Source organism: Rutilus rutilus, assembly GCF_951802725.1.
Source record: "Rutilus rutilus genome assembly, chromosome: 6".
Taxonomy (NCBI): domain Eukaryota; kingdom Metazoa; phylum Chordata; class Actinopteri; order Cypriniformes; family Leuciscidae; genus Rutilus; species Rutilus rutilus.
The window spans coordinates 9250910-9395088 of record NC_140214.1 but is presented as its reverse complement, the minus strand read 5'-3'; the positions used below and the strand labels follow the sequence as shown (position 1 = coordinate 9395088).

General features: G+C 37.5%; 5 protein-coding genes and 2 long non-coding RNA genes across 9 annotated transcripts in view; 6 read left to right on the top strand and 1 right to left on the bottom strand.

Annotated features, from left to right (window-relative positions):
* Window positions 1-2973: 2973 nt before the first annotated feature.
* ccl20a.3 (chemokine (C-C motif) ligand 20a, duplicate 3) lies at window positions 2974-4063 on the top strand. The gene is made up of 4 exons (XM_084412606.1): window positions 2974-3226; window positions 3455-3554; window positions 3652-3729; window positions 3842-4063. Exons 1-4 carry the CDS (start codon window positions 3148-3150, stop codon window positions 3882-3884), a joined length of 300 nt encoding a protein of 99 aa, XP_084268732.1. The 5' UTR covers window positions 2974-3147; the 3' UTR covers window positions 3885-4063.
* Window positions 4064-46247: 42184 nt separating this feature from the next.
* On the top strand, window positions 46248-94745 carry camsap2b (calmodulin regulated spectrin-associated protein family, member 2b). Of its 3 annotated transcripts, XM_084412545.1 has the most exons (19): window positions 46248-46845; window positions 54994-55253; window positions 60277-60438; window positions 71729-71806; window positions 75938-76079; window positions 81120-81259; window positions 83393-83483; window positions 83569-83653; window positions 83741-83766; window positions 84023-84092; window positions 84184-84420; window positions 84980-86738; window positions 89026-89162; window positions 89589-89809; window positions 90443-90539; window positions 90754-90819; window positions 92068-92177; window positions 92664-92782; window positions 93184-94745. In XM_084412545.1, exons 1-19 carry the CDS (start codon window positions 46683-46685, stop codon window positions 93478-93480), a joined length of 4260 nt encoding a protein of 1419 aa, XP_084268671.1. In that variant the 5' UTR covers window positions 46248-46682; the 3' UTR covers window positions 93481-94745. The 3 variants fall into 3 exon arrangements, with proteins under 3 accessions (XP_084268671.1, XP_084268673.1, XP_084268672.1); XM_084412547.1 differs by lacking the exon at window positions 90754-90819 and having other exon boundaries at window positions 84026-84092; XM_084412546.1 differs by lacking the exon at window positions 90754-90819.
* Window positions 62522-72388, bottom strand: LOC311292746 (sterile alpha motif domain-containing protein 9). The gene is made up of 3 exons (XM_084412544.1): window positions 72238-72388; window positions 70644-70713; window positions 62522-67993 (listed from the first exon to the last, which is right to left on the bottom strand). Exon 3 carries the CDS (start codon window positions 67990-67992, stop codon window positions 63106-63108), a length of 4887 nt encoding a protein of 1628 aa, XP_084268670.1. The 5' UTR covers window position 67993; window positions 70644-70713; window positions 72238-72388; the 3' UTR covers window positions 62522-63105.
* An 800-nt stretch (window positions 94746-95545) lies between the features above and the next one.
* On the top strand, window positions 95546-113286 carry wdr47a (WD repeat domain 47a). The gene is made up of 15 exons (XM_084411533.1): window positions 95546-95762; window positions 97416-97582; window positions 98239-98322; window positions 98570-98654; window positions 99322-100112; window positions 100433-100550; window positions 102509-102690; window positions 105677-105919; window positions 106086-106149; window positions 107085-107242; window positions 107930-108099; window positions 108179-108349; window positions 108438-108569; window positions 110708-110926; window positions 111954-113286. The coding sequence occupies exons 2-15, from the start codon at window positions 97425-97427 to the stop codon at window positions 112094-112096; spliced, it is 2718 nt and encodes a 905-aa protein (XP_084267659.1). The 5' UTR covers window positions 95546-95762; window positions 97416-97424; the 3' UTR covers window positions 112097-113286.
* Window positions 113287-116666: 3380 nt separating this feature from the next.
* Window positions 116667-119249, top strand: LOC311292026. Its single transcript, XR_014627653.1, has 4 exons — window positions 116667-117750; window positions 117933-118181; window positions 118272-118324; window positions 118461-119249. It is a non-coding gene; the product is annotated as an uncharacterized lncRNA (long non-coding RNA).
* Window positions 119250-130248: 10999 nt separating this feature from the next.
* Window positions 130249-132001, top strand: LOC311291656. The gene is made up of 4 exons (XR_014627595.1): window positions 130249-130494; window positions 130678-130926; window positions 131020-131101; window positions 131241-132001. It is a non-coding gene; the product is annotated as an uncharacterized lncRNA (long non-coding RNA).
* Window positions 132002-138860: 6859 nt separating this feature from the next.
* The window catches only part of LOC311291644 (NACHT, LRR and PYD domains-containing protein 1 homolog), a 10080-nt gene continuing 4761 nt past the window's right edge, over window positions 138861-144179 (top strand). The window contains exons 1-9 of the mRNA XM_084410804.1: window positions 138861-138996; window positions 139658-141416; window positions 142010-142087; window positions 142265-142339; window positions 142464-142607; window positions 142692-142847; window positions 143078-143152; window positions 143304-143438; window positions 143532-143690. Coding sequence (XP_084266930.1) covers window positions 138966-138996; window positions 139658-141416; window positions 142010-142087; window positions 142265-142339; window positions 142464-142607; window positions 142692-142847; window positions 143078-143152; window positions 143304-143438; window positions 143532-143690 — 2612 coding nt within the window. The 5' untranslated portion in view covers window positions 138861-138965. The remainder of the gene's footprint in view (window positions 138997-139657; window positions 141417-142009; window positions 142088-142264; window positions 142340-142463; window positions 142608-142691; window positions 142848-143077; window positions 143153-143303; window positions 143439-143531; window positions 143691-144179) is intronic.

Genomic DNA, 144179 nt, shown 5'->3' with positions numbered 1-144179 from the left:
CATATGTGTGCATGTGTGTGGTTTTATACCGTTATATAATCATAAAACACAATACAATCATAATTCCATAATGCCTTCACTCTATAACCAAAAGGTTAAGGTTTGAGTCTCTGTCCTGGTGGATATTCCCAGCTGCTAAAAGGTTCTTTGTTTCAAAAGTCCCAGGTCAAAGGGACCGTGACACTCTTTAGCCAATCATTATCGCTCCATCTGAACTGGCGTTTCCAAGCGGTTTGACAGTATGTAAAATATTCCATGTGCTGCTGCGTCTTGGAGAACAAATACAAATGTTGGTCAATAACACTTTAAATAGTAAAAAAAAAAAAAAATTACACATTTATGTAACACAAGTTACATAAATGCATGGCAGCCAAGTTAAAAATTCGAATTTATCGACTTAATTAAAACTTTTAAATGGCAAACATTATTTCTGTTGACATAATAAAGTTGATGATTACATTAACTTAATATTGTAAGTAATTTAAACTCAAAATTCTGCATTAATTGATGAAAAAACTAAACAAGTTGCAATAGTCCTAACTTAATGAAACTTTAGAGTCTTGATAACTTTAGAAATTGGACAGTGGATTTCTAGTTACCAGCAAACGTTGCATAGGACTGGATAAGGCGAATAAAGGTTAAAATTAAGTGTAATTTTATTTGTTTTTTAGTGAAAAAGTGTGTGTGGGGGTGTGGGGGTGTGTGGGGTGTACGGGCTTCACTCGTAATATGAAGCAATAGGTTTCTTGACTCAATTTTAAAGAACCCTTTATGCCAAAAAGGTTCTATATAAGTAGAAATGTCTCAAATTATTGTATAATAGGTGTACTTTAATGTTCAATGCCTATTTCAAATTTTTTTCTAGTGATGAAGTTTACAAGCTGTTAATTCATAAAACTAAATACAAATAAAAAATTATAATTAAAACAAAATTATTTATTTAAAACTAAATCCATGATGAGCAAGGTTGTATATATGAAGCACCTGACAGAACCTTCTTCTATACAACCTTTTCTTCTAAGAGTGTATAAATACCAGCTTCATTTCTAAATATTACTATGAATTTCATTAACTCTCATCGGGGCAAGAACAATTCAATAACCACACAAAGGATTCTTTATTTTTTTTAGCACTTTAAAATGCACGACCTATAGGGGCACGACCTATCGTAATGTGTGGTCATCAGTACAAAGAATAGTCCTAAGCCTTTCTAAAAATAAATAACTACCTACCACTTTTGCAAGGTTACTGTTAGTCAAATTTAAAGTGCCATGCACTGTAAAAAGTGCTAACATGCTATTTAACTTGATTTAACCCATAATTGTTTAGGTATAAGTGAATGTATTTGTGTATAATATTGTAGTAGACTGAGTGCGATTCTACCCGTTCCAGTTGTTATCACAAGGGGTGTATATGCTTGTGTTGTGTGGGAATTACCCGTTGCTGTAGAATGTTCTGTCCCGTTAGATAGTCAGGTCATGCTGGTGTAATCCTGTAAAACAAGCTCAGTTATTAGTAAACCGACCCTCCTGCATTCCTCTCTCTTATGTGTTTTTTTATATCAAGTTACCACAAATATATGAATACATATTTACTTTATATTCATCGGACTGATGAATATAGAGAGCAGATTAAGAAATACTATGGGGGGATACTATGGAAGTCAATGGGGTGCATCAGCTGTTTGGTTACCGACATTCTTCAAAATGTCTTTAGTGTTCAGCAGACGAAAGAATGATGATGTAAATGATGACTTTTTAAAATTTTTGGTTGAACTATCCCTTAAAAATGACAAAATCGTGATAGATTTCCAAAAGAAAACACATCAAATTGTCACTGTAAATATTCAAGGGCTGGATATTGAAATTGTGGATTCTAAAAAAAATGTGGTATCTACTTAAACAATAAGCTGTTGTGATCACATGATTTACTTATATAAAGAGGGTCAGAGCCATATGCTTTGCTGAGTCGACTGAGATTGTTTGGTGTGTGTCAGACTTTTAAAGACTTCTTATGAGACTGTGGTATCATCTGTTCTTTTTAAAGCGGTGTAGTGTGTTTGGGGGGTTGGATTTCTGAGAGGGTATGGGGGAAAATAAGACTTCACAAACTGATTAGGAGGGCTAGTTCAGAACTGGGGTGCCCACTGCCTTCTGTAGATGAAATTGGGCAAGAAAGGACGGTAAGGAAGCTGTCTTCCATTATTTCATAATCTCTATGAAACCGTGTGGGATATGTGTAGCTCGTTGCTCAAAAGTGAGATATAGTAAGTCTTTCCGTTCCTCTGTTTAATTAAAGTGATTTGCTGTACCATAGTGTTTGATTGGTTTAAATGTTTTTTTTTTTTTAAATATATATTTCATTTATAGTATTGTTGCTGCTGTGACATGCGAATTCCTGTGACATGTAAATGCAAAAAAAAAAAAAAAAAATTTATTATTGGTTGATTCAGTAATATTACATAATATGTTTGACTTGAATAAAAGACCTTGTGGATTTTTTTTACCACAATACAAAAGAAAGAAAAAATATATTCAATGAATTGTTGATAAAAGTCATTGTTAAGATTTAAGAAGTCATTTTGCATACGGCCAAAGCGATAAATGCCACACACACTTTAGGTCTAATTATACAGTGTTTTCATTCATTTACTATTACATAAATCTATTTATGCTACAACACCCTAGACAAAAGTAGACATTCAGGTTTATTTTAGGCAGATATCTGGTCCTGGATTTTTGCCTTTGTTCCAGTGACCTTTTTTTTAGGTCATTTTTTAACTAAAGGCATCTCGGAGTTTCCAACATTATTAATTTACCAGGAGGAAACCATTCAAATATGTTGGTGGCTCACTCTCTCTTTCAGGAAGTAAACTAAAAACACCTCTGTTATTTCCCACAGGCCATTTTTTCCTCTGTGTTCTTCCTTGTTGCACTTGTTTGACTGACAGGCCAGATAAGCTCTCATTGTGGTTACATTTTTGTATTATTTTCTGTACACATGTACATCTGTATACGTAGGCCCGGAAAACCCTGTCGGTAGTTTCCATGTCCGACCTATAAAGGCAGCACACTCTCTTGCCCCATTTCACATCTGACACTTGCTTTGAGGATCTCACACAAACACACACACACAGAAACAGAGACGATGACTCGGGTTTCAGCTAGCGTGCTTGTGCTGATGGTTGTGGCTCTCAGTGTACTCTATACAGATGCCTCACCTTTGTGTAAGTACATCTTTCTTTCCTTTTTTCCATTAGTGGATTCATAATCAAGCTATTTGCACAGTCATAGATACATTTTTTAATTTTTACTCCTTTACTGGAATAAGCGTTTTGTTTTTTAGGGACAATGACGTGTTTAAAAATCCATTTATAAATGTAAAAATGTTTTTGTAATTATTATTATTTAAAAACTCAGTAGGTGTTAACATGCTCGTATTGGTGTGTTTACAGCGTGTTGCAGAAAGTACACCAAAGGAATGATAAAAATGACATATATCAAAGGATATTCCATTCAGACCATCACAAGACACTGCCACATTGATGCTGTAATGTAAGTAGCCTATAAGATGCATACTATTCGGATTATTCATTAAATGACTGATTCCTAAGGAAAAAAGGAAACTAAAAGATGCTTCCTCACCCCACAGATTCCACACAAACGGAGGCAAGAACATTTGCACAGACCCCTCCAAAGGCTGGGTGATGGAAATCATCCGTAAACTGAGGTAAACTTGCAGAGTTGTGATTGCTGTGGATACATAAGAACAAATGAACACAAACTAATTGAACAACATTGAGTTGAAGCTAATAATTCTGTAATTTATTTTCTGATTTTAGGGAAAAAGTGCAAGCAATCAACAAAAAACATTCAAGAGTCTAATTTGACCACATCTGAAGCTAAACGGATGTTACTACAAGAATAATTCTTCATTGAGGAGGATCTATTTTTCTTTAAGAAATCTGCATATGTACTCTGCATATTTGTATATGCATGTTATTTTATACTATTTGCTTGCTTGTTTAATTCAATGCATTAAAATTATTTTTTTAAGTAAATTGAAAACTTGTGTTTTGTATTTAATTGCGGTTCTTGTCGCTCAAACTTAATAAAATTGTACAAAAATGAATAATAATAATTTTTATAATTTTAACTAGATACATATATGAGTTTCAGAACAACAGCAGCATAATAAATTGCGGATCTTCTAGCTAAACTTAAACAATTAAACTGTACAAAAAATAATAACAAAAATTTAATCATTTTAACTAGATACATATATGAGTTTTAGGACAATAGCAGTAAAATAAATGCACATTAGAAGATGTAAGACACCATAACTTGAATTTGAATAGTTTACATATGACACAGACAAAGTGCACCCTAGTGAAAAAAGTATACTTTATTGTATTTGAAATATATTCCCTTTGTCAATAGTACATTGCAAATATTAAATAAGTTTATTAGCATCATGCTTTTAGCTATTTTAACAATACAACTTTTAACACACTTTAAAATAATTGTACTTTAGTATATTTTTTTCAAAAATATATTTTAGAAAAATATGCTTGAAGAGAAAATTCTGTTTATTTTTTAAAAAGTGTATTATTTGCACTTTACTTGAAAATATATATTAAGGGATATGTTTTACTGTGTGCTGAAAATAATCATTGTAACAATGCATTGAAAGTATACTTTCAAAATACATTATAGTATACACTAGTTTATTGTACAAAGTATAGCTTTGTTTATCAATGTACATTTGTTATTGAAGACAAAGTGTGCAATTTGTAGTATTTGAATAAGCCAAAGGTATTACTGAGCAAATACTTTTTACTCAAATATAATACACTTATGGTATATTGCTTGTTTCGAAGACACTCGTAATAAATTTGTAATGTAACACAAATAAAGCACACTTTAATATCACTAATCAAGCATGTAATTAGTCCCTGCACAGGCATATAGGCCTACTTAAAGTATACTTGAAGTTGTTCCAATTTAGTACACTAAATACACTTAAAACTTATGCTTTACTACAGTTTAATTACAACTAAAATTAAAATATACTTAGTACAAAATGAGTTGTTCCAAAATAGCACACTTCAAGTTAACTAATCATTAACACACTTGAAGTATACTGAATTTGTCTGGCTGCAAGTATACTTAGAATTTTTTTTTTCACCAGCGCATATTAAAAGTGCAGGAATTTATGCTGTGATTGAATAAAGGAGAGGAATTTATTTTAATAATGTGCTGTGACTGGACAGAGAACGAGGGCATGAACGAGATGACAGAAAGTTGATTAAAGGCTTAGGTGAAATATTCCCCATACTCTACATGCTTCAGCTCTGGGAAATAACATTGATGATTGGCTATGATCATCTAAGAGGAAGCACTGGAATGCAGAACAACTTCTCTCTGGGTTAAAACAAACAAACCTAGAACGATAATCTGGCAAGTGAATGCTTAATTACACGCATAGTTCTTCTCTTGCGTGACGAACTTTACTCACAGGCCTAAAGAAAAAGAAATAATAATCAAACAGAAGACCACATGGTGTCGCCCTACTCTATAAAATAAAACATTTTGATTTAAAATTGTCCCAAACCAGCGATTGCAGCCTCTCATCGTCAGATAATCAACAATAACAACAGATCTATTAATAAACTCAGTTGTTAATTCAATCTTCTATCAGGCCTGCGGTGTTTATGAGGCATTTCTTCCTTTCTTTCTCATGTGACAGTATGAGAGAAACTAACAGATAGATACAAGGTGCTCATAATAAATGACAGTAAATGAGCGAATCGGATCTTTAAAAAAATATATTATAATCTTATTTACCTTATTATTAAGTGAAGGTTTAACAAATTTTGCCTACTGTAAATATAAAATCCCAGTAAATGAGAACGAGGAAGAAAGACAGTTCCCTGTAAACTTCATTGTTGACCAGAGTGAGAGTAAATCAGGCTAGTTTATCACATAGGCTACTGATAAGAAGATGTAGGTTTATGTGAAGAAATACACGAGAAAACAAACTAAAGAGACAGACTAGTTAACTCAAAAATGAAAATTCTGTCATAATTTAGGCTCGCCCTCGCGATGATCTAAACTCGTATGATTTAAAAGCAGATTAAAGGGATAGTTCACTTTGAAATTAAATTTTGGTATGTTTTAGCTTACCTCAAGGGCATCCAAGATGTAGGTGTCTTTGTTTCCGCAGTAGTTTCGATTTTGATATTTTTAGGTCAAACCGTTCTTGTCTGTCAGTCATAGCCTATAATGCAGGTCTGTGGTCACCACCTCAAAGAGCATGCACAGAGAAGTCCAAATTAAACAATTCCCCATCGTAAGTAGGCTACACATTGATGGCCTAAGACACGAAACGAGCGATTTGTGTGAGAAAACGAGTTATTACTAGAAAACTAGTTTTTACCTCTTTACTGACAGACAAGAACGGTTTGACCTAAAAATATCAAAATTGAAACTACTGCGGAAAAAAAGACACCTACATCTTGGATGCCCTTGAGGTAAGCTAAAACATACCAAAATTTAATTTCACAGTGAACTATCCCTTTAAGTAGGCCTATTTGAAGATTACACTGAATGGGTACGGAAATATAGCCTAATTTAAGATGCATATTCTATGAAAGGATATTTCCAACTTTACTAGATTAACACTTTGACGTTGAAGCTGAATATGGAAACCTCACACAGCCAAAACGTCATTGATTTTAACCGAATATCCTTCTGAATATTGGGGGAAAACTATGAAAATCTTTTTATTTTCCACTTTTTCATGTGCAGTATTGAGGTAAGCATTACAAGTAACGTGAGGTAAGTAATCAGATTACTTTTTTCAAGTAACAAGTGATGAATTACTTTTAAATTGACAACAAAATACCGGAGTTACTTTTTCAAATAAATTACTCAAGTTATTTTGTTTTCCCATTTATTGACTGACAGCTCTCTTGTCCCCATGTTGAGAGAAATCAGGAGTAAGTTCAGAGGTGTGTGCGCTGTGTGAACATGATGGTTATTGTAGTTGTAGACTAAATGTGAACATGCATTTGCTCATTTCACATGCAGAAAAAGAGATTCAGTATTCCTCAAAATGAAACTCAATACGCAAACCTGCAATAATTAAATAATACAAATATAGCCTACTTTATGTATTTAATCTCACTTTATTAACCAATGTCTTTGCTGATTATATTCAATGATACAGTTCAACCATACCAATAAGCAAAAATGACTTAAGTTAAACATTGTGTTATTTAATTTATTTAAAAAAAAAAAAAAAATTGATTGCTGACATTCTGAGATGGTCCTCACTGCAGAACATGAAATCCAGGGGGAGGAGTTGGATCCAGATCCAACTCCTCCCACCTTACATATACCTAAACCTACCCATCTCCACCCCCTGATCCCTAAACCCACCCCTAAACCTACCAATCTCCACCCCTTATATCTGGATCCAACTCCGCCCCCTGGATCTAGTGTACTGCATTGAGGTGCTACTGGACATTCTTCTGCAATCCAGAATGGTAGCACAGCTAAAAGGTTTGTTTGAGCTGCGCCCTCTACTGTACAGACGGTAACTTACATTTTTCCCTAAGCCTGAGGCTTATTCATTTCACTTTTGGTGTAAAAGGGCCTTTACATTTGCCAAAATTAGAACTTTTTTTGTTTGTTTGTTATTAATTAAAAAAAGCAAGCCCAGACGAGGCTAGAAAAGTAACGTAAAAACCAACCAAAACAAAAAAACATGTAATGCATTACTTTCCATTAAAAGTATGCAATTAGTTCTTTTTTTAGGGAGTAACACAATATTGTAACACATTACTTTAACTTTTCCCAGCAGTATATCTTAGGCTACATTCATTATATATAGGCTACAACAGTATATGTATGCTACATACATAATACTAAAATCTTAAATTCAACTTTTGCTATTAAAATTGAATAGCACACTATTTACTCTTTTTATGGATCATTTTTCTATTTCAGAGTTATTTCTATTTCAATTAAAGGGAATTATTCATAATTGGCTGCTTCTAGAGAATTGTGCCCCCAAAAGTACATCACACACACACACACACACACACACACACACACACACACACACACACACACACAAACACATTTCCTGCAGCTGAGTTGTTTAATTACCAGCGATGCTCTCATGACTGGCGATGACATCATTGCCTCGGTCCTCTCTGCACGGCTGCACACACAGAGGACTTCCTGCTGAATAATGGAGAAACACACACATTCCAAAACACCCACACACACAAACAGGAACACGGCAACAAAACAGCTCCACTGCCCAGCTCTAATCTTTCCTTTTATGCAACAGTGAACAGCAAACTTTCCCCGTCACATGAACTCATTCACATATGTTTGCTGTCCATATTAGCCAAAACTCTTTTAGAGCTAAGCATTCATATCCTATATGATTGACATTTCAGAGTTCACATCTTGGTTCGTGCAATGTGAATAAAGCATATGGTCATATGGGATAAGCCCATCGATATGTCAAACCCTCATCCTATTTAAATAAGAAATAAAGAAAACTGCACTCATCAAGCCATTTATTGGTGCCCTTAAAAATACACTAGCACTGAGAATAACTCAGACAGACAATGTCATTCTGCATTACTTTTGATTATTACATTTACAGCTCCAGGCAAGGAGGTGAGATCCCAGCGCTGCGGATCTGTGTTCAAACAGAGCTGTGCAAGAAACGGACTCCTTTAGGGCTCGAAAACAACCATAAAACCGCAATTGCTGGGTTTATTGAACTAACTCATGACAACAGTTATTTATTACAGTATAGGTTCCTATGCATCTTTATCTTTATAGCATTTAAGATCATGCAATAACAACTAATTCTGAGTGTCAATTCACAGGGAATCCCTTGGTTCACTCAGCTTACTAAAGGGATACTCCACTTTTTTTGGAAATAGGCTCATTTTACAACTCCCCCAGAGTTAAACAGTTGAGTTTTACCGTTTTCGAATCCATTCAGCCGATCTCCGGGTCTGGCGGTACCACTTTTAGCATAGCTTAGCATAGATCATTGAATCGGACAAGACCATTAGCATCCCTCTCAAAAAAATGACCAAAGAGGCGCTGCGTCATTTCATTACGCCTGCTGGACTCATGGTACGGCAGCAAAGTTTCTTGATTATTACAAAGGAATGAGAGTATAGTTCCTAGCCATATCAGCCTAGAAAATCGCAATTTTCATTTTCCATCGGTCTTAGTACACGATGCAACTACAGAAGAGTCAAGTTTTAAATAGGAAAAATATCGAAACTCTTTGGTCATGTTTTTTTGAGAGATGCTAATGGTCTTGTCCGATTCAATGATCTATGCTAAGCTATGCTAAAAGTGGTACCGCCAGACCCGGAGATCGGCTGAATGGATTCGAAAACGGTAAAACTCAACTGTTTAACTCTGGGGGAGGTGTAAAATGAGCCTATTTCCAAAAAAAGTGGAGTATCCCTTTAAGAAATGTACTCAAGTAGGGAAAATTGCTGGATCAACATCTTATGCTGATCCTGAAAGGTAGATCAATCATGGAGTTTAAATTATAGGGGTAGATCTTAGATGTGGCCTGAAACAACATTAATTTCAACCAGTAGCCTATATACCATACAATACCATAGTACTCATGGTTTTGAATATTCATCATATTCACATGGTATTTACATTGACATATAACTCTTTGTTAAGCCATTGATTAAGGATCTTATTTTATATATAGTATATATAGGCCTGTAAGGAAAAATTGATGAAGGGCCATTAAATTATTATAAGCAGAGTGGCTGTTACACCTCGGGTGTGCATTAGTTTTTAAAATAATTCAACGGCCAGGAGTCAAACAGAGAAAGGACCTTTGAAATAACTTAAATAATTTGGCACAGTGGAACTGTAATGTGGTTAAGGTCAGGAACTACTTTAGCTGTGCGTTTCCTGGAAAATAATTGCATTCAACAGCCCTGTGGTATAACTAAACAATATATGTTAAGCTTATTGCAGTGCTTCATGACAGTGAGCAGTTCTTTTGGCACAATTTGCTCGTTTCGATTAATTGGTGGAGATTTCTTCAAAGAATCATGTACTTTTCACCAGGAATTCCACTGTTAAACAGGATTGTTTGAAACAGAAGTTCAAATAATGCAGGCTGATGGCTTCAACAAAAGCATATTAACAACCTCGTAGCTCATAGTAGGTCTGTCTTTAAAGGTTTATAAGTTATTACTCAAAATCAGTTCCCCTATGGAGAAAATGAATGGATTTTGTCGCTCCCTGCTGTTAAAGCACCGGTTTTCAAAAGAGCATCTTCTCCATAACAACAAACACTCAAAACCAGGACAGAGACACAATGCACCACTGAGATTTTATTATTCAGATATTTTATTCAGATAATGTTCCGCTGAGAACATGGAGGAATGAAAGCTAGTCAAAGAAAGCAACAGACAGGATTAGACAATGACTGTGTTGTTGTGTTTCAGTATCTGGAGATTTTAAGACTAAAGCTGTTTTCCTTTGATGTCTGTGACAGAGTCGCGCAGTCTCACGCTACATATGTACATAGACTAAAAAGTTGCACAAACACAAACTCACACCTCATACACTTGGAAGTGCACACAAAACAGACACACATCTGACAGAGAGGACACAGTATTCAGCAGCAGGTGCCATTTTAGGCTCATTTCAGGCTGCAGTGAACACAGTATATAATTTGGGGACAAAACAGCCAAATGAGAAGAACATCTGAATGATTACACATTCATCCTCCATTTCCTTCTACCCGCTACACACACACACACACATATACACAACCACCAATTAGACGCAGGAGGAAGCAGTCAGCGCGGCTGCTTCTATTTGCGTCTTCCTTGAAGAACTCCAGATCCGTGAGGATGAGAGCGGGAGAAGAAAGGAACAGAAAAGCTGATCTCCGCTGTACTGGCACAGAGTGTGATGTACGCTGGCATGACAGGCAGGAATCTGGGCCATAGTTACATTCATTGTTCAGAGAGCTGTTACAAAACTAAACCCACCGACAGCAATGAATGTTGATTATGACCTTTGAAGATTATGCATCTATAGAGGTGGGCGTGTCCAAGTGAGGTCAGTTGGGCTGAAGAGGGGCGTGGCCTCAGGGCACAGTCAACGGTCGATGGTTTTTCCATTGTCAAAAACTCACCGACAGCGTTGAATGTTCAACAAGACCAGCAAGAGTGTGAGAAAGACCAAAATATTTTACCCAAACCTTGTCACGTGGACTTCCGTGTCCTCCTCCAGAACCTTCAAGAAGAACTTTCTCCACGCCGAGCCGAGCACCTGCTGGAAGACAAAATGAGAATATGAGTGAAGAATTCAAAATAAGAAAAACTATTAGCACAATTTGATTAGGAAGACAGAGACATTAAAAAAAAAGACATTGTTGCCACCTGGATGCATCGATTGGATTGGATTGAATTGGGGGGGGGGGGGGGGTTGAATTAATTCATAAAATAAAATAAAGTTGTTATATATTTAGGGTCAGTAAGATTTTTTATTACAACTTCTAGCAAGGATGCATTATAATGTTACAAATTATTTCAAAAGAATGGTGTTCTTTTGAACTTCCTATTCATCAAAGACATTTTTAATGTTACTTTAGCACCAAAGCAGCATATTAAAATGATTTCTGAAAGATCATGTGACTGAAGACTTTATGTTATTTTAAATGGTAATAATATTTTACACTATTACAGTTATTACAGCTTTTTTTTTTTTTTTTTTTTGCAGCCTGTGTGAACAACCCTAATAAAAGCTGTGTCTAATAAAAGCTCAAAAGAAGAAAATGGAATAAAATAAAATAAAATAAAGAATAGAATACTAAACAGAACAAAATTCCATCATATTTGCATGGCACTAAAATCCTAATAAAACTCTGGATGAACAACTGTTGAAGAACCTTCCCACACATAACCAAAATCTATGGGGAAAATGCTCTGCAAGTCAAATAAAATCCCATCATAAAAGAATAAAAAGTGATGTCGCCGCAGATAGTATTTCATATAATTTCAGTAATTTTGTAAAAAAAAAAAAAAAGAAATCCACGTTGACCTCTCACGCACACATTCTTTCTTCTCAGACAAAAGATCGAGATCTGATTTGTCCCAAAACCAAACTTTTCACCCGAATCGCTCTACCATTTCAAACACAATGCATGATGAATTCACACACCGCAGCACCTCTTCAGATGACCATGGGGGGTGAAAGGGTTTCCTATGGCAACAGCAGTATGAGGGAGGGATGTGATAATCCAGGGGGATTGTGGGTGTACGGGGGTCTCCAGTGAATCCAGACACTCAGCATTACATTTTCACGAGACAGAACACAGACTTCACGCACACTACCCAAAATGAAATAGTATTAGGTAGTCCGGTTTATCCTGTATCACCAAAACCATGTTCTGCTGGTGTTCTCATATCAGTTTGGATCAATCTTTGGATTTTATCAGATATATATCAGGAAATTTGTATGAACTACATATATGTGATCACTGTATAATCAGTTAAGTAAAAAATATGCAACACCTGCCATTAAAGTAGTCTAAACATATATCACTCAGACTGTTAATTTCTCAGTCTCAGTCTTCAAAGCTGGAAATAACATGGTTAGTGTAAATAATTTGCTTACATTTGATGTTCACGTAGGCGGAAAACATTATAGTTTTGACCTATACAATTCAGATCTATTTAGAATTTAACACTGAACCCATATTAATCATTGAGCACCAATAAGAGCAACTGATAATAACTGAGCAATAACAAATTGTAACATAGAAAGCAGTTATTTTAGATGTTTAGATATATTTTACAATATTACTATTTTTGTCTGTATTTCTGATCAAATAAATGCAGCCTTGGTGAACATTGTTTTAAAAACATTACAAATCTTAATTATTCCAATCTTTTGACCAGTAGTGTACTGTCCTTTAAAATACACACTCACTCCAAACTCACCCTTAGTCCCACAGCAGTCTGTCCTATAGCGTATATCAAGAACACCAGAGCCTGTGGTGTAGCTTTCATTCCTTATTTGTCCCAACGGTACTTAGGGTGGTCCGAAGTGGTCCAACTTCACAAACTGAGAGAGAGAAAGAGCGTGCCTTCCTATATATACACACGCATGTATCTAATATACACCCCGTAATGGCTTTCAGACATGGTGGTCTGATCTTAACGTGGACTGTGGATGTGGCCTTTTTCAGCGCGTCTCCTTGTGGTCTTCCACAGAATTTGGGGGGGAAGTGGGGGGTTGGGAGGGGGCCCCGTTTTAGCTCTTAAAATACCCTGGATCAAGCCGTGGTCGAGCAGCTCGTCTATCAGCGCTGATTACAAGTCGCTGGTGCTGCGGACAGGAGGCAATCAGGAACACGTTCACCCCTGATGTGTCTGCAAAACGCTTCCGTCCTCTACAGCCACCTGTGGTTTCCACCGATGTGGACGTGTCTTTACCGTGAGAGAGGAAAGGTAGATGATGTCCTAGGATTTCCTTTTTGCTATACAAAATATGACTTCATGCCAGAGCTGAAGACTAACTAATTAAAGCAGCAATGCTAGGTACTCAATTTTTAGTAGCGGGACATCAGTTCGTCTGTTTTCAAAACACTTAAAGGAATAGTTCACTTCAAAATGAAAATTCTGTCATCATTTGCTCACCTTCAAGTTCAAACCTGTATGAATTTCTTTCTTCTGCTGAACACAAAAGAAGATATTTTGAAGAATGTCTGTAACCAAACAATTGATATGTACCCCAATGACTTCCATAGAAGGAAAATAAAAAATAAAAATACTATGCAAGTCAATGGGGTACATATCAACTGTTTGGTTACCGACATTCTTCAAAATGAATGGGCTAATTAACGCATTGAGCAGTCAATTTTCTTTTTTAGAATGACCACTACTCTATATATTTACATTTTGCGTCATTACTTCAGTCTTCAGTGTCACAAGATCCTTCAGAAATCATAATATGCTGATTTTGGTGCTCAAGAAACATTTCATATTATTATTATTGTTGATAAAAATGTGCAGCCTAATGTTTTTGTGGAAACATGTACAGTGTGTATTTTGATGAATGGAAAGTTCAGAACATCATTTATTCCAAATAGAGATCTTTTGTAACATGATAAATGTCTTTGCTGTCACTTTTGATCAATATGTATCAGAATATAATAATAATATCTTACTGACCCCAATCTTTTGAATGGTATTGTACCTGACGGTTTAAGGGGGTTCCCGGAGCGTTTAACCACAAGTGTGTCAGGTAGACAGTAAATGTGTCACATAGGCATTTAACCTTGAGGAAAACAGTTCAAGTGCTCAGGGCTAGTTCACCGTCTCTGAAGCTTGTTTTAATTTGAGGCACAAAAAGGTAAACCCCAGTTTAACCTTTGACCCAAAACCTTTAGGAATGCAGCACCGAGTCGCTGGTTGCATTGTTGCAATAACCCCCCAAAGGAAAGAGTGCGTATGAACGCATTAGTGTGCGCGTCTACAAGAGGCATTTAGAGTGCTGTCAGGTTTTGAGTGAGAGTTTGTCTCTGATATCAGCCTGAAGGCTTTCTACGGGTTACCTGCTACAGACCTGAACTCAAAGACCGTCTGGAACTGTGACTCTCCCCCCCAACACACACACACACACACACACACACACCCACAAACACTGATTTACACGCACGCACACAGATGTTTTCTACACTGCAGACAAAAGGATGTTTGTCAGACATGCCTATGCACAATGTTTCCTATTGTAAAAAACAGTAACTGGACAACCCATTCAATCTTTGGCAAATCACCACGCAGACACTCACTTCCCTGTTAATCACCACAGAGTTCATTCAAACCCCCACACAGCAACACAGAGAGATGAAAGAAAGACAGCGAGAGGCATCACATGACTTGTACATTTCTAAAAGTTTCCTGCTGTCAAACAATATATATCACCAAGGTCGATATATCGGTTGATATTTGGTATTTTTTAATTATCAGCCTTGACCGATACGTTTTTCTGTTTGGTATATGTGTCGGAAGCAGGACTTCTATTTTTTTAATAGTATGTAGGACTTTTATTTTGAAAGCACTGAGAATTCCAGAGCCTGAACGTCCGAGCTCCCATTTTCTGTCTTCATGAATTTACTGCATTTGTTTAACAGTTCTGTCTAATAAAGTATTAGACAGAGCTGTTAAACAAAAAAGTAAACGGTATATGAAAAACTATTATAGGGTTATCTTTTTATTCATATTTTTAACTCTTTCTCTATTTGTGAAAAACACTATAAATGGATTACAGAATCAGGAGCTTGCAATCAAAAAAAAAAGAAAAAAAAAAGAAAAACAATATTTTATATTCATTTTCAAATTATTTATTTCAAATTTAGTAAATATTACGTAAAATAATGTTTACTAAATTCAGCAATTGTTATGCATATGTTTCTTACTATCTTTAAATTAGATTGTCTGATATCAAATCATATCTATCGGCTTTATATTGACCATCGGCCACCCTGCTCTAAGATATTGCCATCGGCGATAAATAAAATAGTTCGGGGACATAACTACTAAACTAAATTGAAGTATACTTTGGGCTTAAATCTCCACAATCAATCAAACTTCTCCATCTTAAAGCCAGCAACCAATCAAAAAACCAAAACCAACCTAAACTAATAAAACCAATGGATCAAGGTTTGGCTGGTTAATATGGGCATGTTTGCCTCTGCTGGTAGATGCCAGAACTACATCATTCTGTTTTTTTCCATGAATGGGCTTTCAAAAGAAGCACTGTAGCACTGTAATCTTCTAGTAATATTTAAATAAATATTTCAGTATTGTACATGTAAGTAATTGTAAAGGTTTAAATAGTGTAGTATGAAATGTCCATGAGCAACAATGGCATAATCTGAATCACATGCAATACAGTTCAAAGGTTGGTAGTATTTTTTTATGTTTTTGAAGTGTTTTCTGCAGTAAAAACTGTAATATTGTAAAATATTACTACAAAAAAAAAAAGAAAAAAAAAAAAGGAATTTATTCCTGTGATGCAAAGTTGAATTTTCAGCATTATTGGTCTTCAGTGTTGCATAATCCTTCAGAAATCATACTAATGCTGATTTGGTGCTGAAAAAGTAAACAGTTGTGCTGCTTAATATGTTTGTGGAAACTGTGACGCATTTGAACTTTTTTGAACAGCTTTTTTTTTTTATAGAAATCTTTTGTCAAATTATAAAATGTATTTTTGTCACGTTTGATGGATTTAATGCATCCTTGCTGCATCCTTTGAAAAAATTAATCTTACTGACCCCAATCTTTTGAGCAGTAGTGTACGCCCTACAGTAGAAACTCCCATTAGGATGAATTCAAGTATCACACAGTAGCTCTTCTTGAATAAAACAACGAAACAAACAGCCCTACAACCACTCAAAACCTCAAACCAGCTCAACAATTCCACTATAAAACCAGCTACCAATCTGGAAGCACCAATTAAACAGCCCCACCTTAAAACATAAATCAATCAAACGGCTCAAACTGTTCTCCTTAAAACACATCCAAATGTTGCCCCTTCCTTTCACCCTGAATGCCCCTTTTTCTAAAGCCTGTAGGAGTGGCGAGATTCCAGAGTACAGTGAGACTGTTTACGCCACGGATCACAGCAGACAGACATAAAGCTTTCACCCTGCCTCCCTCACATCGCGGCAACTACATTAAAAGGACATAAATCTGTGGGAGTGGACATGCAAGAATGTGCATGAGCGTATTAAAGAAAATAAACCTGATGTCAGTCAGAGAAACCAAAGCCCTGCAGATGTGATGATGTCTCTGTGTGTGTTGAAAGAACAACTTTTACCTTGCTTTTTTGGTCAAGAATGGTTTTCATCGTTCCCTCTTTTCTCATTTTTGATTCACGGTTTATTAGAGGCTGTTCCACAGACGTCACTTGCACATGGAAAGCCATTGTGCAGTCGTTTTTAAATAACTGTACGGATGTATGGAGCCCTTATATGCGACGTAGCCTAATTTTTCTTGGAACGCACAAACTGCAATAAATCCCTTATATGAAGGGCTGGGAGCCAAAACCCAAACAATCATTTACATAAAATATATCTACAGCATGTCAGGTTTTGGAAAGTCCATCATTTTGCTGTTTTTCTTATTCGACACTGTAGTATTTCATCCTCACAGCTTACTTGGAGGTCCGATGAGGACAAGATGTGCGTGTGTTGTAGTTCTTGAAGGCCGACAGTTTATTTCTGTTCCTGCGTCGCGACGCATTTTTGCCAACTCAGCGAAAACCCTGCAGCTTCTTGGAGACAGAGCGTGGGTGAGAGGGAGCGCAAACCCACAGTCAAAACTTCAGCAGCTCCTACCGACCAGCGCAGCCTCTGAAAAACACAAAAAGTCACACACTTACATGATCATGCTCCAACTTCTTGGCCCCCGAGCAGCTGAAACAGTAAAAAGAATATCACATGGCTTCCCCGCCACACAATACGGTCATAAAAGAGAAAGTGCACAGCTATGGTTGGCTGAAACAAAAGGACGGGGACAGACCGTCGGGCACCAGAGCCACATCCACAAAAGATGAAAACCCTGGATTACAGAGTACTGCAGAAAACCATATGACTGATACAAAACAGCCTGGACTTATTCAGCAACCTCGTAAAACACGCATTCCTAATTAGGGCTGTGCAAAATGCATCTTGATGTTTTCAAATCTATATATAGATAAAAATATTATCAGTAAATTTATATATTTTGTTATTTATTAAACTAAAGAACTAAAAAAAGAAAAAAGAAAGGCCCGTTTTTCACACAGCTGTTAACTAATTAGAAGCAGTATACTTTATTGTTTTTATTTATATCTGTTTTATATTTTATCATAGTTATTGAATTATTTTTTTATTGATTATTGGTCTTATTATTTTTAATATAAACATTTTATGTTTCGAATTTTCATTTTAATATTAGTTTAAGTTTTAGTAATTTTCTTTGTTCTTTTTATTATTATTATTTAGCTTTAAATATATATATTTTTTTTTCAGATTTGAGTTAGTCATTTTAGGACTTTTTTTTTTTTAAATTCAGTTAACAATAAAAACACTGATATATTTTTTTACAAAAACAATTCAATATATGAAAAATGTGGGCACTTCTATGAAAATCTTTTATTCACTGATTAATTTGCAGTTGCAATACACTATCACTGCATGCATTTGCATTAGTCACTGAAAAAGACAGTTTGAACTAATTCACAGAGATGAATCAAACTCTCCAACTCAATCCCATACTGTATTTGTTACTAAAGTTTAACCATGACAGTATATGTGTGATGCTCTGTCTCTGTTTTTAGGGTGACCTTTTAACATTCTGTCAAGATAGCCTTTTGGGCTAATTCTGGCACGGTTACATTTATGTTTATTAATGTGCATTGCCCCTGTAAATAACTAAACTAAACTAAACAGATTTTTGCTTAATTTTATATAATTTTGATTTTATATCATCAGCAAAATCATTGTGAATATATTGTGTAGCCCTAATTATCTTACTCTAAGATGATGCATATTTTCACCATTTAATACACATAAAATTGCAAAAAAAGTATGAATATTAGAAAGATGTCTTAAAGCTTGAGAAACAAACGGGTTGTTCACATTACATGCATTCTAGTACTACAAACAGAGAGGGCACTGGAATTGAACAAAAAGCACATTAGGTTTGTGAAATTAACTGATTTATAAGCATTACTTATATAGGAACTATATAATGACTGTCATCAATGGTATACATTCACCATAAGTCTCTCTGTAAAACTTAAATATTTAATATTTAATATTCAATATACAAATCTCATGACAGGACACAAGTGATCTTTCCAGAAGGTAAAGTGGAAGCAGAGCTGTTTCAAAAACATCACAAAGGTTGCGTCTCAATCAGCTCCCTTCCCTTGTTCAGTAGTCAGGGCACTGATCAGGGAGTCGGGCTGTCTCAATCATGTAAAATGAATGTCAGAAAATGATCAGTTCTGCTGTTGTTCATAAATACCAGTCAGTGACAATAGCCCGGTTTCCATTACAGATTTGCACAAAACTTTTGTGATATTTTCTAAATGTCGATAAAAAACTATTGTGAAATTAAGCCGTTTCCATTAACCGATGTTATTTCCATTAACGAATGTTTTTCCTCTCGCGATAAGCCATTCCAAAAATCATGGCAACAGATGTTGGTAGGTTTACGTATATCACAGCCACTTCGCTAGGCGTTATTTTTAATGGAAGGAGACGTAGGCGTGTTATCCAAGCGTTAATGGCAAGGAAAGCCCTTTATACTTGGGAGTGGACAGGGATGAGGTGTTTCTGGGTGTTTCTCCCTCATATCTGCTTTGTGGTCTTGATAAATTGTGGCATTTCTTTGTGGTGTAGAATGTAGTATTCTCGTAATTCTTTTGACTTATACGAGTTTAATAAAGAACTCCGTCTTGTCTTCTGTCCAAACATACCGTGCTATCTCTAAAGAATCAACTTTTCCGTACGTCAGGTGACCTGTAAATGTGAGTTTTGCGAAATAGTCCTTTTTTAAATTGCCTGAAAAAAAACACCTCACACACGAGTGTGAAAACTTTTTCACAATATATGGGAGTTTCCATTGGGCATATTTTCAATTTGAAGGGTAATGGAAACGCAGCTATTGTTTAATGAGGACGTTGTCATGTCACCATCTGGGTCCCAATGTGTAGTGAGCCAGGGGACCGTACAGGGGATTTGAGTACACATACTGATTCACAACCTAGGGAGGGAGCTGATTGAGACGCACCCTATGACAAATGGCAACCTCACACACTGGTCAAACAATCACATGTCTTGCTGACAGGAAGTGAAGAACTACAGGGATGTATGTGGCAACACAAAGAGCTTTAATCTTCCTTACAAAAGAAGGAAGCATGGTGTGTGATTTACAAGCCAACTCTATCGCACGAGGATTCAACGAATCACAGCAGAGATCCTTGAGTGTAACGAAGCCCGTTTAAGTTTAACAACACTACACTCTTTATTTCCTCTGCTTCTGTTCTTTTCCCACTTCACCTCTTTTCTCTCTTCTCAACGCCTCTGCAGGAAGTGCACACTCAAGTTTATTTTTGAATCGGACAAAAGGAATGCATGCCATTTCCTGTTCATGCCGTCTCCATATGGACATATGAAGAAATGCACAGGTCTAATAGAAGGGTTTTTCCACGATTCAAGAGTCAGGCTGCCATTACAAGCTCCAATATTAGCTCATCAGACTCCAAACATAAAACAATAAGGGGCTTCTTTTCCACTCTGGCAAACTCGGATATTCAGACGTCCAATATGAAACAGTCCGAAATTAAAAAGTATGATGTTTTGGCCTTTTCAGATATGGGAAAATGCAGACTATAACAGTATCCATGAACATTGGCACACGAATGAATTGTCTTCTTTCAGCAAAACACTCAAAAACAGAAGCAAAATTATTTGTGAGCCAAGTACTAGTTCAAAAGTAACATTTTCTGTATTCTTTGACTACTGGCAATGGTTCTGACCTAAACGGTCCCAAAATGGTCCTGTGCCATCCTAAGCTCACCTTGTCCCAAATGCCACCTGGTCAAGAAGAACACTCTTAGAAGAAAAGGTTCTATATAGAACCTTCAAGGGTTCTGTCAGGCTCTTTTATGGATTTGGTTTTAATCCATTTAGTTTTAATTCTTTTTTTAATCCTGATCAAATTTTATGAATTAAGTAGCTTGTAAACACACTTTATCACTAGAACAAATTTAAATAACCCATTAAACATGAAAGTATTATGAAATCATGTAAGACATTTCTTTTTAATATAGAACCTTTTCGGCATAAAGGGTTCTTTAAAATTGAGTTAAGAACCCTAGGGTATAGAATAAAATATAGAATTATTGAACCTATGACATGCTACACGACACGTATAGACTGCATGTACACATCAAGTGCGAAATTTGGGTTCTATAAAAACCTCAGAATTCTGGCCTAACTGTAAACACGAGGCGATCAGATTGGACCGTTTAAAGGACTGTTCACACCAAAAATCATAACTATAACAATAACTATATTATCATCCACATCAAGAGACAAAAAAATTCTATTTATTCTAAGCACACACTGCAGTTTTGTTGTCTGCCGCTTGAAATGCCCGAGTTTTTTAAAGTGAGGTGGATTCTGATTGGCTGTCAATGCTTTTATAATTCATCAGCTGGAAATGCTAAGTTGCATTGCCTTATATCATTGCCTAATATCTCTTTCATATCTCTTATATTGAAAGAGATATTAGGCAATGATACGAGCAACAACATCATTTGTCTGTCATGATTGTTATAGCTGCGGTGTGGACTTCCCTATTCTCATAGAATGATACTGATTATTTAAAGTTATTGTTATCATTATAATTATCGTCCTCCTTGGTGTGAATGGCCCTTTAGGCAGAGACTACGGAAATTCAAAAAATAATTACAATCATGTTAAGAGAATCAAACCATTTTTGCATCCTCACAAAACTACAGAAAAGGCACCCAAAAGTTTGGGCACACTCTAGTGACTCAAAATTTGAGTCATTATGTAGTTTTTCGTACTAAAAGCAGCATCTGCTTTGGCATCTGCTGAAACAAGACAAATTGGTGGCTTCCACTGAAGACCAATTGAGAAGTCTATAAAAAGAGCATGCTTTAATGAGGAAAAAATAAGAAATAATAAAAAGAAAATCCTCTGTATGCCAAAACCTCTGTTTGAACTGAGACCAATTCAGAACCGTATATCAGGTTTTATGTAGTCATGTGACATCAAGACTAACACTAACTCTATATTATACACTACAAGTGAAATGACATTCCCACCAGGGTTTTGCATTTGAACAGACTGGTTCTGTTTATGTGGAAAGATTGTTAAATATGTTTTCTCTTTACTACATTTGGGGGTGAAACGTAAAAAATTAAGTAAAAAAATGTTTTATATATATATATATATATATATATTGGCAAACCATCACACCACCACAATCATTAACATAAAAAACCAACGTAACTAAATATTCAATTCCATCATTTCATCCCCAAACTGATTAAATGAACAAAACAGCCTCTTTTTCTTTCTCCTTGACTTAATCAAAATGAATTAAACTCTCAAACAGTCCTCGCTCATTTTTCACACAGAGAGGGGTAACAAGTAAAAAAAAAAAAAGGGAGAGAAAGAAGAGGAAAATGAAATAAGAGAAATGAACGGCTCATTGCTTGTGCATCCTACAGCAGTGGGGTCCCACACTGCGCCCAGTGGGGTTTACAGCATTATGGGTAATGAAAGGGGGGAAAAAAAACTAAATGATCTAATGGTTTAGACTAGCTGGGTGGTTGTCTTTTGGAAGTGAGAAAAAAAGAGGAATAGTCACTTTCTGTTTATGCCATAGACACTCAGTAGAACACAGTGTTCTTTCTTTAACTGTACTGTATGTGTGTGTGTGTGTGTGTGTGTGTTGGCTCTTCAAAAGGTTCCAACTTATTGAGTCTGCAGATCGCAGATTACAGCCAACAATACAGAGGCTTCATGCAAACAGATATAAACAGCAAAAATTGTTGTTTCATTTTTTGCCATTTGGATGTTTTGTTATCTTGCATTTCTTTGGTGGCATTTATGCTTCTTCTTAATTTCTTAATCAGAGGTGTTCTCTTGGGAAACTGCTGTTTAAGATGTTTGTGGTTAAATCCTCAGTCATAAACACGTGGCACATTCTACAGTCAGCACCTTCAGAAAATTTTCTCAAGACAGCTTTTAGTTTCCAATGGAAATAGGAAGTTAAAATCCATTTCATATACTGTTCTTCAATTCAGATTGTATAAATGCAAAGTCCATATCAAAAATGGTCTTTCGTTAAATAAATATTGTTTTCCTTTGAGTCTGGCATCAAAGATAAATTAAGCATAACCAAGCCTTAAAAAAAAACTCAATTCCACATTATTTCATCACAATTATGACATAACTATCAAACGAGCTGTTTTCACCAGTCAAATAAATGTCTATAAGACTGATTTAGGTCGTTTTTGAGACAATTCTTTAGAACTGATTTGTGATTGCACACTTACAAACGCCTACAATTTCCAAACTATATAGAATATATAAAGTATTTCAGTATCTCCAGCTACCACACGATAAAGCAGAATGTCATTTGTCACTAGAAGTGCCGCTGAATTTGAACACACCAACATCAAATGGTAAAAAAAAAACTGTGAATGGAAGCCAAAATGAGGACTTTAACAGCTGACAACCTTTAATATTCCCTGGAAATGCAGTAACTGCACCAACACTGAATCTGAGCAGATTGGCTCAGTCTTTTTGATTAACTTTGATATCACTTTTCACGCTCAGATTTCTCTTAATTTTGTCACTAGAAGTGTCACTGAATTTTCAACACTACATAACATCGAACATAAAAAAAACTGACAACCTTTAAAATGCCCTAGAAGGGAAAAAAAAAAGTGGAACAAAATAGTGGAACTGAGCAGATTGGCTCAGTTTTTTTATTGACTTTGATTTGATATCAATTTTCAAAAATATTTCTCTAAGCATAGTCAAACCAAGCCCATCTGTTACAGTCAATCATAGTTTGAGAGACTCGTTTTCAGTCATAATTAAATTGGCAAAACGTGCAGCTAGTGTTTTTCTTTTGTAGGGCAGTGAAAATGCAGTGTTTTTCCATTCTCAAACTACTGTTATATTTAATTCAGACGCTAAAGCCCTAAACACACCCAGCTCTCTCGAAGTCACCAAAGGCTGCACGTTGGGTTAGGGTGCGTTCCACTCAAATTCCAAAATGACTACTTTAATGCCAATTGAAACCGCTGTATGTATTTCCTACGCCACTAGTGGCACTAAATGGAACGAGGGTTTCCATGCAGGACAGTTTCCCCTCATTTTCCATTGTTCGACCAAACAGATTGTCCCACCCCAAACTCGTGCCATTGGCTGAGCCAATGCTGCTGCTCAAAAACACAAGCTATTTAGAGTTTTCGTGGAAATGTTTGCAAACAGCTTACTTGGTAATCTCTGCATATTAAGCAGGGATAAGATATGGTATTTTAACACTGAAAGAAGAAAATTACAGTTTTAGCACCAAACTCATTTAAAAGAAAAAATACATAAAGTATAAAATCACACACTATGACTGAGCAGCAGGTAGGCTTGTGGAAATTGTACATACTATCTCATATTTCAACTGTATGTAAATGTCACTACAGCCGAAATCATGCCGTTTCAGTGCAATTTTTTCCCAACCAACCGCAGTCATGCTCCAGGGAGCCTGAGCTTGTGTTGTAAGTTTTCAGCGAAGAGTAGAAAGATCGTTAGAATAAATCATTCGCTACGTTAGGGGTTGTTGGTGATGTAGATGCACTTACGCTCTACATTGCCCCACACCACCCAAATGCTCCAGATGGGGACAAAGTTTATGCAGATTGGCTCATTAACCTCACTGTGCTGATCTCTCCACAGTAATGGCACACGCAGCATGATGGGGCTTCAATAATCCATCTCAACATCCTCTCCACACAACAGATTACAGTGTGGATGCCACAAACCCTGGCCCTGGAAATAACGATGGTTCAAGATGGAGTCTACATATGCGAGCGCACATGCTCAAGCGCACCCAGAAAAAGTGTTAGAACAAAAAAAAAAAAAAGAAAGAAGGCGTCTTAGCAGCTGGTGTCACATTCCCCCTGAGGTGTTTCCGTTAATTTTAGTTCCTCAGACAGAATGGATGAACATCTCTTTGAAGTGTGGCCCATTCTGGGATATTTCTTTCAAAGCACCACAACCACACATGGAGGTACATTGTCTGTATGTGTGTGTGTGTTTGCGGGTTTTGTTGAGACTTGGAATGGGCGTGGCTTCCCTCAAGACACCCCTAACATTCTCCGGATTTTAGAGCTGCCTTGACATCTGTACTGTACGTCTGAAAATGATTGTTGAATGGTGACTGCTTTTCACTGTTTGCAATGAATGCCCACATTTATGCCACTGAACAAAACCTCGTCTTTCAGTTTTCACTTGAAAAGCAGTCACTGTGCTTACCTTCTGCAAGGGTTCTTTGATTTCTGGGAGATTTATAAAAAAGCTGCACTCAAACTATTGACTTTATAATATTGTTAGTAATAGTAAATCTTTCAGATTTCAGATGGTAGTGTTGCAAGGCTGAAGAACAGCCATTACTCCAGTCACAATCCTTCATTCTAATATGCTGATTTGGTGCTCAAGAAACATTTCTTATTTTAATCTTGAAAAGAATTCAGCAGCTTAATTTTTTTTTTTTGTGGAAACCGTGATACATTTTTTCTGGCTTCTTTGATTAATGGAAAGTTCAAAAGAAAAGGATTTATTTAAAATAAAAATCTTTTGTAACATTATAAGTGTCTTTACTGTCATTTTTTATCCATTTTATACATCTTGCTGAAAAAACTACAATGTTCTGCACCCAAATTTTTGAACGGTGTTGTATGTGTTTGAGATGTTTTATCATGTGCTTCCAAATCTACTATTCCACAATTATGTAGGCAGTTTCAAAGAAAAATTAAGACATGTAGCTCAACACATGTAGGAGCCACTTAACATAGAAATAACAAAAATATGCCACCCATATTTTCACTTGAGATGAAGAGAGCAAGAGATCGTAGCAACAGTGGCAGAGTGGTATATGATGAAGTCTGAGGATGATATAATGCCATGTTTCATCAATCACATTATACACTCTAAAAAAATGCTGGGTTGTTTTAACCCAATTTTGGGTCAAATATGGACAAACCCATACGCTGGATTAAAAATGTATTATAAAAATGTAACCCAACGGCTGGGTTTGTCCATATTTGACCCAAAATTGGGTTAAAACAACCCAGCATTTTTAAGTGTATAAATACTGAGAACACATGAAATTCAGAGCAGATATCCAGGCCGTACATTACGTTAGGGTTTGTTAAAAAACGAACAAACTCACAAATTCTAACAAATTATATCTAACAAGCTCTAAAAAACTTCAAATGGTGTCTTATATTTTATACACGTTTCTTTCAATGCATTAGACATAAAACATTAAACCACGTGGCATTTGCAACCAAATGGCTTTCTCTCAGAACTAACTTTACTTTTCAGAAATATTTTTGCAGTTAAACAGAAAAAATTGCTTTGAAACAATTTTCACTCAGAAATCGAGTAAATTTAACAAATAATTACAAAGAAACGGCAAGGATTAAACAATTTTGAAGTAAAAAAACCTGAAATTGTATTTTCTTGTAAAGCATGCTCCAATACTGTCGAAAAAAAATATTTTTTTACAATGTACTTTTAGCTTCTGAAATTCCAATGTTCAAATGTTGATCTACAAATTCAAATAGTATATCTATTGTTTTCTTATTTAAAAAAAAAAAAAAAAAAAAAAAAAAAGAGAAATGTAGTGTGTTTGAGCTGTGTTATTTAAAATTAATAAATTTAAACAGTTGCTCTTGACATTTTGTTGTCTAATGCAATGACATTCATACAATCATTAAATGTTCAAATATTTTCTTAGGCCCGTGTATCTTACCCAGCAGATATACCTGGCATTAAAAATATCTGGATTTGAGTGTCTTATTTTGTGCATGTGCCCTTTGACAATTCTTTCTGTCTGTTTGGGCCTGCCTGCTTGCTTGCTTGTGAGTGAGAGAAAGAGAGAGACAGTGGAAGAGAGGAGGGGGTGTTCTCTCCAGACGCCCGTTGCTGTTGATCATTATGTCTGTGTTCAGGTGTCTTTGAGGGTGGCAGTAGGTGGAGATAACCCGGGAGACAGACAAAGAAGGTAGAGTGTATATGTGTGTGTGTCTGTGTGTGTGTGTTGGGGGGGTTACTTTCCGGTACAGATATAATCACAGCCTGTAATATATTTAACAGTCGTCTCTCTCTCGGTCTGTTGCGGCTTTCCGTGACCTTACTTTATCTCACTGCAGACCAGAACGGCAACAAACAGATTTCATATATTGCAATTAGACACATCTGGATCCTGTCAGAAACACCAGACAGATTTCAGTGATCAGCTGTGTACTTCTAATTTCCAGTGTACTTCTGTCTGAACTGGGCTTTTATACTTTTTCTTTTAAACAGTGACTTGTCTACACAAAATACATAAACTGCTGTAGTTAATAAGTACCATTTACTGTACTGTATAACAGAAAAAAAGTGCAGAGAACAATGAAACTGAAACCCAGATTAAAGGTAATTATGCACATTTAACTTGTCACTAAGCCAAGTTTATCTTCAGCCCACATACACGCATCAGTTTACCAATTTAATCTAATGATGCAGCGGTGATAATGAGAGTTTGGACGCTGAGATAATAACTCACACCAGTCTGTGTACCGACAACGGAAAGCAGTCAAACACAAGAGGTGAAATCCAGGTGATCTGGATCAAGACGTTTAGAAAACTAGAAATATCATGTCTGAGCAGACGGGGAAGGTTGTAACACTTCCCAATTTACTTCTAGCTAAAGATTGCACGAAATGTGGCAGTGCATTTGTTTCCCATTTTATTTGCAGTTTTCAGTCGAAATGCTTCCTATACACTTTTTCAATTATTTATACAAGTCACAACAGACAAGTCAGTTTCGTTGCCACAATAAATTAATGCACATAATTTAAAATATCATTCAATTGGTATTGCAGCCCACTGTAACAATAGCACTCTTTGTATATGACATTAATTGTTACACAGTATTGTAGATTTTTAAACTACTTTAATTTGTTTCAGACAGATTCAGGAATATTATAGCAAAAATTTAGATGCATAGTTTAAAATATATATCACCTTTAAACCCCCAGTGAACTGCATGGATTATTATTCACAAAAGAAAAAAATATATATTTTCTTTTTACTTCAACACAACAAAATAATTTATTTCCTATCTTTTTTTTTTTAATGATCATGTAGATGAGATTATTGCAATAAAATGTAAATATTCCAGTGGTGTTGGTGCAAATAAATATATATATATATAAAAAAACAACAATAAAATATGAAGAGAATGATTAAATATAATGGGTAAGGGTCAAGAATAACCACCCATAGAGGTTAAAAGTGTCTTTTAATAAAGAAATTTGCATCTGTGTAGCTATATCTTGTTTTAGCATTATATAAACAGAAGCTTCTGATTTATATGTAACTTATATATAAATGTAGTAATTTATTCTGATAAATAGCCTACATCAAATACATAAAACATCTGAATAAATAGCAATATATTTTTTAAAACTCTTGCAGAAATTGCTCAATCAAACTGCAGATATAGCACTTTTATGAATAAGTTATTGGTGACACAGTTCCTATTTCATGCGCAGCTGCCACCTACAGCTTTTACCCTTAATTCATGACCAATATCTTCAACTTTTGCATTGTGAGAGCAAAGTGAAGGTTTACATACCTCCTTTAAAATCTTAAGAAGACGTGAAGGAAGACATTCCACGTAAGGAGCATTTGTATCGCTTCAGAAATGTCCTCGGATCCTCCAGCTGGTTGGATCTGCGCCGGTCAGTCACCGCTGAATCGCTGTAGTTCCACTCGCAGTCTGAATGATTCCACAAATGGGGCGGGGCTTTGCGTCACATGACAGACTACAAAACATTTGATTGGCCACTGTGATGTAGGTTGACACAATGCTGTTGCTTGTGATTGGTTGAGTGTGAAGCTATTTGACGTTGAGCTCGATATGTGTTAAGAATTTGGTGAAGGGGGGCGAATAAGTGTGGGTGGGTGGGGTCCTTCAGAAAAAAAAAGAAAGAAGCAAGGCCCATATTTTCTGCGAGTCTGTCAGTGTCGAGATTTCCAGCTTAAAGATGCTTAAAACGTATACTGACCATGAAAGGAATGTATTCAAAAGAAAAATGTGAGAGAAAAAGATTTTACAATATTTGAAATAAAATACAAATATATTTTTGTGAAAGAATATTCATATCCATTTTTTTTATTGTATCTTATAAATGTTAGACAACTAGTTCCCGGATCAACATACTGAAGAATTGTAGAGCAATCACATTTTACACTTAATTTGATCTCTGAACGCTTTGGTGTCTTTTTAGGTGTGCTTACAATAGCTGTGTTACTTGATTTGCTCTTTTCTCTACCTGTAGACTTCCTGTTTACCCCACAAACCACTGAATGAATTTGCTTGGCATACAGAAGAGAAAGAGTATTGCTGTTGGGACACTTTTAAACAGACACATTTGTATTCCTTTTGGTCAGGGCAAGCAGAAGGAATTCATTAAAGCATCCTTAAACAGTTCCATTGAGGTATGTTTTTGACCATCATCTGGAACAGATTCGATTTTAATTGACAATTAGTTCCCCGAGATCTATAAAACAACAAAGAGAAATGAGAAAAAAAAAAAAAGCATTAGTCTAACAGTGCTTCTTCTCTCCTCTGTGCTGTTTCTGCTGAACCACAGAGCTCTATGACACATTTCAGTGAATTATTTACAAAAGACAAACTCAAAATAGGATTCAGTCCTCCTTATATGAGCAATGAGCGTCACTCCTCAAAGCTATCAGGCCAAATACATTGTAAAACAGCTGTAAAAATTTTAATCTGTAAAAATGACAGTCATCATCATTTACTCACCATCACGTTGTTTCCAACCATATTATTTTCTTCCTTCCGTGGAAGACAAAAGGGAGTTAGAAGACAGGAGTCACTTTTATGGATAATTGCTTGAAAATAGAGCATTTTTCAGAATGTAACCTTCTGTGTTTCATAGTAGAAAGTCGTATAGGACTGGAATGACATGAGGGTGCGTAAATTATAATTTGGGTGTGTGTTTCAAACTAAGGGGCCGTTATGACACCATTTTCAACTAAAAACAGAAAACTTACAGTGTTTTGGCCGTTCAGTTACACGACAACCGCGTTTTTGAAATAGATACCATTATCATCTCTGTATAAACAACAAAAATGCAAATTAGTGACAACGGTGACATCATGCATATGCGTATTACGTTGTCGTGTGCCCTAATTCTTTAAAGGTGAATGTTTACAAGACAACTATGTAGCTACTAAAAATGGAAAAGTTGTCAAAATGATCCCTGTTCGCACGGATCCACGAAAATGATTAAAAACGATGTATTATGCACCAGGCCAGTAGATGGCGATGTCATTTTGTAAAGAAAAACTGCGCCAACTGAACACGCAAGTCAAAAACTTGCACTTTGAGTCTCGTTTTCAAACGTTTATGTTTTCAAGCCTCCAAAACACCGCTGTCGTGTAAATGAACGGCCAAACACATAAAAATGTTTGCGTTTTTAGTTGAAAACGCTGTGGTGTAAACGGCCCCTAAATATAGGCTAAAAAGACGGTATTTGATTTGAACACAGGCTATATATTAATCTTTGAACAATCAGAAAGCAACAAATTTATGTTAATCATTTTGGAAAAAGAACTTTAATGAAAAAGATTCATTCTTAAATGTTAGCTCTTCTAACATTCTGTCCCCATATGCTCACAGAGTTTTGCATAATTCTGCACTCATTTCTGTCTATTATGTTGTCTGTTGAAACCGCAATTTATAAGGATGTGGTAGACAGTGTGAAGGAAAATTAATCTTTTTCCTTTTCGCACACACACACACACACATTCATGTGCTCAGTAGTTATTTGCAGGGTTGATAAATTCGCTCCTGCTAAAGGATAATCCATAATGAAAGTGTTGCAGGTTTGTGCAGCAGAGGCTAGTTTCTGTCGTCTCCATGGTGATTTGACATAGATGTTCACATGTGGGTAAAAACATTTCACTGGGATGGTATTCAGTGCTGGAATTTATTGCTAAATTTAGGCAGGACATTTTCACAGTTATCTGGCTGACACCGCAGTGTAGAAACCGCATTATAAATTGTGTTTGGCAGAGTGTTATGAAGAAAAACTCACATCAAGTATATTGTATATCATTACAAGCAAATTTTTAGAAATGACTGTTGGATAAACCCTGACGCTGCTTTGTAAATCAATTTAAATTAGGATGACACGTAATTTTATAACCGAGGTCATACCAAAACACTGTTTGTGTGTGATCAGAATGATTGTTCCACCTTTTGTCACTGTCATCACGTGTGGAAATCTGATCTGCTATACTTGATTACCATGGCAACCTACCAAAGCCAGGGATTTAGGAATATCAGTGCCAAACACTAGGCAAATTTCAATGTGAGCTTTGACAAAAGCCTATCAATCAGCTTTAGCCAGAAGTGAATTATAAAGAAAATCAGTAAACATGTTCAAAAATGTACAAAAAAATTATTGATCAAGTACATGCTTTATAGTTTACAAAAGAAGACAAGAGCTGCATCCAAAATTGTGTATGCTCTCTTGAGAAGGTACTTATTTTGAACCGCTAAAAAGTATGTTCTATATAGTATGTAATCCGGACGATATAAGCTTACTTGGCATGCCAATTCTGCCAATGGAGCTTGAGGTAAGTAAGTTTTAGCACCATGTCACGTTAATCAATACGTCATTTCATGTTGCATTTTTATTGGCTAGCCAGAAGTAGGTCGTAGCAGTAGCAAACAGTGAGATGATCATGCTAAATTTCAGACACTTTCAGATAATTATCACAGGCTATCTTTGACCGTGTCAGCGGCCATCTTTGAACCTCTCTCACCGTACGACGTATGACCACCGTTTAGGAGCCATGACCACAGAAATCGCCACGATTGGCCATCTTTCATCTGGGACAGTCCAAAGTTGTACAATGTGTACTGGGCACACAACTCTTTCTATGGATGAGGGGGCTGGAGGAGCTTCGTGTCAGATCTCAGAATGTCTGGTTGATTGCTGACATGCCTTGAGTGAGGGCAGATGTTTGCTAATTGGAGTGATTAGGTCTTAATGAGGGGAAAGGTCCTTAACTGGGCACCCACTGTTTTAGCCAATAACACGTTGCTCATGTCAGCTCAGCTGCTGGTAACGAGCGCTACAAAACCCCTCAGAGATAAACTGAAGAGATCAAAGCGTCAGGATTCGTTTTGGAATTCTAATTGCTCTCAATGTTCTTATTTTTAAAACAGAAAACATTTGGTGGTGTATGAATTTGTATTTCAAATCAGTACACACAGACAACACACTTGTCTGTACACGTACTGAATTCTTTGCATGCTTTCTACGATAATTAAAAGCATGTGAGGCTCTCTGTAGTAATGCCCACAACTTGGTTCTTTCTTGATCTAAGGGAAAAGAAAACATGACGATTTTCACTGGAACTGCTTATGAAACTCAACCGGACTTAATATTTTAAACCCTAATTGTGAGTTTTTGCGGTCCTGTCTCCCTCTGAATGTCAGCTGATTTGGTGTCTTCATGACCTGGGCTGAACAGTGGTGTGTTGTGTGTCTGATACAGAGGGAGATGCTGAGTAACATGTCTGGGTTTCGGGGTGACTGACGGTTACTTCTGAAGCCGTTACGCAACTGTGGCTGTTCACTTGGAGTGTAAATGGAGGAAGGACATTCTGATCTACCAAGAGGAAGTGGCTGTGAAACTACGTAAGGGCCCATTTTTTGAAAAAACAAACCTTCTTCCTCTAATCCTGAATCAGATCTGTCTGGATTTTGTTTTACAAATTGTGTCCAGATAGAACCAGATTTAGCCACACAACTTCCATTTATAATATTCATTTCACTCTCACATGCTCTACTGCCAAGGATTATGGGTATACACTCTGGTCAGTTAGCAACAATAGTTGTGTCTGGTTGATTTTGATCATTTCAACCATCTTACCTACCCATCCATCCAAATATATATATATATATAAAAAATTTTTTGGATGGGTAGGTAAGATGGTCAAAATGATCAAAATTAACCAGACACAACTATTGTTGCTAACTGACCAGAGTGTATACCCATAATCCTTGCTATGTGTATATATGTATGTGTATATGTTTATTCTGCAAGGAAGCTTTACATTGATCAAAAGGGACAGTAATGAAATTTGTTAAAAAAATATGCCAAATAAATGCAATTCCTTTGAAATTACTGTTCATTAAAGATTCCAAAAAATTACAGTTCCTACAATATTTCTACATTGCAATAACAGCATGACAGTTTTTAACATTGATAATAGTAAGAAATGTTTCTTGAGCAGCAAATCATCATTTTAGAATGATTTCTGAAGGATCATGTGACACTGAAGACCGGAGTATCTCCTTAATATGTACGGAGCCCCGCACATGACATGCAGGAAAAAATAGGCTAAATCGTGCGCACGATTTCCTTGATTTGCTATATCGTGCGCACGGTTTATAAATCGAGGTAACAAATTAGTAAATTGTCCACACGATTTGTTTCTTGCATGTCATGTGCGGGGCACCGTAAATATGCAAGCAAATAATGTTTTTAATCATTGCATTTTGTCATCATTCATTTGATGGTGGCAAATGGATTTGAAATTAAATGAGAGTGAGTAAATGATGGCAGAATTTTCTTTTTAATTCCTTTAACTAAACATTGGCACCTCACATCAGGCTGCTAAAGTGCTATACTATTCTTATCTAACATTCACCTCCAAAAATGCACGTCTGTGAAAAGTGAGTTTGTTCTTCTACTTGTTCCAACAGCCTGTTTTAAATTCAAATAGAATTCACCACATTCTCAATAAACACCTTGTAATTAATTTCAATGCAAGCCTTACAGGCCCTTTCTTAAAGTCCATGCCACTTGGGATAGGTGCTGATGGCAGAATTAGGCAGTGAGCATTACGATGTTCCCTGGGGCGCCGGGCCTGTCGCACTGATGTGAAAGCGCGGCATGACGTGTGGACAAGATGCAGGCAGTTGGATGGCTGGAGGTCTGCTGTGGGGGTTATTCTGCATTGTTGTTGGCTTGGCCTACATGCTCAGCCAAGCATATTCTCTTACTGCAGACACACATCTAACATCACTGATGCATCTCTCTGTGCATCATCTTTCTTCTCCGTCTCTTTTCACTCTCGTTCGAATCAACGTCTCATGATTAAGGATGCTGCCAACAGGCATTATAATGACGATCACGCTCTGGCTAATGCCATGTTGTTGCTGCATAATTTAAGCCTATTTTAAAAATAAATGGCAGTATTGTGTCCATAGCTCTGCCCTGGTCTAAAACACGCATATTAAGTTGGTTTTGTAACATTGGCACTGATGCATTTCTTTAGCCATCTGAAAAGTTTTTTTAAAAATCCACATTAGCATCTTATTAATATTGGATGTATATCAGGACAGTCATCGTCTGCAACGTAATGTGGCCAAAAATATGACAATCACTTATTTGGCTGCATTTTACTCTGTCACTATTCCTCACCACTCCAGATGGACACACATGCAGGTTTCATGAATTGTTCATCATTGTTATGTACGCTGTACGAATTGTGCGTGTTGCATATGGGTAAATGTGGGTAGTCTTTTGGTGTGAGTGTGTGTCACACTGTGGAAAAGCACTGTATTTCAGTTGTTCAGTTGAATTTTTTTATTATTATTTTTTAATCCGCCACTTCAAAACCCTTCCTGTTTTGCATATATTTAAACATTTGTCAGTTTTAGAACTTCAGCTTTAATTTTTTAGGATGTGTAACTGTCATAAGCATTAAAAGCATTTCTAACATTGGTTTTCCTGGTACTGAGCCGAGAGGTACAAGCCGCTGAAATAAATTTAATCTTAAAGTTCAAAAGGTCATAGAGCAGGTATTTAGAAGCACACATCTCTAAAGCAGCTTTCAACGGGGTTTGGGCTTGATTGACAGGGTGTTAGCCAATCAGGATTGAGCAGAGTGACATTGATTGGATGTGTTACTAATAAGTCTTGACAGCAAGAAAGATGGTAAGTCTCTGCTGTTCTCAGACCTTCAATGATATTATAAATCTGTATAGAATCAGAAATAACCCGCTGATTTCAACTAGTTTTTTTTTTTTTCTGCATCCATTTGCATTGATTATCTGCTTTCAAATAGCGACTTTTACAAATAAGGTAAGGACTTAGACATTGTTCCACAAGACATAATTATTAAATAGAAAAAGAAATGTTTAATCAAAATAGTTCAGCTTTCTTGATTTTTATCCAACATTTAAATCAAAAGCTGACACACAAATGACGTATCTATTCTCATTAGTGTGTTTTTTTTTTTAAATGGTAGATGGAAATGCAAGATATGTTTGCAGATGTTACAACAATCAAAAATGTGTTGTGTATAGAGGGGGAAGGTTTTGGGTTTGATTCCCAAGGAAAACACCACCCAATGAAATATATATTTTTTGTATAAAAGTGTCTTCCAAATGCATACATGTAATGAGAAAGTTATAAAAGTAATGCATTACAATATTGCGTTACCCCCTAAAAATGTAACTAACTGTGTTAGTTACGTTTTATGAAAAGTAATGCATCCCTTTACTTTTGTGTTACCTTTTCTCATCAGGGCTCTATTTTTTGGCAAATGTAATGGCTCTTTCACATCAAAAGTGAAATAAATAAGCCTCAGACGGAAGGAAATGCAAATTCACGCTATAGAGAGCAGCTCAAACAAACATTTCAGTTGCGCCGCCATTCTGGATCGCAGAAGAAAGTTCAACATTCTTCCTTCAGCAATGAAAACAAATGTGATGTTTATCTAAAGTCATTTTTGCTAATTCGCATGATTGAATTGGATCAGCGAAGGTCAGCAGTAAAGATGCTTAATAAAGTGAGATTAAATACACAAAGTATATTTGTGTAATTTAACATAATTTATTCTTGAGTTTGCATTTTACTGTTTTTATTAATTTTGAGGAATACTGAATCTGTTTTTGTGCAAGTGCGATGAGTAAATGCATGTTCACATTTAGTCCACAACTACAATAACCATCATGTTCACACAGCGCACACAACGCCTCTGCACTTACTCCTGGGGCCTGTACCATGATAGTAGTTGAACCAACTCAGGGTTAAAGTAATGTTACTTTACTAGTTACTTGAAAAAAGTAATCTGATTACGTAACTCACGTTAACTTGTAATGCGTTACCCCCAACACTGCATGTAATGTAAATAAATATTCTCTTATTGTGCACAGTGCACAGTGTGTGTAGTTTGCTGTTGATTCAATTGCTTTGTAAATGTACAATATTTCATAGTGAAATGTATTTAAACTTCTATGTTACAGAGTTATAATAACAGAGTTTAGACATTACGAATAACAAGGAATGTGAATCACAGTTCGCCCGGGGCCTGTAAATCACATGGCCTTTTGGTCTCTGTGTTTATTCCACAGAATTATGGGATATGATGCACGTCAAAAGTCACAATGTCACAAAAACACAATATTTCCTGCCAAGTGTCCCTGTCATCAAAAGCTACTTGGACAGCTTGTCAAGTCTCAGAGTTTAAAAAGCCTTGGAATTTTGGCCTAATAAGCTTAAATACAAATCAGTTCAAAACTAATTTTTGGCATATATTACTTTGCTGTCGGGCTTTAAAGTTTAGGTTTACAAATACCATGTAAAGACCTCATGCAGATTAAGAGAAAGGATTATTTAATCAGATTTAAATGAGATTTAAATGAGATTTAGAGTATTGTTTTAAGTCAAATGTTTTGTTTCCTTTTTTCCTAGCGTTCCTGGCAGATTTCCAGTGAAACAGCCTTCCAGATGTTACTTACACAACATATAAAGATGCAGATTGAAACATTTTTCATCAGGCGCTAGATATACTCGATTGCAGGGAACTATTTACTTTTTTTTTTTTAACAAAAAGGCATAATGCAATTTAAATCCAATCCTAAATGCCAGGTGGCCTGTGCAGCAATCCCAGAATTCTCTCTTGCTGGCTTCTGTTAGGATACAAGCTGTGATACTTTGTGCAATATATAATTTGTGTTTTTGGTCACTTTATAAAAAAAAGTGTATTGCAGTACCAAAATAATGTTTGCCACATGTCTTTTAAACAGTATTTTAGTATTAATATAGCAATGACAATGGAAAGCATGAATATAAAATATGTGGTAACATATCCCCTGACTTTTCAACTATGAAAACATTTTAAATGTAAAAAAAAAAAAACACTATAATAGGCATAATTCAATAAAATTGTATTAAATAATATTGATATTATTATTCAAAGTTTTTGTAACTCTATTTGATCTGCAAATTATATATAGCGATAGATAATTGATATATAAGTTAACATGCATTTTGAAAATACAAATAGCTGTGGAATAAAGGACTTCCAGGGTCAAAGTTCAGACAAAGGAAGCAGGTGCTCAAATGTGCACCAATCAATCACGGAGAGCGCATGATGTCTCAGAGTTGTCCAGTGAGTTGATTTACATATTTCATTGGTTTCACTATTTAATGTTTGTGTGCAAGATTTTTTTTTATACGAGATGCCATATTGGAAAATTAATCTTTTATGAGTAGTTGTCACTTGTTATGACCCTTGCTTCAGTTGTCCTTTATAATGGCAAGATGTTAATAAACACCGAAGCCAACTATTTCAAAACTTGAATCTGAATGCACATTTTAATTCAAACCAACATTACAGTCTGCCATAACCTAAATTCATCTGATTGTTGAACACATGATCACATTTATTAAATGCTCAGATGCTGGGAGATCAAAATGATTTCTCTAGTAATGAGATGACATCTGCAGCAATGCTGCATTGTGTGTGTGTGTGTGTGTGTGTGTGTGTGTTGTTTACTTCAGGAACTGTGAAGCCCATGGGGGAGGCTGAGAGGTGGGCAAACAGGAAGTGACACGATTGTGTGCGTGTTTTGTGCCTGTGTGGACTGACCCTAATCATAACGGACAGTTTTCGCTTATATAAGTGGCTCAAAACAGTCAGCAGGCCTGAAGACCATCCTGAAGCAACATATGTGACTTTATAAGTGAATATGTGCACATGCATGTATGCATCAATGTCCACTTTCTTTAATGTTGAAACACACAAGTGTCTCCAGCTCTGCTTATGCAAGCAACACTGTCTTTCCATACTGTTTTGATAAACACATTATTCACACCGTCTTAATTTCTTCTCATCTCTGTACATAAGAGCACCTCTCAAAGCATCTCGCAGTTAAAGTGCTGATCTAGAATCAGATTTTCCTCTTTCCTGGCACAATCTCAGTGAAATAAACAGATTCTGGCTCAGCACTCCTACACATCTGACTATTCAAGGCAAAAAAAAAAAAAACGTATGAAGAATAATGCTGAGGATGAGAGGACGTAAGCACAACCGCCGGCTTTATCAGTGGTGAAAACGCACACACGCAAGCAGGAGGATGAGGATTTGCTGTGGTATTTACTGAATGCTCAGGTTAACTCTTTTCATTGGTGTGTAAGTGAGTGTACTGTATGTATTGGTGGTTTGCTGCTGATGGTGGCTTTGCATTGAGAGCAGATCTGCGCGCTGGCTTCAGCGTTTTACACACGCCGTTTCATAGCGGACAAACTAAAGTCACACACCTGAACCCGGCATGAAGTGTCAACAATACAATCTCATAGGCAGCATCTTAGCAGCATTGTTAAAGCTCTAATGCCTAAATAAAGTGAGGGCAATGTATATTTGGACTCTGTATTGTGTAGCAGTTGCTGTAGCAGTGATATCCACTGCTGTTCAAAAGTTTGGGTTCAGTATGTGTTTTTTTTTTTTTAAAGAAGAAATGAATCATTTTATTCTAATCAAAAGACAATAAATACATTTTAAAATGGTCCAAAGGATTTCTATTTCAAATAAATGCTGTTCTTTTCTTATTATTATCTATATTCATAATAATAAGAAATGTTTCTTGAGCAGCAAATCAGCATATTACAATGATTTCTGAAGGATCATGAGACACTGAAGACTGGAGTAATGATGCTGAAAATTCAGCTTTGCCATCTCAAGAATAAATTGCATTTTAAAAATATACTAAAATTGAAAACAGTTATTTTAAAGTGTAATAATATTTCACAATATTGCTGTATTTTGTATTTTATGTAATGCAGCCCTGGTGGGCATAAGAGACTTTTTTTTTCAGAAGCATTAAAAAAATGTTACCGACCGACCGACCCCAATCTTTTAAGAGCAAATGGTGACATTTTAGATCTCTTGCTTTTCCCATTTTCCTTTTCTTTATATAATCTCAGTGTGTCACTGTCCTTTGCCATTTATAAATATGATGACTCCTGTCTTTGTCTTGTGGCCACATGGGATTTATTTTAGTATAATTTTATTTACCCTAACCCTAACTATGAGTAACCATAACCCTACATGTCAACTAACTCTCATTATAGTATTAGCAGACTGTTAACTTACTAAGTTACTTAGTAGACTAGTCTAAAGTGGACCATCAAAATAAAGTGTAACCTATATTAGTTATTCTATTTAATCATTCATTCAATACCTCCTGGTAAGCCTTATAGGTATACTTGTTTCTTTTTCTTTTCTTTTTATTAAAGTAGTTGAAGCTGATATTTCAAAGAACTGAGAACTCCATGAAATGCAACCACTGAGTAATAAGATTTTCCTTTGCCACTTCACTCAAAAGTTATAAAAACAGCGTGTCATCTTTGAGTTTCCCAATTTATTCTTTAGTCTGTACTATGAGTAAAAAATATGAGTAAGGGGAAAATGGGACAGGACTGATGTTGAGCGAATCTCTGTGATTGTCCAGGGTTATTGAAAGAGCTGATATTACATGTCAGTTAGTTCAGTTGTGGGTCTCTCGTATATGATCACTGTGGCTTTCTTAGATGTTGTCGCAATATAGTGCATTTCCAGTGCGAGGGTGAGAATTTACACAAAGCTGCTCATCATTCTCCTTTAACAAGCTTTCTGCCATGCAGGCCTGAGACCAAACCCTTCGTCCTGACTCAACCAATCTAACTACAAAATCAATGCATGTTTATGTGCGAGTAAACATTTTCATTAAACTCAAGTGCCACTTAAACGCACAGTAGACTCAGTCATTAGGAATGATAATGAATCTTTCCTAAACAAGTACAAAAAACTGAGGCCATACTCACTTCCTGTGTGCAGTTCAAATGGGAAGCATATGTAAGACGCTTGCGCTGATGATTTGATATCATGTGTTTAAAAAAAAAAAAAAAAAAAAAATTATTTCCTCCGTCAGATCCATTTATGAAGTTAGTCAAGATTTCCTGTCATCATTTATTTGTTTTTCTTTTCTACTGTATTTTTAAGACTGCCCTGCAAACACCCTCTTTCATGTGAAATGAGTAACAATGCATAGTAATAAGTTGTGTCTGTCTGGTCCAATTTAGTTGGCGGTGCCCATGCTTCAATAACAAGCTCTCAAAGCCTGCATTACATTCATAAGGCACAGATGCATACGGCTAAAGGATCCTGTCAGATTCTCGCTTCTAAAATAGTCAAGAGCAACACAATAAATGGTTGTTTTGCCATATCTTACTCTTATTGTTAAATACCAGCTGGAAAAATAGTATTGTCTTTTGTTTTTTAGGGATAATAATGGTAACTATTCAACTTCCTCTTTAATACCCGATACCAGATTATACAATGCTGCTTGTCAAGTCTTTGCTGTTTAGTTTAAACTGGTGTTCATTTTATGGACGATGTAAGAACACCAAACTGCTTAATTTCAAAAGATCGATGTAAATATGATCTTTCATGGTATGATGATGCCTTTAACTTTAAAGCAATTTAGACACAATTGTTCAGTCTGTATTGATGATGAGGACCCGTCTGTATTGTCATTTGTTTCAGAAAATAGTCTATTCTTATCTCACGCTAGCTCTTGTTGCACTGATTTATTTATTTTTTTTGTTGAAAAAGAGCAAAGAGATATTCATGGAAAATGTAGGCCGCATAAAAATGTGTAAGCAGAACTGGAGCAGCACAAATGAAAATAAACACAACAGAACTTTTAATTAGCAAGTGAAAATACATTTACTGTTCACGCATGCAGAAAAAGGGTCGACAGAACTCCTAAGGGATGTTCTCTCTTTCTCTTGCAATCCATGTCAGTCTCTCTCGTTCTCTCACTCGGCATCCTTCTTCATAATCTATTTTTCTCTTTCTTTTAGAGGCTTTGTTTCAGGCCCTTTTTTATTACTTTTTTAATAAAATAAAATAAAATAAAGGCAATAGGCTTTTTTGTTGTTATTGTTGTTGATTGTGGAAAAAAGTAGGCCTATAGTGGCGACATTTATGCAAAATAATATGTTTGGACGTTTCGCTACACTTTCCTTTGGTTGTTGTCCGTATTGTGTTCAGACATTACGCTAAACCGAACCGATAGTGTTTAAAAAAAAAAGAAGCAAAAAGCAAATGTGAGATAAAACACATTTGCTGAAGTAGCCATGTAATTTCAACTTACAAGTATCTGCTCTTTTATCGTGACTCGCGTTTCACTGAACTCGTACCCGAGCTCTACGCATCACAAGTAGCCTACAAAGCTACCAGGTTAGCTACTGAAAATAGTATTTTGCAAGGAACTGCAGTATTATAAGTCTTAATTATTCGATAAACGGCCCCTGTAATTATCATTTGTTTGAAAAGGAATAAAAGTTGTTGGTGTTTTACTGCCACTAGTGTTCATTTCAGCTGGAAACTGCAGTGAATTGTATGGTTAAGTTTAAATTTGTAGGCAGAGGTACGTCCCCCCCCCATGGGAATTTAACATAGGGGTGTCCAAACTTATGCACCCTGTATTTTAAGGAAGAACATTTATTTATTTACGATACATTATTCATTCACAAAGAAAATTGGTGTCCTTAAAGGTTGGATTTTTCCTAATTTTTTTATTTAAGGCATTAAGTTCAGTTTCCAAAAGATGATTTTTTATTCCTCTTTTTAGTCAACTTTAGTATGGGTGTCTAAACTTATGCATAGCACTGTACCTCGGAAGAGGGTAACCACAAAAAGCCTATTTGAACTCTTCATTTTAAAGTAATGTAATAGAAAAGCTGGATTGAGCTGCATTACTTGTTTTCCCGCACGTTTTAAATGGTGGAGCTTAGAGATGACGGTGTGGAGTATGGTGGAATCTCTTATTGTTTTATAACAAAAAAACAAGCCAGATTCAGTGCGGTTTCTGCGTCACTACTGCAAAGTCACAGCGTTTAAGAGAAGATAAACTCAGGGCATACGGTCCAGACTCCCCTCTGGATTTTATTCAGATAAATACAGGTTTGTGCTGCCAGTGGGGGAAGCACAGGCCGACGTGACCCCACCCTCTAACTACAGCCTTGAGGTCTGTGTGTGTTAAAAATACCTCACAGTGACCCAAGCACAAGAGTGATCCCGTCCGCCATACTCACTCTTTCTCCTCCTTTTTATTCTCTTCTTCACTTTCTGCACACAATGCAATGCATTGTTTGTCTACCATAGGATGAATATCTATTAAAATGTATAGCATTTTTTATTAAATGCAAATCAAAGTGCTTTGCAGATCAGAATATTTAAACATATTGGCTACAGTATAAATGAAAAAAACAAAAAAACAAACAAAGCTGAATAGCCTATAGTCTATTAATTTATTTTTCATTATTACATTATTTTTCATGACAAATAAACATCTTTCCCTCTAAATTGTCATTACTGTAATACATCTGGATAATTTTTTTTGTGTGTGAAATAATTCCCATTATGCTCAATGCTTAATTCTTATTCTAATAAAAATTACTGCAGTACAGTGTGTGTATATGGGGTGAATTCAGTTCGATTGGGACACTTTTTTCCAGTCATCTCAATGGAAAAAGTGTCCCAATATATGGGGTCAGTAAAATATATATTTTTTATTAATACTTTTATTCAGAAAGGATGCATTAAATTGATCAAAGTGGCAGTAAAGATATTTATAATGTTACAAAAGATTTCTATTTTACATAAATGCTTTTCAACTTTATGAATCCTGAATAAAATGATGAAAAAAAATTGTTTTCAACATTGATAATAATAAGAAATGTTTCCTGAGCAGGAAATTTATAATGATTTCTGAAGGATCATGTGACACTGAAAATTCAGCTTTGCCAAAACAGGAATTACTATTTAAATAATATATTATTTTATATATTATATACTTATATATTTATAATTATTTAATGCTTTTGGTTTTGTGGTAAAATCTGGCCAGACAGAAATTCAAGGGTTTATGTCAATGTATGACCCAAAATAAGTAAAAGATAAGGTTATGACTTGTGCACTTCAGTAACAGCCTCCCTCAAATGCTTCAAATGAAACAGTTCTCTCTTGTGAATGTTAACAGGGCTTATAGAAATATACAGCTACATACTGTGGGCAAACAGAGGGAGTATCTGCGATAACAGGGCGTTGACGTCAGCTGGGTCGTATCTGGAAGCAGTTTGGCAGCTTAGAGCAAAAAGCACACACTGCACTGCATACACACACACATACAGACAGCAGCGACGGCCTGAACTGTCCTTTTGTGTGCTGCTTCATGAAGGATGGGGCTCATCTGTGTATGGGTGGGTGTAGGGCCTGTCGGGGTGGGGGTCAGTGAATGTATGCAGTGGGAAACACACAGCCTGTGTTGTGTTTTTGCGTGAAGGCATCTTTGTATGAAATATGCAGCACATTATGTGTGTGTGGTTTTGGGGGGTTGGATGAGGCTGGTAGCATTTAGCATGATAATGGCGCACACTTTGAATTGAACGTCATGTGAATAATCAAAGGTTCTGATGTTCGCAATCATATCACATTCCTGAATGTTTATGAGGGACTGGTTGTCTTCAATTACTTGAAACACCATCATTTAAATACAAGAAGGGAAAAAGATTTTACGTCATTATATCTGGAAAAACAGCTTCAGTTCAACAGGTCAATTATTATTTCACCTTTTTCATGTTTTATATAATCAGATGGCTGATTTTGCTTTGTTTTGTTTTTATTTCACCATGATCACTGTATGTGTGTGTGTGTGTGTGTGTGTGTGTGTGTGTGTGTGTGTGTGTGTGTGTGTGTGTGTGTGTAAACACACACAGTGATCATGGTACACACACACACACACACACACACACACACACACACACACACACACACACACACAGACATATGTAAACTAGACGGTCATAGATAGACAGACAGACAAGACAGACAGACAGACAGACAGACAGACAGATAGATAGATAGACATAGATAGATAGATAGATAGATAGATAGATAGATAGATAGACAGAGGGACGGAGGGATGGAGGGATGGATGGATGATAGGGCGTTCACTATATTTAATTTTGTAGTCAAATAATAAAGAAAAAAAAAACCTTTGTATGATTAGAATAAATTAATGCTGTCATCTAGTGGAAGAAATACAACAACGCAGCTCAACCTACTGCTGTTGATGTAATATAACGCGTCATAATGCGATATAAGTGTCAAGATAAGCGACTTATTAGTTTATTAGAATTTAAATCTAATGTTATAAATGTTTGTTATTTATTAGTTATTTCATTAGTTTTCGTTGTTCTTGTTTTTATATAGACTAGCATACCCTAAAAGGGTAGGCCACGAGGCAAAATCACTTACAGTAGCCTAGCTGTCCCTAAACAGATGTTTAGATTGCAGATAATTCAAGTAAAACTCCTATCGTCTTTTCCAGCTAATGTTTACGAGCTGTATAAATGCTGTACAAGCTTTTATCGATCCCAAACAAAAAGTTGTGCAGTGTGTGCCGGTATCCGATAGAGGGCGACATTACTCTGTGTGGACCCTGTGGTGTGGACAGTTGGCACAGATTTGGCATTGAAATGGAAAAACACAAACACGTGGTCATCATCATCAGTATAGTGAGAGTGAATATATTAATTATCAGTTAACTATATAGTCAAGTCGTCTTTTAACAATTGAATTAGTGCACATACTGGGTGTGATATCATTCAAACAGGGTCAGGAGCTTTAACAATGAGTAGAAGGCAACTGCTAAAATTAGCAGGAGAGATTTCAGTCACATCTGGAACTCTCTCTCTCTCTCTCTCTCTCTCTCTCTCTCTCTCTCTCTCTCTCTCTCTCTCTCTCAATAATTGACGTCCATTCTTGCTTGAGAACTAGGAGCCTCGCTCCCTCACACATGAAAGGCTAGTGTGAGTGTGTGTTTGATGAAAGGGTTGTGTGTGTGTGTGTGTGTGTGTGTGTGTGTGTGTGTGGGTAGAGGGCAGTAATTACAGCTATTCTTCAGAGCTGATAGTCAGAAGCCGCCACAGTCACACCCCTTCCTGTCTGAGACAGCCGATCCATGACTCCTGCTGCTAATACAAGACTTACATCTGCCTCAACATCACACAGTTTGGACTCTACTCTGTAAATGTCACAGTTAATAGGCTACTCCACCTTATCAGTCTCAAAGGATATTAATATAATTAGTTGTTTTTTTAATTGATTGAACAACTGAAGGTTTTGTATCAAAAATCATTTTTGATTATTTGATTGACATGTTCAGAGGTATTCGTCTGTTTGGATGCAGTCTCTTTCCATTTCTTCTTTTCATATCACTCAATGTGAGTCAACGCCAACAGATACTACAACATTTATAAATATAGGCTAGACAAATTTATATTTGCTATAATGAATATCGTGCACAACAACTGTTGTAAATAAAACAGATAATAGGAGAATGTTTTACAAGAAAATACCATTTCAAATTTAATTTTTCATGATACTTGCCATTTTTTGTAATTATTAGTGAAGTTTATTTGCAATTTCTGAGTGAAAATGAGTGTCAAAGAAAATCTTTCTTCAATCCTAATATACATTACACACACACACACACACACACACACACACACACACACACACACACACACACACACACACACACACACACACACAATTCGGGTAAATTGAGGCACTATTTATTAGTCTAAATGTATCTGAAATCTCCATTTTTTTTTATTCACAGCAAGTTAAACCCAAACAATTGTAGCAACATAAAAAACAAATCAGATTTTTTTTAATTCAGCCTAGCCTACAACCATAGTTTATCAGTTTGATTATATTTACAGGACTAAAAGCATAGATGCGTAAAATAGAAAATAGTGTAGATAAGTAATAGAACAGATGAGGTGTGTAAAAACTCGTTTTATTTAACAGCTGCATGAGTCTACCTCAGCCAGCAGTGCTTGTCTGCGTCTGGGCGTTTCGCGCATGCGCACTCATCTTTCCCATTTTTTTCCAGGCCAGTGCGGCAGGCGGACCGCAGGGAGAAGAAGAGATTTTAAGGACAGTTACAAAAGTTAAAGAAGAGGAGAAATCATGACACAAAACAGTGAACTCATCGACCGCCTCTCCTCGCCATTAAACGTGACATCCCTCATCATGGCGCATGTGTCACCTATGAAATATTGATTTTTGTCATCTAACGTTACACGAACTTGAGGATATAATGCCGGGAAACGGATGAGAACTACTGCAGACGCTTGGAATCGCTTGTTGGATATTGAATCCGGCGCTGGGGGATGCAGTTGGGATTGTTTTCGTGTATATAATCAATATATGAGAGGAGGATTATTGGACTGCACGAGTGTTTGGGCCGATCCGTTATATTTCTCATCATATTTGAGCATGGGAATGTCGTCCACCGCTGTGATCTCATAGTCCCGTGGGACGTGATGCAGCCACGCGTAGATGTCAAGATGGGTGATGCCGCAGAGATCAAGGAGAGCAAGAGGATGTTCATCGTGCCGACCATCAAATCTGTGGATCACTATGATTTCACAAGGGCCAAGATATCGTGCAGTTTGACGTGGCTCATCGCCAAAGCCTTTGGATCTGGTAGGTGGCGCTTGAAGGTTTGAAAAGCAATATTTTTAGTGCTGGCAGAAGTTGTCACAATAAGGGCAATACATCTTAATTGCTTAGATACACTGGTTTTTAAATTGGGGGTCCCGGACCCCTAAGTGGGTCGCAATGGAGTGCATGTGGAAATCTTCACAGGGGGGGAAGATAAAAATAATCAAATATTATATAGATTAAAGTAATTAACTATATCAATGTGTATAAAATAAATAATTAAATAAATGTTTAAGTAAATACATTATTATAATGAGTATTATGTAAATACTAATTAAAATTAACTTAACATTTTCAAAATAATAGCCTATTTTAGATATTTATAGTATTAATTTTTCACAGTATAAATACTTTATAGATGTCTTTTAAATTTTTAGGATGGGTCCCTTGCACCTAGCATTTAAAAGGTTGAAATCCCCATGTTTAACATACCCTTCCAGTAACTGTTTTGTCTTTCCTAACTATGTTACTGTTAACATTTATTTGAATGGCAGTTTCCACACTGTCACACCTTACCCCGCCATAGAATGACAACATGCCTCGCTATTGCTTACCATGCATTCAGGCAATAACAGCAGGCATGCCTTTTTGTTGGCAAATCTTTAAAGTATGTCTATATCGAAAGGCCTACCTTGAGAAATGTTGACTGGAGTAAAGAAGTGACAACATACCCCGATCTTCCTTATAATGTTTCACTGCAGGGTATATTTAAAAATTTTGCGACATGAGCGTTTATTGGAGCGATTTTGTTAATGGGTAACACAATTTTGAGGAGAGAATTAATTAACTAATTTGCATAAACACTGTTGTTCTCTTAGTCATAAACAAGATTAAAAGTTTAACCCCCTGTTTCACAGACAAGGCTTAGCTAGTCCCAGACTAAAATGCATGTGTAAACTGTTTTAACTGAAAGCAACTTGCACTGGCATAACTTAAAACATGTCATTGCCATTGATTTGTCTCACGATGCACACCAGTCATGTTTTTTTTCTAATGCACGTTAAAAAAAAAAAACTTAAATGTCCTGATTGAACTAAAGCCTAATCCTTGCTTAATCTAAACCCTATCTGTGAAACCAGGCCAAAATCTGTAATTTTAAGGTATTTTGAGTGCAGTAAACAGAGGTTAAAAATAGTGAATTTGACAAAAATCTACATGGTGGTAACTGTTTCCAAGTCTGCAGAAATCATTAGCCTAGATCCCTGCATAGACTCATGAAAGGCAACAGACTGGCTTATGGCTCTGTGTCCGTCCCCACAGTCCATAATAAATGCTCAAAGCAGATTCCCCGCTTCTGCACACTGTAATAGGATTGAATTTTCCAAAATAACTCCCTATGGAGGATTCTGGAATTAACATAAACACAGACAATCAACTGGACATAAAGTATTGTGGCTTTTATTGCTAGAGCGCCCACAACAGAGACGCCTGTGGAGTGCAATGCAACAGGGCCAAGATGAAGACTGCCCCTGACAGAAGTGTGTATGTGTGTAAAAAGCTTTTTTGCTTGTGTACATGAACTCTAATGTGGTTGATAATTACTCTGATCTCTATTGCAGATGTCTCTGAATCCCCTATATTAGTGCTGACAGTGACATTAACTAAAACTACTCTGGTACTATCATTGTTTTTGAACATAGCAGCCCTTGTGAAAAAGAAGTGTGCTTAATTGTATTGCATGTACACTTGTAGTGTACTTCAGATCTTAAAGGGGTGGTATAATGCCCTTTTCACAAAATGTAAAATAAGTCTCTGATGTCCCCAGAGTGTCTATGTGAAGTTTTAGCTCAAAATACCCCACATATATTTTTATATAGCATGTTAAAATTGTCACTTTTTGAGGGTGAGCAAAAACGCACTGGTTTTGTGTCTGTCCCTTTAAATGCAAATGAACTGCTGCTCAGAGGGCGGAGCTTCAAGAGCTCCTGTGTTAGCAGCTCCAGTTACCTCACACAGACACACACTGAAAACTTTAAAAACTTTTAGCCTTTTATGTTCAAACCGGAGTCAGACAAAGATGGAGAGACTCAAGAAGAAGTGACAACATTTCTGAATGGTTATTTGATGAATTTATGTAGCTTATGTTTAGTTATCTTCTAGTCATTGATTAGCATATTCTGTATCGGTGATGTCACAAACCCGGGAGGAATGTTGTGTAGTCCTTACCAGCCGTTTGTTGTGGTCTCCCTTTGCTTTGAACTTTCAGCGTCGTAACTTTGCAGATGTTGTTTATGCTCAAACAGCAGCTTTACACTCTAACTAAAGTTAGAAAAGTGAAATCATAATCAACCACCCCTTTAAAAGGCCATCTTCCTCCTGAAAAGTTAAATGCCTCTCAGGACCAATCTTTAGTGCAACACTCCCACAGTGTTCCAGCGTAACTTTCCACTGGTTGCACTGGCGCTACCAACATTCTCAGTTGGTCGCATGATTTGGTCAAATTTCCCGAATTCCTTATTTGCGCATTTCATCATCAGTGCGTTGATAGGTTAGCTACAATAGTCGGTGTTACAGTGTTCAGCCGCAACACATCACTTGCCCACCGCGGCACCGCCCCCCCACTATCGTTTTTTATCGTATTTTCTTATAGAAATACAAATTATTTAGTTACTGAATCGCTACATTATATTTCTCAGAAAAGAGGGGTAACATTGATGTTTTTGAAGTCTTTGAAACTAGTATAAAAGATGCTGCACAGATGCAGGTAATTCACACATGCATCTCTCTCTCTCTCTCTCTCTCTCTCTCTCTCTCTGATTCAATTAAATGCTATAATTCATTAATTCAAATAAATGTAATCTTACAGCACTACTTTATCTCTGTCTAAATTAAAGGTGGCAGAATGTTAGATCTAACGAGCCTTTACTGACGAAATAACCATCATTTTGACCCTTCCAGTCAAATATTGCACTGCAAACATCAACAACAGCTTTAACTTGTCAATGCTGGTAAATGACCATGGTATAAGCGGGATTATCCACGGCTAACAGCGCATTAAACGATTTCTGCTTTCCTGGTTTCTTTTTCCTGCATAAAATTGTTTATTGCACAGCTAGCCATGGATAATCCCTCACATACAACGTATTACTGAAATAAGTAATATTAGTCTACTTAAGCATACTTACACTTTCATGGCTGTTTTTCTTAACACACTTAAGTACACTTTCAAAGAGTGCACTTTGTAATAATTAAAAATAAAAAGTTTTAATTTAAAGTACATTTATGATATAATAATCATTTGTCATGCTTTAAAGAAGTACACTTATTAGTGTACTGCTAGTTGACTAACATACTAAAGCACATGCACTTTATTATCATTTTAACTGTAGTAGTTTAACTGTAGTAGTAGTAGTACTGATTGTTACTCAGTATTACATTTAAATTTAATATAGGCTACTTTAAATGTACTAAATTGCAAATTCATCATTTCAAATGTGTAATTACAAATATATTTAAACACGTTTCAATAGAAATGACAAAGTATATTTTAGTTGCCGGGAATTCTTGTCAGTACATTCGACAGTAACCATATTTCAAAGACAATAGAAGTCATAAAATTACATGCATACATTTCCTTCTTAAGTGGGTCAAAAAAGCACTAATTGCATTTAATAGAAATTCAAATATATTTTTTCTATAATAAGTTCACCTTTTTTTTTTTAAGTATGCTAAAGTGTACTAGTTTTCACAAGGGAGGGATGTAAAAATAACATGTATTTACCTTGATAATCCTATTTTGGTATATATAGTGCCATGTAAATACCAAGAGTTAGAGTACCATGGTACTGTTTTTGTAAGGGTGATAACATCTCCCCATCAGTCACTGCTCTTCACAGCAGAATGAAATTGCTGATCTGCATGAGAAACAAACACAGGAAAATGAGCCCCACCATTGCAAGGCATCCTTAGATTTAAAAGTGGATGTCTGTTCATTCAGATACTTTGCTCAGAAATGAAAAATAAACAAGGTCACAAACAGATGTTTTGAGTGCCTGTAGGCCTTCACGGCTGCGTTGTTCATGCTGTCTTTACCCCCAGCCTTACATCTGTGGCATACTGCACATACCACGACAGAGAGCATTCGTTCCTGTTACATCACTGAAGCCTGAGGGATGATGGGAGTGTGTGATGTTCACATGTGACTGTGTGCACTGTTATTCTCCCTGTAAACTCTTAACGCACTCTATTCAATGTCCATGTTACATATGAGAAGTAAATAGTGCTGAATGTGCTTCTTAAGATGATAGTGTCAGCAGATTTTTAAATAAGACTGATTAAATGAATGTTTTCCTGTTATGAGAAATGTATAAATCGCAACTGGCAAGTCTGCCACTAGAAATATAAAAAAAATGTTGTCATCATTAACTCACCAAGCCCTGAATGACTTATTTTCTTCCACAAAAGTCGACACTTTTGAATATTCGGGCTGTTTTTTTCTTTTTCTTTCCTTTAATTTTTTAGTATAATAAATGTACGCCCAGCTCTCCTTTCATTGTTCAGGAGAGTTTATAAGAGAAGGGGCATTGCCTGATTTGTAAAGTGTTGTTTTGAATCAGATATGTTTAATAAATTATTATTCGACCCTGTTCAAGAAATTGTTCTAATGATTCATTTACAAACTGAACCAGTTCTTCAGTTTAAACTAGTTGAGAATAACTGGAGGGGAAGATTAACAGTGAATTATGACTTTTGGTCTCTTTTATATATGATAACATACAGATAACTTGTACTATAATGCACAAGTATTAGGGAGCATTTTTATGATTATTTTATAACGCTTTTTAGTAAATCATAACAGAATTGTCATTTTTGGCCGAACAATTTCTTGTTCATGTCAGTCTCGATATGTTTGGAATGATTATTATAAGCATATGCCTCGAATATCTTTAAAATCCTACAGAATGTAGTTATCTGAAGTAAAAACCTTTTGAATTGACCTTAAGAGTTATGTTTTCTTACAGTAACATTTAAACAAAAGCACAGAGTTGGACGTTTGAAAGGCTTTTGTGGGTCGTGGTGACTTGCTGCCTCAGGCTTTTCTCTCTCTGACCCCTCACTTCCTCCCTGTGTTTGTCATGCCTTCGAGAGCCGCTTCCTGCCTCTGTCCGAGTCGGGATGAAACGCTGGGGAAAAACCTTTCCATAATCAGGCAGCTCTTTATGAGCATGTTCAGGAAAAACTGTGAGCTTTACAGAAGTAGTGTGTGTGTGTTTTATGTTTTTGGCTCTGAACTAGCGAAGACTGGCAGGGAAAGGGTTTCCATTGACGCAGCAGCTTTTCATAAAGGGTAGGGGGAATGATTTTAAGAGTTTTCGGATACCTCTGTAAATATTGGAAGCACAATGACTGTTGCTAATGGAGGAAATAAGGGATGGATAATGATGGTCAGCTTTTCATTCAACAACTAAATAGATCATTAGTGTGAAAGATTTAATTTTTTATTTTATTTTTTATATTTTTAAAAATGCATCTTATGTAAACGCCCCATAAGAAACTTGTCCAATTGGGGACCGGTGAAATCAAAGCCATCCCAATTATACTAGACTTTTTGAATCAGTTATTTTACATTTAATTGCATACGCGATATGCTTTTACAGTGCTTTTAGTGCCTGGTTAAACTGGATGGCAGGTGCTTAAGATACAGTTCAAACGTAGTACAGCTGTTTAGGGAATTCACACTTAAGACACCTGTAAAAATCACGAATGCCCAGTACACATTGCACGATTTTGGGATGTCCCGCTCGGACAAAAGATGACCAATAGTGGCATTTTCTCTGAACGGTGGTCCTACGTCGTACAGTGAGAGAGGTTCAAAGACGGCCGTTGACACGGTCTTGCGACCAAAGATAGCCTGTGATCATTTTCTGACAGTGTCAGAAATTCAGCATGATCTTCTCACAGTGTGTTTGCTGCTATGGCATACATACTGACTAGCCAATAAAAATGCAGGATGAAATGGCGTATTGATCAACGTGACATGGTGCTAAAACTTAAAACTACTTACCTCAAGCTCTGTTTACGAAATTGGCATGCCAAGTTAGCCTCTTTTTCCTAGCCATGACCGCATCCATATTCTCCTCTTTAACTTCCTCCTCTTCCTCCTCTTTTTTGCCAAAGTGTGATTCATCTTGCTCTGTTTGTTTACCACTAGCACATGCGGATGACATTTTACTCTTCCATAGTAACTTGCGTTGTACACTGTAAACCCAGATTTTGTTTCTAATTAAACTTACGAGTGATCATTACTTATTATTTTATGTTTAGTAAAAACCTGCTATCATTACTAAACAACATTAGTTGTTTGTACTATTTAACTGAAAGATTCATTGCACTAATCAGGTTTAGCAGAGATAACTTGGTATGTTTAGTTTCATAAGGAAGGGGAGGGGCCAAATCAAAAACCTGCCTGGTCACGTGAAAAGACCCGCGTCTAATGCGTCCAAGGGGCTCTACACCTGGCGGGACGAGTATTGAGAATTGTATTGAGTATTGAGAAGCAGACGGTATTGAGAATTAACAGAGGTTTAGATGTTGATGAATTATTGTTTAATTTGTAGTCACCATAATGGTGATAAGTGTTGGCTTTAGTTGGGCTCTTGCCCTTGACAACTGAACATTAGTTTTTCTCTGGCTGCTTTACCTGTGTGTTTAAAAAGCACAATTGTTATAGCAAAAAAGCCAAGAGTATAATGATCCAGTGACTTTGACTGCATATTGATGTAGTCATCTATAAAGATTATAAGTCATCAGCACCTCATTTCATCTGTTTAATCTCTTATTGTCTGGGTCTTTCCATATGATTGATATGACTGTTAATACCACTCAACATGTTTAGTTTCAGCTTGTGTAAAAAGTTAGGGTTCCATGTTAATACATCTCAACATGTTTAGTTTCAGCTTGTGTAAAACCTAAAGTGGTATAGGGCAACAGGTTTCCACGTGATTTGCGAGTAAAGTCAACTAATTCGGGTTAAGAGTGTAGCCTATGATTCAATAGGTGTCATCATCTTACAATCTGCATACATGGCGTATGCCCAAGTTTATTAGATCCACGTCGTACAGTGTGATTTGTAGGATTATAGGTAATCCTATAGATTTACAGGATTGCTGAAATCACACAGTCGGTATCAGGCATTAAAAACAAATACAATAATGCATGTGTTTAAGATAATCTAACAGAAAGTGTACTGCTCCTTTAAGACACTTTTCCTGATGCCGAAAAAGAAAATCAACAAGCACACAGACTTAGCTGATTAATAGACATTTTTATCTATCTATCTATCTATTTATTTTAATCTTAAAAGATTTTTTCCCATCATTTTGTTATGTGTAATGTTTATTTTTAATCAGGAACTGTACTGCACCTTTAAGGCACATTTCCTGCTGCTGAAAAAGAAAAAGAACAGGCATACACAAGACATACTGAAAGGAAATGACCCGGGAAGAGCAGGAATCTGCATTGCCTGTAGTCTGACTCACGCTGAAGCATTATGGGATGCCAGGAATTTCCTTGGCCTTCTAGACTCAGCTATTTGCAGTCGCACTTAAGCGTCAGAAGCAGAGCCGAATTGTCAGTCTGTTTGCAGATGTTTTCATCCTGATAATTTCTGTTTACGTGCATCACAACCGGGGGTTTTTTTGTGTGTGTGTGTGGGCAAGTGCTCGTGACTCAGTTTTTGCTGGCCTGTATACCTGGGCGTTTACGTGTGTGTGTGTGTAATTGTGTGTGTAATTGCAGTCTGTGTGTGTGACTGAATTCATGCATGCCTGTACATGTCTGTTTGTGTGTGTTTGGATCTATGGTGCTATTCTGAAGAGCTTCAGTAAATCAGATTAAATGAGAGCCATAATGGGATTAGTCTGAAAACAGTGTGTCTTTCTTTTCAGATTCCACTCATTGACCTCACATCAGTCTGTCTGACCAAGCATTGATCCTGAATCAGATTTAAAGGCACATTAAGTTCTTTTTTTTTTTTTTTACCTGAAGAATTGAATAGAACTGGTTTTTGACAAATACGTTTTACCCACCTCACATGACTAGCTCAAGTAATCACTTTTTCTCATTACCCTCCAAATTCTTGGACACTTTTGGTTGTGTAATCAATCACAGTCTCTCTCTTTCTCTCTTTAGACTGTGTACCCGTGGAGTTGGACGATCCGTTTTACCGGGACCAGTATGATCAGGAGCATGTGAAGCCACCGGTTGTGTCTCTGCTGCTATCCGCGGAGTTGTATTGCCGCGCGGGGAGTCTGATCCTCAGGAGCGACGCCGCTAAACCTCTGCTGGGTCATAATGCCATCATCCAGGCCCTCGCTCAGAAAGGCCTCTACGTCACTGACCAGGAGAGACTCGTGACTGAGAGAGACCTCTGCAAGACCCCCATACAGATGGCAAGTGATTTGGCACTACACCTTTATTTATTTCTGTTGCAGAACTGACATACTTTCAGATTTAGAATGTAAGGGTTTCAGATGTGCGAGACTATTCGACTAGTCGATTAAACGATAATGCTGCTGCTTGTCGACTTGGAAATACTAGTCTTTTTTTTTTTACACAATGAATCTTTTGCTTTATATTTTTACAGAAACTATGTTTAAATTACCGTTATGTTAATGTTACATTTTAAAATTAATATATTATTTTGAAAAGTGTATATCTGTAGCGGAAAACAAAATAATGTAATTTTATTGCAAGGGCAAGGTGAGGTAGTATTTTGACAGCCTGCACAAAACTAGTCAAACTAGTATATAACAATTAAAGGGTTAGTTCACCCAAAAATGAAAATTATCCTATAATTTACTTACTCTTCCACCGGAACTCGACTCGCATGCGGCCGTTACCGTTTTTATAGTTTATAAAGTTATAAATATGGATATTCTTTTTACAAAAACGCATCTCTTCACTTCAGAAGACTTTATAACCCCCTGGATTCTTATGGATTACTTTTATGATGGATGGATGTGCTTTTTTGGGCTTCAAAATCTAAGTTACCATTCACTCCCATTTTAAAGCTTGGAAGAGCCAGGATATTTTTTTAATATAACTTAATGGCTTGAGGGTGAGTAAATTATGGGATAATTTTCATTTTTGAACTAACCCTTTAAGCTTGCTTATAGGCTTGTTATACAACTGGTTATAAGGGACAATACAGTATGACATTTTTATATCAAATTAAAGGAGAAACGGCATGAATGAAACTTACTTGACACTTGGAACAGTAGCTACAGTACTGTGCAAAAGTCTTAGGCATGTTAATATCCAATATTCTTTTTGCCATTAATTGTAATAATCCAGTGAGATTTGTGTATGCACAAGGAGTCTGACAACAGCCGGTATGATCTGATGTCACCATCATCGAGTCCGTCTGTGATTACATGAAGAAACAGAAAAAACTGAGACAGACTAAATCCAGAAGAACTGCGAGAATGTCTCCAAGATGCTTGAAGAAACCTTCCTGCAAAGCTACCTGGACAAAAGCCGTTTTAAACGCAAAGGGTCGTTACACCATATATTGATTTGAATTAGTTAATAGAAGTTAAATCATAAATAAATTCAATTTGTGATTTTATTTTTGAAAGCATTCTCACTTTACAGCATTTTAACACAAGTGCCAGTACTTTTCACAGTACTGTATATCAACATCCTAACGAAGAGAATACACTTAAATAATTTACAGTTGTCAGTATACATCAGGCTTTCCTTGCGATTTTGCTGGCTGTCATGTGTACAGATACTTTTCATAAACGTACATACCAGGTTTGAAGCGGGTTTAAACCTGGACACGCAAGTGGTTGCCGTGGTAACGAGCAACAATACCTTAACGGGCTAACTACTATCGGCCTAAAGGTATCAATCAGAATTTTAATATCAGTGCATCCCTAGTACCAACTGAAGCTAAAAGTGTTAAATGTAATCTTTGCAAATATCAACATGAATATCCTTTTTTCATACTATACATTTTAAAGCTACAATATGTAATTTCTTTCGCCGCTAGGAGTCGCTAACCTCTTACAGTAACAAAGGCATAGATTGATGATGCAGTGAAGCGGAATCATGGAACTTGTCGCCATGCCGATGGATCTAATAATGTTTATGGGAAATAATGTTTTTGGATGAGTGAATACATTGATGTTTTTTTAACATGACTGTGGTATGAAGCAGGGCGCGATTGCTAATGAGAGACAGATATCAGCGCCACACGTGAGTCCCGCGGATATGAAGGAATGAGGACATTTCATTCTACTGAACTAAAGTTACTCGCAAGTGCTGAATTAATATTCAAACTGTTCAGTTTTTGTAACAAATAAAAATTGTGAGGTAATGCAGTGCTGTTTCACTTGGTCTACACTATCATAATAAACTGCATATGAGTGTGTTGACAGTTATAATGTTATTCTATGTGTTAGTTTGTTGGCTGTATGAGACTAGCAGTAAGCTAGATCAACATTAGAATAACATACTGATCATATTCTAACATTTCATCACGTTTAGCTATATAACATTGATTCGTTTTATATACATTTGCTCACCTGTCTAATAAAGCACATGCAAGAGCGGCGTCCCTGTCAAGTCGAAGTTTGTCGTTAAGCTCTATCAAGTCGAAGTTAGTCGCGGACGTGGAGCTCTTGGCATCTCGAAAACTCCGATATTGATCCTCGTTTTATTTCTCCCTTTGTCCCAAAGTCTGTTTGCCATGGTCCATAATGCTTGAACGAGACAACAACCGCGTGCCGCTAGACGTTAGGCACTACACAGTTGTCCACGTCTGTCGCCATGGTTACAATGGCAGTACGAGCGGAAACCAGGGATAACACGGATATTACATCATTGACAGGCGACAAGTGAACAGGGAGTTGTAGTTTTTGTTGTATTTTTTATTATTAATTATTTTGACAAAATAGTAAATCATTTTAATATCAGCTAGTAATTGGCCATAATAATTGCTTATTGGTATTGACCAACATTTTAATATCAGTGCATCCTTAGTACCGACTAAAGCTTTCATCAGTCTGTCGTAATGCCTTCATTGTGAGTTTCATAGAACAAGCTTGCATTATTTTCTTCAGGTTTTCCTTGCTGTTACTATCATAAGTAAGGCAGTGATAACATGAATCTGCTGGTAGTGGACTGGTAATGCATACTGTGCTGCTTTTGGTCGCTATATGTAGGCTGCAGTGTGCACTTGATTTAAGGGTGTTGTAAGATGTAAAGTGTAGGGTGGATGAGGAGGAGAACTGGACACTGCCATATTAGGAACTGCTGATGTCTGCATTGCAGTATTCCCTTTCTCTCCCTCACTCTCTCTGCAGTAACAGTCAGTATCCTTTCAGTATTCAATATAGGTGCATTTACCTCTCCAAGAGCACTGCACCCAGTCTAGTCCATCTGTTTTAACACAGACACTACAGGCACATTAAGTCACGAACACCGACACATCCACAATCTTGCAGAGTCTCCCTACGTACAGTAAGCTTCAAAATGAAAACACATCTCCACATGCTATCAAATTTGTCTTTGCATCAGCCACAGCGTGTGTGTTCGTGTGTTCAGATAAGATGTGCACATGTGAGAAGTGCATGTCTTATCTGACCTTCGTTTTGTCTCACAGTGTGCAAATCTCTCCCACTGATACACAGATACACCTTACCATGTCCACAAACACAGGTCATTCTCCTGTCTCTGTAAGAGTTCACTGTAATATGTGCACATGGGTGGGTTTGCCTGTTGGCATGGCGATTAGCACTGCGGCAGTGTGTCGAGGTGTGTTTGACTCAATTGGGGAGGAGAGGTCTGCACTGCTGTGAAACTGCATTGATGATATTCCCTTTAATCAGCATATTTGGGAGCAAAAGTGTTGACTGCACATATGCTCTCACTTGACTATGTAGCAGGTTAAACACAGAAGGGACTGGTTTAAACTGTATATGTACAGTGGAGACTGACGGTCTGAAACCACTGATGAAAATGCTTCTGTTTTGTTCTGATTTTAAATAAACATGTTGCATTATCATCCAATCAATTCCCTTTGGAAAAAAGACCCTTAAGGTTTCATGACCCTTTAAGGTGTGGTCACGTTAGTTAGTCACATTAGTCACATTAAATCTATATGAGTTTCTTTCTTCTGTTGAACCCAAAAGAAGATATTTTGAAGAATGTTGGTAACTAAACAGTTTCTGGTCACCATTGACTTCCATAGTATTTTTTCACACTATGGAAGTCACTGGGGATTAGCAACTCATATAGACTTAAAACAACTTGAGGGTGAGTAAATTATGACAGAAGTTTCATTTTTGAGTGAACTATCCCATTAAACTATTTGATATTTCACCTAGAACAGGTTTAAATTTTAAATAATAAAAATTATTATATTTTCAAAGTGGCCTTAAGACTTTTTGGACCCCACTTAGGGCTGCACGATTAATCGCAATTTCCATGTAATTGCACTTAAACCGATTTGACTTATCGCGAATTTTGAAATCGCAAAGGCTGCGATTATTTTTTTATGCGCAGCTTGTCAGTGACGTACGGCTCTGTGATCCGTAGTAAATGCTGGTCCATCTGAAACCACTGTGAGTTTGAGTCACTTATAACGTGCATTTGAAAAAGCAACACATGCCAAACATATTTCCAAACATGAGAAGCATTTATGAACATTTAATAACATGCTTTTACTCCAGACTCACTTCATAACGACAGTTGAGCATCCTTCTGTGAGATGATGTGAAAGTTAAACTTTCTTTAAAAATGGTCTAAGAGATTTTATGCCAGTCACAGCCCACAGATATATACTCTTGTATCAAAGTTGAATAAGTGACATATAATAAAAACAACATAGTTTTAAATGGCAAAGCACAATCACATGGGACTTGCCCAGTGTACAAATATACAAGTAATGGTTTACCAGTGCTGCACTTTCCAAAGATAGGACTGCTACAGTAATTAAGTGTTTTATGTTGGTAAATGGGTTATATGGAGTTCTGGTCAGGCATTCCTCCAGGACAACACTTCCACATGAGGCCTGAGACCAGAAGTTTATGTTCCATGTCTGCTTTTTCATTCATAACCATCAAAGCTACTGTTATGTATTTCAACAAACATTATAACATTTTCCATGTTCAGAGAAAGAGTGGTTCACTGCTGTACATGGACCTTTCACTACTTTCTTCATACTCTGGTTAAAATGGCTTTACTGTCACCCTCTAGAGGACTGAAACTGTCACTGACTAACCAGACAACATGTTTGATTCAACAGAAGTTGGAGAAAAGGCACCAGTCATCATGGATTGTGTGTTGCACATATTGTGTGTTTCAGCTTCTTTTATTGTTTCTAAAACTAAGTTGTAATTTACATTTTTTGAATGTGTAATTGAAACATTTTGAATGTGTAATTTTTTTTTTTTTTTTTTTTTTTAGAGTTCTCACCTTGCGGTGATCGACACTTTAATGATGGCGTACACTGTGGAAATGGTCAGCGTGGAGAGAGTTATAACATGCATAGAGAAGTTTACTCCTTTCCTTCCTGAAGAGGATTTCCCTTATGATGCTGAAGAGGCAGTAACCACTTGGATCAATAAGGTGAGAATCTTACTGCATTCATTATCCACTTGTTACGTCACGTGTCACCGTTTCCAGGTCCAAACGCTCTGTCAGATGCAAAAGCAAACAACAAATGGTGCTAATATACAGTGCAATGCATAAGTGAATACATAGAGGCATATTCCCATAGAGGCAGGCAGATTTTTATTTTTAAGTATTTTTTTATATATTTTTTTTAGGATACTATGCATCCTGATAAAGTTCCCTTGGCCTTTGGAATTAAAATAGCCCCACATCATCACATAGCCTTCACCATACCTAGAGATTGGCATGGGTGTATTCACTTATGCATAGCACTGTACACTCATTGTGCTCTCTACTGTGCCAGAGATGCTGTGAGCCCAGAGACTGTAGTGTACACTGTGACTTTTTAAAAGCATAGCTTTAATATGTGATATGAATAAACAGTGCTCATAAACGGCAGCAAACAGAATTCTCTACAGATGATGATACTCAACCAGAATGCATTTTTTTTGCTGCCACGGGTACGCATTTCTGCTCTTGACCGCTAAGTGGCACTATAACCATGTTATGTAGGTACAGAATTTGAATAAAGTAATCAAATGTAAAATAACACTGCATAGTCTTCACTGTATTAATTAAATATAGATTAATTTTATTAAAGTTAAAAAAGTAATTCAGTCAAGGGCAGCGAGTGATTTATTTGTCCTTAAATTTCCTGATAATTTACTCACAGCCACGTCATCCAAGATATTCATGTTTTTCTTTCTTCAGTCGAAAAGAAATTAAGATTTTTGAGGAAAACATTTTTACAATTTTTACACTTTAACAATTAGATTTTACTACCAAATTTTATGTAATATCTATTTAATTGAACTTACAGTGGATATATTTTCCTCGCTATCTCACGATTTCGGGGCACGTGATTTCCCAAACCTAATACATGATGACATGACACGAGTCAGTACTGAGCTTGTCTGAGTTTATTATGAAATGTAATACATAGATGAAAGCATATCTTTTGTTTTGCTGTAAATTGATCACTAAACTGCCAATAATGTAAGCCACTGGGAGACACAGATGGCTGTCATTTACTGTATTGCATTAATAAAAAGCCAGTTAATATAAACATTTTAATACAAAGTATTTTTCCAAAATTAAGTTTTAATAGTATTTTGTGCAGTGACCATGGGGGTGGAAACATGTGTGACATAGCCATGCACACTAGACCGTCTCATTCTAGCGTTTAAAGGAGTAGTTCACTTTCAAATTAAAATTAGCCCATGATTTACTCACCCTCAAGTCATCCTAGGTGTATATGACTTTCTTTTCAGACGAATACAATCAGAGTTATATTAAAAATTATCCTGATTGTGATTGTATTCATCTGAAAGAAGATGGTGCAATGGTGTGATTCATTGGCCAAAAAAAAGAAAAACACAACTCAAGTAATAATGAATTTGACTGATAGCATTTTACCGATATATTAGACAGATTTTTTTTTCCAAGATATCTATAGATATCGCGATTATATCGTGTAGTGAAAAATCTGATAGCATGACAGCCCTATTCAGAATGTACTTCTTTCTTAGCTTATTTCAGATTAGCCAACATTATTTAAACTTGGACAATTCCATAAAATCAGCTATTGAGTGCTTTTTGTGCAGTGTGCAGTGAGAGAGCACTTAAACAAAGAGAACTTGTTCACTCACTCTTCTGTGTTTTGTGATTGTGTGACTTTGTGGCTAGTTGGGACATGATGTTAGGATGCTTGCACACAATTTTTTGATTTGTTTGATGTGAAAGCTGTTTTCAGAACTCAAATGTAACTCGCAGTGCATTTCTGTCAGTTTGAATCTCTTTGGCTGGCTGCTGAATTGCAAACAAAATAAATTCTGCATGCACTAAATTTAAAATCATCTTTAAAACAACAATGAAAAATCTTAATGCATGTTCAAAATTCTATCATCCTTTACTGAACCTCAAACTTGTTTCTGTGGAACTAAATAATATATCTATTGAATAAATATTTAGAAGTTTCAGTTTAATACTGTTTTGTCTGTTCCACAGAAGAAAGAAATTAATGCAGTAATTTAGACAATGAGGAAAATATTTATTGGTTGCCCCTGGCTCAGTTTGACAAGTCTAGAATTTTAACCACAGACATATGCAACCACAAGTCAATACCAGCAGGTTCAATCAGTGTGATTGCATCTTGTGTTTATTTTAAATAGTTTTGAATTGTACATTTACACATTATCTTATTTTCTCATTGGATATGCAAAAATCCTGTTCTCATGTTATAATTTTTTTCCAAACTGTGGTCACTGTAGATGCAGTTAAATGTTAAAAAAATTATGAAATGTTTAAACAATATTTTAACAACAGTTTTTAAAGACTAAGACTAAGTTAAGAAATGTACAGCAATTTATAAGTAAACTGTTTTCACTTAGAAATTCATGTGAGCTACTAAGTTAAGCAAAAAAACAAAAAACAAAACAAAAATAGATTATATCTGTTATTCATTTTTAGCAGAAGTTTTGTTTTCTGCATTAAAACAATTTATTTTATATTGAGATCTAACTAATAGAAATAGACAAAGACATTTCCACGAAGTTCCACCCATTATTATATGATCTATTAATTCATGATGTATCTGTCATCTTCATATTGATTTGTCATCTGTCATCTGTCATCTTCGTATTGAATGTCGTAAGCAAGTGGTCCATCCATGGCAAAGCCAATGTAGAAGGACACTTTCTCAGTGCTGTAGCCGCTTCTCACTCCGCCAAGAAATGCGGGACGTACAGGGATCTTAAGATTTCCATACTCTGTGAAGACCTCACCATCCTCAATAGTTCCTCTCACTCTGAGGAGCTTGCTAGTTATTGGGGTTTCCTTAAAGATGTCCCCTTTTTGCCAAAGAATGTTGCGATCCCTCACATTCCAGATAGAACTATCAAGGAAAACTTTTGGCACCAATCTTTGTATTCCATCTGTTGTTCCCAAAAAGAAGTGAGCAATGGTTGACCTTGTTCTGTACATATGAGAGAAATTCTTTCTTGCTGAGCTTCTGATTTTATCAACGTACATCTTAATTCCAGTGCTGCTGACATTTTTTCCTGGCCAGAGCAACAGTATGGCAAGATAGAAAGGCTCTGGGTATTGGTGCTGTGTACCAACATCTTGCAGAATTTCATTTAAAAGCTTATTGAGGTCCTCAAGAGATTTTGATAACTTTGATTTTGGCCAGATCAACTTAAGTATAATATGTGCAAGCAGATGATTTGTTTTGTCCTTTGTAGTTTTGATGGCAGAATTTTCATGTATGAAGGAGTATTTTCCAGCAATCATTTCTACCGTCTCTTTCCTTTCCTCCAAAAACCGGAGAAGACCTGGAAATGTATCAGCCATGTTTTCCTCAAGGAACATTCGAGATTCCTCAATCTCCATATTCAAGCTGAGTTTTGGTTTTTGCTTTCTCTCTTTTTGTTTTTCTTCTGCTGAGGAGCAAAATAATGAGATGTAGTTTTGGTAGTGTGCAGAGAGTTTTTTGCAATGCTTTATGTCTTTTCCATCATCAGCACCCTTTTCTCTCATGTAAGTAAAGTAAATTTCAAGGAAGTCAAATGCCTCTTTCACCTGTGATTTTAAAGATGTCAGAAAGAGTTCATAGTCCTTAAGAACTGCAACATATCCTTTACTGGATTCTTTTGTAGAAAACTGGATGTTTGTGCAAGACATTTTTCCTTTGAGAAAGCTCTGGATGTAGTGGTCTTTCATTGAATCACCATTCTCAAACAATTCCAGTTTTTTGATGATGTCAAAAACAGTCATGGTGGTATCGATTTCACCCATATAGCCAGATATGTTATATGGGCTTAACTTTCTGTGAAGTTCCTGTTCAGTTTCAAGGACATCATCTGTCTTTGCAAGGCTTTGAGCTCTTCTGAAAGCGTTGGTTGCTGTGCTTGCTAACTCAAGATATTCCCTCAAGTCTTCAGCTGTGCATTGTTTCTTCTCTTGCTTTTTATAGTCAAGTTTATGTTTTAATTCACTTTTTGCAACTTGTCCAACTGTATCTACTGTGTAGGAATTTTCTTTGATGGCTTTAGCATTGTTTGCCCATTTTTTAGCTTCAGCAAAGTTCTTCTCAGTAAGATAAAAGTGTCTTGCAAGAGCTTGAGGAATTGTAAAGTCTTTATTAAACCGTTCCGAAGCAGCAATAAAGATTTCTTGAATTTTATTCAGCCCATCTTTTCCTGAGTTTATGTGTTCTATCAGTGGAGAAAATAGGGTGTCTTTCTCATGGTCTTCTGTCTTGCGTTGTCGAGTGATCAGCATGCTTTTAATTGATTGAACAAGAACATTTTTGACTGCAAATGTTTTAAAAAGGACATCACAATGCAACACGTTAAGAACTGTATCAGCCCTGGAGCAGTTATATGTCTCCTCTAGTTGTTTGACACATGCTGTTGCAAGATGCTGATGAACAAAGCGAATTGCTTTTAGTCCCCCATATTCATCAGCCCCGAATTCAATCAATAAACAGGCATAGGGCTCCATTTTCTCCAGCACAGATTCTCTTCCCCACAATGCACATTTGATGCCAAGAAAATCTTCACATAAAGATCTTGAGATGGCAGGTTCAGCCACATATGAATTCAACAAAGCCAGTATGCAGAAAAGCTGTGCTTGTTTGCTTTCAACTTCAAAATCCTTTAGAATGTTAGATGCAACATTGTCAACATACTCAGGGTCAAAATTTGATTTCATGATCATAAAACTGTAGAAGTTCTCAGTTGTGAAAGACTTTATTTCTTGAAGTTCTTTAAGCTTCATTTCGAAAGCATGTTTTTCCTTATCAGACAGTACTGCTGTAATGAACTCACTCTCAATGACAGATTTGTAGTATCTAACTTTTGGGGTTTTTGTACGTATGCAGTTTAATATGATGACAAATGCACCTGTTTCTCTCGTTAATTTTCTCAAAGAGTGCTGGAGTTCGAGTGTGTTTTCTGTTTCCTCTGAGTCTTCCACTAATAGCAGGACTGGTGTTTTTGACGAATGCTCACTTTTTCCACACTTTATCAGATGAGCAACATGTTGGGCTACTTCTTCCTTTGAAGTAGTGTTGTCTTTCAACACGGCACATCTGAAATCTTTTCGCAGATTCCACATCACATGCATGGCCATGGTGGTGCCGCCACACCCTGGGTGATGAAAGAGATTCACCATGACACAAGTACTTTTGGGATCTTTGGTCTGAGATTTGATGATGTTCTCTAGTTTTGAGAGTTTGTCACGTTTTATGAATGGCTTTGCTGCTGGCTGCTCTGAGAAGTAGAAGTTCCACCATTTCACTTTGCCTCCTTTATAGAACTCAGATTCAGTTTTAATTTTGAACTCTTCAAATTCTGCAGAGTTCTCATCATATTCATTTTCACATTCGTTTTCACACAGGATATCAAGTGACGTCATCAGGTCCTCATCTTTCTTTTGAAGAATTACAGAACTTCCCTCAGCAGATGGAAGAAGTCTCTGAGCATTTTGCTTGCTCTGTCCCAGTTTTAGTATTGTCCCATTGATTTCACTGAGCTCCAGGTCATATACACTCCACTGAGTGATGTCATGTTCACATCTGGCTTGAATGAAATCCCTCCATTTTTGGAAGGAAGGATCTGAAGTGCAGATACTTAAAATGTTCTCTGTACCACCAAGGTTTTTATAAAATGACATAAATGTTTCAAAAATTGGATCATTCATGGCCTCAACAGTGGAGAGAAGGAGGAATATGACTAAGAATCGTCCTCTTGGAAGAGTGTCTGGGTTGCAGAGGAATGAGATCATGTCTTGTACTTCTCCTGCTTTTTGTGTTAACCATTCTCTTGATCTGAGTGGTTGGTCAGGTTCAGTGTTCAGGTCTTCTCTGCCATTACAAAATACCCAACTTGTTTGTTTGTACAAGTTGAGATTGTTGGCAACAGTTCCTGGATCTCCATGGAACTTACTTGGTTTGTGAAGGTTTGCAATTCGAACATCTCTGTATCTGTGGCAGGAGCCATTTACTGTAGAGTTTGGATCAAAGTCCAACACACAAAACAATTTCAATGTTGTCATGAACTGAAGATGCTGGAGTTGTTCAGGGTGGCTTTTGTTTGTTACTATGATGAAGTATTCATAATGATCCAGTCTGCTTCCTCCACATGTCAGTAGATTCTTCAGCTTTTCCCCCTGGTTTGATGTTCCTTTGCTCTCCTGCCTCTTTTCTGCCTCCTTTCTCCTTTCATCCAGAACATTCATTTGGTCATTCATTCGAGTCATTTCTTCATGCAAGTCTTTTGGATTACCTATTTTAAATAGATCTCGGGTTGTAGCTCCCTCTCGGATGAAGAGTGATTTTCCTTTGCTCTTTTTCCATTGATTGTCCTCATCCAGAGTCTGGGTATAAAACAGCTTACTATGAACTATGCTGTGGGATGGAACAACATCCACCTCTATGACATATTTGCCAGATAGAGTGCCGTCAGGACAGAGCACTTCAACAAAGCGTGGCTGCCTGATGCATGCCTTTGCTTCATCTGTGTGCTCTTCAAAGTATGATTTAATGCCCTGATTAAAGTGATCAATGATAGTGTCCTTGTTGTCAACACTGACCCCAATGATCTCAGCATGTGCGTATTGAGAGTCTTTGGAGTCTGCTACACCAAAGTGGATGGTTCCATTTGTGCGGCTGTTCATACACCCAGCAGAAAACCGGAACACCTCTTTATTGAACTTTTTCTTCATCACATTCATATCATCTGTTCTGCCCATGAACTTATACTCATGAACTGGATCGGTCAGATTACCGGGTCCGGTCTCTGGTGGTAAAGTGTAGTTTTGAATATATCGATGAGAAGCAGAATTCTGATCAAATGGATAGAGAGTACATGAGTGCTTTAAGGATCCAGACTTCCTCATGTGCTTTTCTGTTTCAGTTACTTTATCAGCACTGATGTCCAGTGTTTTATGGTCAACTGACTCTCTTGGTTCAGGTTCTTTGACAGATGGACAATTTGGTTGTTCATTTGGTTGCAAATCTTCTGTTGGATTGCTCATTTGGTAAATGTTAGCCATTGAATCATTTTCCAATTTTGTTGTTCTGTCCATGTAATTATTTATTCCGAATTTGGATTTTCCTGTTTTGCTTGATTTTTCCTTAAAATTTTTATTTTTATGGCCAGATATTTTTGTTTGATCTGTTGAATTACTACCTTTGTTTTCCACTGTGTCTAGCTTGGCCTCTGTGTGCTGTATTTTGGAATTGTCGTTAGAATTTGATCCATGTTCTTCCATGTTTAACTTCTCTAACTGGGTGATAATCTTAACCGCTGGACCATGCTTAATACCAAGTTCTTGCAGATGCTTGGACTTGTAACAAACTAGTTCTTCCCCTGATACTTCTTCCTCACGCAGCTTGTCTGCATGTTTTTTATCCACATTAATCACCTCAGTTAGCCAGTAATAGACTTGCTCTCTTGTCCACTCCTCCACACGATGAGGAAGTTTTGTGTTTTGACTCATTGCCATACTGAAACACACAAATGAATAAAGAAATTGTAGTTTTTACACAATATAAAACAATCAGATTTGTAGACCAAAGCAATGTAACGTCATTGTACACTCTCAGAAAAAATGGTACATAAGCTGACACTGGGATGATACCCTTTAAATAGGTTCTAATATGTACCATTTAGGTACCAGTATACTTTTGGTACCAAAATGTACCTTTGAGGTACTAATATTAACTCTTTATGTACAAAGGTGTACCTTTAATTTATGTAACAATTTACATAACAATTTACATAATTTACAATTTATGTAACAATATAATATGTAAAAAAGGGACATTTAATATTCAACAATATTATTGATATGCCTTACTTCAGGTGGACGATGACTAGGGCTGGGCGGTATATCGAGTTTGTACAATATATCGTTCTTTTTTAAAGAAACTATATGGAATGAGGCAATACCGTTTATATTGATATACAGTAGTTTGATACGAGCGCATCTGAAAAAATAGCGGAGGACGCAGAGTGAGCTGCTGCGGGGAGAGTGCTTCATCATCCAGTCTGTCCTAAACATGATCCATGCTTTATATTAAGGGCTTTAAAATAAATGGTAAGATATAACACGTATAGTTTAAAGTGGCTTGTCCCGTCAGATGTTCTGATATATCATGTGCTGACAGACAGATATAGTCTTGCGCTGTTGAATGTTTTTGAGATGTGGCGTTTTCCTCTGTGCATAACTTGCATTTTGCAGGTATATTCTCCATCTGTAAATGTTAGAAAATCATGCAAATATTTCAGTTTTGCTGTCAGAAGTGAATCTCCGCTAAACTTCACAGATTTCCGTGAACGAGCCAAAATTGAATAGGAGCGCAAAAATTCTGACTAAAATATACATAGTGCTTATATATTAAATATATTTGTTGTTGGGCAATAAATGTGCCAAATGTAGAATTGAAAACCTACAAGTAAGTGTATTTTTATGATAGCAGTAACTTTAAAATGACTATTGTAATGGGGTAATCAAATGTAGGTTAATTAGTTTGTGCTTTTGTTTGTATTTATTTTCATTTTTTAGTTTAGTGAATTTTAAAAATAAAAACATTATTTTTGTTTTTAGATTGTTACAATGTTAGAATGTAATGTGATTTTTAAACCTTTTTTTGCTCATAATATATACCAGAGCATACATTAAGTTCTATATAAAAAAATCATAGAAAAAATATAAAAGCGCTATATAAATAAATATGACTTGACTTTTGAAAGTACCACCCCACTGACAGCTTTTGTACCTTTTTTTCCGGGAATGTTATGCATAGATTCAAATAAAAACTGGGTGGAGTGCAACAGAAGAGATAAGAATGAAAGTCAAGACAGTCAAGAAAGTCAAGTGCGTCAAGTATGCAAAATAGGCTAGTGTACGTACACGTACACGTACACACACACACACACACACACACACACACACTTGTAAAAAACAAATCAGTTCTAGGATTGCTAATCTGATATCACAGCTTCCTCATCATAACACTAAAATGCGGTCAACGAAAAACAGAAAAGGTTGCACAGTTCAGTTTAAACTGACTGTTGTACAGTATACAAAGAAAAACTCAATTGAGCAGCAGAACACAAATTTGGAGTAAGCTAAAAATTGGTGGGAGACTGGCGAAAAGGTAAAATGATGCTTAAAATTGGTGGGAGACTGGCGAAAAGGTAAAATGATACTTAAAATTAAGAAGATTACACAAGCTAAACTTGGACAGAAAACCGGTTGGCCTGACTCTGAGCTGGAGGAAACAGTTTACAGATGGGTCTTTGAACAGCACATAGGTCTGTTCGCTGTACAGTTATGGATCCGTGCACAAAAGTACCTGGATAACCTACTACTTCTGTCAAATTCTGAAGTGTGCATCCACTTTACCATCCCATCTGGTGGTGGCAAGAGATTTCTGAATGCCAGATGAAGCGACGCAACTGATGGCATAGGTCACATGACAGTAACAACATGGTGGATGTGTCTGAATTTCATTCATACTAACTTTTTAATGGTCACAAAGCAAGTTTCAAACCAAATTTAGTACCTACTATACAGTATGCGATTTTGGATGACACTTGAATATTTTCAAACGAACAAAAAAAAAGTATAATTTACATGTAGCACACCAACGCTACTCTACACATATCACATGAACACCAATATAAGATTATCTTTTAATTCAGCAGGATTGCAGTAGAATGGAGTAGATACAGTAGATAATTTTACATTTTGGATGTATTCGGTTGAATTATGTTTTTTTTAAAAGATAGTGAAGACTAGTGTAATCGTGACCTGAGACGGTCACCTACATACTATAGTTTACAGTGCAACAAACACGCTGCATTTATATTGATATCAATAGGAATAGTGCGCTCACTGTTCTGTAGAGACACATAGACTGAAACTCTCAAATGCTCTGTCAGTGTTCAAGTGTAGGTGAGTGAAAATATATATATGCAAAAAAAAAAAAATCTTAGCCTCGAACTTAAACAGTGGTGATTAAAATCTAACAATTTATACAATTTACAGTGGCTAATGATATACATTATTTAGAGGGTTGAAAAGTTTAGTTTCATGGATCAGTGGAATATCAAAATAGAAATCATAGTATGTTCTGTTGTTTTTCTTACCTCTTCTGGAGTAATGTACTCCTCTGTCCATTCCTGTTTTTTTTCTTATTCTCACCTTGTGTTCATCCAACTGTCAAGAAAAGTGAAGACTGATTTTTTTTTAAAAATCCACAATCAGTAATTCACTGTGTCAGTATAGGTCAATAATATCACTACAATACTGTCAACCTTAAACCTGGGTAAATGGTATCCTGAGTTTCACGTTTCCCACATGAATTCACGTTTCACTTGAATATGAGGAATGCAATTGGCTGACAGTTGCTAAGCATCTAGCTTTTTTAACCTTCTAACACACACGTTTCACACTGCACAAGTTAGGCACTGCAATGTGGGTGTCACGCTGTGGTGCAGGCAGAAGAAGATGAGGGAGAATCAAAAGTTCTAATGCAAACTTATACTAACAGTATGATTCAAACAGGTACAGACAGGCAGAAGGTACACACACTTAATAGGACGGAGATCGGACCAAGACTGACTGAACAGAAAGGAACTAAATAGAAACACTGATGAACACTGATTAACAGAACACAGGTGACACAAATGATGATGATGATGATTAACTAAACACTGGTGATACAAATGAACTAAATGACAGTAACCATGGATACGAAGGAGTGGCAGGAAAAGAACAAAGGAAGACGTGACTACTGAAAATACAAACAAACACTGACACATGACAGCGGGGTGGAAAACCTCCATGTAGGGTTTTATAACCCTGGGTAAATAACCAACTTTTAGATTACAAATGTGAAACGTTCCTCTACTCTGTGTTAAAAGCAGGGTTTAGAACGTTGGTAATCCGTGGTTAAGCACAGAGTGAAAAGTTTTTTTTTTTAAAGCCAAATTTTAAGTGTCTGGTATCTATGAATGAAAATTATAAAGATTATCAACTCATTATTATTTTAGAAACTGTTAATTTAGGCCATAATAGACTTGATGTAAATGCAAACACTCTGTTTATTATACGAGCCTGTTGGCAATATGCAGAGCAAAATCGTGTGTCTGTGTGTGTGTGTGTGTGTGTGTGTGTGTATTTGTGATAGTGTGTACATTCTTATTTTACATATGTACATTTTTTAATGCAGGTAAATGAACAACTAAGAGAAGTTTTGGCCCAAGAACAGAGAGTTAAAGGTATAGGAGAGCCCCACACAGTTCAAAAGGTGAGATGTTCACTAGTCTTTGAAATCAAGTCTTTAGAAAAATACACTCATATGATTAAAATTGTTAATGAAAAGACTTTTCTAGATAGACCTACACAATGCTATATTCTTTACATTAGAATTGAACTGTAAAAGGACATTTTGGATTTAATATTTCACAGACATGTGCCATGTATATACATATACATAGAATAAATACATTATTCTATGATTTACATATGTAACTTCCAGCTGTTCAATGGAAATTCCACATAATCCTGTCATAAATGCGAATTGTATACAGAGATGGTAATACTTACTATATTTAAAGAAATAACAAGTTGTAAAAAAAAGTCATTTTGGAAATTCAGCTACAGTTAAATTCAGCTACAGTTAAAAATTCAGCTAAACAACATAATACATCGTATATCATGAAAAGGATCAGTACTCACACTAGAAGTCTTCTGTTTGAGTTATTGCAGTACTTTTTGCTAAGTTACTCAATAGGCATACAAATCCAAATCACAGTGGAAGCACTGTGTTGAGAAAAACTTCCGTAAAGATTTGCAGTGCCTCAAAGTTCACAGACCAGTTTTATTGTGCACCTGCCTTTGTGATTTTGGCCCCACCTTAACCACAGCCAAGTCAAACACACCCATAACTTTTAAAATCCATTTAGCCAAACACAAATATCAGGATGTCATAAATCATAAAAGCACTAATAGTCAGGTCCGAATCTTCAAGATTGTGTAACCCTGTAGGCATTTTTGAGGAAAAGTTGTTATACCACATTTTTAGAAAGTTCAATGTCTCCTGAATAAGGATCCACCGTATAACATTGAAATAAGGGTCCCATTTTCTTGTAATTGTTATTGAAACAATAGGTGCATTATTCACAGCCGAAACACTACAGGTGGATAGGGTAAAAAATTTAAGTTATAGATATCACTATAAAACCTTTCCAGTTTTTCACTTACATAGAGACAGACATTTTTTGTATTACAAGTTTTCTGAAATGTCATGTTTACATATGCAAATGAGGCATACCAGTGTATATATATATATATATATATATATATATATATAATTCGAGGGGCAGGCATACCAGTACGCGGTTCTCCCTTTCGGGCTAGCCCTGTCTCCTCGCGTCTTCACGAAGGTTGTCGAGGCAGCCCTTGTTCCTCTCGACGACTGGCTGATCCTAGCTCACTCTCGAGACAAGGTTTGCGAACACAGGGACCTAGTGCTCCGGCACCTAGCTTGTCTGGGCCTTCGGGTCAACTGGGAGAAGAGCAAACTCTGCTCCGTGCAGAGGATCTCTTTTCTCGGTATGGAAATCGACTCGGTCGCCATGTGCGCGCAGCTTACGAGCGAGCGCGCGCAGTCACTGCTAACTTGCCTTCGTCAGTTCGAGGGCAAGAGTGCGGTTCCACTGAAACTATTTCAGAGGCTCCTGGGGCATATGGCATCCGCAGCCGCAGTAATGTCGCTCGGTTTGCTTCATATGAGACCGCTTCGTGATCAAGTCCCGAGGTGGGCATGGCAACACGGCACGCTCCGAGTCCCAGTGACTTCGACCTGCCGTCAGACCTTCACCCCGTGGACGAACCTCAGTTTTCTATGGGCTGGAGTGCCCATAGAACGAGTTTCTTGGCATGTTGTTATATCAACAGATGCCTCCACAATGGGCTGGGGCGCCATGTGCAATGGACATGCTGCCGCGGGCACCTGGACAAGACACCAGCGCCTTTGGCATGTCAATTGCCTCGAGTTGCAGGCTGTACGTCTCGCCCTGCACCGCTTCTGTGCGTTGCTCAGGGGTCAGCACGTATTAGTCCGATCAGACAATACCGCCCACAGTAGCGTACATCAACCGACAAGGTGGTCTGCGCTCCCGTCGTATGTCGCAACTCGCCCGCCACCTCCTCATATGGAGTCAGAAGCATCTGAGGTCGCTTCCAGCCATTTATATCCCGGGAGACCTGAACCGTGCAGCCGATCTGTCTCGGTTTTGGCCTCTCGCTGGAGAATGGAGACTCCATCCCCAGTCGGTTCAGCTGATTTGGGATCAGTTCGGGGACGCACAGGTAGATCTGTTTGCCTCCCACGACTCGTCCCACTGCGACCTGTTTTATTCTCTGACCGAGGGCACGCTCGGCACGGATGCACTGGCGCACAGCTGGCCGCGGGGCCTCTGCAAGTATGCGTTTCCCCCAGTGAGCCTTCTTGCGCAGACTTTGCGCAAGATCAGGGAGGACGAGGAGCAGGTAATTTTGGTTGCCCCGTATTGGCACAACCGCACCTGGTTCCAAGAACTAGTACTCCTCGCGACAGCACCTCCCTGGCCAATTCCTCTGAGAAAGAACCTGCTTTCTCAGGGATGGGGCACCCTATGGCACCCTCGTCCCGATCTTTGAAATCTCCATGTGTGGTTCCTGGACGGGACGAGGCAGGTTTGAGTACCCTACCACCAGCGGTGGTGGCTACCATCACTTCCGCTAGAGCATCGTCCACGAGACATGCCTATGCGTTGAAGTGGAACCTCTTCGTCAACTGGTGTTCTTCTAAACTTCAAGAACCCACGAAAGGCCTGATCAGTGTCGTGCTTTCCTTCCTGCAAGAAGGGTTGGAGCGAAGGCTGTCTCCCTCCACCCTGAAAGTGTATGGTGCCGCCATTGCCACACATCATGATGCAGTTGATGGTAAGTCCATTGGAAAGCACGACCTGATCATCAGTTTCCTGAGAGGAGCGAGGAGACTGAATCCTCCTCGCCCTCCTCTCGTTCCCTCTTGGGACCTCTCAGTGGTTTTAACTGCTCTGCAGAGTGCTCCCTTTGAGCCTCTGCAATCAGTGGAGCTTAAGTTCCTGTCAATGAAGACAGTGCTCCTGGTTGCATTGGCCTCCATCAAGAAGGGTAGGGGACCTGCAGGCATTTTCGGTTGACGAAGCGTGCCTGGAATTTGGACCGGCTAACTCTTACGTGATCCTGAGACCCCGGCCTGGATATGTGCCCAAGGTTCCCACCACACCCTTTCGAGACCAGGTGGTGAACCTGCAAGCGCTGCCCTCGGAGGAGGCAGACCCAGCCTTGGCACTGCTCTGTCCAGTACGCACCCTCCATGCTTACGTAGACAGAACGCAGTGTTTCAGGACTTCAGACCAGCTCTTTGTCAGTCATGGTGGGAAGCTGAAGGGAAAGGCTCTCTCCAAGCAAAGGTTGTCTCACTAGATAGGGGACGCCATTGCTTTGGCTTACCAGCAGCAAGGTCGACCGTGCCCCCTTGGTGTGACGGCCCACTCCACCCGGAGTGTGGCATCCTCTTGGGCTCTAGCGCATGGCGCCTCGCTAACAGACATCTGTAGAGCTGCAGGCTGGGCGACACCTAACACGGCCTCTGGGCGACCCCCACGTGTGTACCCCCACTGTAAGCCTCTCTGAGCATGTGTCTTTCCCTCGGCAAGCCACCTTGCCACCCCGGGGTTTGAAATATTCCACCTGCGGCTGGACACCCCAGTGATTCTCAATATGCAGCCCCCTGGGGTCATGTGTATTCCAAGTTCCCCCCTTTGGGCTGGGCATAATTGCATATTTCCACTGATATATGCTTCCCAGTGTACCTTGGTACCTTGGCATAATTCCAGCAGCCATTAAAAACTGTCCCTTTCATGTTAATGTTGTTTTTTCATTGTTTACATGTTTAAATATTCTGAGAATGCATAGTTTAGTTATAATGTTTAAACTGCAATAAATGCATTAAAACATTTATTTATTTATTTTTTGGCAGCCATTTTGTTTTTATTGTTTATGCCAAAACAGTGATGTTAACAACTTGTTATACGGCAGAAATGGATTCAGCACCTAAAAATCATATAGAAACAACACTTGAAGTACTTTTCCTCAAAAATGCCTACTGCATCTTATCCAGGGCTATTTATCTATTTTGGGACTCGACTTTAATTGATTTGAAGTTTGCGTCCACAGTTCATACAGTATAACAAGACGTTATCAGATTTCTGTGGTGATCTCATACTCTTTGCATTCATTTTGCATATTTTTTGCTGAATCATTACTCTTCACAACTGGCTCTGGTTATTATGTATTTCCATTAAAACAATCTTACTGTAAACGGTGGTGTGTTTGTAATCCACAGGGGCAGTACAGGAAAGACTACTCTAAAACACTTCCTGCTCTTTGTCCCTCCCTGGTGGACAATCTCCTGAAGGACAACACAGACGGCTGTGCATTGGCTGCACTGCTGCACTTTTACTGTCCTGATGCTGTGCCACTGGAAGGTACTGCTGCTGAAACTCTTCTTGATGAAGTGTACCACCTACCAAGATTCAACTTTCCCATACTTGATAGTGAATATATTTATTATATATATATATATATATATATATATATTTAGGGCTTCTGCCAATCAAATATTTTTCAAGCTAACTGGTAGTCGTTCATTTAAGCCATTAGTCTACTAGTCGCATGTTCATGATTATGATATCAACTTAATTACTTAAACATATCAGCATTGTCTAGATGAAGTTATTAGTGTCATCAAGATGAAGTTGACGAAGCTGACTCATCATCTCTGCAGTATAGTGGATGTGCCTATACAGAAAAATGCATGTTAAAGGTGACATATTATACCCCTTTTCACAAGATGTAATATAAATCTATGGTGTCCCCAGAATGTGTCTGTGAAATTTGAGCTCAAAATACCCCCCAGATCATTTCAAGAGTTCACACTTACATATAATTAGATAGAGTAAAAGAAATGCATATTTGGTGTGCTGTCCGAGGGGAGGGTTCCGAGCTCCGAGAATTTGGCCCGAACCCAGAGTACTCCCCATCCCAGGTTTGGGATAGGGCTAGTAAGTGAGGAGATGGGGTGGTGGAGGGATGCTGGAAAACTGTCATAGAACAGCAGTAAAAAACTTCTGTCTATTTACCTCCTGATGTTAATCATGTTTCTCCTGAACTTTGTTTATAAAACATAATTTTTTATAGCTTGTCAAAAAAAAAAACTTTCTTGGTGTGAGGAAAAATGCGCCATTTTTATGTGTCCCTTTAAATGCAAATAAGCTGCTGCTCCCCGCCTCTGTTCAGAAGACGGTCGATCCTTTTACACAAGCTTAGTTCGGATACAATAACAAAACACGCAAATAATCTCTCTCATCAAAAATCTCAGAAATAACCACTAGCAGTGCAGCCTTATGGAGGGACTCAGGAAGAGGTAGCAACTCTTAGATGCATGTACCGTCATGTTTAACTTTTACACAAGTTGACAGTTCCCTGAGGTCTTTATAAGACAGCTGTGACATTTTTTGGTCAAATAGTGTTCTATGCTCATCTGTGCAGCCAACGACAGAACAGTTTGCATGTTTTGCTCGAACTTTTGCCATTGTGTTAGAACTGGTTAAGTCATTTATTCACCCTGGTGTTGTTCTATTGCAGGATGCCCTTCTTTCTATTTTGGACCACTAAATAAGAAATAAAATAAAAAATCTCGCTCGTCCATAAAATGGCTGTAAATAGCTTAAAAAAATACACAAATGTATCACAGAATGATCTCATGCCATAATTGCTGTATATTCCAAGTGTTCTGGGGTTATACGATACATTTTGGTAAAACAAAAATTTAAAGGGGTCATATAATGTCATTTTTGTACAAGCTAATATGATTCTTTAGGGTCTAAATAAAAAGTTTGTAATATACTTTAATTAAAAATTCTCATTAGTATTGTAAGAAAACACTCATTTTACCTGGTCAAAAACAGCTCTGTTTTCAGCACGCCGTTTAAGTGCATGTGTCTTTAAATGATAATGAGCTTTGCTCACCCCGCCCCTCTGTTCTGTGCGTACACCGTTTAAAATAATAATACAAAAACCATAACGCGTTGTTCATTATAAACGTGGGATTATGAATTATATTGAGAACGTCGTACATAGAAAACATGCCATAATGTACCCTGAGTGTAAAAATAGCCACATTCATCTTGAAGCGTGCAAGCTATTTGCAAAGATTAATATAAAGATTAATATAAAGGTCAATAAAACGTTACACTCACTTGTTCTTCTGGAGGTGCAGCAGGAACACGAATAGTTGGTACTGATCCTTTTTTCTGGAGCAGCTTCTTAGCAAAAACAGCTTTATACTGACCCTCGTTTGTAAAGCAGTCTCGAGTCTGGTGAAATGATTCGCGCAAACATGACAGCATTGACATTGATCGTGGGGAATATTCCCTTCGAAAACAAACTCAGCCACTGCGTCTTCAGCTGTACGGATTTAGAAACATCATCAATATGACTGCTGTGTTCGTTATTACACCCAAGAACAGAACACCACAATCGTTAGATGCCATTCTGCTCAGCACTCCAGCTATCAACAATGAACGCGCCGGTCGGCGCGTGCTATGATTGACAGCTTGCTCAGGAGGGCGCGAGGGCGGGTCTGTGTTTGAAACGCTGCTGTCAATCAGCCATCGTGGGAGGGGCGTCGATATTGTGACGTCACAATATTGAACAGCTTGATTTGAGACAGGAGGAAACATATAAGAAGATAAAAAAAAAAACACTGGATGGATTTTTATCATTTTATGATGGTTGTGTACAGGCACTGCCAACACACATTTCAGTACAATCAACTTGTAAAAGTGCATGTACCATTATATGACCCCTTTAAAGAGGTGGTTCAGAATTTTCGACATCGGACCTCATTTTCAAGTGAGCCTGGTTGTTATTCATCAGTGGAGACGGAAAATTCATCCAGTCCTTACTTTTGGATAGTTCGCCGGTGCTAGGCTAGCGCGAGGCAACGGTTCACGTTAGCCTGCCATTAAAAACAGTTTTACCCACTCCACAGTACACCAAAAGCAAATAAATTATAACGCCAGACTATTGATGTAAATGCCGGTTGAGAGAATAATGTTGGAAATCAAAGTACTCTTGTATCTCAATTATCGCATTACATTTACAGGAACTAGTTTCCCAGCAGCGGCGGAATTTTACTTTGCTCCGGTTAGTACTGCGCCGAAAAGTAAACACAGAACATAAGCGCACTACAGTCGGTAGCTTACGTCTAGCTAGCTAGTATTAGTAGCAGCATTCTCCAGCGATATCCAACATAATAATAATTATAAGTAATAAGTAATTCTTCGTCTGTGTATTCCGGCTCAAACATATACGGTTCGTTGAATAAAACACATTCCTCGTCTTCATCGTCTCCAAAGTCTGAAACATTGTCATAGCTTTCAAACGTGGCCATAGTCCTATGTAGATACTCTGTTATGGCAACTTTAGTGATGAGTGTCAGCGGCAGGTAAATACACTTGCGTGATTGTTATGTGGACCGTCTCTCTCGGTTTCCTAGGTAACCAAATATAATTCCGCCGCTGCTGTAGACTGCTTATAAATACAGGGAACAAATTATAACTAATGCAATGTGATGAAAGGGTAGTTTGATTTCTAACATTATTCTCTCAACAGACATTTACATCGATAGTCTGGCGTTATAATTTATTTGCTTTTGGTGTACTGTGGAGTGGGTAAAACTGTTTTTAATGGCAGGCTAACGCGTGCACCGTTGACTCGCACTAGCCTAGCACCGGCGAACTATCCAAAAGTAAGGACTGGATGAATTTTTTTGAAAACTGTCTCCACTGATGAATAACAACCAGGCTCACTTGAAAATGAGGTCCGATGTCAAAAATCCTGAACCACCCCTTTAATGTATTATTTAACAAAAAATTATTTTCGGCTGTCCCAGAATAAAGATTGCCATTGTGAACAATCGTGGCGATTTCTGTGGTCGTGGTTCCTAATTGGTGGCCCAATGTCGTACAGTGAGAGAGGTTCAAAGACGGTTGTTGACACGGTCTTGCGACCAAAGATAGCCTGTGATCATTTTCTGACAGTGTCAGAAATTCAGCATGATCATCTCACAGTGTGTTTGCTGCTACGATCTACGTCTACTGACCAACCAATAAAAATGCGACATGAAATCAACGCGACATGGCGCTAAAACTTCTACTCAAGCTCTTTTCCCTTCCTCTTTCGTCGCTTCTTTTTTTTTCAGCACACATAAAATCTACAACAAGTATTATTCATCATGGTCTTTTTTTTTAGCACTGGCGCATGCTGATGACGTTTTATTCTTCTATAGAAACTTGCATCTTAGCCTATGAGTCAATAGTCATCATCAATGTTTTTATCTTATAGGACTGCTGAAATTGTGCTGTCTGTACCAGGCTTAAGGCTAACATATTAATACTAAAAGCTACAAAACTTCAATTTTGATATTGTGGGAACTTTAAAGGGATTGTTTACTTAGAAATGACAATTCTAACACCCTCATTAGCTAATATAACTTTCTGTCATGAAACACAAATGGATACACTTTTAAACGTACTTATGCTACTTTTGCACATACAACAAAAGCATGCAGTGACCAGTGGCTGTCAATATTCAAAAACAAAAAAATTGACAAAATATTAACTAGTTTTTTAAATCCCACTACTCCTTTTTTCTTTTTGATTATTTGTATTGATTGATTCAGTAGAGAAAGGGCAGAAAATTAGAGGATTTGAAATTGCATCACCTGCATTAGGAGTAAGGCTAATCGTGTCATAGCATTTGTGCTAAATACTGTATTAGGCCGTGACATTAAATTGCACTATTAGTAGTAATTCTCTAATGTTGACTTGTAAGTGCCCAACAAGACTACAATATATTTAGACAGTGTGTTCCTTCTGTCTTAATTTTATTTTTCATTGAGAGAGCACAACCCTTCAACAGAGGCCTGTACAGATAAACCTTCAACAAAATACTCTGCCCATAATCTGGCCTCATAGATAAGAGACATACACACACACAAACAACATTATCCATTAAACTTTCTCTGAAGTCCCTCGTGTCAGAAAAAAACAAACATAATTCAGATATTCAGTCAACTGAAAGTCACAGAATCTCTGTCTCTCTAAAATTGTCTTACTGATGCAATGGCAGGGCTTCTACTTAAAATAACCTGTTTGTACATCAAAAGCCTCTTAATTTTATTTGAGATCAATTTGAATAATCTTAACAGAGACTGTTAGGAATGGGAGAGGAGCAGAGCGAGTAGGAGTGTGTGAATGAAAGTTTGAGAGAGAACAGAGGAGCAGTTATTCAAACATAAACACATCCCCACCCCGTGACTCGGAGGATTCTGTTCATTACATCACACATTCTGTTCCTGCCCTCAAAGACTCCATTGGCTTCTACTTGTGTTCCGTCTCCGCCTCCTCAGATTAATTCATAATGTCATTGGCTGTTATGTGGTTTGTTCCCTCCCCATCCAGATATCTGTATCAAAGAAACAATGTCATTGGCTGACAGTCTGTACAATCTCCAGCTGATCCAGGAGTTCTGCAGGGAAAACCTCAGCAACTGCTGTCACTTCACCCTGGAGGATATGCTGTACGCCTCCAGCACCATCAAGGTAAAGCCTGACATCTACGTGCAGCACTTCTTCACTTCACTTCACTTCACTTCACTTCACTTCACTTCACTTCACTTCACTTCTCTTTACTGATACCATTTTACTGAAAGATTGATTGATAGATTTATTTAGATCGATAGATCATCTTGACATGTTTTGATGGATTGCTGTACTGATTTTTTCACATCTCTTGCATTTGTTTTTGTACATATTTAATGTTACATCACTATTACTGTTTAACATACTAAGAGGTATTGATTTGAACAAACCCCTAACTCTAAATTTGAAACTTCTTGGCGCGCACCATTTATTCTACAGACATGAACCTCAAATTGTGTGGCTTATTGAGGAGATCTGTGCTTTCTTAAAGTGATAGTTCACTCAAAAATGTTGTCATCATTTACTTATCCTTATTTCATTCCAAACCTGTATGACTTTCTTTCTTCTGTGAAACAAAGATATTTTGAGAAATGTCTCCGTGTTGTTGTTGTTGTTGTTGTTGTTTTGTCCACTGGAAGTCAGTGGTCACCAAAACTTAATGGTTACCGACATTCTTCAAAATATCTTCTTTTGTATTCCACAAAAGAAAGAAAGTCATACAGGTTTGGAGCAACATGGGGATAAGTAAATGATGACAGTTTTAATTTTTGGGTGACTATGATGGTGTGTTGCGTGACAATTTAGTTTTGTGTGCTAATTTTATACCACCACATTACTGAAGACAATAATATGTTAGCTGACTAACCAGTGGAAAATTGTATTGCTTGTTTTTCCTTTTATGATGTAGTATCTGAAGTTGCTCAGATGTTTCAACAATGAGTAGGATGCGTGTTTCCCATTTGGTTCAGTGTTGCAAACTTTATATGGTTTCTAGGATACGGAATCTGGCCACTTTCTGTGGTGATTTTCCACTGAATATCCTTTTTTAGTTTGAGACCATGAATGAGTGATCACTGAAGTATTACAGGGGATTTCAGCAGGGCTGATGCAGGATGGGAAAAACGACCATTACCGTTTTAAATCTGACCGTTTGGAATGACTGAGTCATAGTTTGTGAGTGGGAGAGCGCTGCCATGTGGATCGCCTCAGACAGTTATGTTAGTGAAGCAGTTTGTCTAGATAAACACACTCCATGTGTAGCCTTTACCTCACATAGCCACCATCATGACACCAGCCAGTTAAAAGTTTTGAGCAAAATGTGTTACATTTTCCAAACCGGCAGCCGTGGATTTGCCGTTATGTCAGATAAGTCTGTGGTCGGTTAAAATGCTTGTCGGCTGTTTCAGCCAATCACATACTCTCCAGTAAAACAAAGGTACATCTGATTTCTTTGGTCATTTAGGCCTTAAATGTTGTGATTACACTAAATGAGGCCTTTTTCACGAGGCTAACAGCCTTTAACTGTGCATAAATAAATGTGTCTGGACTGAATAAATCTGCAGAGAGTTCTGGGTCTGTTCTGTTCGTGTCAGGCTGCCCCGGTTGCTTTGTTCCTCTTTTTGCGCTGAAAAGAGACTCTTCTCATGGCTGCTGTGCTGTTTCTTTCAATAAATACACTCTAATAGACTATACATTATTTAAAGTGCATTTTGCACAGTTATTATAGTATTTCAGAAACTTGCACAATTCTGTTTCCTTCACAACAGAATGTGTTGATGTCAGATGAATACATCATCACATGACCCTCTAAATTGATGCATCATTTACACAAACCTGGATTAAAGAAAGCTTTTTTTCTGAATTAATAGCTGGGCGCCATTTGTTGAACTCAATATGCAAAGTAAAAAGATCATGGGACAATGTTTTTACATTTTTGAAATAGAGGACAATATATGTTGTATACCCATAGTAAGCAGTATGCTATAATTTCATTTTGAATACACTAGTCATGAAGTTAGTAAAGGTCTGTAAAGGCTCAATCTCTATCCAAAGGAGAACAGTGGCACCTTGTGGTTACAGAACAACATTATATGAGCAGCACTTCACACACACATCAGACCCTTCATTTCTTTCTTTTTGCAAGATTCAAGAGATTGTCCAAAATTCATCCATGTAGGTATCTTCAGTTCTCCTCTTTCTTTGAGCTGTATCTTTTTCTCCTTATTAATATTAACATCTGTTTATTTGTTTCAGAGTAACTACCTTGTGTTTATGGCAGAGCTATTCTGGTGGTGTGAAGTTGTGAAACCATCTTTTGTTCAGCCCCGCACAGTCAATACCAAAGGTAAGGTCCCTCTCATCGGGTGTTATGTTTGGTGATCATGCTATGTATTTGGTTAACACTAAGTTTCATATATTTTCTTTTTTAGCTTTTGACCCATCCCAGTCCAATAATCTGGCTCCCATAACCAAACAAAAACTGATCCAAAGACCAGGCAGTCCAGAGCAGTCTAGGTTTGTCTTTAATACAATGCAAGTTCGAGGTTTTATTTATCATGATTTTGTGCAAGAATATATATTTTAAACAATTTCGTCCTATAGGTCACAACCTGAAAATGACAATTCAGGTAAGACTTTAAAAAATGTGTCATTCCTTCATAAAACTAAAAAGAGATTTTGCTTTCCTCTTTAGTTGTATGTGTATACTGTAGCTCAACTGGTAAAACATGGCTCTAGCAATAGGTTCCATTCACAGCGATCACACACATACTGATACAATTTTTAGCTTGAATGCATGGAATAAAAGTAAATAAAGCTTTTATTTCGTTGTAAACATTTACTTGCTGTTGTAGGAAAGTAAATGGGTATTTCTTTCTTTTACAGCAGTTATCAGGCAGTCATCATCCATGTCATATGTGGACGGATGTGTGGGGACATGGCCAAAAGAGAAACGGTCTGCGCCCTATACTAACTCTCTATCCCTTTCACTCTCTTACTCTTGTCTTTACATGCTCCAGATATATAATCCTTTGTCTTCACCTCAGGTCTTCAGCTCATGGGATATCATTTGAGATTCCACTCGATGACAGCTCGAGTTCATCTTCAAGACGTGGACTGAACCGATCGGCAAGCACAGAAGGTTTGTGTTTTAAAGTCCACCATGCCACCCGAGGAATGCGGAGGAACCTTTCGTTCCAGCCCGTTAACGGGAACGCCAACAGCAAAATACATGAGGAGGATGATGAGAAATCCAGCAGACATCATCTGGGAAACTACACTGGGTACATCATTCATTTTTATTTATTTGTTTGTTATTTTTTCTTTGCCCTTTATGTAGCATTTACTCACCCTGATGTTGTTTCACCCTTATGACTTTTAATTCATGAACTCAAAAAGAGAGGTTTAGGTGAATGTAAAATAAATGTGAACAGGGATGGATGTTGGATGCTCATGTCTCATATCCTCAAATGTCTTCAGAAGACATGAAATATATTGTGTTTCATTTAACAATAGTCATTTGAGCTACTTTTATGGTGCCTTTTTTGTCATCATGTGTTTTCTAAAAATTCTATTAAACTTCTACTTAGAAGAAAGAAAGTCATAAGGGAGAGAAATAATGACATCAACATTTAACCATCAACATTTTTACTTATATACTTTTACTTATCTATTCCTTTAATGATATTAATCTTGAAAAAAGATTGTTACATTTTTATGGTCAACAATAAACATAAAAGAAATGTTAGTTTTATTATGTTCAGTGTCAAGCTGTTTTATTTTGAAGTAAGTTATCTAAATCTTGAGAGTTCACTATAATTGAATGAATATCCCATGTTTCAGGTACTCAAATGGCGTGTCAGCAGATAACCTCAGCCCTTCGTATGACCCTCAGCCCAACACTCCTAGTATAGAAGAAGCCCTGAAGATCATCCATGACTCTGAACAACCCCACAGCAGCTTGCAGCCCCCATCTGGAGACAGCGCCTTTTTCCTGCACAACCCATCTTCCCACAACTCCGGCACTGACTCAAATGATTCCGAGGACTCGCTTTCCAAGGTCAGAGCAGATGATGCGGACCTAAATTCCACCTCTACTGACATGGACACTGGAATCCATGTCCGTACCGAGGACATCCAGGATGGACAGGATGAGGATTCGTCCCTGAAGGACTACTCGGACATGGACCAGGACCATGAAGCTCGTTCCTGTCCACTTCCGGAGACTGTCGGCAGCCCGTGCCCAAGCCTTTTGGGAATGCGTTCCCTGGCCACCAGCATGGCCTCCTCGTTGGGTTCTGCAGTTCGCATGACCAGCTTCGCTGAACAGAAATTCCGTAAACTGAACCACGGCGATGGCCGTAGCAGCAGTAGCGGCGGTAACACGCCTGAGAGTGGCGAGCTGAACGTCTCAACCCCAGGAGCGACAGGAACGGTTCGCTCGATTACTCCTGACGCACGCAGCCCTGCTCGCATCACCTCCCCTCGTGATCCCTCACAACTGTTGGCGTCGGAGATGGTGCAGTTGAAGATGAAGCTGGAAGAGAAACGCAGAGCCATTGAGGCGCAGAAGAAGAAAGTCGAAGCGGCTTTCACGCGTCACCGGCAGCGCATGGGCAGGACCGCCTTCCTCAACGTGGTCAGGCGTAAAGGAGTTGTGTCGCCACTAGGGGGTGACAGCAAAGGACCAGATGGTCAGGAAAAAGAGATCAGCGACTCTCAACCTCTGAAGACACCCTTGAATTTGAATGACTCCAATTCCAGATTGGAGAGATGTCGACCAGATGGTGCCCCACCGAAATCACCCCTGGAGGAAGCAGCCGTGGAGGTGGACTTGGCAGAGTACAATCGATCCATCGAGCGCCTGAACACATCTTTGAGCTTCCTACAGTCGGAGATGCAGCGTTTGGCACAGCAGCAGGAACGCATCATGCAGATGCGCGATCACCAGAGTTGGGTGATTTCGCCGCCAGACCCGGCGCCACGCAAACAGCTGCGTGAGTTGCGCAGCAGCAGTGTGGTTGGCCGAGGTTCGGTGGGGTCGCTCTCCCCCATTTTGTCATCCACCGGCTCGCCACGCACATCACACCGTTCGCCCTCTATGATCAAAAGGAAGTCCGCATCTTTCCATGCAAGGACGCCACGAACGCCAAGGCCCAACGACCTGAAGGTGACGCCCTTCAGCCGCATGCTCAACACGCAGCAGTCGGTGGACAGCCTGCCTCGACTTAGACGTTTCTTGCCCAGCCAGATGCAGACCAGCTCATTTGCATACTTAGGACATGACGAGGGACCTTCAAGTGAGGACGCACAAAAAATTGCTGCAAATCCACAGACTGCTCAAGGTGACGCAAAGCAGGAAGAAGGAAAACATGATAGAAACATGAATGCGCCAACATCTGAGGTTCTGTCTCAGCCGACAATGGACCGTTCGACGGAAACGACAAGTGGGAACATAAATGAAGAAGAGTCGCAAAAGAAGAAGGATCTGATTGAGGTTCCTCTCTCTATTCTAAAGCCTCTAGATGGGTATGACCTGGAGAGCAGCAAAGAAACAGAGACTGGACCAGACCAGAAGATGTGCTGTGGGTTCTTCTACAAGGTGAGACTTAGATATTTACATACAAAGTAGGGAGAGCAGAAAGAACACACATATAGAGAAAAGCTGCCTAAATAACTGAAGCTCAAAGTATACTTCAGTTTTGGCCCAAATACTTTGCGTATACGTACTGCCAAACGCACATTTCTGATTTCACATTTCATGCTAGCTAAAATTTGACCATTCACGTACAGTATGCACATACTATGCTGATACTGAAATTGTCACTGTACTCATACCCTACGCTTAAAAATTAGGGATGTTCCGATCAAGCTTTTTGCATCCAATCCGATCCGAGTAATTGAATATTGAGTATCAGATACAGAGTCCTGATCCGATACTTGTGTTTTCCTAGTGCTTGGTGCCCACTTAAAAGTACATTAAATTTATTAAAATCAATCCAATGTATACAGGGATGTGCAGAGTTTCTTAGGGGCTCAAATGTAAAATGGGGCATCCTTTTTATATTTTAATTACAATATAACAATTATTACAGTAATATATACTGTATATATATATATATATATATACTGTACAAGGACATTGGTAGATGTAAACATCTGATGTAAACAGACTGTGTGGTCAATTATAAAATATGTTACTACTTATATAAACTTCTTGTATTTTATATGTACAATAAGCAGAATAATTGCAACAAAAAGAAAAATAAGTGGATTTAAGGTTTAGAAAGCATGAAGCTTGCGGTGTCAGAATGCATGTCTGTCAGTCAAGTCCGAGGCTGGACGCAACCCTTAGCTTTAGAGTGATTTGTTACAAAAGTGCGCATCAGATATGCTAAACACGGAAAGTCGAACATGCGCGTGTGACACGCTAGAACAGACCTCATTTGTTCTCGAGCATCAAGCAAACACATTCTAGCTTCTTTTTTGCCTTTAATGGCGGTTGGCAAACCCAATTGAAGGTGCATACCGCCACCTACTGTGCATGACAGCTGACATAAAATGAAGGATCAGGCTAAGGAAAGCCAATACCAATCAATACAAAAAACAATAACGATCCTTGAGATAGGCTTGGGACATCCCTAGTAAAAACCAATGTATACATTAGGCTTGAGATATGTCAAAGGAATGAGAATATACAGATAATTCATTAATTTATTTATATATTTATTTTTTCTCTTAAGGTACTTTCATTTTGATTGACAAGCGTGACTGATGCAGTGTGAGCAGAGAGAATGTGTATGTTATTTCTGCTCGCCTTTACCAGGAATGGACTTTTTTAGAACATTTTCAGTACATTCGAGGTAGATAGATGCAAGTGCCGTGATGTGTCAACACTTTGAAAACAATACCAAAGGTTCAAAAGTGAGGTGAGCAATGGAATGCATTTTGCTGCCTTCTCCTGCATCATCATTACCAAGCAACAGGGGTAAACAGCTGCAGCTTTGATGATGCAAATGCACCACGGTTCAGACCAAATAATAGACCCATTTCACATTTCAGGGGTTCGCAGAAGCGGAAGTCGTCATAGTTGGGTAAACTTCTATAATAGTGAACACGAGACGACGGCAAATATAATTTTTGTATTCCCAATTTCTCCAATAGCAGACTTTCCAAAAGACAGGAAAAAATATAGAGAGACTGATTACATTGGTTAGAGGAGAGAAAGATATCATATTTGCCGTCACTCCCTCAGGCGTTGTATTATAAACACCCTTAACTGCCTAAGTAATATAGAACAAAGTACAGCATTATAAACTTGTGTTCATTTAAAAAAATATATATATATATATAAAAATCTTAACTCGATTTGCGATGTTGATAACTCTTGTCATCACAGTCTGTGAAAAGGGTCCATATAATGTGTAGCCTATATATTGATATAAATCAGGGGTGCCCAATCCTGCTCCTGCCGATCGACTTTCCTGCACAGTTCATCTCCAACCCTAATCAAACACACCTGAAGCAACCAATTAAGGTCTTCAGGATCACTTGAAAATTAAAGGCAGGTGTGTTTGATTAGGGTTGGAGATGAACTGTGCAGGAAAGTCGATCGGTAGGAGTAGGATTGGGCACCCCTGATATAAATGGTTGTGACAGCCTATGTTTCTCTGTTCAGGAGCTTCAACAAGTGTCTTTGTTATTCTTTTTAATTAATCTCAAGTAAACACTTCATTGAACTGAACATTTTGTGTTTTAAAAATGTGTTGTTTTTTTTCTTCATGAAGCACATCACAATGTTCTGTGAGAGACATTGTCTCATCCAGCCAGCTGCACATGAGCTTCTGTGTCAGACTGGATAATTGTTTGTTTGTGTTGCTGTGACTCAGGACGACCTGAAGGGAGAGGAGGATGTTGCACAGAAGAAAGCAGCTCTGATGGAGAAAAGGCTGCGGAGGGAGAAAGAGATGCAGATGAAGAAACAGCAACAGGAGGCCGAGATAGAACAGAAGAAAGAAGCAGCACGGTACGAACAACACCACAAACAACACAACACAATAATGATCACAGAAAACAAAGCCACACAATCAAAGACAGCACAACTAATTCAACATGTCATGTTCACAGAAATCCATATACACTAGAGTTATTTAAAATACAATAAAAATTATAGTTGTAACTATTCAAAATATTATATATAACTAAAAAACTTATATATAGCTAAAATGGCACAAAAGGTTTTTTTTGGGGGGGAACTATTTTTTTCATTTACATGCAGCAGTATAACAATACGTAGTAATATAATGTAATAATTACCTATATTTTTTACTAAAACTCCATGCAACATTCACCTGTTTTACTTCTGTATTTAAATTAATCTTAAATGGTTTGTAAAAGTCATTATATTTGTAGACTTGCTCGAAATGCACGAAATCTCTGCTTCCTTGATCAGATTGAAAGCGGAAGAGGATCTTGTGAAGAAGGAAGAAGAGAAGGCAAGACGAGAGTTCATAAGAAATGAATATATGAGGAAGAAGCAGCTGAAACTGATGGATGACATGGACAGTGTCGTTAAGCCCCGCCCCCCTGGTGTCAAGCAAAAGAAGCCACGCCCCAAATCTATGCACAGAGACATCATGGAGTCTCCGAAACCTCCAGCACGGACAGCCACAGGTACGATGGGAAATCAGTGTTGCTGTGACAGAGCCGCAGCAGTTAAACTTTATAGAGATATGAACCTAAGCATGGCTTACTTTTTGTCTCTGCTTATTAAACTTCAATATATTAATTGAATCATTTAAAATAATTTGAAAGAAATATTCTAATTATATTTATAATATCAAGAATATTATATCTATATTTAAAATTTAGTATAAAATATTTATATTTTTAAAATATAAAAAATTATTAATTCTGATTATTTTATATTATTAACAATTAATAATATATCTATATTCTTAATTATTTCATAAAATATATATATATTAATAATATTAAACATTTCTAACTATTTTATATTAATAATATTAATAATTATTAATATATTTTTATTTTTTATAAAGTATAATATATGTGATTTTAATACGATTATTAAATGAATTCTATTTTATTTGTTAAAATATTATTCATTAATAATATACCTATGTTTTTTATTTTGTAATCATATATTTATATTTTTAATTATATTAAAATTCCACATTTAATTTGCTGTTGTGATATCTAAAGAGCTTTTGAAACTGGCTTCTAAAAGAAAATGTATGCAAATTATGTGTATGCATATGCAAATATGTGTATTTGTGTGTCCAGGGTCAAGGCCTCGTGGATATTCCGTGTCCAGCTTATCACTCGCCTCCCTTAACTTGGCAGACAATGAGAGCGTCCAATCAGATAAGAGGACATCTAGGTGAGACCATGTCCAATTCACCATTACCTTCCCCGTAAAAGATCATTCAAAAGCAGAGAAAATAATGAGTTATTATCGTGATCACAAACGGCACGCTCTTGTGTTAATCAACACTGACACACATCTCTATTGCTGTGAGACGGGTCGTGTTCATAACCTTCTGTCCTCCCTCTGTCTTTGGTATCTCTGTCTTTTCTCTGTGCTGGTTGCTCAGAGGCAGCAGACTGTCTCCTGGCAATCTGTGTTTCTTTCTGAGCTCCCCTAAAGGGAGAAAGGGAAGGTCAGTTTGCAGACAACATCACAAACATGCCATTACCTCACAGTGCTGACGGTCATTTCAGCTTGGGCGCTGAACAAACTCATTCGCTTGGACAGATCAGTTCACTGGTTCATCAGCATATTGGTGGAACATAATAAACGGTTATAAAATTATCATCTTTGAATCATATATGTTATAGAACAATCAATATTTTTAGTTTACTTGATTTTCTTGTGATTCTCATGTTTCTTTGCAATGGTGTTTATTTATCAGCTACTTTATCATTGCAGCAACAGAAAAATGGCTCATCTTTTAAGCAATTGGTTATTAGACTCAGACCCTGTTTACGCCATGGTATTAAGATGCTGTTTGGTCGATCGGATCACAAGTAGTCGAGGGAGACACATTCCCGTTTAACCTGGTATTTCTTTTGTCCACTTTTAACCATTTCTTCGAGGGGAGGGTCTATGGGCGGGTGTATATTTTTTTCAGATCTTTCATTTAATGCACAAAATAAGCTCAAGCAATTTACACATGAACGCGAAAGGAGACTACGGAAAAACATACGGATAGCAGCAGCTTTCGTTTCTGCTCTGACAGCCGCAAGTCCACTTTTGTGGCTGTTTGAATGCATCCATTCGACCACATGAACGTTTTTTAACACTACGAAAGCAATCCGTTCAAATGTGTTTTCGACCGCCTCTGGAAGTGGTTGAAAGTGAACAAGCTCAAAGCATTTAAGACCCCGTTTACACCTGTACTTACAGTGGTGTCGTCCACTTGTGATCCGACCAAAGTGCATCTGAATACCAGATGTAAACAGGTCTTCAGTGTAGCATTGTGTATTAACCAGGTGCAATGTCATAAGGCAACAAGTGAGACTGTAAATTCTGTCTCCTCCATGTTAGTTTCTATCCAATCCTGCCGCAACCGAAAAAATTACAAGCAACATGTATTTGTCTATCCATTTAGTTGACATCTCAGTGCAACAGAAGCATGCTCAGCATCACTGTATGAAAACATCACATATGTTCTGATTGGCTATGACTTCTATGACAAGTCGTGCATCATTTTTGCTTTCACTTTGGGCTTTATTAGTCGTCGGAAACTTGCACCTAGTTAGAACGTAGTGCAATGAGTAGCATATCTCTGCTGCATCCATGCTTCGCTTCTGTGATTTTCCAGCCTTCAATAAGGGCCCACCTGTTAAATTAGTACTCAGCCTTTATTAAAGAGATGTTTTCAGTGTTTATATTCGTTTATTCTCAGGCCGGAGTCTGCAGAGGGCTTTTTGTCACCGTGTCCATCAGTAAGTGGAAACGGGGAGAACTGGGAGCTCGAATCAACATCATCTGCAGCATCTAACACAGAATACACAGGTGGGCCGGTGACATGACAGTCCTGCAGTTTCACATTCTATATTCCAAAACTATTTCAACTTTTTTCATTATTATGCATGCATGCACTTACTTACATACTACACCACTGTTGAAAACTTCATTACTGATCCTAAAGTTTTGAACAGTATATATAGTGTTTGTACATTTTTAAATTCATTTGTTTTAACTTAATTTGTCTTTAATGAACTGCAAAAACAAACGATTTACCGATTTAAAATGTTTGAATAATAAAATTTAAACACATTTTCATGCAGAAGAAAGAACGTGTTTACTGTATTTTATCAGCTACAAACAGATTTTATGCTGTAATATACCATTTACTCCAACATTAAACTGAACACACTGAACTTTGGCATTTAAAATGGATGGAATTACATATATAAATGTACTGACCCTTATAAATGGCATAACTTTGACCCTCAACAGTAGTCACTTCCTCTAATTCTGATTTCTCTTCCTCTCTAGGGCCAAAGTTGTACAAGGAGCCCAGTGCTAAATCAAACAAATACATCATCCAGAACGCACTGGCTCACTGCTGCCTCGCGGGCCGCGTCAATGAAGGACAGAAGAACAAAATCCTGGAGGTGAGGGGAAAAATGTTACAAAAAATTGCTGTAGAAAATATTTATTTCTATCTGCGTTTTGATCTGCGTGCATTTTAATGCTAATCTAAAAACTGTAATCTTTTGAGGAGCTCAATTGCATTTTAGTTTAATTGATGCCGTGACTTATTTTATTATTCTTTACATGAAATTTAATTATATTTATTTAGTTATTTATTTTATTTTATTATAATATTTATTTATTTTATATTTTTTCATTAAAAAAATGTTTAACCTGGGACTGTGGAATATATAGAAATCACATCAGTCCGTTTTAATTCATTCTTGATTTACTTGGTATAGAGGTCTAGATTATCATTTTAAACCTGAAGGGAGATAATAATCATTTCATATTTTTAAATATTTGTTTTATTTTTTCTCAGGAAATGGAGAAAACCGAAGCCAACAGCTTTCTAATTCTGTTCCGAGACACTGGCTGCCAGTTTCGCTCTCTGTACTCGTATTATCCAGAAGCGGAGGAGATCAACAAGCTAGCTGGCATCGGGCCCAAGACCATCACTCCCAAAATGATCGAGAACCTTTATAAATACAGCTCGGATAAGAAACAGTTCAGCAAAATCCCCGCCAAGACCATGTCGGCTAGTGTGGATGCCATCACCATCTACAGCCACCTCTGGCAGAACAAGAAACAAATCACACCCAAAAAACTCCTCAAATAAGTTCACTGAGTGTTCCTGCCCATCGGACATTATTATGCACATCCTGAATGTAACGAAAACTCTTTTGCAGGCTTTGTTGGATGGTCATTTGTGGCGAATTTGAGACCCTCTGTTCTACAGTGTTTGCAGCACTGACGGATGCGCTTTTACCCAATTTTTATTTCAAACATGTTAAATTTTGTGGCCTTATGCTTGTCTTGTCGTGTCTTTTATGCAACGCTTAACGCACAGTGACTGAGTTTATGAGCAAGTCATTTCATCGTACACAATCTGCTTCTTTTGTGTTTGTGGAAATGCAGGTGTAAAAGAATATTAGGGACATACTACACTTGAAGCCTAACTTTTCAGAAGGTCATGCAGTTGAAAAAGCATTTAATGTACTGGAACCTCAGAAACTGACTTTTTTTGCTTTATTTAATGTCTGTGTTTTTATATTTTGGGTAGGATTCGTAATTCTTGTTGCACATCTGCTACTCCAGAAGAACTTGTGTAAAATTAGCTACCGTAAGAGTGGTTCGCTCAAGACTCTTTCTACAAAACGAACACACTCGTGTTGCTCTATATCTGTCATGTAAAAGTAATGATGGGGTCTTTAACTGATGAAGTTGAGGACCAAAACGAAACATTGTAGCTTTAGAATTATACGTCCCTAAACATGTTGCTGTCACTCGTGTCATGGCCCAGAATATCTGTGTGCCATGTATGTTTAAAACATACATTTTAGAGAGACAGATCAGTTAACTGACTGAGTAGTGTAAAAATCCATATAAATAATACAGAGGAAAAACTGAAATATTGAATATCATATAATGAAGCTTTCAAAGAGATGGTGAGTATTAATGCTAAATGATGTTGTTACTCATTTTTAATTATGAAGTGCATTTTAAAGAGCTGGGATATTTGGTCAGGCTGTTGTCTAGTAAGACATTTTGTCTTCTGGTGCAAAAAGAATCGAAAGATATTTGTTATTTTTACTAAGTGAAGTAAATCATCGTTTGAATTTATTGATGCTGTACAGATATAGTTTTACATACTAAGCATATTTTTTAAGCCATTGAATATTACTGATATTTTTCATATGAAAAAGATGTTTAACAGGTGCAAGTATGGGTCGGTGATAAAAAGTTGTTCTGAGAGATGTTCATTTCCACACGCTGTCTAATATTTTTTCAGGTCATGTCCGCTGTGTTTGTTCATCATATGCTTTGTCTGTTTGTATTTGAATGTTAACCTTAACATAAATACAGATTTACATCCAAAATATTGACCTATTTGACCCCTTTTTCTCTTGTGTTATGATCCAATATTGTTGTCTACTTATTTATTATAACATCATTCATGACTTTGTGAGCAATTATGGGTATAGAAGGGAACCGAGAAAGTTATTTAGGCTATAAAAATTACTGAAAAGCATGAAAATTCGATAATAACAGTTATATACGTCTCGAATTTATTTAAAAGCGTTTGACTTGTGTTTGATTCACTAAAAAGAACCAGCTAATATGAATATTAAAGAGTCGGACTTCACCGGTCGCGCTTTGATTCACTGAAAAGAACCGGTTCATAAGAGTCATGAGTCAGATTACAGTGACCGTGCTGTATGTGCATTCAGGTTTTTCACAAGAATGATTTATTAGGGAGTCGGACTACTTTAGATTCACTAAAAAAAAGAAAGAAGTAAAACAATTATGGAACACAATTAAACATATTTTTTTTAAATCAAACTATGGTTTTGGATTCGTCAGTTGAACTTGGAATTAACTGTATAAAATTACCACGTAAAAAATGACAATGTTTAAACCCTTGAACAATGAATTTGGAATAAAATATCGGTATTTAACTTGTGTAACTTTTTTTTGCGTGTTATTTCAGAGAATTGTTCGTAATGATTTACAATTCACTAGAAGAACAAAATAATCCTGACATCATACAAAGCCCAAACAGTCTCTAAAAACCGCTACTTTCTCGGCTTAGTATAGGTTTAACGTTACACACATAGTATAATGCGTATATAATGCTGCTAATCACAAATCCGCATTAAGCCTCAGTTTGTTGAATAACACGCGGGCCGGGGCGGGTTTTGCGGGGGTTTGTGTGCGTGAGCGCGGATTGGTGGAGCGCGCAGAGGAAGCTTGTGCTTGACAACCAGCGAGCGCCAGAGACAACAAGATCCTCTCTCCCCGAAACACACGGAGGAAAAAACACCAGACAGCGCGTGTCGACACACCCTCGGTGGACCCACAGAGGATTTCTGCACTTCGCGTATATGTAGAGTTTATCAGGTGAGATTTAAATCGCTCTTCGCGACGCTTATGGCTGTTGTTTTGAGGATAGGCGAGGCCGGAGAGGCTGCTGCTCCTGCTCCGCCTGGATGACACACTCTCCCCCCGCAGCTTCAGAATAATGTAGATATGGGTGGATGTCCCCTCTCACTTGTGCTTGATAGGATGTAATGTGGCTTATCTAAGAAAAAATGAATGTAAGCGGTCAGATAAATACATTGCAATGATCTCATCCTGATCCAGCGGTGGGAAAGCATGAGAAAGCAAATCTGCGTTTCCCATAGTGCAAGGTTGGGGCCCGGTGGTGTGGCTTAGTGGTTCAAACTAAAGGGTTTAAAGTTCCCCAAAAAAGGGCAATTCGTGAGCTACTACCATTGTGCTTGTTGCAGAACTGTATTTTTCTTCTTCACATTTTCCTCATGTTTCTTATGTGTGTATTAGAGCATCCTCAAATTAATAATATTGTTGTTTAATATTATTATTGATTAATATTAATATAGTTTTCTCATTTTTATGGTTGTCATTCCTTTAGCTTTCAGCAAAAATGTGTCATTAAAGCATAAGTCTAAGTGGTGTTTTTATTACAGTTATTTGAAATGATTTAAAACAGGTTTGGAAAACATCTGCTGTGAAGAGAATAGTATTGAGGAACAGGCTGTTTTGTTTTGGGTGGAATGTCACTGTCACCTCCCATGCTTGTGTGTTTACATCTGCAATTTCTGGCATGATGACTCTTCTTTGTCACAACATGGTTTGGTATTTTAATTAGAAGGTTGTTGTCACTTTTTCACTTGCAGTCTTTGAGCAATACAGTTGCTACATCAGAGGACTTTATATACTGAAATCATATATAATTAGGCTGTTGGTAACACTTTACAATATTTTTTAATTAGTCAGTGTTCCTTAATGAAATGACTAACATAAGCAATACATTTGTTACAGTATTTATTAATCTTTGTTAACATCAGGTAATACAAATACAAATAGTTGTTAGCTCAGGTCCATTAAATAATATTAACATAAAAGTTTTGATATTAATAATGCAATAATAAATGTTCAAATTAACATAAGATAAATACATGCTTTAGAAGTATTTTTTTTATTGTTCCTGTTACAACAATAAAAAACAAAATATAATATAATTATAAATAATTTAGTAATTAATTAGCTATATCCATGCCAATTTTTTTTATTTTTTTTTATAAATGATTGCAAATTTATTTCCTTTGTTCATTTAATCTGTTAATTTGCATGTTATATCTTATTATGAATGATTCATCCATGTGTTTAATGTTATTGTTTTTTGGACCTTGTAATATTTAATCAAATCTTCTCCAATCATTTAACCCATTTTTAACAATTAACCGCAAGCTTGCATTCAGATCTGCCTCCATCCAATCAACAACTGATGGATAGAACCAAGACCACACCCTACAACTCTGATGTTGTCACAATACTGTATGTCACAATAAAGTTACAGTACTACTTCCGTTACATTGCGATTGCCATAAAAATTGTTTCACGTCCCTTAGTAGTGGGTCCTGGTTCAAGCCCTACGAGGCCTGAGCACTTGAGCAAATGTGAACTATAACTGTTTTTGGATAAAACCATATTCTAAACAAAGTGTTCATTCTCTCATTCTTTCTGTGAAAGCTTGCCACCATGACGGCTGAGGAGATCATAAATGTAAAGGAAGTGGAGATCATCAAGGTGATGCTGGACTTCCTGAACTCACGCAAGCTGCACATTAGCATGTTGGCCCTGGAGAAGGAGAGCGGGATCATCAATGGCCTCTACTCAGACGACATGCTCTTCCTCAGGTATGATCTAAACACACCTCAGGCAGAATTCAAATCAAAAAGACCACTGGCATATATGGGACCTCAATGTGGCGTTAACATGAGCCAATAATATAATGCTTATATTTTTGCAAATTTACAGCAGTTTTACTCTGCATTGAAGCTAGAAAATCAAGCATTTGTTTCACTGGAGTGCTGCTGTGAGGACACATTTTTGTAGGCTAACCCAGAAGTTAGCATCACACTGGTTTCATCGACAAGAACCCATTTGGATTTTTCCATTGGCTTTTGGATTATTGCAGAAAATAAGCTCTGTGACCTGGAAAAGTTTATGATACTTACACGTTTTGTTCATCATGATTATATTCGCAAATTAACAAAAACTTTATGGATTTGGTCCGATCTAAACAGGGCCACAGTCTGACTGATAAGACAACTCCAGAGTTTTACCACCAAGAATTTGCATGTAGTTTGTCACTAGAGATTATCACTATTTGAGAAAGTGTAAAACAACATCGATTCAGATGGTAAAACATTTAAATTTTCCTTTAAATATAGTCTAAACTTGTTTATGTTCTTAGATTGAAGTTGGTACTATTATTGTGCTATTATGAGTCAAATGGTCTAGGCTAGACGCACTCTTTTTCTCTCTTTCTCATTCATTCTCCCCCCTGCAGGCAGCTCATTCTGGATGGACAGTGGGATGAAGTGTTACAGTTTATTCAGCCTCTTGAGTGTCTGGATAAATTTGACAGGAAAAGGTGAGAGATCAGCTCAGAATATTTCCAGAATTGCAACCCAAATAATAGGAGCTCACTTACACTTAAATGCACTTAATAAATTAATAAGGCATCTTTTACCCTTTAGAATTGTATTTTGTACATGAACGCTGATTAGGGGTTCACTGAATATTCCATTTAATTTAAATTATGTATATGAATATTTTAATCAAATCAGACACTGCTGGTTTAATTTCACATATATGTGCATTTTTCCATGGCCTCTCAGGTTCCGCTACATTGTTTTGAAACAGAAGTTTCTGGAAGCTTTGTGTGTGAACAACGCCATGTCTGCTGAGGATGAGCCACAGCATGTGAGTAACATCTATTCATCAAAGAATCCTGTAAAAAAAGTATCACAGTTTCCACTAAAATATGAAGCAGCACAACTGTTTTCATTATTGGTAATAAGAATAAAGTTTATTTTTTTGTGTGTGTGTGTGTGTGTGTACCAAATCAGCATATTAGAATGATTTCTGAAGGATCATGTGACGCTGAAAATTCAGCTTTACTATCACAGGAAGAAATTACATTTTAACATATATTCAAACAGAAGACAGTTATTTTACATTTTAATAATATTTTACAATATTACTGTCTTTACAATATTTTTCATTAAAGTTTTGAACTGACTTTAAAGTTTTGAACTGTAGTTTATGCATAATAATAATTTGTATAATAATCAACAGTAATGTGAACCAAACAATATTATATTATATTATATTATATTATATTATATTATATTATATTATATTATATTATATTATATTATATTTTATAGAAGATAAAGGAACATGCATGTAAAGTCATTTTAGTTTTTGTTTCTGCTAAGCTTATTTTACTAGCATGTAAATTTTGAGAGATTATCATGTTCAAAAAACTATGGTAACACCATGTGAGAAACTGCTTAGGGCTTGTTTTTAAAAGGCTCTGACCAGCTTTCTTAAGCTTCTCTCTCTCATTCTATCTGTCGATGTTCAGTTGGAGCTAACCATGCAAGAGGCTGTGAAGTGTCTGCATGCTCTGGAAGAGTTTTGTCCAACTAAAGATGACTACAGCAAGCTTTGCCTTCTCCTGACGCTGCCCCGCCTCACCAACCATGCCGAGTTCAAGGACTGGAATCCGAGTACGGCACGCGTGCAGTGTTTTGAGGAGGCCTGCGTCATGGTGGCGGAGTTTATTCCCGCTGACCGAAAGCTGAGCGAGGCGGGGTTCCGCGCAAGCGCCAACCGTCTATTCCAGCTTCTGATTAAAGGCGTACTGTACGAATGCTGCGTGGAGTTCTGCCAGAGCAAAGCCACCGGAGAGGAGATCACAGAGAGTGAGGTTCTTCTGGGAATAGACATGCTGTGCGGGAACGGCTGCGATGATCTCGACCTGAGCTTGCTTTCTTGGCTCCAGAACCTGTCGCCCAACGTCTTCTCTTGCGCCTTTGAGCAGAAGATGCTCAATATCCACGTGGATCGGCTTGTTAAACCTGCCAAGGCCACTTACGCCGACCTCCTCACTCCGCTCATCAGCAAGCTCTCCCCGTATCCCGCTTCCCCTCTCCGGCGCCCGCAGTCTGCAGACACCTACATGACCCGCTCTCTGAACCCAGCACTGGACGGCCTGTCCTACGGTCTCTCTGGCCAAGAGAAGAGAGGTACGGGAACGGACGGAGGGAAAACCTCTCCCATGTCACACTCGTTTGCTAATTTTCAACACCTGAACCGCAGTGTGATGATGGAGAATTCAGGATGTCACAGCATCTTTGAGGAGTCACCAGAGAGGTAAACATCATCTGATATACACCTGTATATCTGCATTCGAGCTTGAGAAGCGTAACCCGTTTAAAACAAACTCCAGAACACTATAAACCGTACATATTTACCATGTGGTGAGCACTATTACAGATTGAATTAGCTGATTATTAGCAAATTACCTGTAATTATTAAAATGATCAAACAATGTTTGTTGCATATTCAAGGCTTTTTCAATTCAGAGAAATTTTGATGGGCGTGGTAGATTCTTTTCAGAACATAGCCTAATCATTGCAAAGGTGTGTAAGGTGTGTGTCTGAAACAGTAATGTGGACTCTCTGGTCTTGCAGCTCCAGAACTGAAACTCCATCTGATAAAATGTTGAGCTCACCTGGTCCTCAAAACTCTCGCCCGGCCTCTGCCCCGGGTCAAGATGCTCCAGCACCTGGTTCTGCAGAGAAGAATGAGGTATTTTGTCAGTCAATATATCCATTGATCCATCTCCTGAAAATTGGATAAAACAATACTTGGCTACTTAACTAATAATTGGAAAAGCAACATGCCTAATAATTCATTTATGTGAGTATAACTCCCACACACCAAAAAATCTCTAGCTTGCTTCCTAATCTAGTTTTCAAATAAGCCTGGCATTGTATTTTACAAATATTGTTGGCTCCTTGACGAATTGCTTTGTTCAAGTCTCTCTGGATAAAGAATCTGCTAAATGCATAGATGTAAATGTTATAAAACTTTAATTTGGCATTCAAATTTAAGCTAATTTTTAGTGACTTTCTGATTTATTAGCTCCAGCTGTTGTTATTAACATGCCTTGTAATTGTCTGTGAGCAGTAGAAGTTTGCATGTGCACTCTCTTCTCTCTCATAAACAGCCTGTAGCCCTGTGCAGGCAAGCTTAGTTACTGCTTGCAATTTATCACTGCATAGTTGCAGAGGGCTTGGATTGGCTGATTCCAAGCTACAGTGGCTGGGCATGTGTTTGTGAGGGGACTGTATGAGCAAAAATTCTAGAATGTTGACCTTTATAGATCTCTCTTTTGTGAAGGGTTCTAGAATGTTGACTGTCAGAGGTTGTGATGAAAAGAGTTCTAGATTGTTCACCATTAGTGGCTGTTGTCTGGAATGCTGATATTTAGTCTGTTGTACGAAGGGTTCTGAAAATAAAAAAGGTTAACTGGAATGTCGTGCTAGAACAGTGTTGTTTTAGTATCATTTAGAGACTGTTACACCGTGTCTACACACGACCGTTGTCGTATTTCACCGTGCCGTAACAGCTAGGAGATTTATTATCTAAAATAGTGCCGAAATACTTCTACTGCTCAACACTCTCAACACCCATTCCATTTATAGTTGTTTGTTTATACTGAATCGATTGCTTCCAAGAGCTAAAGTCAATAATCATCTCTTTGGTTTAAAGAACATTACATTAAGTTCTTTCAAAACAAAAAAGCATCCTGACACCAGGTAACGAAATCATCAAACTCAGGTCCATGTGTTGTGTCCTCCTCACTGAATAAACTAAACAATTACAGAGTTGTCTGCAAATTTTATAATATGTCTATTTCTAAAATTCTTTACAATCATTTGTATACAAAGTAAATAATAAAGGAGAGAGGACACATTCAGAAAGAATGTGAAATGCCATTTACTTTAACCTGCTGTGTTCTCTGCACGAGGAAATCTAAAACAAGATCACAGCACATCTCCTCATGTCCTTCCAAGTTCGTTCTTTTAAGGTAGCCTGGCAAGACCGGTCTTCAGGAGAACGCAAGTCCGTTCTTTGCGTTCTTAGAATTGAGAAACAGCCAATGTATTGATAGCTCTGATTGCAGAGGCTCTGAGCTCTGTGACAACAAACACAGTTTATTTCCTGTCTGGGTTTTTAATCTGGTGCTAGTAATCACTAAGGGCTGTGATGTATTAAATCTGTTCACCAGACCAGAAAGTGTCTGTCTGCTCATAAGCTTTGAGGGTGAAATGGGAGTAACTTTTCAGCATTAGGCTTTAAAGTCAGAAATAGAAAATTGTGATTGTCTTTTCTTCCCTATTGTGATGTACTGTATATCCGAGTGAATGGGCTTCTTGAACAAGAAAAAAATTAGGGTTAGACATGATTGTCTGACAATTTGCTATTGCTGAGATGTCATGTGAGTGACAGGTTTGTCCCGCCCTCGTGTCAGTAAACATGTCATCAGAGAAGAGATGTCGCTGCTAGAGGGAGGAGAAGTTATTTTGGTTAAAGATTACTACAGGGCAAAAATAATGATGTCCACGAATAAATCATTTATAATAAACACTGTTATATTCCATAAAAAAAAAAGAATTGTCCATTTTGATTTCATGGTGACTTTAAGATTCTCTCTCTCAGTTACATCTCATCTCATCTTTGTCCCCTCTGTTTCTGTGTAGTTGTGGGACTCCACGGAGCAGTTTCAGGAGTACTACCGCCAGCGTATGCGTGTCCAGCAACATCTGGAACAGAAGCAGCAGCAGCGGGAACTCTACCAGCAGATGCTGCGAGAGGGCGGAGTCCAGCAGCACGAGGCTCCGCCCACCGCTAAGCACAACCTCACAGAAGCCTTCCTTACCAGGTCAGCCAAGCTCCACGTCACCGCTAACATCACAACCAAAGGTCAGCGTTTGTGTCGAGAGCTGCACTGATGTACAGCAAACCAGCTGAAGTGTACAAACACAAAGACGCAAGGTGAAATCTGATGATGCTAGAGGGTGGGATGCAGAGAAAAAGGCATGGCAGGTTCAATATCAAATGAAAGACTAATGAGATGTAGATGAGAATGACCTCAGGGTTTTACAGATGGTGCAGCGAGCAGCCACAGAACTCGAAGTGGGTGGAGAATTCCCTAAGGAATATAAACACACATGACCTGTTTTACATTTGTGTGGCTTCAACTGACATTTACATAGTGTTTTATTTAGTACCAGACAGGGTAGTAGCTTGTATTCATGGTTCCCAGGGCAAATTTAATGGGTGGCCCTGCTCCTCCAGTCTGACAAGTAGGCAATGCCATCCATGACCCAACCCTTTTTTTTTTTCTCTTTTTTTTACTAATACCTGAAATAGTCGATTTCTAAATATTAAAAAAATATATAAAATATTAGATTTTTTTATATGGTTTGACTTCTTTTGCTTCATTGAAATTGTGACATTGAAGCTTGTTTTTCTTCTTCTTCTTTTTTTTCCAAAATCTTTTCTAGTTCCAGCTTTAAAGTGTTAGTTCTCCCCAAAATGTTTAATTCTGTCATTAATTACTCACCTTCATGTCGTTCCAAACATCTTTGGAACACAAATGAAAATATTTTGATGAAAACTGAAAGTCTTTTCACCCAAAATGTTCATAAAGAGATTGTAAAAGAAATCCATTGGAATTGAGCAGTTTAATCCAACTTTCCAAGTCTTGTTGTTGTTGCACGTCAAACAAGTACGGTTGAGCTTCCATTTACCATATTTTATGTGCTCTATGTATGTTCGCTGATCAATGTTTATATCTGAAAAAAGGCCATCATATAAAGCGATCGTGTCTCTTCAGAAGACTTGGATTAAACTGCTTGATTAATATGGCTTTATTTTACGATCTCTTTTTACGATCTTACGGTTTGAAGCGTCAGATTTTTTGATGAATATACTTTCAATGTGGAGGGATAGAAATCTCTCGGATTTCATTAAAAAGATCTTCAAGGTATAGTGGAGGATTTTCCCGAATTTTAGAAAAGAACCGCCCTCTCCACTTTTTGAAAAAATGCACATGCGCAACACTCTACCTGCTCCCGAGAGGGAACGCCTATTAAACGTGTGCACGAGAGAGCATGCACGAGCTGATCATAGCTTACATTAACTTTTACTAGCAGTGATTTTAAATGGATTTCTCCAAATAGCATGCCAAACTTTACCTGTCGAGTAGAAACTTCGCGACTGAGGCATCAGTGGGAAGCCCAACCTGTGTTTTGAGCGCACGCCATCGTGTGAATCGTGTGCACGAGCATGTACGACGGCCTTATGTAAACATATCACCAGAATGATTGACACTTAGGAGAACCAATAGTCTTGATGATCCACCCGGAAAAAGAAAATCATCCGCTATACCTTTCATTTGAGTTTCAAAGATGAATGAAAGTCTTATGGGTTTGGAATGACATGAGGGTGAGTAAATGATGAAATAATTTTCATTTTTGGTTGAAACTATCCCTTTAAGTTATATTTTGAATTCTACCCCCCCCCCCCCCCCCCCCCCCCCCCATCAAGAGATGAGAGATTCATAAAGATTAAGAAGAGATGATAGACTAAACACAATGATTTTAGATTATTTTGTAAATCACTCCCATTTTACAAAACAGACTCCAAATGTGTCAGTAATCCTCTCTCAGAGTCTATATATATGTTGAAGGATTTTTTAGGAACTGTATTAATTATTTACTGATGTTGCATGAGTCACTCAAATTACAGACCCCTCAAGAAACCCTACAGGAAAACTAGTTAAATGGAACGATGCAATCAGAGAGGGATCTGAGAAACACTGAAGTCATTTTAGAACCCTGTTCTCTTGTTTGGCTTTGATACCTCTTCTAGTTCTGTTGCTGTGGTTACGGCACAATTGTAACACAGAAACATAACAAAGGGTGGTTTTGGAACCGTGCCGTACCGTTCCACTGGTGATGTCATCATTAAAGGCCACAACCATAAATAATGCAGCGTGTCAGAGGGGAGGGCAGGGCACAAGAAACATTCATTGTTCTGTCTACAGAAGCCGTACTGGTCGTGAGTTATTAAAGAAATTTAGGATGTTAATTGGAATATATATAATACAAGTATAGCTATAACTATACTATAAGTATAGTATAGCTATATTAGGACAAATAATCTAAAAACAAATAAAAACCTATTCTGTTCACACTGGCCTCATGCCATCTGCTTCAGGGGATTTTGAGGGGGAAACCCCCCTTGACCACAGGGAAATGACCAACTGTGTTAATCTTGGTTTGATGAATATCAAATGAAAGGCTAATGAGATGAACCTCAGGCTTCTACAGATGGTGGAACTTGAAGTGGGTGGAGAAATCCCCAAAGAAAACACTAATACATTTCATAAGCTATATGCACTTTGATGTGTGTGTTATTAAAAAAGCAACTGTGATCATCAGTAATGTGAACTTAAAAATAAAATCTTTTGAGCAAGCTCAAAGTTAGTCCCATTTAGCCAGGCATTTAACTATTAGTTATTAGTTAATTCTAGTCACTTTGACAGGAAGCAACTGTATGAGCGACATGTAAAATGACCAGTGGTCATATTCACATACAGTCTCTACAGTGTAATTGTTAATGCAACCAGGGTTCACAGCACGTAAAAATAGTGCAAATACAGTTTCATAGCTTGTAAGACATATTTATGCACTCCATAGAGCCAAATTGGATTTTTGATTTAAATTCAACTTTTAATTTAAATAGGATCTTCTGATTTTGAGAAAGCTCTTGGCTTTTTTGTATGCATTGCATGGTCAGTGAACAGTCTGTGGGCACCAAGTTGGCTCTAAAGCTTCATGTTTTTGTATGTATGTGTGCAGGTCTATTCAAAGACTAGAGGAGCTGAATGTGGGAATGGATGATTTGGGAGAAGAGGTGCAGGCTCTCTCTCAGCAGTGTAATGGAGGCAGTAACAACAACAGCGAGGTGATAGATGCCTCAGCCACGCCACAGACACAGGAAGGGGTTGGAGGAGCCAGCGATGTGGTCACCAGCACTCCTCAGAGGTCAGCAGTTCAAGCAGCCGTCCCTCCGCCCAGCCAGTCTCCTGTACTGCCCCAGAGGTGAGAAGACACCAGTTCTTTAACTCTTTCAAGTCACACTTAATCAATTCATCAAAATCATTCAAAGAGTTTCAAAAATAAATGATCCTAGTGAAATTTGCCTGGTAATGTTTTTAGTGATTTATCAATGTTTAGGGTTCTAAAAAGGTTTTGTTTTCACCTGCAGTGCCCAAACTGAAGACAAAACTGGACTGAATGACAGCAGTTTGACCCGCTCTAAAGGCCCAGAGGTACAGCGTCCCCTACAGCTCAACATAGTTAACCATTTAAAGCCTACTGTGTCATATTTACAAATTTATAATACTTCAAAAATATCAACATGATCAAAACATTGCTGAAAAACCTGTTTACATGCCTTCTCTCGTCCGATTGATACAGTATTTCTTACTTTATAGCAAGTAAAAGGCCTTTTATTAAAAAAATGTCCCCTTTCAGGTCGTGGTCCAAGTTTGCTGTGAAAAAATATTTTTATAAAGTAAACTTAAATATTAATAATGCAACTGATGCAACTTTTTAGAAAAATCATGTTAAAATGTGAGCATCAAATATGGCATGGGTTTTAAGGAACTTTTATTTGTACATCTTTCAATCATCATTGTATTGCATTATATGTTTTGCCCCAAAACAATTAAATCTAAAACTAATTGATCATAAAACTAATCATTTTAAATATTATCTTACTAGAACCTATTATTGGGAGTTGTGGAGTGCCAACTGATATTGTTAGGCATTTTATGTAAAGTAATTTGCCACACTGTTATAAAGAGCTCATTATTTACAAGCTATCAGAATTTCATATACATTTTTGGCCATATAAATAACAGCTGCACCAAATTGCATATTTTGAATTAAATTTGTTTCCCTCTGAGTATGAGCTCAAAAGTCTGATTAGACACTCAACAAAAAACAAATATGCAAACAGATATGCCAAACAAATTAGTTTTTTTGGACTATTGTTTCTTATGTCAGGCTTTACAGGGTTAACATTCTCTGAATAAAACATTCTCCCTCTGAAGGCTTTAGTGTTGGTTTAATTACAGCACTAAAACTTCTCAGATCAAAAACAGATTAGGGATTGTTCAGGGATTATTTGAGATTAAATGAACATAATCTTCAAATAACCCTTCTCACATGCAAAATGCGTGTTTATATGCATATATTGCAGAAAGAGACGTCTAAAGCCAAGTTTGTGATGGTCAACACCCTGGAGGATACGCAGGCGGTCCGCGCCGTGGCCTTCCACCCCACAGGAACATTATATGCGGTCGGCTCCAACTCTAAAACTTTGCGCGTGTGTGCCTACCCCGACACACTGGACACGAGGTCAGCCGCCCACACACTGCATTAAAACCTGCTTAAAAGATCTGAATCAGATGCATTATAAATGATGGGATACAAGCAAGGGTCTGAAATCCTCATTTCAGCCACCCAACTTTAATTTAAAAAAACTAGAAAATGAAAAAACACTTTTAAGTGTCTGAGAAATGAGCAAGAGTGCTGTTTTTGCCAAATGATTGAACGATTCAATGATCCATTCATAAAGACAGTCACTTGCTTTGTCTCTGAATTAATAAGCTGTTTGAATGAATGACTCAGTAACTCACAGTTACTTGCCGCCACCTACTGGCTGTGTAAAGCTACTTTACCTACTTTATTATGTGTAAAGTATTGCTTGTAAAGTATCAGAGTTGAATACTTAAAATATATATTTTTTAAACGTTAATGCATTATTAATGCAATTATAATTGCAGTGTAAATACATTTAATGCCGCTTTAGATGCAGCTTCTATGCCACTTCTGCAGTGCAAACATGGATTTTGTTGATACTGATTTCATTTGATTGGTAACGGTATTGTGAACGATTCATCAGTGCATGTTATTCCAAAGAAAAAAAATTGTCCTTGTAATTTTTCATACAAATGTAACTTGTTCTGTCTGAATCAACAAAGTGCGACAGTTAATTTGTAGGGAACCAGAACCTTTATATAGTTGTATTGTTGATTCTCTCAGTGGCTCGGGCACGAGTAAACCTCCTGCAATCCGCTTCAAGAGGAACAAGCATCACAAAGGCTCCATATATTGTGTGGCCTGGAGCCCCTGCGGACAGTTACTGGCCACCGGCTCCAACGACAAATACGTTAAAGTGCTGCCCTTCAACCCTGAAACCTGCAATGCTACAGGTGAGGGGAGAAAGATTGCAAACCAACATTCATAATGTAGTTTGGTTGAATGACTTGTACTTTATATATTTAAATTCAGGTCCTGATCTGGAGTTCAGTATGCATGATGGGACTATCAGAGATCTGGCATTTATGGAGGGTCCTGAGAGCGGAGGGGCCATTTTAATCAGTGCAGGAGCTGGAGACTGTAACATCTACACCACCGACTGCCAGAGAGGACAGGGACTGCATGCACTGAGCGGACACACAGGTACAACCCCCCCCTGTATATTATATATACACGCAGATCCTCATAAATATTTTCGTTCTTATGTGATGTGTGTGTTTTCTCTCCTCAGGTCATATTCTGTCTCTGTACACATGGGGGGGCTGGATGATCGCGTCTGGCTCTCAGGATAAGACTGTGCGTTTTTGGGACCTGCGTGTTCCCAGCTGTGTGAGAGTGGTGGGGACGTCCTTCCAAGGCTCAGGTGGGCTTCACTGCCTTCATTTTACTCTTAGCACTTTGCTGAAAAATGCACATAATTAAAATGTCATTCCATGTCAACTCAACCAGAGGTCCCTGTCCAAAAAATTATTTTCTGGTGAAAGACATACATAAATGAGAAAGAAAGCCAAAATATTAAATGTCATGGAATGATATTTACTAAATAATCTAATATTTTTGTAGAGGGGGAGAAAATGACAATTTTCACTTGAGATCTCAATCTGCCAAATTACAGGGGGGTAAAAATTACTTAAGAAAGATGGCAGAATCATTTTTTTATGTTTACCGTATTTTCCGCACTATAAGGCGCACCGGATTATAAAGCGCACCTTCAATGAATGGCCTATTTTAGAACTGTTTTCATATATAGGGCGCACCGGATTATAAGGCGCATAGAATAGAAGATACTGCAGTCAAACGTTTGACTGGGTTTGCGTTATGCAGTGGTCACCAACCTTTTCAAGCCTAAGATCACATCCAAAGTCCAAATGTAAACCAAGATACCTTGTTTATACTCGACGCGTCCGCATGAGCGTGAAGTTAATAAAAAAAATATATATCCGTCTGCTCAGGCAGATTCGGCTTAACAGCGCGCGCGCCTCTGAATCCGAAGATGCATGACTTTGAGCCGAATCTGCCCGAGCAGACGGATATTAGTAGTACATCTCATCACACCGGCACCCAGTTTGCGCGTCTAAATCAGTTATATGGTCTGGTGTTCAGTCTAAAACAAAACAGTTGCGTCAAGTATAAATGCCTCGTCTGTTTGGGGAGTTGCGCGCGCAGACAGCGGAGGCTCGCGCTCCGGTGTCAGGCGAAAGTATAAACAAGGTTTAAGTCAGCGGTTGTTTAACAGACGTTAACATAAGGCGCCAGATCCATATATAAGGCGCTCCGGATTATAAGGCGCACTGTCGTTTTTTGAAAAAAATAAAGGCTTTTAAGTGCGCCTTATAGTGCGGAAAATACGGTATACAGATATTGGTTGGTCTATGTAAGTTAAATCTGTTGACATAAGCAATCATTGTTGCATTATATGCCAATGTTGATTCTTCAAAACTGGGGAAAAGCACTTCTTGTGTTTTTTCCCCTAAGTTTGCAGGCCTGTGGTTTTCAACCATTAAAATTCAGTAAAATTCAACAATTTGAACACAATAGCGCCCTCTACCTTATAACAGTGAAAACACAGAAAGCCAGGAAATTCTGTCAATGGCGGGAAAAAGAGATAATATTTTGGTTTTCATCACTATGTTGTCCTTCTTCAAAAAAATTTTTGACAAAATCACAAATTTAGGCCAGGGAAGTTTCCAAAATGTTGTTGATTTGACACGAAATGACCCAGTAGCAGTTTCTGATGGTCTTTGGTTTTACATGGTTTCTACACTGGTCATTAGCTACTTCAAACTGGTCTAGATGGTTCATTAGATGCTGGTGGGGCTGAAATCTTCTTGGTAGACCATTTTGGTCAAGCTTATTTAGAAATGGTAACAAAACAGCTACAGTATCACATAAAAAATCTGACCTGATTCATTGGGAACATCGTGCCATATCACATACTAATGTGCTTTGCAATTTTGGATATTATGTTACAAGATTTAAGTCACTTTCAGACCAGTGTTATTTTAGCATCATTGAGATTATATAGTTTTTATTAATATTTTGAATCAGTTTTTATTTGTATAATTTCTGTTTTCATTTAAGTATTTTTTTTTTCCTTTTTTTTTCTTCTGTTTTGGTTATTGTAGTACATGAGGTTATATTAAATGAAAATGACAAAATTGCTTCAGCAACTAGCTGAAATAAAAATGTTATTACAGTTAAAGTTTATTTTATTATTTTATTATAGAGTAATAAAGTTAGTTTTAGTTAACTATAATAAACCCTGTATAAAAACCCTGTTTCAAAATTGTGTGTTGGACAATTAAAGCATACTACAGTGAAAATAATTACAACAGTGTATGACATTCAGAAATATTGTGAGAAGTTTTTGACTAAATAAAATGAATATAAATCTTGTCTCCACATTTACACTCTAGGTAATCAGTTTTGGTCAGTGTTGTTGAATTGTAATGTTAAGTTTGTGATTGTTGATGTGGTGTATATCTGGTGTGTGTGTCTCAGGCAGTCCCGTGGCGTCGGTGGCGGTGGACCCGAGCGGGCGTCTGCTGGCAACAGGGCAGGAGGACAGTTCCTGTATGCTGTATGACATCAGAGGCGGGCGCATGGTTCAGACGTACCAACCGCACTCCAGCGACGTCCGATCGGTGCGCTTCTCCCCCGGGGCTCATTACCTGCTCACGGGATCCTACGACACCAAGGTCATCGTCACCGACCTACAAGGTGAGATCGCAGATGCCCCTCAGTTTAGTGTCATTGAACTGAATACATCAAACCAGTGTTATTTTAGTATCATTGTACTACTGTTATTAATATTTTGAATTAGTTTTAATTTTATATATATATTTATGTTTTAATTTTAATTTTAGTTACAAGTTTTAGAAGTACTTTTGTTGTGTGTTTTTTTTTATGTCTGTATAGATTTAGTTTATTTTAATTTCAATTTTATTTTAGTACATCAAGTTAATGAAATGAAAATGAGAAATTTAAAATAAAAAGTTTATATTTTATATAAAATAAAATATTTTATTTTATTTCAGTTAAAAGTTCATTTTATTTCAAGTAACACATTTTTTATGGTTTTAGATTTAGTTAACTATAATAACCCTGCATTAAACTTCCTTTTATATTCATTTTTATTTATTTATTTATTTATTTTTATTTTACTACATTTTTACACATCCATAGACTGCAGGCCAGTTACCTACTACAGTATAGAAATTAATTTGAATTATTTAAATGATCAGTGTATTTAAATCCAGATTACATGGAGTTGAGAAGAGTGTTAAGAGTGCATAATGGAAAATAATTTAAATGGAAAAAACAATAAAAGTATTTAGTATTAAATACTCCCCCACTTATTCTGTGTGTGCCAAATGAATAACACACACACAAAAAAAGTATCAGGGTTTCCACAGTCAAAGGGAAAAAAAAGAAAGGAAAAAAATTATAATAGTGAATATATATTTTCCCAGTTATGCTGTTCTGTACAATATTTACAGTAATCAGTTTGCTCTTTGCGAGTTTAATCTCAATCAAATATATATATATTTTTTCATATGTAAAATATCCGATAATCTCAAATAACTGAAGAAGTTAATTGGTCAAAAGGTGTGGGAACCTGTTTTATAGGTTGTGGAAGTGTCAGCTACACTCCGGATGATGCAGTGTAAATATGTACTTTAACATTTTTGAAACATTTAAAGCAATGAAGTGAGTTTTTGATCATTGTACTGTATGTGTGCAACAGGTGACCTGACGAAGCCGCTGCCGTTGACTGTAGCGGGAGAGCATGCGGATAAGGTGATCCAGTGCAGGTGGCACACACACCACCTCTCCTTCTTGTCCTCCTCCGCTGACCGCACTGTCACACTCTGGACACAGGCCACGTAAAGCCAGCTCTGGCCACTAGAGGGAAACAACACATGCATCTGTATATGTGTGGTGCTGTGCTGTCCCTTCTGTTTTATTGGTATGATTGAGTATTTATTTTGTTTCTGGACCTTGAGTTCTGATTCACAGTGTATGGCTGAGATAAATGCAAACCCTTTTTGTGTACATAGTAACTGTTTGACTGCCGGTGCCATGTGTCTGTGTGTCTCATGATCCTGAGCCATATTGGGATGTGATGCTTTGCTGTAGTGTGCTTGGCTACATATGCGCTTCCATTCAGTAACCTTTATCAAACACTGAACCACACCACACATAATTGGAAAAACGTGTCATGTGATCTATTCTGTGGCCTTCCTGAGATTTTATAGCATCTCTGTGTGTCCGCTTTCCACAATCACAGTGCGTCTGTACTTGCCTGTTTGAATCTAGCCTCTGGAAATATATGCAGTTTTCTTTATTTAAGTCATTTCTGATGTATCATTGCAAACTGCTGAGTGAAAACTGTAGGAGTGGAACATGTTCGAGTGAGATGTACATGCAGTCCAATGCTTGGCTGAAATATGGATATTTTTATGGCCTGCTGCAAATACTGTATCGAAATTCAGCTGCTCGTGCAAATATCAAAACCAAGTCAATGTAAACTGCCTTTGTAAAAGCTGTCAAGTAAGTCCGTCATTTAAAGTGGTTAATGTTTGAATTTCACTGGTTTTGCTTGAACGAGTTTGCAGCCCTTTTGAGTGCCTCTGAATTGATGGCATGGATCAAAGTATTGAGTTTTTAAATGTAGATTTATGAAGGGAATCTAAACTTCAGTCTATATGTAGTGCTGAAAGAAACATTGGCATTGGCACATAGGCTTGTTAAACTTCAATTAACAAGTGAAATAGTTTGATACTATGATCTTGCACTTTTTTTGTTTGGGTTGTTTATGTTGTATATTTTCTAATGATATAGATTTTATTATTTAATCTTACTAGATTTTTGTTATTAATGTTATTCATTTTAAATCGAAGCCAAACTAACATTTTGACACGTTTATGCTAATAAGCAGCCCTCACTTGAAGTCATGTAGTGAAATATTGTGTTGTTCCTGTGTTCCTTTCTCAAATGATATTTGGACATCAGTGACTACATAAAGGCTCATGGGACAAGTCTGCTGCTGTTGTGTCTGAATAAATAACCCTATTCTCAACTATGGCTCCGTTCGTTTGCATTAAGCATGTTGAATCTTGTTGACAAATAACAGTAAAATACTTAATATTAAGGTCTGAATGGAACCCATTTAGGCTACACATTAACATTAATACAGGAAAGAAGTACTTTAGAAACCAGCCTTTATTGACTATTATTGCAGAGATGGGGTTTGGGGCTGGGTCCATGGGACTGTTTCTGGGGATTTACTTTTTATTTTATTTACCTTTTGTCTTCTGCATTCTCCTTACCATTGTCTCCTGTTCTTGCCTCAGACTCATCCCCCAGAAACAGTCCCACGGACCCAGCCCCAAACCCAGTCTCTTAAAAATTAATAAAGGCTGGTTTCTAAAGTACTTCTTCCTGCCTCTATGTATTAATGTTGATGTGTAGCCTAAATGGGTTCATTCAGACCTTAATATTAAATATTTTACTGTTATTTGTCAACAAGATATTTTCACCTGGCTAGACCCAATGTTTAGATCTGTTGTGGTATTTATGCAAATTAGCACATCTGTAATTAGATTATGCACCGTTTGTCCATGTTAACAAACAATTAAAAAAAACTTGTAATACATTTTTTGTTTGTCTTGATATAAGTAATCAACGCAGTAATTTTCATGGTGATATCTAAAGGTTAAATTATTTACCCTATTCATGTGAGGAAAATAATGAATAGGCGAATGAATAGGATATATTTGGGTCTTTTTCGGAACTTTCCCCTAATGGGATTCTTCGGGGCTTTTTTTTTCCTTACTCAGGACATATTGAGGATACAAAATCAGTTAAATTTGATTCTGTTGCAATTTGTTCACCCTTTTTTCCTAAAACGCCTGGACTAATAATGAGAGAATGCAGTTACGTAATAATGCAGTGACGTAAAGTGATGGAAGAAAAACAGTGGTATATTGGTAACAAGTGGAGGAAGAAGACGGACGAAATGATTCTGGATGTCGGAATCGTAATGCAAAAAAGATGGTCTTCATTTTTTATAGAATACCGTCATCGAAGACGCCCTTTGAAGCTAAACGCAGACTTTTATGGATGCAAGCTATTAAACAGACTGACTAGACGATTACCCTATTAAAACATGAATTTGATGAAAACAGTTAGGTCTACATAATATCAGAGCCCGTCTACGGAGAGCCTGCCCACTCCCTATTAAGTCCTATTGTACCGAATTTTGGTTGTAGTACCACCAGAGTTCCACTGGGGGCGCTCGCCATGAGTGCAAAATGAATGGGGGTCAATGGGGCTAGACGGCTAAATTTGTCTCTTTCACCCGATTGCCGTTGAGAAATCTCAGATCTGATTGTAGATTTTGCAAGTTCAACATGGGTTTTAGGTCGAAAGTTGAATGAACGAGTACTTATGTCCTTTCGATTTCTTAAAGGTTGAGTTGTTGTTGCCCATAACACGCTAGCATTCTGCTAATGACGTCAGAATTCTGACGTCATTGACATTTTGAAAGACTTTTTAAAGCAAATAAGTGACTCTAAAAAATCTAACACCCAGCAATGTGTAATTTCTTTGCATCTCCTTTCGAATACAACATTCAAATTACTAGACAAAAAATTATATCCTGAGAAAAGTGGATTTTGAGGGGTATACCGCCATTGACCTCCATTCATTCTGCACTCGTCCTGTGAGCGCCCTCATATGGAATCAGAGTGGAACTGCAACCAGTTCAGAAGCCGGAAGTGTAGTGAGAGTGAAACTTCTCGCCATATTAGACATTCTCTGATTCACATATGGGCCATTCCACCGAATGGGTGACATTTGCTCGTTGTAACTCTTACTGACATTTTTTTTCAACACTGAATCTAATACTCAAATATAACTATTCAAAATGTGTATTGGTCAATCTCAGGCAACTTTATTTAAATTTTTTACAAGGTTTCTAAGCAGAAGATGGACGCATGTTTTCTCAGTCCTGTTAACGAAACTCATGTGCCATTTAAAAAGCATGTTTAAAAGCATGTCAAATCAATTAATTCCTTTGTTTTCCCCACAAGAAAGTGTTTATTTTAAAGAAATTGTTGGTTATATGTTCAAATAACTGATATGTGTGACAAAAAATCACTATATATTATGGCAAAGTGTATTTTAATAAAAAACACAAATGTGAGAGGATGAAATGTGTCGTTATATTAGTGTTGAGTGACGCAATATCCCTTTCAAGTGGACACGTGGAAAAGACGTGAGAAGACTGAAAGCACATTCAAACATTTATATGTGCATTCTGCTTCACATGAATGAGTTGGACTGTTAGGTTGGCAGTGACCAAACCACATCCGGAATAGTTTTGTTGCTTGACTATCTAGAAGAACAATCAACAAGTTAAGTTACTAGGCTACTCTTGTGTGATAGACAACAATACCGCGTATAGCCTACGTATGATAGCCTACGCTTTAATTAAGTATCTGTATCGGTCCAAAACTCTCCACGCCAAATGAAATAGGCTATTTTTTTTAGTTAAATAATTCCTTATTGCCTGTAGAAACGAAATATAGCCTATGTTAATAAAAATGCAGACAGATGTTGCTACACAATGCAATGAAACTCCGCTATGGGTGAAATTATTTCAAAAAACGTTGTATTTAGACCAAACGCAAATCATCCAGTCTCTTATTTGATCAAATACCATAGATATACAGTGTACTAATAAGGGTGATGACATAATGTCAGCTACGCCCAGCCGGGTTTCTTGTATACAAACAATACCGGATGCGCGCGCATCCAGGAGGCAGAAAACCGCTAGCTGTTATGCCGAGTTCTGTAAAAGACCATTGTAATTAACGTAGATTTCGCATTGTTTGTAATTTCTTGTTGACTCAATAATAAACTGCAATTTCAGAGTTGGATCTGTTTGTTTGTGTTTCATATTAATATAACATTATGTAAAACGTTCAACTTTTTACGAATCAAAATCCGGACATACTGTGATGTATGTATGAATTATCATGTTAGACTAAGTTAGTAATGTAATTAGGGTGACCACCACCATCAAACAAACCAAATGCGATTATAAGTTTGTGTGGGACAATGTGGGACATGTTACCAACACCAAAACATAACCTGAAACTGTTATATAATGTTTATCTAGTTTAATAAAAACATTTGTATTCTGCCTTTCAGTTGATAAAAAAATCTTTGTTCTTTAGTTCCTTTCCTTCCAGAAAACACCATTACATCACTATGTAACATAACATGTCTTTATTTTACATGTCATTTAAATTCAACATCACTGAGTCCAAAGGCAGCAGACATCATGTGCATATATATATATATATATCATTTATTATTATTATTATTATTTTTAAACAGTTCTAACCAACTCCAACTAAAACCCAACAAAATAAACAATGAACAAATAAAATATAAAACATGAAATTAGATCATTGACAGTCTTATTAAGAATATATTAAAGCAAAAACGTTCATATTTTTTAGAAAGGATGTGAATTAAAACAACCACAGCTGGCAACAAGTTGATAAATTCTGTTAAATTTAAATTTACCAAATAATGTATTTGTTTTCTGACAGGAAACACATGGAACGAATACACCGCTCCACATTTTGATTGACAGCCGTCACAACCTACTAGTGACCGTGTTTACTCCTTTCCTTTCAACCATTGGATAGGATTTAAAAAACGGCTGTTGTATTTGTACTTCTGACGAAGCGCTGTTAAATATAGGTGAAAAACTACGCCACAAAAAGAATATATAAAACTTACTCTCAGCAATGGTAAGATCTTACCAGATCCCTACGCAATACATGACGATCTTTGGATTGTGGATGACAAGAAGTGGCCAGCAATTGTATGGCCTGATATAAAGCCATAATTATCTTATTCAAGCAAGTGTGTATACATGAGAAATGATTAGAGCGTACAAAATCCCTTGATGCATACAACTACGTGCTATGTGGTCATGTGCAGCTCGTCAAATTATGAATAGAAAGAATATAACATACAACTTCCTCCTTCTGTCCCACTCTTCAATTTGCCTAGATTTGGAATTACTTGCAACATGTATCATTTAAATGAGCAGATAAAACAACAGATAGACCTGCATGTAAATAAATTACGCAACAACTCCTTGGTATTTTGACTTAGCGACAACACCACCACTATGCTACTAGCCTAAACCCTTTACTCCAGTACGAAGACCGCGGGTCTTTCTGCCTCCAGGTTGCGTGATGACGTCGCCGAGAAATCCATAGGCTATATGTTAAACACTGAAGTGCTTTCGTTTTTGAACAGGAACTGCAGCCCTTTTTTTACATCAAACTAGTTCAGTTGCAATAGGCTTCATTTTGCCAACGCGGCAGATTAAAAAAAGTTTTTCTTTTGTTATTTAAGAGTTATAGCCTAACCTAAGTAGTAGGCTAGCTATATACGTGGCTGATCGGCATATTTTAATTCTCGGATCAAGTTATTCAACAGGATGAGCAGCTTTGGTAAGTGAGAGAAACGGCGCGATCTGATAGTTGCCAAACTCAAATAGTTTGAAACTAATCTAAATCTCTATTTTGTACAATTAGACGATTAACCGGTTTATTTTTTATAACAATGAGTTACGAAAACTTTGAAATAATAGCCTTTGTTTCAGTGATAGCCTAATTCATTCTTTTATCCCCAGAGGCCCAGTTTGTGAATAGGAACCGTGCAGCTCTTATTCAAAGGGTTACATCAGTGATGCCAATAGCAGATGAGCTAAAAAGTAAAGACATGATACATCCTGAAAAATATGCAGAGATCGGAGCAGAAAAAACCAACCCAGACAAAATGAGAAAGCTCTATGAAGCACTAGAGGCCGGAGGAGACAGAGTGAAACATGATTTTTATTATGCGCTGAAAAATCATGAACCATTCCTCTTCAAAGACCTGGGTAAGAGAATCTACAGTTGCTATTATTTGAGATCAACTCAAACCTGTAGGTAGTCTAATATGACCTGTCCTGTCCTGTTGATGGTAACAGGTGGACAATGAGCGGAACCTGCAGGAGAGAATGCAGCTACAGTGAACTGAACAGTGAGTATATCAATTGCATGTTATGTACTGTAATAATACATGTCAAACACTTATGCTCTGAAATCAAACAATAACCACCTTTGTTAGGAATATTCTCACTGGAGAGCAAAACAAACTTTTATTTTTATTTTTACAGATTGCTGATATTCTGTCCTTGATGCTCGACAGGCAGATTTTACAGACCTAATGTGGAAAAAAGAGAGAAGATGCCGTTACATAAACATGAAAGAATGTTAAAAATGAAAGGAATAGTTCAACTTTGTCATGTAAAAAATAAATAAATAAAATAAATAAAATTGTCTTCATTTAATATAACAGAATTTGTAGGCAGTGTTACACATTTGATATGTATGAAAGTAAAGTCTTTTTTGGAACATTTGACCTTTGTGTTACATGGAAGAAAAACTTTTAAAGCCATAAAGATTTTTATGCTGCTCTTTTAATGCTATAAAGACAACATTTTATACATCATCATCTATAGTTATTCGACTTAAATATATTTAAATTAAAGCCGTTATATTAATAAAATGATTTAAAAAAAAGAAATAAGGAATGATTTTACAGTGCTTGCAAAGTAAATTAATTTGAGATTAAACTTTGAAAATCCTCCATTGACTTACATCAGTGATGATGTCACAATTTAGTGTCATATACTCGCCTTCATGTCATTAAAGCTGCATTTATGCCTTTGATTGCCTTTACTGTTCCTTTCACAACACATTGAAATAATTATTGTGCATCCGTTTTTACATTCCAGAAGGATTCTCTTCTCCTTGATAAATTGATCACTTTGTGAATTGGTTTACATTGTTCTTTTTATTTCTTTATTTTGTTCTTACGTTACAAATAAATGACTAAATTTGATTATTCTAGACTCTGATTTATCTCTAAGGTTGAAAGGTGTCTGGTGTGTTACAGCACATCGATGCCCAGGGTAAGAACATACATGTAGCATTCCCGGCTGAACAGATGCGATTCACTCTCAAGAACTGATGTTAAAGAAGAATTTATTTTCCAAAAACACCTTCCAAAACACCGTAAGAGCTGAATAAAGCAAACAAAGAATAAACAGACATGTGACTGCAAATTGTAGGCTATATATAAATGGCTACACCATAAATAGCATTATGCAGGCTCATATAAATAGATGCCTTATAGTAAATATGAATTTGAATTATTTATCTAACAATAACAATATTTAATGCAGTTAAAAGCACCTGCCAAAAATGAGTTTTAAACAATTAACAAGCTTATTTCAAAGTGCTATAATGTTACATATGACCTGCATGAATTTATTAATTGTTTTAATTGCAACAATCTCCTTTTAAAATGCAATATGGACTACATGACAACTGAATTAATTTAACTATGAGATATTTTGAAAGCTGACGATCTCAATTCAGAGAGAAAAGGCTAAAACATAAAAATGACCAAATAAGGGCCTAATTTCCTGTGAATAATCGCTCGGACGTTTAAACCTAGAGAAACGGGGCAATAATACTACACTGTGTTATGAATGTGACAGTAACAATTAATCTCACACTCTATATAACATATCACTGATTTACCATCTGCATATATGCTAACGACCCACTAACAGCTCAGAGGAGATCGATACAATAAACACAGTCTCTCAAAGATTAGAAGACAATGAAATAAAAACGATACCTTGTGCCCTTCATCAGCCAGGAGCTAAGAGGTAGAAATCAACTCGTTTGTAAAGCTATATATTCAGTCTGTAACCGTAAATTCGTCTCGCTTCACTCACTGGTAGCATTTAATGGTGCGTCACATGAAAAGTGCGCCAACATATACAAAGCGCGCGCCCGCTGAACTTCCTTTCACGGACTTCAAAATAAAAGCATGTCAGATAAGTAGATGCTTTTGTAAAACAAATAAATACAATGTAAATATTGAGAATTCAGCGAGAAATATTAATAACCAAAAAATAAATGTTTTAACAGTTATTTAGCAACATTTGGCTCGTTTAATAAAAGTCCTTTTTGAGAAATCCCTTTTTTTTTAGGTAGTCCATGACAACACTGCCCTATGGCTGGAGGTAAAGATGTCGGCCCACTTCAAATATTGGGAGATTTAATGGTCTTTTACAATACATCTGAATGAAGCAGCAAGATGAGTTTGGGAAATAATTTGAATGCAACCAGAGAAAGATAACTGCATAAGTGAATAATATATTTTATTATTCAACTTATTTGTCTGCGTGCCTTTTTTGTTTATTCATGCAAGTGGAGTGGAACTCTGTATAAACCCAACTGGGTTTCGTTCCCCTCCTTGTACTGTATCCATGCATGTGATATCCGTGCAGAACCAAAAAAATAATAAAAAAACATAAAAATAAAAAAACTGCATAAGTGGAGGAAATTAGTGAAATGAGTCTGTGCTGGTGACGTCACTCTCCAGTGTCGTGCAGTGGATGGACGTTTCCTCAGTGAAGAGCTGGAGAGGCTTCAGTGTGAGCGAATTGGTCCAGTGATCGATGTGACCGTGATCTCAGGGAAACTGGAGGAGGCCCATCTGCCTCATTACGCCTGTTTAGCAGAGTCTGACCCCTCTCTCAAAGATACTGTGAAGCTCCTCAGTGTTGAAAATGAGGGAATAACCTTGGAATCAGTGGAGTTGACTCGTTTTCATGCCAGAATACTCCAACCATATTTTTCTCCTAAAACAGTGCTTATGAAACTAGGGATTGCAGTGAAAGTGCACCGTGATCTACTTATCTTCATGACAAAAAAGAACCCCATTATTCTCCATGTGTATTTTTTCCCGTCAGATTCTGTTTTTGCAAAAAAAAATTAAACAGAGGAAAAGCCAAGTCATCAAATCAAGTGTTCAAGACCTGAAACCCCACTGCAAATGATGAAAAAACACAGTCTTGAGGTTCCTGGTGCTTCTGTCCAACCGAAAGAGATTAAGCTAAGAGGTGACATCGAACCAAACTTCTTTCAGGTCAAACAAACTCTGGTCGATGACATCAGTATGACTCTCAGCCGAGTGGATGATCAGAAACCAGTATGGACTGCAACAATTTGGAAAGAATTAACCAACATTGATCCAAACAAAGCTGAGTCTAGTTGGTTTCAAAATGTACAACAACATAAGACTCCACAAGTGGCTGTGAACTTTGATAAAGCTAAATTTTTTGATAGAAATTGGAGTGGTCATTATTATTTTTTTATTATTATTATTATTTTTTTTGTATGCTTGTTTTTTTTTTTTTTTTTTTTTTTTTTTTTTTTTGTGGGGATGCCACCTGGATGGGGGTGGGGGGTGGGGGGTGGGGGGTGGAGTTCACACAACTTTTGTAATAAATGCTGAACTTATGTCAATGTTTTGTTGAAAATCATAAATAAAGTTGCAACAAAAAAAAAAAAAAAAAAAAAAAAGAAATTGGAGTGGTCTTATCAAAAGAGTTAAGAATGTGAAAGGCATTGCAGACGAACTGCTTCAGAAGCAAATCATCCATGAGGAAATATATTCTGAAATCACACATTCGACTTCAACCGAAGAAGAAAGCATGAGAAAGATCTGCAGCATTGTGCGTAAAGGCAGTGTTGCTGTGAAGGAAATTTTAATCTCCGTTCTTCTGGAAGAAAATCCCAACCTTTTAAATCATCTGCCTTTATCAGACTCTTAAACTCTTTTTCTAGATGACTGTACATGTAGTATTTTACATGATTTGTGAAATGGCATGAAAACTACAGGTGATGAACTGGAGAAATTACTACAGAGTATTTGACTATTTTAGTCAAAACATGTTCATTGTTGGAATTAAAGAAAATGCAAATGGTCAAATGCCTGTAAAAGACTGCTGCAATATATATTCTTGTCTGATAAGAACATTGAATAAGGTGAATGAATGCAAAAAATGTTTCTGTACAGGTTTTATTTCTATACAGTTGTGTAGTAAATTAATCTTACTGTATTATACTTTGAGATTTTAGGTACATTTTTAGTTTAACCACTTCTTTAATAAACTAAATGTAACTACAAAAAATAATGCAATAATATTTGTGTCATAATTACACACATCTCATACTAACTGGAAGACTACTAGTAGAAACGATGTTAATTCAATAAATACAAACAAACCTGCAGTCTTGTATCAAAAGATACATTTGTGTGATTCACTATGGTGATCATAATCAAAGCAATACATCCTAAACTAAAACAAATGCAAATATACAAAGAGTTTAAAATCTAGTAAAAAAGTAAAAAAAACATGGAGATGACATGGATGACTCTGAGAACGCTACCGAGAGACAGAGACAATTTACATTTTATTGCCACTTGATTGTCAAATTAAAGAAAATAATGTGAAAAGAGAGTGCCTAACATTTCCTGATGGTTGTGGGAGGGGTGGTGGGTGGGGAGGAGGAGCTAGAATTGACAGACAGATGGCTCCTCCCATCCTGTATGGCACACTGCTGGTCATCCATCCTATTGCTCTGTAAACGACTCAGTAAGTTGTCTGTTCCTCCATGCTAAGGGCAGAAAGGTCAAAGGTTAAAGAAAAATCAACGTCAACCTCTCAGTCCTAACTGAAGAAATTAAAGCTTTAGCGTAAGTTCTGCCAGGAAGACTTAATCGCCACATCACTTATTACCTTCACATCTAACCAATCATTTGCTAATACTTGCAGTATAAAAGATCAGTACTTTCACATGTCTGAGTTCGCAGATGCTGACGCAAACAATTACCTCCATCCTCCCCACCACCACCAGGATGGTCCCCTCCCATACCTCCCGGGGGTCGGCTGCACCCTTGCCTTCGTCTTCAGTCAGGAAATGCAGATTCCGCTACCCTCGGATTGCGAGTTACGGACCGCCTACGCCAAATAACTTTATCAATATTTGCTTGCTGGACTGTTAATAAATATATGCTTTTGTTACATAATTTTAACTCCCGAGTCTTTCTGGTAGAACTGAGAACACGAGCGCAATTTTGTAACCAGTAGGCTACTTTCGATTTATGAACAAGAGTGCTACACAACTCCTTGTCCAAGCGCTTGTTCTATCCAGATTGGACTATTGTAATGCTCTCCTGGCTGGTCTTCCAGCTTGCTCTGTCAAACCTCTGCAACTGATCCAGCATGCTGCAGCTAGAGTTGTCTTTAACGAGCCGAAGAGAGCACAAGTCACTCTTCTCCTCACAAAATTGCACTGGTTGCCAGTTGCCGCTCGCATCAAATTCAAGTCTCTGACGTTTGCCTACAGAACAACCACTGGCTGTGCTCCCTTTTACCTAAACTCATTACTTCAGAATTACGTGCCATCCAGAAACTTGCGCTCTGCAAGCGAACGTCATCTTGTGGTGCCATCTCAAAGAGGCAAAAAATCTCTTTCTCTGACCTTTATCATGACTGTTCCCTGCTGGTGGAATGATCAGGGGTGCGTTTCCCGAAAGCATCGTTAGCCAACTATGGTCACAAGTTCTGTCGTTATCAGCATAGTTCAACAAATTGGTGTTTCCCGAAACCATCTAGAAATCTAGAAACAATGCTTCTAACCACAGGTCGAGAGCTGTCGTTCCAACGAACATTCGCAAACAGCATTGCAAAGTTGTGTGGTTGTAACGACAGCTCTCGACCTGTGGTTAGATAGTTTCTAGATTGCATGATATGTGGACTTAATAAATCCTTCTCTTGAGCCAAATAAGCAAGTCTTTTATTTAGAATACATACAAATGTCATTTACCTCTTTGAGTTTGTCAAGAGATTTAAAGCACTGTTTTTGAAAACTGCGCATATGCGATTGAATCTGAAAATAAAGTGAAATAACTGAGATAAATGAGAAATAGTCATCAGATGCCATGTCTGTAATTTATATCAAAACATCTAGCATTAATTAAATCTCAAACAGATTCATTAAAAGAAGTTATTACTCCACCACATGCGTGACGTCATAAACCAACGTGGTTGAACGACGTCCACTTTGTGACAATATGGTTTCGGGAAACAGTCGTGACTAGTTAGTTGATTTCTTCAACGACGCATCGTACTATGGTAGTGAAGCACTGAGTTACGTCGTTGTATGGGAAACGCACCCCTGCGTACAACGGCGTAAAGCCGCCTTTCCACTGCACACGACAAACGACAGCCGTCGGACCAGAAGTCATTCATTTCCAATGGAGAGTCGTACGGGAGCTACGGGGAGTTCCGATTATATGCGTATGCGGAAATTTCGTATCCGTTTTGAGCTTCGGATCCGTTGAAATATCTGAACTTCTGCGGCTAGACCGTATGCGACCGGTCGACCGGATGTGATGTTTTCTAATCAAAACTATGAGTGCGAAGCTAGAATTACCAATATTTTAATACTTTAATGTAAATGCTATTCCTGCAAAATTATGGTTATTAATAATTATAATTATGATATTATATAATTATTATAAAAATAATTATGGCTGAAAAAAATATTTTATCATTATTAAATCAATATTTATATTGATTAGCTCTATAAAATTTACTATTTTTTATATTAGATGTATTGAGGGTCATTTGTTTTGTGTGGATATATTCATGAATGCATTACATTCATTAAATTATTTACTATAAGCCTCATAGCATAATTGCCTAAGTCATTTTTTGTCTTGTCTTGTTTTCCAAAGACATTGAAATATGACTTAGGCAATTATTCTATGAGGCTAACGTATTGTGAATAACCTAGGGGAAGGTTGCTTCACGACCAATTTCAAAGTTACGTGCGAATGACACCAGGGGGCGACATGCGACAATCGAATGCGAATGTCCTGTGCAGTGGAAAGGCGGCTTTTTTTAAGCTTTCACTACCACAGTATGATGCATCCTTGAAGAAATCATCTGGCTAATCACGACTGTTTCCCGAAACCGTATTGTGGCAAATTGGTCGTTCAACCACGTTGGTTAATGACGTCACGCAGGTGGTGGAGTAATAACTTTCTTTAATGAATCTGTTTGAGATCTAATTAATGCTAGATGTTTTGCAATAAATTATGAACATGGCATCTGATGACTATTTAAATGTTTTCTCTCATTTTGCTTTATTTCCAGATTCTCGTAGGTTTTAAGCAGTGTTCGAATTGTGTCAAAGCTCTTGGGGGGTCCCCACAAAAAAAAAAAAAAAAAAAAAAAAAACGTAATAATATACATATTTTCATTTATTTATTTCATATAATACTATAATTTAATTTACTTAACTTTTAGTGTTTCAGAACATGTTTTTGCAGTTGAGCATTAACTCTGTGCATAATTGATGAACAAAGACTTTTCTCCACCCAAAATCTATGTAATAATCCGGGTTTTTCCTGGGTGCTAAAATCCCGATCATGTTTTTTAATAAGATAATTAAATGTGTATTTTTCGTAGACCATCATATAGCCTACTGAGTTTCCCACAGTATTTTTGTGGATTGAGCTCGGTACTTCTAGGGGGGTCCAGGGGCATGCCCCCCCGGAAGAAAATTTTGTACATTTTAAAGATAAATTCATTAATCTGGTGCACTTTGAGTCCCCCGAATCTGCTGTTAAAAATAAATAATCCACCTGCCAACCTATGATATTCTCTGATTTAGATATCTGCATCTGATCATCACATTTCAATTATTCAAATTCTCAGTGTTAAGCATGATAATATGATGAAATATCACACTGTAGGCTGATTTAAAATTAATTTTGTCAAAATTACATGTCCTAAACAGAGGCTTTACTCCCTTCAAACTTAAATTGTCAATGTTTCATTACATCACTGTTGGAAAACACTCTTATCAGAATAATTTTTTTAGCTTTATAAAGGGCATTTCTTTCCCTAATTTGTACTCTCTATACTCTTTCCCTACTCTCAGGGAACTGAGGTTACGTTAGTAGCCTAACCGAGTAGGCCTACGTTATTTCTTATTTTATTTTTTTGATATTGAAAATTGTTTTAATCAGGGCATTTGTCCGGTTGGGCAAGTAGGCTACAATTCTCTTTCACTTGTCCCTTAAAAAACACACGCACGTGTCCCGGACAACCGTTAATGTCGAAATTCTATTCAGATCAGTAAATTACCAAACAATCATAAACGAAAGAAATATTATCTTACTGTCATCGTGAGGTGAAAATGAGGATCCACTCTGCCAGGCTCTCGTGAAAGTGCTTATCTATAGCACGAAATTTATTTCTCGTACCATTTATTCGCCAAAAATAGTTTTTGCGTGCATATGATACGCACTTTATGGCGTGTAATACGCACGTACTCCACACCCCTAATCCTACCCAAGGGGTTTGCAGTGTGTATCATTTACACGCAAAAAAAACACACAAAAAAATTCTTTTCAGACGCAAATCTAATTTGAATTACTTTCTAATAGGAGCGGCAGCGAAATACTTTGATTAAAAAAAAATATATATTACCTAATAAATTATGTTTCTATTATTTTAGTTTTAATGAAAAACCAAGGGACCCCCCCAGGAATTTTTTTGGGCCTTATGGGGGGTCCCTTGATGCTTATGGGGGGTCCCGGACCCCCCCAGCCCCCCCTCAATTCGAACACTGGTTTTAAGGATTAAATGTTAAAACGGCTTGGCATACTAGGTATAATTAAATACTAGACACTATATTGGAATAAAAACTATAGTATCTAATGAATAAGTAGGCTATAATATCTTTAAAAAGGTACTAGTACCTAAAGAATAAGCACTAGTATAAAGAATAGACACTAGTAGGGTAGAGTGGGGGAAAACGCCCCCCTTAAGGAAAATGTGACATTATAGTGAAACAAAACATAAATGTTTTGAGTGACTATGGCAGGAGTTATTCACCAAATAATAAAATTGCTCAGCCTTCATAATTAATTAGTATTTTCACTGAAAATATTTTTGTACAAAGGGGGCGTTTTGCCCCAGCGGTGGGGTAAAACGCCCCCCAAGGTGGGGTAAAATGCCCCCTTTCTTACCAACCAGTTTGCTTCATAGATCAACAGCAAAATTAACAGACAATAGTTTTTAATCTCTAAAGGTAAAAGGCAAGTAATGTATCAACATGTATATATATTATTATTTATTTCAGCAATGTTCAAAATAGGCAAAATTAACTACCTTCCATCAGTGAGTTTTGTTCAAATATTTTGATTTTACCACCTAGTTATACTGCATTAAGTGTAAAACAAAGGATTTGATAGACAGAAATATTTTATTATAGTAGGGGAGAACGGGGTAATGTGAGACATCGGGTAATGTGAGACACCCCCTATATCTAGGCAACGGAACACAATTGTGGTCATATGACCATTATGTTTTCAAGCCCCTTCCATTTCACCATGGCCATGAAGGAGAGAACCTCATGGTGCTATAGTAAGCATGTTTTTTTTCACAAAAATATTTTTTTTGCATGTAAAAGTAAATTTTCTTGCTTTCAACTTAATCAACTGTTGTGCCAAAGCAAATTGATTCAGGTAGAAAAACTTATATCATACATGTTGATGAACTACCAACAAATAAAACCATGTGATGATGCTAGCTGAAGATAAGCCTGAATTGCTACAAGAGATCGTTTTTTCCTAAAATGTGGCGGTGGGGTAAAGTGAGACAAATGCTGTGGGGTAAAGTGAGACATGAGGCACAAGTTAAGTTTAGTCTTAAACATATTTTAATGTAATATTACATGACATATGTTTTATTTTTAATGTCAAAAACATAGTAGAAAAGCCATCATGCCAAGGCAATACACCAAGAAGAAAACCTGGGGCAAAACACCCCTTGAGGAGATGGAGAGTGCAGCTGCTGAGGTCAAGGAAGGAAAGAAGTCTATAAGAGCAGCTGTAAGGGAGAGAAATATTGACAAGTCAAGCCTCTTAAGATTCATAAAGAAAAGAAAAAAAGGGGGAAGTAATATCAGTAGCCTGGGGGGCAGTAGCTTAGGCAAAGAGGTGGAGCACCTTCTCCATCTCACCTTGTCCAAATGGAGCGTTTGTCCCCTCCTCGACAAAACTGTCCGCACTCTCCCTGAGAGCCTGCTAGGGAGTGAAGTTAGCATGGGAATCTCGCCGTTTCAGACGGGCCATCTGATTCTCCCGAGGTCAAAGCGCAGGCGCGTCCGAAGCTCCAATCGACCGGGCACCCCGACTTGACGGCCCGAAGGAGAGGGCGCGCTCCTCTGGGCCCCAGGCAACCTGGAGGCACCTGTTTTCCATTACCTAGTCCGATAAGAGTGTCGTCTCCCTCCTCTACAACACCCCAAGCGTCCGTGTTTGGACCGTCGTTGCTCCAGCAGGAGCGCCAGCAGGTGTACGGATCTGACTTTGACCGGAGATGACCGACCCTCCCTGGGGCCGGCCCTGGAGGTCTGCGAGCATGGAGCTCTTCTTCAAATACAATATATTTTTGGACATTTTTACAAGGAGGAATATCCTCCAGTGTGTCTTTCACCCCTAGCTCACCCAGGATGGTGCACGTTCACCGGTGTGCACGCCCTGGCACCGAGGGACTGGGTGTCCAAACCAGACCCTATTTACTGGAAGTCTTGCCCGCACAAAGTGCACTTTCTCTGGGCTGGGTCAGGCTGTTTCCCCACCCGGTCTGACCACCATCTGGTCCATGTTCCTTGTCCGAGCGGAGCATTGTCCCTCCTCCACAAAGACCCAAAGGTCCTTTTTAGGACTGACTTTGCTCCAGACGGAGATCCAGCGGTGGCGGACAAATCCGAATCTGGCTCAGGACGGGCCACCCTCCTTGGGCTGGCCAGGGGAGGTCTGACTGCATTGAGTTTTCCAAATGAATCACAATAATTTGGACATAGTTCATTTTTTTAGGAAGAATTTCCTCCAGTGTGCCATTCACCCTTAGCATGCCAAGGGCGTTGCACCTTCACTTGGATGCGCACCGGTGGGTCATCTTAATTGACCAATCTCCATGATTCTGTTACTAGTCCGACATTAGTTCTGGAATGTGTGGTTGTCAAGCTAGCTGTCAAGATTCTTACTGTTACAACATGTGTTGTTATGGAAGTTTCAGAGTGGAAAAAGTAAGTGGATCAGTTTACCCCCAGCTGGTTCACTTTACCCCCTTGATTTATCTGGTCTGTCTCAGTTTACCCCTAAGCTGGGGTAAAGTGAGACACAAGACCACTTTTTTAAAAACAATCATATTTTCACTGCCCTTCATCCTGAATATATTCTAATAATTTCCATTGCTAGGAAACATCCTGAATTATTGGGAAATGTGTAAATTTGACTGATATATCATTTTTGCTCGCTTAGAGGGGAACAAATGTAAAAAATGTCTCACTTTACCCCACTCTCCCCTAATTATGATAGAGAAACTATGCCCCCAGGGGGGGGGGGGGGCGTTTTACCCCTCAGCGTAGGGGGCGTTTTACCCCACAAGCTCGAGTTTAAAAAAAAAAAAAATTTTTTTTTAAATATAATTATATTCCTTATAAATAATATATAATCTCAAACTACAGACTTCACTATTCATCTATCATACATCACTGCGATATCCTGCAGAACAATATTCTCTTAAACACTTATTTACTAATATCTGAAAATTATAGCATTTACCATGTAGCCTAATCCTCTTCTCTTCAAATGTGTCGCTGGTGTCAGCTTCTCCATAGAGATTTGTATATCCCCGTTATCAACGTAGTGCATAGCAACAGTAAAAATGTATCTTGACTACTTTTAGTGGTTATTTTGGGAAAAACAGGTGGGGGGCGTTTTACCCCAGGGGCGTTTTCCCCCACTCTACCCTACCTAAAAAAAATAAGCACTAGCTAATGAATAAGTAGGCTACTAGTAGCCTACCTACTTAATGGAATAGATATAGCCTAGTATCTAAAAAATAAGTACCAGTAGCATGACAATAGATACTAGTAGGTTTTAAGGATTAAATGTTAACTCGGCTTGCCATAAACGTAGATTATTTCTTATACGCCCAGCCTATGTTATTTGCATTGAAAACTGCTTTCGTTTTTACACGTCCGGGACTCCTGGCTGCAAGTTGCAACTCTTTCTTTACGTCAAACTAGTTTAGTTGAAATATACTTTATTTTGCCAACGCGTGTAGCCTATACGTCAGATTAAAAAAGTAAATTCAAAGAGTTCAAGAGTTATAATTTATATAGGCTATTGGTAGACTACGTTGCGGATCGGCATATTCGCGGAAGGTTTGTTATTCAACAGGATGAGCAGCTTTGGTAAGTGAGAGAAACGGCGCGATCTGATTAGTTGCCAAACTCAAAAAGTTTGAAACAAATCTAAATCTCTATTTTGTACAATTAGACAATTAACCTGTTTATTTATTTATTTTATAATAATGAGTTACGAAAACTTTGAAATATAGCCTTGTTTCTATGCCTAATTAATTTTTTTATGCCCAGAGGCCCAGTTTGTGAAACAGAACGAATCAGTTCTTATTCAAAGGGTTATATCAGTGATGCCAATAGCAGATGAGCTAAAAAATAAAGACATGATACATCCTGAAACATATGAAGATATCAAAGCAGAAATAACCAACCGGAAAAAAATGAGAAAGCTCTATGAAGCACTAGAGGCCGGAGGAGACAGAGTGAGAATTGACTTTTATTATGCACTGAAAAACCATGAACCATTCCTCTTCAAAGAGCTGGGTAAGAGAATCTACAGTTGCTATTATTTGAGATCAACTCAAACTTGTTGGTAGTCTAATATGACCTGTCCTGTCCTGTGGTTGATGGTAACAGGTGGTGTTACTCAAAACACATGTGAGGTGGACAACAGTGAGCGGAACCTGCAGGAGAGAATGCAGCTACAGTGAGCTAAACAGTGAGTATATCAATTGCATGTTATGTACTGTATTAATATACATGTCAAACACTTATGCTCTGAAATCAAACAATAACCATCTTTGTTAGGAATATTCTCACTGGAGAGCAAAGCAAACTTTTAATTTTATTTTTTACAGATTGCTGATATTCTGTCCAGACAGCTGTGCAAGATTTTACCTAATGTGAAAAAAGAGAATATGAAGCCACGTGAACATGAAAGAATGTTATAAATGAAAGGAACAGGTCAACTTTGTCAAGTAAAAAAATTAAATAAAACAAATCTAATTTTCTTCATCTAATATACCAGAATTTGTAGGCTGTGTTACACATTTGAAATGTATGAAAGTAAAGTTTGACTTTTTTGGAACATTTGACCTTGTGTTACATGGAAGAAAAGCTTTATTTTTTAGGTGAACATTTTAAAGTCATAAAGATTTTTATGCTGCTCTTTTAATGCTATAAAGTCAACATTTTATACATCATCATCTATAGTTATTCGACTTAAATACATTCAAATTAAAGCCTTTATATTAATAAAGTTTTTTTTTTTTTAAAGAAATAAGGAATTATTTTACAGTGCTTGCAAAGTAAATGAATTTGAGATAAATTTTTGAAAATCCTCCATTGACTTACCTCAGTGATGATGTCACAATTTATTGTCATATACTCGCCTTCATGTCATTAGAGCTGCATGCCTTTATGCCTTTGATTGCCTTTACTGTTCATTTCCTTTCACAACACACTGACATAATTATTGTGCATCCGTTTTTACATTCCAGAAGGATTCTCTCCTCCTTGATAAAGTGATAACTTTGTGAATTGGTTTTCATTGTTCTTTTTATTTCTTCATTTTGTAAATGGCATTATTCTTACCTGACAAATAAATGACTAAATGTGATTATTCTAGACTCTGGTTTATCTCTAGAAGGTTGCAGCAGATCGATGCCCAAGGTAAGAACATTCATCTGAATGAAGCAGCGGGCTCTTGATCTGGTAGATTTCTGTCTTTCTCCTCACTTGCATGAATGTGCACAGCTAAGTAGAATGACCTTTTACTTATGAGCGAGGTTTACCTCAAGCTATGTGTGTATCTGTGTGTGGATGGTTGTAATCTTTTGCAGACGTGAATAAAACAAAAATACGGATGGCCTTAATATTGCTTCCTCTAGCTGGGACATTTAGTGATTCTATATTCTATAGCCTATCAGAAAAATGTTAAAGTTAAAAATAAGGGGTATTATTTTATTATGAATTCTGACAAATTTTTTACTTTGAAATATATATTTTTTACTTTTTAGTGACTTTTTTATATTTGGATTTAAATGATGTTTTATTAACAAGGTTCGGGAGGAGCACGTTCAGATAATTAACACAGGTGGAGAGCACTCAGCAATCAATGGTAAGAGGTGTATATATACTCAGCAGTCTCACCTCATTTCATTGACAGTTTTTGCAGCATTTAGCCCAGCAGTACCGTCCTAACAGGTCCGAATCGAGCGATTCCCGTCCGATGAATAATCTCTCGTCTTTGAGGAACCTCTGCTGCAATCCTCTGGTGTAATTTCATGGGCGTCAGGCTTAACAAACGGGATCATAACCACAGGCGAAACATCCGTGATCTCCTTCCGCGTATTATCTACACCGGTCCATACAATAATTCCCGCCATAGAGGAATGGTCAGTAAGGCAATGCTGCCCTCTTCACGCGAGGGGAAGGGTCTTCTTTCTTCATCAGGCCGCCAGACAAAGTAAGCCGCGCCGCAGATTCTGTCCCGGCCAGTCCATAGCCTACTCAATGTCTGCTGGGTCAACTCAGTGAGTGCTCAGCTTGGCCCTTCTCGTGTCTGTCCTTGGTTAACTAAACTACATATACAAGCAGTGTGTTTCACGCCAAGAGTTTAGTAATCCTTAAGTGAAACACAATTAAATAAATGCAAGATGCCTACATTTATGCAAAGCTTCGTCTTTTACCATAAGCCGTCTCTTTTGTACTTCACTAAATTAACTTAAGACAGTAAAAACTGTTCTAAACGTGAACGGTTATCTTTGCTCGGTCACTTCAATGTGCATAATCCTGCAAGGATTTCATCTCACTTCCTTTTGCCAGCTAAGCCACTCTCCTCCCTTTGTTCAGCCACACACCGCAGGAGCTCAGTTCTCCAGGTAAGTTTATCCACTGCCACAGCAGTGATGTCTCCTTTGGTCATGGAGGAGCTCAATTTCTCTGGCTAATTTCTCTAATATTGCAACAGTAATGTCTCCTCCGCTCCTACTAGAGCTCCGTTTCTCTGGCTAATTTCTCCACTGCCACAGCAGTGATGTCTCCTCTGCTCCCACTGGAGCTCTTTTACTCTGGCTAATCTTCTCCACTGCCACAGCAGTGATGTTTCCTCTGCTCCCACTGGAGCTCTTTTACTCTGACTAATGTCTCCACTGTCACAGCAGTGATGTCTCCTCTGCACCCACAGGAACTCTTTTACTCTGGCTAATTTCTCCACTGCCACAGCAGTGATGTTTCCTCTGCTCCCACTGGAGCTCTTTTACTCTGGCTAATCTTCTCCACTGCCACAGCAGTGATGTCTCCTCTGCTCCCACTGGAGCTCTTTTACTTTGGCTAATGTCTCCACTGCCACAGCACTGTCTCCTCTGCTCCAGCAGGAGCTCTTTTACTCTGGCTAATCTTCTCCACTGCCACAGCAGTAATGTTTCCTCTGCTCCCACTGGAGCTCTTTTACTCTGGCTAATATCTCCACTGCCACAGCAGTGATGTCTCCTCTGCTCCCACTGGAGCTCTTTTACTCTGGCTAATCTTCTCCACTGCCACAGCAGTGATGTCGTCTCTGCTCCCACAGGAGCTCTTTTACTCTGGCTAATCTTCTCCACTGCCACAGCAGTGATGTCATCTCTGCTCCCTCAGGAGCTCTTTTACTCTGGCTAATCTTCTCCACTGCCACAGCAGTGATGTCTCCTCTGCTCTAGCCGGAGCTCTGTTTTCTATGGCTAATTTTTCCACTGTCACAGCAGTGATGTCTCTGCTCCCTCGGGAGCTCTTTTACTCCGGCTAATCTTCTCCACTATCACAGCAGTGATGTCTCCTCTGCTCCAGCAGGAGCTCTGTTTTCTGTGGCTAATTTCGCCACAGTCACAGCAGTGATGTTTCCTATGCTCCTAGCCTTTTTTGGTTTTCTTAGATGCTCGGAACTCGCCATCACTTCCAAATTTGACCCAAAAATCCATCCCACCATCTCAGACTTATCAGTACCAGATGGCGAAACTAGGGATGGGCATTTTTCAAAAATATTGCATTCGAATATTCGGGCTCATAAAATTCGAATATTCGAATATTCGTTTATTTAAATGACGTTTAACGAAAAATACGTTATTTTTTAAGGTAATTTTTTTTTTTTTACGTTTTGTCACCATTTCTGAAGAAGCTTATGATTAGGCAATATACACAACAAGCTTACAACATGTGTTAAAGTTTTCTTTTAATTGAAAACATTAAACAGTAGGCCTATGTGTAAACAAAAAAATATAAGAACAAAAGGATTATGCTCAAGCAGCGCGAACGGAAAAAACGCCTAATAAAGCAGAGTAGCAGATTGCGCCAGTTATCGTACAGGACGTACACATACACTCGAGTCAGCATATGATTATCGTGTTTATATTGTTTCACGTTTATGTTGAGAAAAACAATAATATCCACATGGAGGGACGCCGCGAGCAATTTATGCTCGAGTGAGAAAACGCGCTGCGCTGACAGACGTTTCAGAGAAACAAAGATAACGGTGTTCTAGTTCTAAGTTTCTAACAGCACCTTGCGTTTTCTGTTCTTAAACCTCTCTCTCAAAGAAAACTTAAAGGAAGAATATACATCAATATCATTTTACTATTAGATAAGTTATCATCTCGGATCTCTCGCACTACAGCTGCGCTTACCTGCAGTTGTGATGCAGTGATAGACAGCTGTCTTTCCTCAGTCGACTGCTGTTTGGATTTCATGTGATTTCTCATTGTGGTGATGATATTATAACTCCAGATTAATAAATTAATTTGATCAAAAGTAATTCCATTTTGTAAAATCATTTAGTAACCTCATTTTCGACTAGTAATTCCAAACTTCGCGAGGCAGACGACGACATTATGATAAAATACAAACAACTTGTTAAACATGCGCCACAGTGCCACCCAGTGCATTTAATTATAACTGCGAGTTAGTGCTTGGGATTTATCAGGGATTCACTGCATTTACGACCCGCAAAGTATTTACGGCTTCATAAATTCGATAAAATTCGAATAGTATTTTATTTTTCGAATAATAATTACAGATCGAATATTCGAAAATTCGAATATTCGTGCACATCCCTAGGCGAAACCATTTCATATTTGATCAAAGTAAGACTGATCAAACCAAAAAAGGTAATTTCATCTACATTTTTAACCTCGCTTCGCAAATCCAACCATACCAGTCGATTCTGGCATATCTGCAATGGAGAAGTTCTGGCATATCTGCAATGGAGAAGTTCTCAGGCTAAATCTCCTCTGGAACCCTTGTTTTTAGATGAATCCAAAAACCTGCGACACGATTTTGGTTCGAGAAACACCTCAAATTTGTTCTCCAACAGTCAGGCTTTCCAGCAAATAATTTTTCAAGTCACTCATTCCGCATCGGGGCAGCAACTTCAGCAGCCCAAAAAGGCCTCTCCCAACAGCAGATTCAAGCCCTTGGGAGATGGTCCTCCGATGCTTTCCAAAGCTATATCAGGACGAACCGGTAAAATAAAAAAAATAATAATAAAAAAAAAAAAAATAAATAAGGTAGAGCACTTAATCCCCTCTCTCTCCTCTTTCCTGTCTCCTCTTTCTGTCCAGCGAGCATTGGTCTCACAGTGGACGGAGTGAGTACTTTCCCAGTAGAGCACTTACGTTTTTCTCTTTCATCCAGCGATGCAGTGTGAGGAAAATCTCCTGGGCAAGCACTCATTTTCCTGTTTCCTTTCCGTCCAGCGGACGGAGTGAGCTCTTTCCCAGTAGAGCACTTACGTTTTCTCTTTCATCCAGCGATGCAGTGTGAGAAAATCTCCTGGGCAAAGCACTCATTTTCCTGTTTCCTTTCCGTCCAGCGAGCATTGGTCTCACAGCGGACGGAGTGAGAACTTTCCCAGTAGAGCACTTACGTTTTCTCTTTCATCCAGCGATGCAGTGTGAGAAAATCTCCTGGGCAAGCACTCATTTTCCTGTTTCCTTTCCGTCCAGCGGACGGAGTGAGAACCTTCCCAGTAGAGCACTTACGTTTTCTCTTTCATCCAGCGATGCAGTGTGAGAAAATCTCCTGGGCAAGCACTCATTTTCCTGTTTCCTTTCCGCCCAACGAGCATTGGTCTCCCAGTGGACGGAGTGAGAACTTTCCCAGTAGAGCACTTACGTCTTCTCTTTCATCCAGCGAGGATTTGGTCTCGTAGCGGATGCAGTGTGAGAAAATCTCCTGGACAAGCACTCATTTTCCTGTTTCCTCTTTCTGTCAAGCGAGTATTGGTCTCACAGCAGACGGAGTGAGAACCTTCCCGGTAGAGCACTTACGTTTTCTCTTTCATCCAGCGATGCAGTGTGAGAATCTCTTGGGCAAGCTCTAATTTTTCCTCCTTTCTGTTTCCTCTCTGTCTAGCGAGCATTTGGGCTTAGCGGGAAGCGCAAATCCTCCCGATCTGTCACTGTAAACTACAACCGCTCCCCGTTCTCAGACCAACAAGTCAGTCCAGGCAGTGAGCCAAAATTACGGGCCTTCCCGTTCAAGCTTCCAGGCCCCTTCTTGAGATGCCAGCCCGCCAAACTCGGCACTCATTTGGGGGGTCTTTAGTCCGGCGGCTGTCCTCTGCTCTTTAGCCTTTGGGGGGAGTACTCTGGGTTCGGGCCGAACTCCGAGCTCGGAGCCCTCCCTCCGGACAGCACGCCAAATACGCATTAAACTTTACCCCTTCAAATTATATGTAAGTGTGAACTCGTGAAATGATGTTTTATTAACAAGGTTCGGGAGGAGCACGTTCAGATAATTAACACAGGTGGAGAGCACTCAGCAATCAATGGTAAGAGGTGTATATATACTCAGCAGTCTCACCTCATTTCATTGACAGTTTTTGCAGCATCCCTCCACCACCCCTTCTCCACGCTTCTAGTCCTAAACACTTACATACGGGGGGAGTACTCTGGGTTCGGGCCGAACTCCGAGCTCGGAGCCCTCCCTCCGGACAGCACGCCAAATACGCATTAAACTTTACCCCTTCAAATTATATGTAAGTGTGAACTCGTGAAAGAAGAATAAATAGTTTTGTCCAGCAGCACATGATAGCCTATATTTTACAGAATCTGTCAGTTCTCTCAATACAATGTGTACAATGTACAGTGTTTGGCAAGACCTAAAGACACTATACATTTTTTTAGAGAAAAGAGGGAACTCTTTACAAAACAATTATTTAGAAATTTTTTTCCACATTGTTTTTACTAAATTAACTTAAGGAAGATTATTTTTAGTGGAGACAGACAGCCTTCAGTGTTTCTCATTCAGTCTAATTCTTTTGCAGATAAATACTGATAATTGACTTTGCAATTTATATATTTTATCCTTTATTCTGTTTTGCCAGTATTGAGGAAGACATCAACCATCGTCTCTTCTCAACTCTTAGTGTAGTTTACGATGATGAAACATGTACTGTACTTTATTTTGCCCTACACACACAAATATTCTATATATATGCCAATAAAAATCCAAATTTCCAGTAAAAAAAAAAAAAAACATACTCAAGCACTACACATCCAGTGTTTGGAATGCATTCTAAATGTTCTTCAAAAGAACTCATCACTCAAATAACTGTATTTGCATTAACATTCATGTGTAAACTTTGTTTTTTAGGTTAGATATGAGGCATAGACGGAAGACTGAATTTCTCTCGAAAATCTCTCTTCCTTGTCCACGCTCAGCGTCAAGCAGCTCTGACTGGAAAATCCATCATTTTACATCATTTTACATTGAACATGTACTCATTACTATTGATTTATTTCAGTATAAAACTTTTGTTGAGTGGAAAATAATTACTTTATGCACTTTTAAGGCAAGTGTTAAATGCCCAGATTAGTGTTTTGGTTTGTGATTTGTTATATGAATGTTTTTCTCTTGCGGTTCTCCGGAGTGTAATGAGCACACGAATGGTCTGTTTTCTTTCCTGCACTCTGTGTGTGGTTTGAAGAGTGTGGAGCTGATGATATTCAGTCTGAATCAGAGCTGGGCTATCAGGATTCTCTCTCTCATCCAGTCCTGCAGCAGTCTGCAAGAAATCCAGTAAGACTGAGACGCCAAACAAACCAGTCAATGTTGGATCACTCAGATTTGAGTAATTGGCTTGCCAAACTTGTTTCATAATTGTTACCCATAACTTATTGCACTTTTGCCTGTTTGTATTTTTAGTTCTTGTGTACTTAAAAGGTCAATTTGGTTTAAACCCACAAGTGCAGAGTGAACTTGTCATGCAAGTTGGTTACCAGTGTATAAAACCATGCAAAATATGGATAGAGGTTAATCCTGGATTTTTAAATGAAGTATTTTTCAAGTCAGCTGGCAAACATTTGTATATTTAAAATAACAAAGATGAAACAAGTCAAAATTATTATTATTATTATAAATTTTTTTTTGTATATGGGAAGATAGTTACAGAGTCTGTCATGTTTCTCAGTAGGTTAACTGGGAGTTAACAATAAATCGTGGTCCTACTTCCTCCTTTCTCTTCTCTAATTTGTCCAAAGCTCTGTACTCTTTCATCAAGATAGACACAAAAATATATAATTTATTCTTCTTTTAGATTTTGATGGAGGATGATCATAAGAAGAATGATGTCAGATAACAGTAAGTGTTTATTTCAATTGTCCTTTATTGCTGAATATTCAAAATGGTCAAATTTGTGTTTAGTTTGTTTATGGTTTCCATTATATTTTGCCTTGTGGTTTAACATAAATGGCTGGACAGGTCAAATGTACCATATCAAAATAACCTAAAACCAAAGCAGAAAAAGAAACAGTTATATCAGCACAAAGTGCTTCTCCCTGTGTGATTTAGATTTACAAATCTTATTATGCAAGGTCATATTGTCTGTTTCTATGATGTCTATAATTAGAAAATATTATGATTGATAATAGCAATAAAAAACTAGCTTTGCACAATGTGTTTGAATAACAGTAAAACTTTCATGGTTGCCTTTTTTGTTCATAACTTTTGATTACACATTGGATACTACAGACTATGTAGATTTTATGTCTTTGGTTCAAGAAGTTGGTTTGTATGGAAGTGAGATTTTCTTACACAAACGTGGCAACAGCATACCTACTTCCTTTTTTACAAAGACAACCAATTGAAACTACTCTAAAAAAAAACAGCCTAATGACCAGCACAATACTAAAACCCCACAGGCTTTTATGCCACAGGCTGTCTTGTCCATGTTAGTTAGGCTACCATCTATTTGAGCTTTATTATTTAATATAAGTCAGTGACTGTTTTATGTTTCTTGTAGGTTTGAGCCCTGTGATTGTTCAGTATAAGGCGTCAATCACTGACAGAAGCAAGTTTGTGACAGAGTATAACCCTCTATCTGATGAACGTGTGGAACTGGCCGCCCGTTACACTGAACCAGTGATCATTCAGAGGAACAAAGAGCAGACTGAGAAATACTATCGTGGACGTGTAAGGTCTCCTCACGCTTCTGGAATAAAAAAATCATCTCAATTGTTATCAAATGACAAGAATCACAGTGTCAGTATAGACCAGCTGTTCAGTCCCGACAGTGACGGAAACGCACCAAAATCTGTGATTCTCAGTGGTGATTCTGGAAGAGGTAAATCCTTCACATTACAGAAGATCATGTTGGACTGGGCATCTGGAGAACTTTACTCTGAAAACTTTGATGTGGTTTTTCTGTTGAAGAGTGAAGAGCTGAAGTGTATTTCTGAGGAGATGAGCTTGATTGAGCTCTTGAGCTGGAGTTGCAGTTTAACATCAGATCAGATCTCACAGATACTAGAGTTAGCACCAGAGAAGGTCCTCTTCCTCATTGATGGATCGGATGAGTATGTATCTCATCCACCCATTCATTTCATGTTACGTCACACTAATCCATCCAAGAGAGCGCCACCTATGGTTATTCTTAGGAACCTGTTGAGGGGAGTCTTGCTGCCTGAATCATTCATGCTTGTAACTATGAGATCTATAGCTGATGATGCAGTGATGAATCTCCTCAAAGGACCTCAGCGTTTCACTGAGATTGTGGGCTTCTCTGAGAGAGGGGTGCAGGAGTACTTCCACAAGTTCTTTCAGGATGAGCAACTCTTCAAGAAAACATATGAGAGTGTGAACGCCAATGAAGGCCTCCTGACGACCTGCTCTGTGCCTTTGCTGTGTTGGATGGTCTGTTTTTGTCTGGAGAAGCACATTACAGTTGGTGATCATGTGATGGCAGAACTAAAGACAACCACCTCCATATATGTTCACTTTGTGTCCACTCTACTGGAGCATCATGGCCAGAGTCAGTCTGTTCTCACTATGCTGAGGAGTCTGGGTCAGCTGGCAGAGAGAGGAATACAAAATCAGCAAATCTTTTTTGATGAAAAGAGTGTAGCCGAGACTGGCTTAGATGCCGCCACGTGTCTGTTCTTGTATAAAGGTAATTTGAAAAGGAAAGACAAACAGGAGCCAGTGTTCAGGTTTATGCATTTCAGCTTTCAGGAGTTCTTCACTGCTCTTTATTATGTTTTACTGGATGAAGAAGAGCACTGGTTAAAAGTCACTGAGCTGTTTATTTTGATGAAATGGGAGGCTATAATTGACAGGCCATCTCCAGTTTTGAGAGAAAGAAGATCAAATCCCATCCCTCCAGTTATGCTTTTCATCTATGGTCTCTTAAATGATGAGATGAGCAGCCAACTCTTTAATAAGCACAAATGTACCATTCCTCACACCATAAAACTGAAGAAAAGAGAATTGAAGAAAACACTCAAGAGAGCTATTGTTTTGATGACCCGCCAGTATGGAATTGAGTTGTTTGCTCTCCACTGTCTGTATGAGCTCCAGGATGAGGAGTTTGTCAGGAAAGCACTGAAAACTCACAGCTTCATGGATCTGTCTTGTATTTCCCTGAGGAGCACAGACTGTTGGGCGCTGCTGTACTGTCTTCAGTTCTGTCCACACATCAGAGAACTGAACCTCATGTACTGTGATTTAACAGCTGATAAACTCAAGATTCTTCAGCCAGCACTGTGTATGTGTGAGACTCTGAGGTCAGTGTGTTTGGGTTGAGAAATCCAAAGCATAAAATTTAACTTGATTTAAGCTCTTCTCAAAATACAATTATTAATTAAATATTGTATATATAACTACATACACATACAGTATATATATGTAAGAATACTCTCTGTTGTGATGAATATGTTTAAAAAAATATTACTAATGTGTTGTGGGGTGTTCAGGTACTAACTGCCATCCTCATAATGAAGAAAAAAAGGCATAAAAAAATTAATTATGTTTTAGAAAAGAAAACTTTATTGAGTAGTTTGACATAATCCTCAATTATTTACAGTAAAAATTATTACAGTATACAGTATATTTAAATATGCTGTATAGATACATTTATATATATTTAAAAAAACTTTTTTGACATTTTAAGGTGTACTAAAATAAATGTTTTCTTGTTCTTGTTCCACCTGGCGCTTGTTATTGAACCATAACGAATACAAATACATCAAAAATGTGCACATGCACTATTTTTCCTTTATCCTGGACACTTTTATTTGTCATTGAACTATAATTCATGTTTATGTCATGATTTACTTTTAAAAAATCAGTATTCACATATTTTTATTTTTGTCAACAGGTTGACAGTGGACTACCTGTATGATGTTGGAGATTTGATCCAGATTCTTCATGAATCAAAAGTCTTGAGAAAATTGAAGTAATTTTAAAAGACAACATCTTCCAATGTAGATTCATAAGAAATGGCAGTCATTTACATTCTGAATGTAGTGTTTTAACATTTCTTTGTATATTTTACCATAAATGTCACAATGTAATAATTTATTAGTTATTTCTCGGACTTCTCAGTATTTTGTGTCTTTGTTCCTATTGGTAGAGTTCAAGAGGATGAATACAGTGCTGAGAGTCTCAGATGGTCACTTGATCTGTCAGTCACTCGTGGAGATGTCTTGTAAGAAACTATTGCACATGCACTGTTATTTTCTTAAGTTATGTTTCAGAACACAGCAGATATCCTTCATAGTGAGTGTACGGTGCTGTTATCAAATGTTCCTCTGTGTCTCTGTCTGTTTCAGGTTGTCTTTGAGTTCCTCAGAGAAGAATCCATCATTTCCAGCAGTCTTCAACATCAGTCTTACATGTTCACACTCAGAGATATCCAGCACTGACTGGACACTCTTCTTACAGACACTCAGCAAGGCAGGAAAATTGGCACAAGAGTAAGAAATGTTATTTTTTTGCTTTTATCTCATCAGTAACTTTACTGTTATTCAAACATGTTGTGGTCAAATATATTTTTGCAGCTCTTCAGCTCTTGAGGATCATGTCAGTTTGCTTCTGTCTTCATTTCACTCTGTGGGTTTGAAGACATTGGATCTGAAGGTGTTCAATCTGAATGAGAGCTGGGCTTCTGGGATCATTTCCCTCGTCCAGACCTTCACCAGTCTACAGGAGCTCAGGTACGAGGATTTTCTTTTATTCATAATTGATTTCTGTCATGTCCTCTGATACAAGGGACAGCTGGGGAAGTCAAATACTGTACTTAGGGGCCCCATATAAAATTTGGACACTTAAGTCACACTTAAAAATCTGAATTTCATTGCATTAGATGCAAAATATCAATCCATGTGACATCTGCAAAAAATTATCCAAATTATCCTCTTTTCTCCATGTTTATTCTGCTTGCCAGTGTTGAGGAAGAAATGTACAGTGCTGAGAGTCTCTTCTCATCTGTCAGTGTTTTGGTTTGTGATAAAGACATCAGGTATGTCACAAACACACATTTTAATTGAATACATTATGTATTATTTACATGGAAAAAATTACCAAAGATATTTGTAAATAATGAATTGCTTAATTGTGTAATTGCTATGTTAGGCTATAATATGTTCACATGCAACCTGTATGTTTTTTAGGCTGGACGTGAGGCAAAGACAGATGTTTAAGTCTCTCTCACATATCACTCTCACTTGTCCTCACTCAGCGTTAAGCAGCTCTGACTGGAAAATCTTCTTCCAGAGATTCCACAAACAGACTAGATACAACCCAGAGTAATTAAGAATTACCAACATGAAACTATAGCATTTAATATGCAGTTTATTCTTTTTGGTCTTTTTACCATTGTTTTATTGTACTTCTTGCAGATCTCCAGAGTGTAATGAGCACACGAATGGTCTGTTTTCTTTCCTGCACTCTGTGTGTGGTTTGAAGAGTGTGGAGCTGATGATATTCAGTCTGAATCAGAGCTGGGCTATCAGGATTCTCTCTCTCATCCAGACCTGCAGCAGTCTGCAAGAAGTCTGGTAAGACTGATGTGAAACTCACTGTAGCGTTAATTGATGAACCAGACTATGGTGTGATTTTTAAATCAATCCATGATCAGTTTAAAATAATAGTTTCCTCAGAAATGAAAGTTCTGGTCATCATTTTATTCACCTTCTAAATTCATAGGAACAGTTTATTCGGAACACAAAACATTTCGGTCTGTTCCTCATTCAAAACTATCAAATGGCTTTAGAAGACTTTAAATGTAGTCCAATGTTATATGGATCGCTTTTAGGAGGCTTGTGGGTACTTTTTGATATCTGAAATCCCCGTATTCATTCAGATTACTTAATTGAAAAAAATATATATTATTCTCCAAAACAAATTTTATGTTAGAAAAAAACTCATATCGTTATAAGAAAAAATAAAATAATCATACTGGTTTGCAATGAAATGAGAGTGAGTAAATAATGAGAGAATTTAACCCTAACCATTCCTTTAAGTCAACATACATCACTAAGATGCTC

Excerpts from the sequence above, each read along its gene's own strand:
- wdr47a (XM_084411533.1), top strand. The coding sequence starts at position 97,425 with ATGACGGCTGAGGAGATCATAAATGTAAAGGAAGTGGAGATCATCAAG. Across the intron at positions 100,551-102,508 it reads GTTCTGCAGAGAAGAATGAG|TTGTGGGACTCCACGGAGCA; the intron begins GTATTTTGTCAG and ends GTTTCTGTGTAG. Across the intron at positions 102,691-105,676 it reads ACAGAAGCCTTCCTTACCAG|GTCTATTCAAAGACTAGAGG; the intron begins GTCAGCCAAGCT and ends GTATGTGTGCAG.
- camsap2b (XM_084412545.1), top strand. The coding sequence starts at position 46,683 with ATGCAGCCACGCGTAGATGTCAAGATGGGTGATGCCGCAGAGATCAAG. Across the intron at positions 83,767-84,022 it reads ACCTGAAAATGACAATTCAG|CAGTTATCAGGCAGTCATCA; the intron begins GTAAGACTTTAA and ends TTTCTTTTACAG. Across the intron at positions 92,783-93,183 it reads AGAAGAACAAAATCCTGGAG|GAAATGGAGAAAACCGAAGC; the intron begins GTGAGGGGAAAA and ends ATTTTTTCTCAG.
- ccl20a.3 (XM_084412606.1), top strand. The coding sequence starts at position 3,148 with ATGACTCGGGTTTCAGCTAGCGTGCTTGTGCTGATGGTTGTGGCTCTC. Across the intron at positions 3,555-3,651 it reads TGCCACATTGATGCTGTAAT|ATTCCACACAAACGGAGGCA; the intron begins GTAAGTAGCCTA and ends CTCACCCCACAG. Across the intron at positions 3,730-3,841 it reads GAAATCATCCGTAAACTGAG|GGAAAAAGTGCAAGCAATCA; the intron begins GTAAACTTGCAG and ends TTCTGATTTTAG.
- LOC311292746 (XM_084412544.1), bottom strand. The coding sequence starts at position 67,992 with ATGGCAATGAGTCAAAACACAAAACTTCCTCATCGTGTGGAGGAGTGG.